General features: G+C 42.0%; 9 protein-coding genes across 12 annotated transcripts in view; 6 read left to right on the plus strand and 3 right to left on the minus strand.

The window, feature by feature from the left end:
- Window positions 1-11,018: 11,018 nt before the first annotated feature.
- On the minus strand, window positions 11,019-17,169 carry LOC139933133 (uncharacterized). Its single transcript, XM_071927209.2, has 4 exons — window positions 17,043-17,169; window positions 14,427-14,561; window positions 13,870-13,999; window positions 11,019-11,698 (listed from the first exon to the last, which is right to left on the minus strand). The coding sequence occupies exons 2-4, from the start codon at window positions 14,545-14,547 to the stop codon at window positions 11,461-11,463; spliced, it is 489 nt and encodes a 162-aa protein (XP_071783310.2). The 5' UTR covers window positions 14,548-14,561; window positions 17,043-17,169; the 3' UTR covers window positions 11,019-11,460.
- A 1,851-nt stretch (window positions 17,170-19,020) lies between these two features.
- On the plus strand, window positions 19,021-39,981 carry ift70 (intraflagellar transport 70). Its single transcript, XM_071894581.2, has 19 exons — window positions 19,021-19,125; window positions 19,539-19,604; window positions 20,278-20,487; window positions 21,219-21,275; window positions 21,815-21,950; window positions 22,278-22,382; window positions 23,521-23,649; window positions 26,816-26,865; window positions 27,367-27,519; window positions 28,970-29,035; window positions 29,444-29,497; window positions 30,542-30,607; window positions 32,554-32,630; window positions 33,314-33,524; window positions 34,904-34,975; window positions 35,647-35,750; window positions 36,230-36,308; window positions 38,233-38,362; window positions 38,702-39,981. Exons 1-19 carry the CDS (start codon window positions 19,072-19,074, stop codon window positions 38,836-38,838), a joined length of 1,956 nt encoding a protein of 651 aa, XP_071750682.1. The 5' UTR covers window positions 19,021-19,071; the 3' UTR covers window positions 38,839-39,981.
- Window positions 39,982-40,053: 72 nt separating this feature from the next.
- Window positions 40,054-49,535, minus strand: c7h16orf89 (chromosome 7 C16orf89 homolog). Its single transcript, XM_071894795.2, has 8 exons — window positions 49,312-49,535; window positions 46,724-46,876; window positions 45,751-45,901; window positions 45,328-45,445; window positions 44,468-44,630; window positions 43,731-43,835; window positions 42,441-42,530; window positions 40,054-40,558 (listed from the first exon to the last, which is right to left on the minus strand). Exons 1-8 carry the CDS (start codon window positions 49,478-49,480, stop codon window positions 40,455-40,457), a joined length of 1,053 nt encoding a protein of 350 aa, XP_071750896.1. The 5' UTR covers window positions 49,481-49,535; the 3' UTR covers window positions 40,054-40,454.
- A 1,279-nt stretch (window positions 49,536-50,814) lies between these two features.
- alg1 (ALG1 chitobiosyldiphosphodolichol beta-mannosyltransferase) lies at window positions 50,815-59,404 on the plus strand. The gene is made up of 14 exons (XM_071894617.2): window positions 50,815-51,109; window positions 51,879-51,956; window positions 52,068-52,171; window positions 52,816-52,964; window positions 53,991-54,080; window positions 54,431-54,544; window positions 55,132-55,247; window positions 55,939-55,977; window positions 56,069-56,128; window positions 56,262-56,372; window positions 56,952-57,066; window positions 57,405-57,480; window positions 58,317-58,494; window positions 58,738-59,404. Exons 1-13 carry the CDS (start codon window positions 50,815-50,817, stop codon window positions 58,449-58,451), a joined length of 1,482 nt encoding a protein of 493 aa, XP_071750718.2. The 3' UTR covers window positions 58,452-58,494; window positions 58,738-59,404.
- Window positions 59,405-59,961: 557 nt separating this feature from the next.
- Window positions 59,962-66,439, minus strand: eef2kmt (eukaryotic elongation factor 2 lysine methyltransferase). The gene is made up of 8 exons (XM_071894745.2): window positions 66,303-66,439; window positions 65,726-65,788; window positions 65,522-65,602; window positions 64,220-64,321; window positions 63,530-63,663; window positions 61,500-61,744; window positions 60,740-60,892; window positions 59,962-60,101 (listed from the first exon to the last, which is right to left on the minus strand). The coding sequence occupies exons 1-8, from the start codon at window positions 66,423-66,425 to the stop codon at window positions 60,001-60,003; spliced, it is 1,002 nt and encodes a 333-aa protein (XP_071750846.2). The 5' UTR covers window positions 66,426-66,439; the 3' UTR covers window positions 59,962-60,000.
- Window positions 66,440-67,534: 1,095 nt separating this feature from the next.
- pigq (phosphatidylinositol glycan anchor biosynthesis, class Q) lies at window positions 67,535-88,676 on the plus strand. 4 transcript variants are annotated; one of them, XR_013505005.1, is made up of 15 exons: window positions 67,541-67,602; window positions 68,566-68,787; window positions 69,590-69,776; window positions 70,364-70,572; window positions 70,873-71,069; window positions 72,121-72,252; window positions 72,956-73,076; window positions 73,571-73,697; window positions 75,335-75,488; window positions 80,457-80,568; window positions 82,737-82,817; window positions 83,695-83,809; window positions 85,045-85,106; window positions 85,368-86,441; window positions 88,534-88,676. XR_013505005.1 is itself a non-coding variant. In XM_071894698.2 (14 exons), exons 2-14 carry the CDS (start codon window positions 68,635-68,637, stop codon window positions 85,518-85,520), a joined length of 1,803 nt encoding a protein of 600 aa, XP_071750799.2. In that variant the 5' UTR covers window positions 67,535-67,580; window positions 68,566-68,634; the 3' UTR covers window positions 85,521-87,930. The 4 variants fall into 4 exon arrangements, 3 of the variants coding, with proteins under 3 accessions (XP_071750799.2, XP_071750786.2, XP_071750792.2); XM_071894698.2 differs by lacking the exon at window positions 88,534-88,676 and having other exon boundaries at window positions 67,535-67,580; window positions 85,368-87,930; XM_071894685.2 differs by lacking the exon at window positions 88,534-88,676 and having other exon boundaries at window positions 85,368-87,930.
- Window positions 88,677-90,610: 1,934 nt separating this feature from the next.
- On the plus strand, window positions 90,611-118,051 carry LOC139907839 (ras-related protein Rab-40C). Its single transcript, XM_071894342.2, has 6 exons — window positions 90,611-92,098; window positions 102,780-102,840; window positions 106,931-106,991; window positions 107,698-107,775; window positions 112,805-113,027; window positions 117,129-118,051. The coding sequence occupies exons 1-6, from the start codon at window positions 91,957-91,959 to the stop codon at window positions 117,401-117,403; spliced, it is 840 nt and encodes a 279-aa protein (XP_071750443.1). The 5' UTR covers window positions 90,611-91,956; the 3' UTR covers window positions 117,404-118,051.
- A 7,322-nt stretch (window positions 118,052-125,373) lies between these two features.
- Window positions 125,374-136,877, plus strand: LOC139907797 (sodium- and chloride-dependent GABA transporter 2-like). The gene is made up of 15 exons (XM_078284810.1): window positions 125,374-125,557; window positions 126,604-126,738; window positions 128,837-128,974; window positions 129,678-129,789; window positions 130,488-130,620; window positions 131,936-132,070; window positions 132,746-132,849; window positions 133,080-133,204; window positions 133,684-133,796; window positions 134,748-134,885; window positions 135,322-135,424; window positions 135,730-135,830; window positions 135,998-136,168; window positions 136,461-136,582; window positions 136,665-136,877. Exons 1-15 carry the CDS (start codon window positions 125,428-125,430, stop codon window positions 136,825-136,827), a joined length of 1,923 nt encoding a protein of 640 aa, XP_078140936.1. The 5' UTR covers window positions 125,374-125,427; the 3' UTR covers window positions 136,828-136,877.
- Window positions 136,878-138,233: 1,356 nt separating this feature from the next.
- The window catches only part of LOC139908171 (next to BRCA1 gene 1 protein-like), a 29,540-nt gene continuing 28,054 nt past the window's right edge, over window positions 138,234-139,719 (plus strand). The window contains 1 exon segment of the mRNA XM_071894771.2: window positions 138,234-138,438. Within this exon segment, the coding sequence (XP_071750872.2) occupies window positions 138,337-138,438 (102 nt within the window). The 5' untranslated portion in view covers window positions 138,234-138,336.

Consider the following 139,719-nt stretch of genomic DNA (forward strand, 5'->3'; position numbering starts at 1 on the left):
ATAGAAACTACTCGAGTGCAGAAACTACTCGAGTATAAACTTGGCCGTGATATACCATACGTGCACTGCTTCAATCACCAACTTCATTTAGTTATTATTCATGCCATGTCAGTTGAGCTGAGGAGGTTTTCCATATCTGCAATCTACAAATTCTTTAGAAAACCCACAATATCAATTCACTACAAAGGCCAAACTTTAAAACGCTCGTTGGATCAGCGGTGGATCGGTCATTTGGCGACAGTATCGATCATCATTGACAATTTCGATGATATTTCAACTGTACGTGCACATGGAAGCCGCGGGTCTCCTTCGCGCAATTACGCAGCTGAGCTTCAAGTTCATAGCTCAGCTGATCCAGAGGATTTTATCTCTGTTGCAGCCCCCGAATCGCATGCTACAAGCCGAGAACATGGACTCGTATACTGCTGTAACACTCGTTAACAGTGCGTCGGGATGCATTGGGGCAACTTCGCAATGAGACAGAATTATCTGCATTACGGAACAGCGGCCAACGATGCCACAACGACAACTGGGCCGAGAAAGCGTGTTGTAAACCAGAATCTACGGGACTATGTAGTGGAGAAAAGTGTTGGACAAAACAAAACAAATGAAAAATCTGAGCTGGAGAGGTTGTTTTATAGTGTTGTGGATGCAGTGCATGGAGAGCTGTGTGTGTGTTTTGGTGAGCGCAACAGCCACTGGCTGCCTTGGACCCGGAGGCCCACAGAGAGACATGGATATAGTTAAAGTAAAACCTCTACTGGAGCTACTGGAGTATCGTGGGCCGCCAGTTCCTTGTCAATAAAGTGAGTGAAACTTCCTATATGATTGGGCAATATTGTTAATCGTAGGCTATTGAAATCACAGTGGAATTGTTGTAGCAAAAGTAGGTTGTCTTATAGAAAATGTGATTTAAAAAAGCGGTGAAAATGTTTTTTGATGTCATAATTAGGCCCCCCCCCCCCACGAAAATGAAATGCCCGTCCACTGGTTTGCTTCTGCCGCCGGGTCTGCGCTGTATGGACTAACAAACTGCACCCGAGTTTCAGCTGGCATGGGGGTGAGGAGATAATGACTGAATTTTCATTTTTGGGTGAGCTATTCCTTTAATGCTGACACTTTTATTCCAACATTTCCACTTAAAATGTTTGAACTGTCAGTTGCATTGTGGTTAAAGTGCTTATTGTTGTGATTTAAAAACAAAAAAAACTGTCTCCATCTTTGTTGCTCGGTGTTTCTGCACTGCACTTCCCAGAGATCACCTGTCAATCAAACAGTGTGGGCGGAGCTTGGATTTTCTGTTGATGCAGTTTGAGTTTCTTCTTCGTCTGTTCAGCCATGGTGGCTATCGCTGCTCATGCTAACTACCCAGTTTAGAACAGACAATGGAAAAGCTTTATGAACTGGATATAGTTTGAATCACTGTTGTTATCTTATAACAATCAGCTTTAGACAAAAACAGAAATCTATTGATATTAAAATGCTGCAGAGTATTGTTTTAACATCCCCATTTTGCTGTATTCTTATTTATATGCTATTTTTCTTGCTGCAATGACCCAACTTCTCCACGGAGATCATTAACGATTGATCTCATCTAATCTCGTTTTATCTTATTGACTCCACGCTTTTGCAAATTTCACATGAAAGTTATCAGTTTGCATGTTTGACACCCTCCTGCTGCCGGTGAGTCTTCTGAGTCTCCAAACAAATTAACAAGATGTTCTGTGATTCCAGCTGTTTTCTTCTCGGTTCCAAGCAAAATCCCTTTGTTTGTGTGCTCAGCTAGCAACCTAACCAACACACACACACACACACACACACACACACACTGACACATACACACACACGTAGCTGGCCAAGGAGCCCGGGGCATCTGGGACTTGGATTAGAAGCCATAACAGGGAGATGGAGGAGGGATTACTCTGCCTGCCTTGTTTCAACCTCCCTGCCTCGGTCTGTGTGCATGAGAGAGAGGAAGAGGAGAGAAAAAGAAACACGAAGGCTGAATGTTTTGGCTCAACCGTCAGCGGCGTAATTGGGAAATGACAGAAACCTCCCCGAAAAAACACCGGAGCTGAGACACAGCATCATTCCAACTGTTTGAAACCAGCAGCAGAAATTAACCTTGATGATCCTTCAGCGAAACGCCACTTCCCCTCAGCAAGTCTCCCGATCGCAGGAAGAACCACGGCGGCAGATCTCTTGGCGCCATGAAGTTCGTCCTCATGCTGAAGTAGAGTTTTGTTTCTGACTCTGACCAGCAGCCTGCAGTCATTTCTCTGGCATCTTTCAAACACACGGAGACACCGTGCTCCACCGCACGTCTAGCCAAGTTGTCTGTTGCTACACAAATATCTGTAATAACTAAACACACACCAAGCTGGTAGTGAAGAGTAGGATTAGACCACAATATTGATTCCTTTTATTATTATATTGTTTGTGGGGGAGGGAGTATGTATGGAGCCGTGTCCGTCCATCTGTCAAACGTCTCAGACATTACTGCTCTGATTTTGACAAAACTTGGAAGACTGTTGGCGCTCTGTTCCAGCATTTACAAAACTAAACTGATTGGCCTGATGCTGGCGCTTTAATTAAAGGTCCAATGTTGTAACTTAAATGTGATTTTTCAGACACCACCGGGCTGATTTTGATGAAACTTGGAGGGATTACACATCGCTGTGTTCTGGTGTTTTAAAAATGACACTGATTGGCCTGATGGGGGCGCTGTGATTAAAGAGACAAAATTTGTAACTTTGGAAGGCCATAACTGCTACACCGTGAGTCTGATTGACAAGAAACTTGGTCTTCTCACTCTACACCTTTGCATCTTTGACCATATCACATCCGCCATAATGAACTTTCTACCATCTTGAAATTATTTTCCCCTAACACGGAGGGGGAGGGGGGCACAAATGCCAAAAACGGCATGGCATATTACATATTTGGCCATAAATCAATGACTGTCTGTCCAATCATCTTAAAACTGTTTTTAACAAAACTGTTGCACCATGTCTATTTTTTTCTGCAGTGGCCAATCAAATGCATGAACACTAAGATGCATCATTCCCACAAGTTCAGTCAAAATGCTGTTTCAGAGGCTTTTCCACCCTGATGAGAATAAAACTCTGGGGGAGACAGTGAATACTTGGACTTTTTTTAGTTTTAGGTGCAAAAATTGTCATATTTAAAAATATTCAATATTGGCACAAAATATCAGCCTTCAAAAAGCCATATAGTTTGTTTTTACAATGCATGACCATTGCACTGCAACTTTTTGTGTGTCTTTCATGTATGAACAACTGGATCAATAAATAATAAGATTAGGAAGTTTGCTGATACAGTAGAGCCTCATCAGCAGGTAAAGTTATGGTAGATTCTTCTAGAATTATAGACTTCTTATACTTCTTATTATAGACATCTTTTTACACACTGATGGGTTGTGTCTGGTCTGCACTCACACACACCTCTCTTTTTTCTCCTTTCTTCTCATATAAAAATGCGTCCATGCACACAAATCTCAATCTTCTCAATAGTTTACCTAGTGTAGATTTTGATAGCAAATTCGTGTGGCGGAAGATAATGGGATGATGGATAGTCAGTGTGGATGGAGTGGTGTGTTTCATAATAGCTGAGCTGATGGTGCAGCAGGAGAGGCTGTGACTCGCTGAGACTTCGGTGAGACATTTTGTGCGCCGACTGCAATGAATGCAAACGAGCCCGACTCCTGCCTTTGAACTCGTTCGGCTGCTGCCTCAAAAGTTGCAGCAAATGACAGCAGAATACTGGAAAATAAAAAAAGCCATCCTGGATCTCAATGGGGCTAACCTGATTAAATGAAGGTTAAATAAAAGAATGGCTGACAGGTTTACAGCTGTCAAGACGTCAGTCCTGTCTGCTGCACCAGACAGCACTGACTTAATTTCACCTCCGGGCCCGACTGCTTTCAGCTGCTCAGCGTCAGAGGAGACAGTTCTGCTGCAGCCTGTTTCAAACCTATCTGACGCACGATTTCTGAGCAAAGTTCTGCGTAGAGTCTATCTCCTCTTTCAAAAGAACTTGTGATTAAATCAAATTAACACTCAGTCAGCTTGGATGTTAAGTCTCACTCTTACCTTATATTAAGCCAAGTACTAACTAAGTACAACTGCCTGAGATGGGGACGGTTCAAATCCCTCACATTTGGTCGCACCTCCTCAAATAAGAAAAGTGAGAGAATTACGTGTTCCCAGCCTGAAGGAGGCATGACTACAAACAGGCAGTAGTGTGGTAAAGAGAGGTAAATATTCTTTTTTTATTTGGACTTACTGGTCCACAAATAAATGAGCAACAAATCAATGTAGCCATCGTTAGCTGGCCAAATATAATTTTTTTTTTACCTTTGTATGTTGTCTCTTTTTTCGATATTTCTTATTCCCACTTCCAAAACAAACACAGCCTCTCTCTCTCTCTCTCTCTCTCTCTCTTGTTTCAAAAATCACTCTTCCACTTTGCACTCCCCTGGAGGCCTGGAGAGTTTCCGTTGTGTTGACATGCAGCGCTTTTCTGTTGCTTTTTTTTGTGGTTTGCGTGTGTTTTTGACTTTGCGTCATTTCTGAATTTGCAGCGCGTTTCCTGCTGATGTATTTGCTTTGGGTTTTCGTATGCGTTTTTTAATTTGCAGCGTGTTTCTCCTAAAGCAATTGCTTTGCGCCATTCTAGTGCGTTTGCACCCTTCGGCCACCATACTTTTCTGATGGAGACAAAATTTAACAGATGCAATTTAAAATGTAGTTAGGTAAAATACAAGTATATATGTCAAAACATACTTAAGTAAAATTCCTGACTACAAAAAATACTCAACGAGATACTCAGTTACAGTAACAAGAGATAAATAGAAGTGAGTAATAGATCAAAATGTATAGACATAGAAAAGCACCGCACATCTTCCCTTTGGGCTGCGTTTGGCCCTGCTGGGTTACTGCATGCCACAGGCTCCAGGCTGCAGGAGAGAGCAGAGACGTCACTTTAAGTCAGCGTGGGGAGATTGTGGCCTGTTGGCTCGGCAAACTGTTGTAAGGCGTCTTCCAACATCCCGCAGATTAAGATCTTATGGTTGATGGGGAGGGGGGGCTCATCGCGTCCCCCCAGGGAACACTGCAGATTTACCCGCTGGTTTAAATGCGGTCGAAACGCGAGCCAACAGCGTCATCCTCCACTCTCTTCTCACACTGTCACTCTACTCTCTCTCTCTATCTGTGTTCCTCTCCCTGTAGGGATCAGACGGAGAAGGCATCGAGGTGAAGTGTATCAAAACGTCCCGGAGTCGAACACAGAGGACGGGATGGAGAGACAGAAGCAGAGAGCAGAAGAGGAGCGAGCTAATGCCCTCGCTGTCGGTAATTTATTCATGTAAGAAGTTGCATGAATTGAACATTTCAGAAACACCAAACCCCCCCCAAAAAAAAATTCCACTGGAAAAAAAAGGTTGAGATCTCTGTCTAGACCATTACATCCCACTGCACACCGAGGACTATACGCTCATCACGGCTGACAAATCGACCTCCGATGCAATGTTCTCCCACTGGAGTTTATGAAAGTTCACTCTCATCTTTCACCAGGTGTGTTTTTTTCCTGTTGAGTCATACCGCGAGCTGTCGAGAAAATACTCACCGTCGAGCTTTATCCAATAAACTCTTGTTTACTTTAATGGACACGGGGCCCCGCTCTTGAATCCAGGAAATGCAAACTGCTCTGTGAGGACACGTCGGTGGGGAGAAATGATGCAATCATCCTGTTCCGACCAGAAAGGCTTTATGTTCGGAGCGGGTACGAGACGCACGCTTTGACTGAAAGCAGGCTGTGTTTTACAGCCGGCGGTGCATCATCGCTTCGGCGTCGGAGAGTCCTTAACAAGCACTTCCTGTACCCTCAGCCTGAAGACGTATGAACACATGATGGGGCGTGATGTCAGAGCTCTGCTGAGGAAATGGACCGTTAGCTTTCATTGCTGGGACTATGGATTAGCCTCCGTCCGGTCATTGGTTCGGTCGTCTGTCTGTCGATATCTCAGATGTGACTGGATTTTCACGAAACTTGGGGGATTGGTGCATCTCAGTGCAGAGTTAAGGCATTTTCAAAATTACACTGATTGGCCCTAGAGGTCAAAATTACAGGTCAAAATTAAGAATTTTAAGTCTTATCTTCCGCACCACAAGTTTTAATTTATTTTTATAGCACCATTCATACTCAAAGTGCTTTACATAAAATAAATGGATTAAAACAATTACAAGCAGAAGCCAAATTTTCTTGCAAAATTATCAGTAAGTACCAGTACCAGTAATTTGTCTAGTAAAATGACATTAAGAAAGAATCAAAGAATGAAAGAAAGAAAGAAAGAGCCAACACTTCACAATGATCAACTCAATAAAATGACATATTAAACAAAAAAAGAAAGAAAGAAAGATAAAATATAGATAAAACATGTAAAAGAAAAGCAAATCAAAGTGCTTTACATAAGAGTTTATCTGTGATTTCCGATATCCAGCTATCCTTGATCTACAAACTTTGCCTCTAGGACCATCAATATTTGACATATTAGATTTTCCACCATTTGGAGTTTCTGGAAAACCAGTTTTCCCCTCTAAGGACCAAGTGGTGTCTGCATCATTTGTACAATCAACCAATATGTTGCGACACAAATGCCAGAAAGAGGAGACTAGCAGACAATGCAAATGTTCCTCCAAAACGCATTTGCAATGTTACATAACAGACTTAAAACTTTGACCATTTTCACGATTGTCTAACTTGTTACCGATCGGCCCAAAAGGTTGCTTGCAACATTGATAGAGAACAAAATGACTACTGTTGCTTTGTGTTTATGTGTTAGTGTCAGTATTAGTGCAGCTGTTCCCTCACAACGGCTGAAAACAACCGTTTGTTGGTCCCTGAGACCCAGCAGAGGCTGAGTAACACGGTTCTACAGCGTCAGGTGATAAGTCGTGAAAATGACTCCAAATCTGCGGTTAAGAACATCATTTACCAGCTCGTTCCAGCAGTTGACTCAAGGTGAAAGCAATAGGGTTGAGTTAAGACCTGTGGCCATGGTTGAATTAAGCGGAGGGCAGTTTTCTAGATAGAGGTGGCACACCTCCCATTGACCTCCGGACCAAGAGGCCTTGAGTGACGGACCGTAAAATCAATAGCCGCAGCTGATTGGTCGAGATTTGTGACATACAGTGACATACGACCGGCTTTCAGAGAGAGGGTCAGAGGTCAGCGGTGTTAATAGCATCGCGGAGAACAAGGAGAGAAAGAGGACAATATGTTTTCATGGTTTCTGTGTGGAAAAAGAAAATGAGTTTAATCAGCTGCAGTTGGAGAGTAATCCTTCATCGCCACAAGTCTCTCAGCAGGATGCTCAACAATGCAAGACAGAAAAGTTTTGAAACTAGAGCTGTTCTTCTTTCTTGATGTCATTGCCAGTCCAGGATGTCGCTGCCACCAGAAAGCATGAAATGTGTTATTGATCCAAATGGCTGTAACAGTGTGAGGACAGCTGAGGTGCTGCGGCTACGGCCGCTGCATCCCAACATGGAGCGCTCAGTAAGGCAGTGAGGGAGGAATGATGGCATGAGAGTGAGTCCCAGGTTTGAATTTTGTTTCCACTCTCCGACTAATTTTAAATGATTATTGCTCTGCTTTTTTAATATTCAGGTTGTTCTGTAGCCTCACAGTTGTCAGTGAACCAAGAGAATCTGGAATTCATGGCTGGGTTGTTTGGTATTTGCTACACAAACATCAAGAAAATCATCTGTGAAATCAGATTTAGGGAGGAAACCCTGACATGTTTCATTATGTCTGGTCAGCTTCAATCAGCCAAAATCAACGATAGAATGTTGTGAGAAGAATGATTCGAAGCATATTATGGTTGCCCCATGACTCTCATTCAATTAGCATTAAATATGTCTAATTAGAAATAATTGATGTATTATCATGATGCAAAAATCTGATTAGTGCAATGTTTGTAGTGCAGTGTTTAAAGTGTTTAAGAGGAGATAAAAGATAAAAAGACTGGCAGCGATCTTATTAATATGTGTTGATATGAATCTCTAATAGATTGTTAAAACAACTCATAAGGCTTAATAAGCATTATGCACGCATTATAATAATTATAATGTGAGTATGAGATAATAAACATAATGTGCAAAACATTGATGGGGTTGAATGCCTAATGGGGCAACTGTGAGATAATGACATGATGTTCAATTGAATGTAATTTTCTGATTTTCGTCTGCTAATTACTGTAATTATTATTATTAGTGTATTGCATTGTAATTATTGTTAGTGTATTTATGCTTCTAATGATGCCTATGATCTGCTTGTAAAGCCTCACAAGTGAAGTGTTTACTACTATCGCCCTGTTTTATATAATATTATCAGCCCTGCCTGTGCGCTCGTCACAGATCACCTGCAGTGTGTCAGGATTGAGTGCAGGGACAGATTACACAGCCCTGTTACAGTATACGGGATTACTTATGTTTCGCTCAGTGGTGTGATGTAATACAAACTGGGTCACAGCTCCGAGTGTCAGACCCACATAGGGTTTGACTGATAGGGGGGTTCAGTACCGATACTCATATTTTGTTATTGAAGGAGCCGATTTATACTATATTCCAAACCGGTAACAATATTCCAAACCGGTAACACTTTACAATAAGGGTACATTAATTAAGGGTTAGTTAATGCTTAATAAGCATTAACTAACCCTTAATTAACAGTTAACTAATGTGTCGTAATCATTTACTAATGGTGTTCATGTTAACTAAGGTATTCATTTATACATTATTTAATAGTCATCTTTATAAACTATTAAATAATGTATAAATGAATACCTTAGTTAACATGAACACCATTAGTAAATTACACATTAGTTAACGGTTAATTAAGATTAGCATTAACTAACCCTTATTAAGCATTAACTAACCCTTAACTTAGTGGTACCCTTATTGTAAAGTGTTACCTCAAAATCTTTAAAGTAGATCATGTTTGTGCCAAAACATTCTTAAAAATCAGTTAAAAGTATTCGGTGTTTCCCCGAGAATTTTACCCTTCATTCAGTGGAAAAGTCTCTGAAACAGCATCCAGACACTAAAACTAACTTATTTCTACAATAAATATGTAATCAATCAAACTGCATCAATTCCATGATATCAGAGGAGGACGACACTGACTGGCCGATATCTGATTTTTACTAAAAGGCCAATATCAGCCCCATATATCGGACGAACCCTTGACCCAGATACCATGGCAAAAAGTTCTGTACTGCTGTCACTCAAACTGCAGCTTACTGTCTTTCCTTGTCCTTTTCCCTGTTGCCATCAACTGAATTTATCATTCCCTCACTCCACTTTTGTCCCATATAACCATAACACTGATGCACTGCGGAGGCTGGCAGGACGGCCTGCTGGTTAGACGGATCGTCCCATAATGGACAGGACGCCCCGTTGAAGTGTTCTTGATCAAGACACTGCAGCCTCACCTGCTCCGTCGTTCCAAGTCGCTCTGGATAAGAGCGTCGGCTGAATGACTAGAATACAAATGTACTGGTATGAATTCTTTTTTTGTTTCTTTTTTTTTTACAGTCTGTGGTAGGAACCCAGCTGAGGCAGAGAGCAGTTTTGGAAAGCTGATTGTTCATGAGGAGAGCAGACAGAGATCTCACTGGTGAAAGAGACAGTAAAGAAGAGAGAGTGACACACATCAGCTGTCTTCCTCACATCACTCCTATCCCGGCCTCATTTGCAATAGATTTTAAAGGTTAAATGTGTAATATTTCTGCTTTACTGAAGCATAATATGACTAGTAATATGACTGCGGAGATTTCTGCATTCAGAAACACAGGAGCGGGCCGAGGCTGTGTGTTGTTGTTGTTGTTGTTGTTGTTGTTGTTTGAAGGCCCTCCTACCACACCAAGGTCCATTCAAATATTTGGCAATTTGTTTTGCCTTGCTTATAGGCAAAAAAAACATATAAGAAAATATAATTTGAGACTTTATTTCTAATCGGTAGGGTGTTCTGGTGAATTCGGCATGTATATAATCCTCCAAACAGCTCAAGTCCTTTAAAGCACTTTTAAAGACTCACTTTTCTGATTGTCTTAACTGTTTTGATGTTTTTATTACTGCTTTCTGTTACTCTTTTATCATCTGTTTCTTTTGTCATCTGTTCTGCTACTGTTTTATCATTTGACTTGAATGCTTTTATGAATGTCTGTTTTGTATATTTTACTCTTTTACGTTCCTTCTTAATCATTGCACCCGTTTTATCTTTTCTTCTGTAAAGCACTTTGTAACTCTGCTTCGAAATTATTGCTATCAAGCTCTCAGTGATCAATAGGTTATCAGTTATCTCCTGTAGCTCTGTCCTGTGCTCCCACAGCTCTCGGCAGCCTGGTGCATGAGTGTGTGTCCCCCTAGAGGAGTTTACATGTCACTGCACCTCCTCAGTCAAAGAGCTGGGCAGCGATGAGCACATAGCAAGAGCATTCAAATGTTATTGACAGCTGTTATAGCCAATCAGAGGCAAGCTCCACTGATAGAGTTCATGTTGATGCACTTGATCCAGAGTTTGAAGGCCGATACCAATATTGTTAATTATCAATATCTTTAAATTTGATCATTTTCGTGCCAAACAATTACAAGTATTCACTTTTTCCCCCAGATTTTTATTCTAAGCCTCTGAATTTAGACCATCATGGGACACTAAAACTCATATCATCATATCAGAAGTGGACCAAACTGACTGAACGATTTTCAATTAAACAGTTTGCAAGTTCCCCTGCCTTCACTATCATGGAGAAGGAGAAGAATAGAAGGAGAAGAATAAAAACCCAGTTCATCTCTATGAGGCGAGAGCCAAATTGGTCTGAATCCAAGGGAGTTGATGCTGCTGTGTGGGAACATGTTGAAATCATGAGCCGTCTGCAGTGCTGCTGAGGAGTTCAGAGCAACACTTTTTCTGAAGAAACAGAACAGCTGGAATGAATGGATGCAACAAATGAGTTTATTTGGAGATTATTCAATGCAGCGGGAAACCTGAACACCAAGCATGTTTGTCCACCAAGCATCAGAGGGAATAGGGAACAAGTACTTTTCTGTTTTTATGGATCTCTCTCTACAGGCAAGCAGGCCAGACTAAAATATAATTCAGTATGGGTGGTTGAATCTGCCTGGAAATATCAAGAAATATCAATCTCAAATCAAGTTGAAAACTATTGAAAACTGTTTCAAATGCAAATCCCAAGAGTCATAGTGTTGCGGCCCAAACCAAGCTCAATTTTGGGAGTAAATACCACACATTAGACATCGTATAACATGATAAAAATGGAATTAAAGAAGGATTAGCTAGACTGAGACTATATAGGACAGCTGTTACAGGGCTGAGGGAGGAAACAAGTGGCAGGCAGGAAGGGAACATGGCTGTTTAGACGTTAGTGGCCTTCTTCTTCACCATTCTCCTCCTGGCGGGGCCGGGGGCCGGGGCTGGGCCGGGGGCCGGGGCCGGGCCGGGGGCCGGGCCGGCGTTGGCGGCCCGCTCGGTCTTGACCTCGTCGATGAAAGTTTCGATGGCGGCGAACTTCTCGGTCAGGTCGCCCAGGTGAGCCTTGAGGGCGTTGAACTCCTTGTACAGGTCGTCCAAGGCCTCCGACAGAGGCTGGATCCTGAGGGGGGGGGGAGAGGGAGAGAGAGAGAGAGAGGGGGAGAGAGAGAGAGAGAGAGAGAGCAGGTAGTTGATTGGTTAAGCTTTAGTTCATGTGCGTCCCTCTGCTGTTTAAAAGATTAGTTTCAGTGTAGTTTGGCAGCCGGTCAAAGGGAGTTGGGATGGATGGGAGGAGACTGGTTAGCTGTAGAGTTCGACCGATGGGGTTTTTGAAGGCTGATACCAATACCAATGTTTTTGGATTGAACTCATCGATAGCCGATATTTTGTGCTGATATTCAATGTCTGTAAATATGACTGTTTTCATGGCAAAAAATGATAAGTATTCAGTGTTTCCCTCAGAATTGTATTGTTGTCAGGGTGGAAAAGTCTCTGAAACAGCATTCAGACCATCATGGGACACTGAAAGTCTCCACTGAAACCTGGTATAGAACAACTACTACTAGCCTACTACCAATAATAATAATAATAATAATAAGAAGAAGAAGAAGAAAACTATATCCATGCATACTTGTGTTCCATCTGATCAAAATGTCTCATTAGAATCAGTTCCGGTTAAGGTCTATCTATATACAACCAGTAAAATACTGATCACTTATACAATATACTATGTGTAATCAATCAAACTGCACCATATCCATCATATTAATTTTTTCATAAAACACCAATATCAGCTCAGTACGCTGGTCTATCCCACATCTACCAAATGGGGGTTTTGACCACCAGAGGAGCAAAAATCTGTGAATCTCTGCAAAAATACAAAGTTGCTCATAAATGCACGTTAATGTTGGACATCAATCATGTTCAAAATTTAAAACATGATGGATGTTTTTCATTATAACTTACAGCTATTCTTTAAAAAAGCGCAGACCTACTATAAAGCAGAGACACACAGAAAGACTGGAATGGCAAAAGACGTAAAATGAGAGAAAATGAAAAAGAGAAAAAGAAGTCTGAGGATGAGAAGTTGAATAGCGCAGAGGCCAAACGAATAAACTGAAAAGTAAACAAGGGAGAGAGAGACTTCCTCAAATATAGCTCTACAGTGGTATTTATTTAACTATTGGCCCATAATGACGGCTGCTGCTCCAGACCATGAGCAAAGAGGCAGGAAACAGCCCATTTCCTTGTGGAAAACTTTTTTTTCTCACATTGCATAATGGCACGTTTCTATTTTGACGTTCAAATTGCAGTTTGAGCCGCAGCCTGATGACAGCGCCGGCCGCACAGTGTTCCCAACAAACTCCTGTCCTTATTTTCAGCCTCAAGGGAAAACCAAATTCCTGCGGGGATTCTCGACACCCAGACTGTTTTGTCCCTCGCCGGGCGGGACACTCTCAGTGAACCTGTTCATTCAAAACACACAGAGGGATGGAGACGTGTGCTCTATCATTTGTGTGGAAGAAGAGGGTAAACCGAGGCCTGGGGCTGGTTTATATCAAACTAAAGTCACACTCAACCCAAATCTCTCTCTCTCTCTCTCTCTCTCTCTCTCTCTCTCTCTCTCTCTCTCTCCCTACAGTCAGAGTGGGAAGTAAGAATTTCAAGTATCTATACTTTACTTGAGTTGTTCTTTCACTTAAGACTTTTTACTTTTACTCACTACATTTCAAAAGAAAAATCTACACTTTCTACTCACTATATTTTCAACAGACTCATTACTCTCTGGAAATCATCAACTGATTTATTTATTTTATTTTTTTTATTTTTTTTCTGTATCAGACAGCTTCCATCCCCGAAGCAGCTGATCAAGAGCCAAATGCGATTGGCTGCTTGTTCACCAAAGCAACACCAAAAAGGAGGGAAAGGGACAGAGAGAGAAGCAACAAGAGAGCAGAGAATTAACGTTCGTGAATTCAGCTGCTAGAATTAACGTTAGTGATTTGAGCTGCGGACTCTTGCAACAGAGAACCAGTTAAATTCATTAGAAATGCCTTTTTTTACAGGACTACTTTTACTTTTATACTTTAAGTAAATTTAAGACCATGTACTTTTATACTTGGACTTGAGTAAAGGATTTGAAATGGTTCTTCAACTTTTACCAGAGTGTACTTTTAGATGAGTGTTTGCACTTTGACTTGAGTAAGGAGTTTGTGTTCTTCTACCACCTCCGCCTACAGTATCTCGGTTCATTCGTCCCTCGCTCGCCCCTCTCTCTCTCTCCCTCCGTACCTGGCGTAGTCAGGCAGGAGAGACTGGTGGTCGTTCTGCAGCAGTCCTCTCATCTGGCTCAGGATGTCGAACCTCCAGTTGTCCAGGACCTGAGTCAGGTTGGCTACGCCCCGCATGCTCACTTTCTCCGCTGGGACAGAAAGGGTGAAGTCACAGTTACAATAAAAGAATGAGGTTAGAATTTGGTTCAAATGGACGGCGCTGCACCCATCCGTCTTCACACACCACTGATAGTTTGTGAGTATTTGATCTGGTGACATAGGGCACAATGTGAAGTCCCTAAGGTCAGAACTAATTTAGGCAAAAGGGAATTCATGTATTCTGCTCTAATTTCCTGCAAAATGAAAGCGCTGGCCTCTCCTGGTGAGTTTAACCTGATGATTTAAAATTCATCTCAGAGGGACAAACCTGGTTGAATAAAGCTTCAGTAAAATAAAAAAAAACAACAACAAGCGTAGTTGCAGCGTGATCTTTCACCTCTAGCTTTACATCATCATGATGAGCCCTGAACTTGACCTTTGACCCAGAGTAAACAGAGAGGGAAATCTGGAGCTCACAGCCATCCCTGTAGTTCCACTCGTCCGTGGAAGTCGAAGTCGACGTCGGGCGTCGCCTCTGGGCCAGCACCGTTACCACGGTGACAGCCAGTAACAGCAGCACGCTCAGTTTGGGGGTCATGACTGGACCAGCACCTATGGGACAAAGTTATTAACAAGTTATTAACAATGATTCATCAGCACTAAAGTTTTACCTGAAATCACAGCTTGGTTGTTAGCAGTAGTAGTTGTAGTAGTACTAGTACTAGTAGTGGTGTTAATATTAGTATTAGTGTTAATATTAGTATTATAGTCATATTAATATCCTGGGTTTCAATGGAGAGTTTTAGTGTCCCATGTTTCAGAGGCTTTTCCACCCTGACAAGAATTTTTTTAGGAATTTTTTGGCATGAAAATGATCAAATTCAAAGATGGTGAATGTCAGCACAAAATAATGACTGTCTGTGGATTCAATCCAAAACATAATCCCTAATCAGACTATAAATACTGTGAATATTTTCAGTAATCTATTTTGTCCTAGCGAATGCAGTCACATGCACACAGATTTTAGCCCTGAGCCTCGCCAATGTTGTAGTCCTTGCATTTTTCTATACTGAGGCAGCATGGGGCGGGGCTTATATACTGGGCCTTTCCCTTTGGCTCCACTGCGGCTATCAATCCCAATAAACTGGGGGGGAAAAGGAAATCTAACTTTCTTGGCTCTTGTTCGGGTACAAACTCCTTGTTCTTCCATGCGTGTTTGTGGGTGGAACAGGCGAAGCCCTGAGGCTGAACTCTCGGTTCCTGCAGCTGAAGGAACGAGTCCAAGCATCAGTCAGCGAGCTGATAGAGAAAACTGATCTGACAGTCACTTGGAAAACTGGGAGGAGAGCTGCAGAGACACGCCGAGTACAAACTACCTCAGCCCCTCGCCGCTCCTCTCAGTGATAGACACCCACACACACACACACACACACCAAGTTTTTGGGCGATTGTCCTGTTGTTTCCCTGTTAAGTGTTGAGGACATACGGACACCAAAATCATCCATGTGTCCCTGGTAGATCGTTGGCTCCATTACTCCATGCTAACACTTTAGCATAGTAGGCGACTAGCATCATCTCAAAAGTGAGAAAATGAGAACTTTTAGCAGCTCTAACGCTAAATGGTAACTACTTTAAAATGATGTACGGTGTGCATGTAGATTGGTAAAATATGATACAAAAATAACAATGTTTTGAACTAGCAGGGACTACTTTCAGGAAGTGAGTATAAAAATAGTTCCAAAACTAAACCTGGCTACATCAGCTACATCATACTGAGTTAGTGATATGTCATTTTTTTATTTTATGAATCTACAAGAAATATAGTAAAAAAAAAAATGCGAACAACTTTTATAAACGGTCAGTCTGCTTCATTTGGATAATGCTAGCTGCCTTCAACATAATTTATGCTGCTTAAGTGTTAGCATGGAGCGCCGGAGCCAATGATCTACCGGGGACACATGGATGATTTTGGTGTCTTTGTTCTCATCACTTAACCAACGGGACAATCTCCCAAAAACTTGGTGTATTCCTTTAAACACACATGTCCGCCTGCCTACACACACTCAAACACACGTCCTTGAACGCAAAGACACATACACACACACAAAGTCAGAAAGAATGAGAGAATGAGATTGCACAAGTGCTTTTTCCCCTCAGCCAATTTGTCATTTTCTCCCTCTTCCCTCTCTCTCTCTGCAGGCTTGTAGCTGCAGGCCTCATCTGAACGCTTGCTGATTTTCATAAGCAACCGACATCTCATCAGCTCTCACCCAGCGCAATCTGGCAACCATGAAATAATACTGTCCCTCCGGTCAGAGGAGCCACTTGAAGAATTACAGAATTACCTGGAGCCACTGAATATTTACGCATCAGAAGCCTTATTCAAATTCCTGCTCATCATTAAGAGACAAAGCCGCTCAACTTCATCTCAGGCATGCATCGCTCCTGCCTTTACACAGTGTGAATACAGCGTGTGGTGTTGCAAAATTACATGTTCTGTACTTTGGGGGCTTGAGTTTTTAGAAAAATTTATTTTCATTTCAGCTATTTCAGTTTTTTATTACATAACCGCTTTCAACTTTGTCCATTTGTTTTTGTTTCCATCCAAATAAAACTAAGTTCAAAAGTTGTGACCCATGCATAAGGTGTAATTTCCAAAGCCCTTATTCATTTGTCTTCAAAGATTTTTCACAAGTTCATGCTTAAGAAAATTAAATACTTGTCAATTTAAATTCAGAGATTCAAAGCAAAACAATTTCTCAGGCTGAAACTTTTCATTTAATCACAAAATTATAATGCAATCTTTACTCCATCATAGATAAGCAGAAACCCCTTAATTTCTAAGTGTTCCCTTAAGGTCTTTCTTTTTGTTGTATTGTAGTATGTATGTATTTGTGTTTCAAGGACCCCTTTGAAAACGAGATGATTCATCTCAAGGAGTTTATCCTTCAATAAAGTTCAATATAAGGTACCTTTTGTAACACCAGTGAGCTGAAACAGTGCAGCTCGCCCTGCCTTGCCTGAGTTATAAGACTAAAAATAATTAATTAATTGGCCAATATTGCAAATATAAAATCCCTTTTCTGCACATACCTGCTTAATGATGGTGGATACCTGTTGTTCTGCAGCTCCTGTACTGCAAGGCTTCCCAACAGTCCGTATATCACAGCCAGCGACAGCAAAGAGTGCAGCGAGAGAGAGAGAGTGAGAGAGAGAGAGAGAGAGAGTGAGAGAGAGAGAGACAGAGAGAGAAAGAGAGAGAACACACATACCCACTCTGCACACAAGCATGCATGCACATGCACACACAGAACACTCACAGTCTCATTTTCAACACACACACACACACACACACACACACACACACACACACACACACACACACACACATACACACACACACACACAGTGGTCAAAACAGATAAAACCAAGGTACTGGAGCTTTGCCTCTAACCCAAACCATACTGTACTAACCACAGCATCCCCATAATGATGGGGGCAAAGGTGCAGTGTGTGTGTGTGTGTGTGTGTGTGAGTGTGTGTGTGTGTGTGTGTGTGTGTGTGTGTGTGTGTGTGTGTGTGTGTGTTGTTCATTTCTATGGCCCTTGGATGAAGTCACATGCTGGATCCTTCAAAAATGAGATCATTGGCGGATTTACCAGTCTCTGCTTGTGCTGCTGTCTTATGTGTGAACAGAATGTGACAGAATGAAAGAAAGAAAGAAAGAAAGAAAGAAAGAAAGAAAGAAAGACTTCACATCTCACAGCAAAACACAAGAGAAAGACAATAAAACCACCTTAAAAACTCAAAAAGTCCCACATAGGTGAACAGAATGTGACAGAATTAAAGAAAAGAAGAAAGAAAAAGAAAGAAAGAAAGAAAGAAAGAAAGAAAGAAAGTTAGCTACTGCAACTACCAAGCATTTTTGGCTTTAAGAGAATAAGGGAAATGCATTTTTTTATCCTCTTATTTACTTTTATTTCTTATTTATTTACTCCTTAAAGAGGCATTAAGTCAGATTTTTCTTTCATAACATATCTGCAGGGTTTTATAGTGTTAATGATAAATACCAGTGACTCAGTGATTACTTGACCAGGTGCTGAGATTTTTGGCTTTCAGAACTCACTTTCTGTCCATTACTCTGTTTTGGAACAAAGCGCCCCACCCAGTGGAGCCTCCACCCAGCCACACACATACCTACTGACTTTTTGAAATGCTCTCTGATGGAGGAGCGTGCCACGAGTGAGCGACCGGCGTCTCAACAGCTGCTGAAGGCTAAAAAGCCTCGTTCTCAAGCCAAAACAGCAAATGTCAAAGCGGTTTTATTATTCCAGTGTTTCGCACGGTGATATATTAGATCTTCACCAGATGTTTCTGCTCTAATTAGCTCGCTTACCCGGGGGCCAGCTTTTTTATTTCTTTATTTTAAGTTTACACACAACAGAAAGTTAATATTCCTTCCACTTTTTTTGTGTGAATCCAAATAGTGTTTTGTTTTGTTTATGTGTAAATGTAGGAGTGATGGATATTACATCCAAAAAAAGTTAACATTGTGATCAAGCCAGATAGGGTTATTTGGTTTACCTCTAGCTTGACTCTGGCAGGCTGCTTTAGTGTGGCAATTAAATGTAGATATGATCGGTTTTTACAAAGTGGTTTGAGTCTCTTGAGGGTATTCTGATAGTTTGTAAAACTAGACTGTCAGAGTAGCTTCATTGCAAAATAGGGTCAATATCATACATATACATATACATACATATACATATACATATACATATACTACCCACCAATGCAGAAAGAAAGAAAGAAAGAAAGAAAGAAAGAAAGAAAGGAAGGAAGGAAGAAAGGAAGAAAGGAAGAAAGAAAGAAAGACAGACAGAAAATGTGATTGGTAGATGAAGGTGTAGGTGTAGACCTATCCCTACGCTTCATTGGCTGTTTCACATGTCCGTTAAGATTGCAGTTTCCGGTCTGCGCTGTTGCTAAGCAACAGTCCCTATGCCTTCAGTCCGCTGCAGGATGAAAACATGAGCTAACGCTAATATGCTGCATTTTCAAGTTTTGGGGAGTAAAGAAACTTTCATTTCATTTTTTTAGTTGATAACAATATTTTGTGAAAGTCATGACGCTGACGACTATAAAAGACGGCGAGTACACGGCCACCATCTACAAACTGGTGAGAATAGTGTTGCTTTAGTTGACGTTAGCGTTAGCTTTCTAGCTTAGCGTTAGCCCCGAAACTATTCAATAATCTGGTGGTTTAATGCTTCCTTGGTTATCGGCAAACGTAAATACCTGAATACCATGGTTTAAGACCTTTTTACGAATGACGAGGGTCCACTGGTAAATTCGGCACCCATATAATCCTCCAAGCAGCTCTTACTTTAACAAAATTTTAATTTATTGAAGTAACTTAGTTCGCCTGTTATTTTCTGTCTCTCACTCTCCTTCTCTCATACACACACTCACAATTACTGTTATGATAGCCGTTAGATGTCAGTAGCACTTTTCCTGGTTATAAAGTGCTGAGTTATGAAGTGGTGGTGCAACATAAACTCATCTCTGTTCATTTTCCTCTCCTTTTCAAAGATTAGAGATGGCCAGTATGGAGAAGCAATTCACATTCTAAGCAATGAACTTCAAAAACACACGAAGGTAAGTGTTTGGAGGCTGTTTCTGTGTAAAAGAAAAAAAAAAGCTTTTATACTCCACTGTTGTCATGTCTTAGATAGTTTGTACTAGGTTTAGGCCAGTTGCTGATTTATTAAATATCAGATATGGTCCCCTCAATGTCGCCCACCTCTGTTATGATGGATATGATGCAGTTTGATTACATATTTACTGTAGCATTTATCAATAGCACACCGGTTGATATGGGAAGCCCTTAACCTGATTTAGTTGCAATGATACAATTTTGATCAGATTCCACGTATGCATGAATATGTTTATTGTTGTTATGGTCCTTTAAATGTCCTATGATCTAAATGCTGTTTCAGAGGCTTTTCCATCCTGAAAAGAATCAAATTAGGAAATACTGAATAGCTGTAAATATTTGTAATTTTTTTGCCATAAAAATTGTCAAATTTGAAGATATTGAATATCAGCAAAAAATGTCAGCTATCAGAAGCTTCATTCCAGAAATTTCGGTTTTGGTACTGGCCTTTAAAAAGCTACATCAGTCAAACCCTATAGTTTGTACATCGTGGCTTGACATTCTCATATACTAAATCCCACTCTCACCACCAGCACATGTTGTGAAGTGTGAGTTCACACACTGCTGAGTGCCGGTTAGCTCGGTAACTCACTCTTAAATTTCCATGTGTCCCAGTCCAGGGCAGCTCTGTCTCTGCTGGGCTACTGCTACTACCACATGCAGGATTTCACCAACGCTGCAGAGTGCTATGAGCAGCTCACACAGCTGCACCCTGAGGTGGAGGAGTACAAGCTGTACTACGCCCAGTCCCTGTACAAAGCCTGCGCCTATCCGGAGGCCACCAAGGCCACTTTCATGCTGGACAACCCCAACAGTCACACCAAGGTACAGATACCACAGGACACAGGAGCGAGCAGGACGCTGCTGTTGGCTGAAAACCTCATGCCGCCAAAAATGTCCACTTTTCAGCAACTACAGGAAGAAAAGCAGCCTTGTTTTTAGCTTGACCACCATGTATTTTTGAGTTTATCCAGTGAGGTTTTGAAAGGGTTTTCATCAATCCAAGGCTGGTAGAATTTTCTCAACCCATAGTGGAGCATGTAGTCCTTCAATTGGAGTTAAATCATGAAAAGCACCAAATTTTTCACACGACAACAGCGATGTGTACATTGGCAAAACAGTAAGGCATATTGATCCCCAGAAAATATTCATCTGTGCTTACATTTTGCTGTTGTCACATGAAAACCTCACAACTCCAATTTTGGTCATTTTTATATTGTTTTATTTGACAACATTCTGTCCTTCTGGCCCACAGTGCAACGCTCACCGACTGTTTCCCAAATTCTGCTGTTGATATTTGTTGTTGAAAAAAAGCTGCTATCTGCTTGTTTTTGGTCTAGCATTAAGTCATTTCCACAGGAAACGGGTTATCTGTGGGGAACAAAACAGGTTCCGGCTCATGAAAACAAGGTATGGGTGACATGGGCTGAGTTTGGATCAGACCAGCGCAGAGCGGAAAGTTGAGGAATGCTTTGTCCCAGAGTCTAAGCAGCACTTGGCTCCTTGTGTGGCTTCCCTGTTCTACCACTGGCTTATCCTCGCTCTCTCTGGCACAGATGGTCAAGCTGCAAGCGGCTATCAAGTACGGCGAGGAAGAGTACTCCGCTGCCAAGGTGACTAATTCACACACATTTTCTGTCATAACAAGTTATGCTCAATATCATGGCAGTTTTGAATCTCCAGGGTGTGCTTGAGCTCCATCTGTCCTTGTTGGAGACAGACACCTGAAAAGCATTCACCTCTACTGCTGTTTTGATGCGTTGTGCAGGCAACCTTTGTTAGATCTGATTGAGAGAATATGCAACAGTGTAGCACATAGCAGAACATTTTCTTTTTTGTACACTGATACTAGTCTGGATTATTCCCATTTCATCTTTTCCAGCACCATCTCATGAACCATGGTGGATAACGATCGCTAACTACACTTCCATTTCACTCACTTCACTACAGTGCATCTCAGTTTCGAACAATACAGTACAGTGATGTTCAGTACATGTCCATGGTAGAAGTAGTCAGTCAGCTCATTGTTTTCTGCAACCAAAATGCATTATTACACAGTACTGATACTAACTGCACCTGTATATGTGTGTGTGTGTGTGTGTGTGTGTGTGTGTGTGTGTGTGTGTGTGTGTGTGTGTGTGTATATGTGTAGACGCTGGTAGAGCAGCTGCCCCAGGACGACCCGGACTACGACGTGGATATGGGCTGTCTGCTCTACCAGGAAGGGGAGTATGAAGAGGCCTGCAAGAAGTTCATGTCTGCCATGCAGGTGCTGGGATACCAGCCAGGTAGCCGTCCAACACACACATACACACACACACACACACACACACACACACACACACGTTCAGTGATTGTATTTGGGTTCATATTCAACATATAGGATTTTTTTTTCCAACTCACATGTGGTGCCTCGCCTTAACATGTTCTAGTGTTGAAATTGTTCATTATGTTATCTTTACATACCCCTCATTATGCTATATTCTTATTTCTGTTCTATTTTTCTTTGCTGTGTCCTATTTGCTGCTGTAATGAGCCAATTTCCCCACAGGGATCATTAAAATTTTATCTTATTCTTCCTCTTCCTCTGTGTCCCGTCCCTCCCTCTGTCTTAGACCTGTCCTACAACATCGGCCTGTGTTACTACAGCCTGAAGAACTACGCTCAGGCCGTCAAATACATCGGAGAGATCATAGAGCGAGGCAACAGGGAGCATCCAGGTAAAACCTCATCTCAACTGCCACCATCTGTATTGTGACTGTTTAGTTACTTCAGCTGTGTCATCTGCCTGACAAAAGCTGCACTGTTTTTTTCTACTCATCATTTTGAATCAGATTGCCAATGTCCACTTATGTCAGTTCAACTCGATTCAGTTCTAGTTCCATTAGTTTCATTTGTGACAAACTTACTGTGCACATCCATAAGGTTTGACGTTAAACAGACAACATACAGTGAATATATTGTAGCTTGCTCATGTATTTTATACTCTATACAAGTCCTACTTGCTACTGTCAGTTTCAACCTTCCCACACTTGAACAAATGTTTGGCTGCATATCAATATGCAGGCCAATATAAAACCGATCCATACTACTGAAACCATAGAGGCTGAAACTTGTGCCACTAGACGAGTGAATTTAAATTACGCGCAATGAATTTGTGTGATTCTTGAAATTTATTTCAAAATTCTGTGATTTGTATCTGAATTTTTAAAAAAGTGAAATTGTATTTATTTGCTTGAAATTCAGTTTCTCAATATTCTGTTTTAATTTAGCTGAAAAACAGTTTCAGAACATCTGTTGCAAATCTGCAATCTCTGTTCAACCTTTCAAATAATGAACAATCCACATTTTCAAATTTAACGCTCCAAAAGCTTTCCAGTTGTAGCAACATCTGGGCACTTAGAAAAAGCAGAAATTGTTTTTCAAGTAAACTAAATCTGAATTTCAAACAAGGAAATTCAATTTCAGCTTTTACAAAAATTCACATACACATCATGAAATTCAGTTTAAAGAATCACACAAACTCATTGTACATAATTCAAATTCACTAGTCTAGTGGAAGCCATTCACTTAAGCCACACACAGCCCATACACTTCTTGGGTTGGGCATTATAAGACTGAGATGTTGATAGTAAGTTTAAAATTCCACTAATAGCACCTTTGTAATTTGCATTTTTTACCCAATTAAATAACCATTTTAAAAAATCTATTTCCAGCCACATATAGAGAACTGCTTATATTACATTATTTGAGGAACTCATTTTTTAACAAAACGGAACCACCTTATAATATTGAGGTTGCAAATTGGATGAAGATGAAGAACAACAGAAACTAACATTGATGTTTCTGTGCGTCCAGAGCTGAGCGTGGGGATGATGACGGAGGGCATCGACGTGCGCAGCGTGGGCAACACCCTGGTGCTGCACGAGACGGCCCTGATCGAAGCCTTCAACCTCAAGGCCGCCATCGAATACCAGCTGAAAAACTGTGAGAACCTCACTCCGACGCCTCAGTAACTCCTGACACTAACCCCGCTGTTGACAGTACTTTGGTTAAAGTAATAATCTGCAAAATTATTACTTTACTCCGTTTTGCCAATTAATATAACACACCAGTGATTCAACTTATAGCCAGTTCATGAAAGCCCTCTTTCCCTTCTAAAAATTCCTGTGGATTTTGACATGTTATTATCAGAGAAACACTTATCATGTGACTTATTTCCCTACCTTTAGAGATAATTTGATATCATTCAGCTCCAAACAAAACCAAAACCAAATTTCTGAAATGGCAAATTAAGTTTAGTAACGTAATCCATGGAGGGGCTCCTATGCAAATAGATTTTAACATTTTTGATTAATGCACGCATTCATAATGCCCTCATTGGACAAACGGGGTTAGAGTCTGCGTGGCGATGGCGGTAGGCGAAAATGTAGGACTAAAGATTGGAACAAGGAAGTGGAAGTGGAACACCGTACCTCTCCAAATGCTAACATGACTAACTCGGCCATCTTCACCCAAAACTCTCACCACGATGTTTGCTTACACTTTTTTGTTTTTATTGGAAGTCCCGCTAACGTCCTCTGTGTTTACATCCCGCCTCATGTTAAGCCTCTCAGCTGAGGAAGAGAGTTTTTCTGCCTGAGAGTAGTTCTTATAAAATGGGCTAATAATATGCTACGTAACCAATTTTTTTTTTTTCCGCACAAATCAGAGACCCCTTTGAAAATGTAGAAACTATCAGTAAAATGTTAAACTTCTATGAGATCCCTCTAGCTACAGGTTAGCACAAAAAAACATGATTTTTATGAGGGAGAGAGGGGCAGGAATGAATCTTTGATAGCCTGCGATTGAGTCTCCCTGTTGCCATGAATAAACCAGTTAACAGAATATTCCTCTTCCCTCTTTGACTGAGCAATAGCAGATTACCTCTAATACACTGGAAAGAAACGATGATCCCAATAGTAATCTGCTGTGTGCTTGACGTTCCTGACGATATCCTGATATTACACAGGCCATTATACTTTTCACTGTAATCAATCACGGACATCAAGAACGCTGCGCTGTTGTTGTGAAACTTACTGATGATACCAGCAACGAACACCCGGCAATTATGGATGAAAGCTGGTGGGGGAAGACTGGTGGGAGAGTTTTGAAAGAGGCTTGAGTTTACAGATGGAATGGAACGGAAAGAAAACTTCTGTGCAGTTGTGCAGCATAATGGAGTCTATAATGAAGCCTTTCCAGCAGGCGTTTGACAGATGGCGACATGCAGGAGGCGGCCAAATTCAACGTCTACCCAAACAAACACAAATCCTTAACAGTAAAATATTACGACGCAGTAAAAATTCGTATTAAAACTGCTTTGGAAACTGTTTTGATCTGACATCAGAAAGATATTATTTAGGTTTTGATTTCACAAACGGGTTATGCAAAGTTAAATGTTAAAGTCATTATGAATAGAATGGTTTGATCTCCTGCCTCAGTCACTGCGTCTTGAGAGTGTGGGCCGCCGCTAGATATTTTGGAGAGTGTTATATTTGGATTTCCAATCCGTGGTTCAAAACCGGTCTATATGTTCTGCAGATCCATGCGCAAGTGTGAGTGTGTGCAGACACTGAGAGCTAAAAGTGAAAGCAGTAAGAGTTCTCAGTAGGTTTCTCATAATCGGAGTATGTGCTTACTTGGGTTATTCTAACTCGGTTACAGTTCATATGCTTCAGCCGAAAACCAGGTTACTTGACTAATCATGTTAAGAACTGAATTCTCCTAGCATGTAAATCTAGCCAGAGAGAGAGAGAGAGAGAGAAATTGAAGAAAGTAGAGAAGGAGAGTGACGGAGCAGGGGATGAAGGAGCACCTGGTAAAGAACTCCCAGACTTCCCTTTAATCTTCAAAAGCAGAGTTGTCCTCCCACCCTTTTCTCATACCTCTGACACATTATTAGACCGAAGTTTTCAAAGAGGGGAGATCACAGGGCGGGAAGTAGCGAGGAGGTTGTCTCAAGCCCACATCAAACATCCATTCTGTCAAAAGGACAGCCAACTGCTCCTCCAGTAGTTTTCCTTTATTGAGACAGCAGGAAGGATGAGCTGGTCTAGCTGTGATTTGAAACCAGGCCTTTAGGGATGAGCTCAGGCTCGCATGTACAGCATAAATGCCGGAATTAATTATAAATATTCACGTCTTTTCAAACAAAATTGCAATGACCTGAACTTTGAAGTTTCAACTTTTCACTTCCTTCTCTTCATTTAGCAGGAACTCACAAAAAAGCCAAAAATAAGGAGAACAAGGGACAAAATGGTAATGCCAAGACAGAAAAATGAGTGGAAAACATTTCCATGTCTCCTGAAATATTCATGTACAATCACCAAATAAGTAACATACACTTAATAAACAAACAAACAAAGTTAGATTCTCTTTTCAAAATTCATTGGTATTACCTTCAAAGTACTCATGGTTGATTTTGATCATAGGATTTAAATTCATTTAAATATATTAGGGTTTGACTGATATTGTTTTTTGAAAACCAATACCAATATCTTTTTTGATTGAAGCTGCCAATAGTCAATATTTTGTAAAACATTTTTAATTGACCATTTTCATGCCAAGAAAGAAAAAAAAAGAAAAATATTCAGTGTTTCCCTCCAGACTTTTATTTTTGTCACGGTGTAAAAGCCTCTGAAGCAGCAAAGATCATGAGACACTAAAACTCATAACCATAATAATATTATTAAAAGTAAAATATGTGTATGTGTACTTGTGTGGAAATTGATCAAAATGTCTCATTAGAATAAATTTCGGTTAAGGTCTTCCCATAAACAACCAGTGTTGTGGTGATCAATTCTACAATAAATATGTAATCAAACAAACTGCATCATATCAGAGGTGGACGACACTGACTGGACCAGATCTGGTTTTTAATAAAAGGAAAATATCAACAAACTGATATATCGGTCTAACCCTAGCTGTGATCTCTGGTAAGCCCTCCATCAATACTCCTATTTAATTTGCACTGGTTTCAAAGGAGAGTTTCTCAAGTGCCTCTTGGCCTTAAGACAGTTTCTCCGCCCTGCAAAAGAAAATCTGTGTGAGAAGCACCGACACTGAAATGTTTCTTTTTGTTTCTGTTGTGTTTTCATGTGGATTCCTGCAGTGGAAGGAGCTCAGGAGGCCTTGACAGACATGCCCCCCAGATCAGAGGAGGTAACTCTACCTCAGCCATTCACTCTCACTTTATTGTGTGTGTGTGTGTGTGTGTGTATGTGTAATTCCATAACCAGACTCTCCCCACCCATTGACTGCATGCAATTATTCTGCTGTAATCTGTATTAAGGCTGTCTGGACATGTCCCACTAAGAGACTGGAGATAGCAGAGATTAATAGATTACAGAATAGTATCTATAAAACAGTAACATAAGCCTTAAGGCGTACACGGAGGTAATGATAATGGTTTATTGTCACTAAAACTGCTTCACTAAAATGAATACAGATGGGGCGCTGTCCTTGGGCCGGTCAGTGATTGCTCCTGAGTCACTGACTGTCTTTGAAAAGTGTGGAAAAGTTATGTGTTCAGGCTACAAGTTGCACAACTGGTGCCCCCTAGTGAAATTTCACTCTCAGTGCACCCTGCCAGTGTTAGGAGGGAAATGGGAGTTACATTATATAGAATATAGTATTTTACATGAATGTGTGTTGGTGCTGCAGGAGTTGGACCCAGTGACGCTCCACAACCAGGCTCTGATGAACATGGACAAGAAGCCGTCTGAGGGTTTTGAGAAGCTGGCCTTCCTGCTGCAGCAGGTCCCCTTCCCCCCCGTCACCTTCGGAAACCTGCTGCTGCTCTACTGCAAATACGAGGTAAATCGCAGGCTGACCCAGGCTTCCAGTTACAGACGTCCTGTAACCAGAAGGTCCCGGGTTGAATCCGCCACGGCCCTAAGTGTCCTTGAGCAAGACCTTGAATCCCTCCCAGCTCCATGGCGATGTTCTGTATCACTAAAACCAGCGTACTAGAAATGCTGCTCAGGTTCCCCCGGCCCTCTTGGTTTTCTCTGGTTTGCAGACTTTGGGAAACACAGCTAGCTGTAGAAGCAAATCTAAGGTTATTGGAATGTATTGTGAAGCCCTAATACTGGATCTATTGGTCTTGATCAAGGATCCAAAGATACAAAATATTTTATGTAACATTTTTGGGCTCGTCAATTTCCATTAGGTGATCAGAAAATGACATAGATGAGTTTAATATGCAAGTTGTCAGAATATAGAGTACTGTAATCTCTGTTGTGCATCTAAACACACAACTATTGTTATCTCGTCGCCCCTCACTCAGAGTCACTCAAAATATGATCCAGGCAAATTTCCCAAACTGTTAACATGCTTCCTCATTTGCTGTTGCACTCATTATTTTTGTCTAGTAACAATCACAGCCCACTCAGCAGAGCAGAAATAGTACAAATATATGACAGTAATATTATTAAAAAAAATAAAAAATCACATGAAATAATGAATAAAAAAACAATGGGTTTGAAAGTCCACTCAGTAGTTCAGCGACCACTAAGTCCACAAACTGAAGCTGAAGGGGCATCTGATGCTGTTAGCTTGTTAAGGCCCACTCAGGGAAAAAAAAAATTCTGCAGCCATTTTTCCTCCTTCCTCGTTTGCATTTGGTGTAACATAATTGGACACAAACCGATGCATGCAAAACCAACTCATTGCATACTTTGCATATTTTGGGCCACAATCTCAAATAGCTCTGGCAGCACTGCTATATGCAATACTTGATATGATAATATGTACATAAACTTTACACTATTGTCATAACCTTTCATCATGAAACCTTCACTGTACTGTTATCTTCTACCACACTTACCCTGCATTTGTTATAGAAAAGAAGACTTGAGAAGACTTAAAATATATGGCATTGTACCTTCATACAAACTCTTAACTGATATCTTGATATGTGGATATTACACCCACATCTATTACATGCTGGAATGCAATCGCTACCCCAAAAACATGCCAAACCCTCTGTTGAATGAGGGGATATGTCAGCTTTTTCCACCATGTGCCAGTGAGGCTCTATGCAGGGAGTCACAGTGTTTTGTAAAAGGCTTTGGAACCGTGTTGTCTGAGTCTTAATGGAAAGCTAAAGCACAGCAGCGGCTTGGCTCAGAGAGAGGTGTGGGTATTTCATTAAAGTAGTATTAATGTCTCTGCTGGATTCAATCTCTCTCTCTTTCTCTCTCTCTCTCTCTCTCTCTCTCTCTCTCTCTCTCTCTCTCTCTCTCTCTCTCTCTCTCTCTCTCAGTACTTCGACCTGGCGGCGGACGTCTTAGCTGAGAATGCCCATCTCACCTACAAGTTCCTCTCCCCAGTAAGTTTCACTCTCCACTGAGTTCACACTTGGGCTCAACCGATACACCAGACCGATATTTGTCTTTTATTAAAAATCTGATCTGGTCCAGTCAGCGTCATCCACCTCTGATATGATAGATATGATGCAGTTTGCTTGATTTGAATTTTTTGAATTTTTGTAGCCATGGAAATGGTCAAATAATAAAAATAATGGTATCTGTAGCGGCCTTCAAAACCCCATATTGATCGATATAATGTGCTCAAATTGTGCTCATTAGCTTTTAATTCATTAGTTTTGTCATTTGCCCATGCAACTGTAAAAAGGTGGTACACACACATTACTAACCTTCCTTGTATTCCATATTTCTGAAAAGTGAAGTGTGACAGGATCCATATTAATGATGAAATGTGCTTTTGTCATCCTCAGTACCTGTATGAGTTTCTGGATGCCATGTTGACGTGCCAGACAGCACCAGAAGAGGTACAGCAATGAACCCAAAAACCATTTAAACCTCCTATGCCCTCGACAACCTTGACATTTAGTGCAGCGTTTATAATTAAAACTAATGGCTGCCTCTGGCTGGAAGCTAGTGGTGTCCACTCGTCTCAGTGAAATAGTATTCAGAACTAACAAACTTTTTTGTTAAAGTTGCACTAGACAACTTCGCAAGTGGCAGCAAGAAATAACATTGAATTTTTGGAAGTTTGAAGGACTTCCAGAAATCCATTAGTGACATTAGTAAACTGCGTACTTCTCTGACCTAAATGTCATTTCCTGCTCATGAAGAAGATTTCCCACCAATGTCCATACCGACACCAGAAGGTAATTTGCCTAAATATGGTGAATCAACAGTGTCTCAATTAGTGGTGATGGGATGCTCTTTTCTAGAGCTAAACAATTAATCGGAAAAAAATTGCAATTGCAATATTAACTTCTGCAATTTCCATATGGCAGAGGCTGCAATTAAAAACTGGATTTCTAAACAAGGTGTTTTAGAGCTGCAGATAATCTTTGGTCCATGAGTCAAGTACAATATTGGTGAAAACCTTTCATCAGACTCAAACTCATGAGTCTGACATCTATTTTTTTTTTTTAACAAAATCACTTTTCTTTAAACAATTTTAAAGTTCTAAAAAATGTAGGACAAGAAAAACGTGTGATGATATTAATTGCAGTTTCTTTTCTATTGCAGCCACACTCTGTGATTTGGCTGATAAGATGGGTGTATTTTCACATAAAAACCTTGCCTAGTGCAGCTTTAACAAAAACTCCAGACAGTTATTATATATCATTCACATCTAAAAGGGCTCAGGTTTTGTTGTACAGCAGTTTATTTGAGCTGAGGCAAAGCAATCATTATGTGTTTTTTATTCATGAATGAAATCACACATCCTTCATTCCCACAGCGGTACCCAACATTATTTCAATTCCCTGGGCTTTGGTGTGTCTGTGAATGTAAAATGCGAACGTCATTGCTTACCCTCCATCGATTGCAAGTTTGTTCTGTCTGCCTTTATTTGACAGGCATTTAGGAAGTTGGATGAGATGAACGCCAAACTGACGGAGCAGTTACGCAAGCTGGCCAAGCAGGTTGTTTACCTCCTTCCTTCTCTTCCCCTGTGTACATACTGTTATCTACAGCTGTCAGTTACACATATTTGATGAGGTGACTGGTTTTTTACAACGCTCCTCTGCCTGCCTACACACTTTCTGTGCATATGTATGGCCTTCTCAGACCTGCCAGTGTGACACACATTATGCATAGAAAGCTGTCACTTCACATAATTGTTTTCTTCATATTCCCGGATTCTTTTTCATTTGCTCTATACTGCATATATGTTGATGTTTTTCCTTTATTTCATATAGGATGTTTTTCATTTTTTGGCATTATGTACATATTTCATTATTTTTATTAGCCGCAACCAGCAGCTAGTATAGGTTGGTCTGTTGGTCTGTCCCAAAAAAATCTGACTCAGGAGAGAGTTTCCTAAAGATTTCCTAATAATGTAATCTGAGCCCCTCCCTCTTTCCTAATGGACTGTTTTTTCATTGTACTTTGTTTTTCGTCATCTATATCTATTGATCTCAAAGTTGCATTGACACGAGTGACGGCTCGTCGGAGACGTGTGCCGGCTCATTGGACTCACAAGATAGAGTTTCCTGTTGGTTGGTGATGTCATTTGTGCCCCTCCCCCTTTCCTGATTGGCTGTGTTTTCATCAACTATTCCTATTGATTCCAAAGTCACATTGACATGACTGATGGATTGTTGGATTGGGACAGAGAGTCCTGTTGATTAGTGGTGTAATTTAAGCCACTCCCCCTTTCCTGATTGGCTGTTTGTTTTTTTAATCATCTATATCTATTGATTCTAAAACAACATTTGAGATGAGTGACAGCTCATTGGACTTGCGAGTTTTGTCTCGATTGGTGATGTCATTGAAACACCTCCCCCTTTCCTGATTGCCTTTTTTTTAATCTTTCATATCGATTTATCTAAGTCACATTGAGATCAGTGATGGCTCGTCGGATTCAGGAGAGTTTCCTATTGATTGGTGATGGTTTTTCATTGTCTATATCTATTGATACCAACGTTTTAATGATAACTAGCTAACAGTTATATAGCGGATGCACCAACAATCCAATTTCCCCATGGGGAAAAAGTTTCACTTTACCTCACACTTCTGACGGGACAGAGCTTTGACTTTTGTCCAAAAGCATCTGAAAGACTCCTTTCCCGGCAGAATTGTTATTCCTTTTGGCACATGCATATCAACTTTTGGCATACCCAAGCACAAATTTGCACAGATGAATAGAGTTGTGAGTGTCCCTTTGAGTCCATTGTCCATGGCCATCTAATTATCCTCAGACTCTGATGCCAGGTTTCTGCCTGCTTGTTGGTGCAGCTAAGCTTCCTCATCCTTTTTTCATTTTCAAATATACAGAACCAATAATACACTGTTATGTACGGGCAGAACTGGTAAATATTCAGGGAACATTAAAGCTGTCGTTGCAGTCTGGTGCTCCTGTTGAAACTCTGGCTTTCTTTATGTTTTGATTAAAGAGGAATACATCTTTTCTCTCTTGTGTGGATTGAGTTTTATGTATTTTACAGCGGTAATCCTCAGGTTTCTTGTTTCTTTTAATTTTGTCTCCATCTTTGTTGTTAAGTGCTCATCGCTGTGGTGTTTCTGCACTGCACTTCCCAGAGATCACCTGTCAATCAAACAGTGTGGGCGGAGCTTGGATTTTCTGTTGATGCAGTTTGAGTTTCTCTTTTCTTTGTCTGTTCAGCCATGGTGGCTATCGCTGCTCATGCTAACTACCCAGTTCTTCTGTCTATCCCATTGACCTGAACTCACCTGCATTTTGAGTTACAAAGTTGCAAAAAGCATGTTTTCCAAGTATAAGTCAACTTCCTCAAGCATGTTTGTGAATATGTTGGAATTTTTATGCCCAAATAAATTGTGGATTTTGCTAGTTGTTTTGTGGCATCGTGGCTGAATGTTGTTTCTGATTTTCTTCATCTTCCCTAAGGTGCAGGAAGTCAGACTTGCTCGTGACGATGACAGCCTGAAGAAAGCTCTGCAGGACTATGACCAGATGATGGAGAAGTGAGGACACACACACACACACACACACACACACACACACACCTTTAATTGTGGTAAAATGGGAGGTAGAAGGCCTGAACTGCGAAGGTATTTGAAATATCAGCATCATGCATTCCACAGCCTAAAGTGTCCATGCAAAACTTCATGATGGAAATGGTGGTTTGACCAATATTGTTTTTTGAAGACCGATGCACCAATATGCTTGGTTTTAAGCTGCTGATAGTCGATATTTTGCACCAATAATCAGTATCTTTAAATGTGACCATTTTCCTGCCCCCTAAAAAAATATAAATATTTGAGAATTTTGTTGTTGGCAGCGTGGAAAAATCCTCTGAAACAGCATTTAGACCATGATGGGACACCAAAACTCTCCACTGACTCCTAGGATAATAATAATATTATTAATATTTCATATTATGACTTCCCAAAGACAACTATAAGGCCCTTGGAGAGCGGCTTGCTGTTACACCCAAAGACATCACTCCTATCACTTACATTTAAAGAATGATAATCGTCTAGTGGCGGATATCCCAGATCCAGATCAACACCAAAATCTAATCAATTGTTCCTAAATAGTATTTGCACTATATTCACTCCATAAGCACCTTCCTCTCCACTTCTCTCCCCCTGTTTGGTTATTTCCTCCCCTGTCCTTCCACCTGATTGGCCCGTTGTTAACCCAGGTACATCCCGGTGCTGATGGCCCAGGCCAAGATCTACTGGAACCGGGAGAACTACCACATGGTGGAGAAGATTTTCCGCAAGTCGGTGGAAATCTGCAACGAGCACGACACCTGGAAGCTGAACGTGGCCCATGTGCTCTTCATGCAGGACAACAAGTACAAGGAGGCCATCGGCTTCTACGAGCCCATCGTCAAGAAGCACTACGACAACGTGAGTGGCTCGGCGGGACGGGCTTGGGACCCGCTACCTAGAAAACTGTTGATGTGTCTCGTGTACTTCGATGGGGTCAAACGTTTACAAGCAGTGAAGCTCATGGTGTCGTCCTTGTCTTATCATGTGTGGAGCTTCATGTTGGAATTACTTATCAGAGGTCTTATTTTTTTCACCATGCAATGACGGGTTTCTTTGCGCTGCATTTTCCACTCTTAGAATAATATGCATCCTATTTGCTTTACTAAACACAGTTGGACATTAATTTCCGGTTGTCCTTTTTCTTACACTCCCCATTTATAGTTTCAGAACTTCCATTAGCTATGTTCAATCAATATACATATCAATAACATATTAAGTGGAAGTATATGAATGAAAAGTATGAATAAATATGGAATTACAGCATCATGAGGTTGTACACCACATACTGAGACAAAGAAAAAAAATGAAAAAAATATGAATTTCGTTGTGATTGGATCAACTTTGGGAGAGAAATAGCGAAAATGTGAATAGAGAATATTAGTATGAGGTTATTGGTCAAATAATTGAGATTTATTAAATTTTTTTGCATTAGATGTATGTTTGAAGAGGGCAGAAAACCATGTGACTCTTTATATTGGATTTTAAGATAGCAGAAATGCTCCAACACAATACTCTAACCCTTTTCAAGTCTGGGACTGGCCTACTAGTATCAGGACTGGTGCATCCCTAATGCACACACACACTCCACACGCTGATCAGTGTAAATCTAGACCGCTCCAATTACCAATACTAACGATCAATCTGCTGAAGTCCGTACAAAACGTTGACAGTCTGCTTTTCTGTCTAGCTGGAGCAGTGTAACATTCAGGAGTGTCCCTGCAAGCGCAAACCCTCGGTAACAAGAAAAAAAAACAGCTCTGTATTCATCGCTTTGCAGTGCTTTCACATGTTTGCATGAAGTCTTTTTTTTTTCATGCTTTTCCACTGTTGTTTTTTGTGTGTCTGTTTGTTTGTTTGCAGTGGTGTTTCTGACGTTTTACCCTCCCAGCACAGAGAAGACCTGCAAATGTAGACACTAGTTTTCCATCCATCGGGGGGGGATTAAAAAGAAAATCACAGTAAACTTTCTGGTGATGGTTCTGGAATGTTACCAGTCCTTCTCTAAAATATCACAAGAAATTACAATTAAAAATGTTATTAGAAAGTTTTGAAGCATGTTGTGGTTCTCCTCCCAAACAAGGTGTCTCTCGGATCCCGGTGCTCTCATATTACAGATTAACTGTTTGATTAGAAATGTTGTGTGAATTGATTGCCTAAAAAGGAGTGGCAACGCTCCACTTGAAACATGTTAATTACAGGCTGATGATCAATACATTGTGCGTCCCTCTCCTGGACAGATCCTGAACGTCAGCGCTGTGGTCCTGGCGAACCTGTGTGTGTCCTACATCATGACCAGCCAGAACGAAGAGGTACAAACACGCGTGTGCAATGCTGCGGCCCTGTTCTAGTTTGATAGGAATTACAATACTCATAGGATTACATACTCAACGTATTATAAAGGGCTTTTGATAAGAGTGTCCATCAAATGGCCGATGTTAATGTTGTACATTATGTTGAGATACTGGTCAGCTTTTGCCTTTTATAGATGTAAATATTGTCTCTTTGCGGTATTGTATGGGGCGAACATCTATGGGGTTAAAGTCTCCATGAAATGAACTCCCAGTACTTTTACTTCCGAGAAAACAGAGTATCTTCAATGGCGACCTCATGCTGCACCAGGAGGCGTAAATATAAATTCCAGCCAATAAAACCCTTCACAGATTTTTCAACAGTCCCGCCCCTATGCCCCTCCCATCAAATAAAACTGCTTTTCTCTCCTTGCCTGATATTTAATTGGTTTACACTTTTGAATGATCCCTCACTGCGTTATGTCCCGCCCCCAACATCCTGTTTCAACAGGAAATACATCAAATCAAGGAAGATGATGTTTCATGGGGTCTTTAATATATTGAAAATTGGAACTGGAGTGACTTTTCATCTTCCCTGGTTTTATTGTCACTCTCTTTTTGAAGTGTATGATTGTGTGTTTCACATGTTTCCGTACGCGGTGTGAATGAACCTCCTCTACATCTTCCGTCAGGCTGAAGAGCTGATGAGGAAGATCGAGAAAGAGGAGGAGCAGATCTCCTACGACGACCCGGACAAGAAGGTCTTCCACCTCTGCATCGTCAACCTGGTCATTGGGTGAGTCAGCAGCTGCTGGCATTCACTGATCCTGCTGGAAAAACAGACTTAGGGCCTGATCACACCAGATGTGTTTTTAGTATGATCGGGCCCTTTGGAGTCACATGCAAAATCATTTTGAAGCCACAGATTTTAGCCAGGCAGTCAGACTAACCAAACATCCAGTGGATGTTCAGGCAGTAGCCTACTGTAGGTCGCTGACAAGCCTTTACAAACTACAACTGGTCCAAAAAGAAGACCAAAAAGAGAGAATGTATCACTCCTGTTTTAGCTTCCCTCCACTGGCTCCTTGGAAAATGTAGGATTGATTTTAAGATTTTATTTAAAGCATGTAACAGACTTTTAAGGTATGAGGCGACACGCAGCCTGAGATCCTCGGGTAGGAATCGTGTTTGTTCCACATTATTATTACTACTGAAATGGAGCTGCATCAGTGTATCAAGTGCATCAGTTTTATGTGACTTCTGGCTTTCTTTCAGGACCCTTTACTGTGCAAAGGGGAACTACGACTTTGGCATCTCTCGCGTCATCAAGAGCCTGGAGCCTTATAATAAGAAGGTCAGACATTTTGTTGTCCTCTCGGGTTTTCCGGAAAGTTCGTAGAAATCAGACACAGCACGCCTCCCCCCCCCCCCCTCCCTGGAATAATAGGTTACCCTTGACACATATTTCTCCTGGGGAGCTGTTTGCCTTTTATTTTCCAAGGAGAGCAGGCAGAGTGACGCAGAGAAGATCATGAAGAAAAGTTTATTATAAAACAACCAACCATGGTGGGAGTGATGGAGTGAAGTAATATTTTTTTTTTTTTCTTTTTTACAACTTGCTGGCCCAAAGCCTTGTTCTATATATGCCTGTCTGTGGGAATGTTTTTCCTGGTGGTTCGAGTCACAACAGCCTGGGATTAGACCGATAAATGGGTTTGCTGCTATATTGTGCTGATATTGGTCTTTTATTAAAAATGTAATATCAGTCAGTCAGTGTCATCTACAGTACATCCGATATGATGCAGTAGCTGATTACATATTTATTGTATAATTGATCAATCACTGGTTGTCTGAATTGATTCTAATGTGACATTTTGATCGGATTATTATCATCCTGGGTTTCGATGGAGAGTTTTAGTGTCTGATGGTCTGAATGCAGTTTCAGAGGCTTTTCCACCCTGACAAGAATAAAACACTGAATATTATTTTTGTGGCATGAACATGGTCAAATTTAAAGATACTGAATATCGGCACAAAATATCAGCTATTAGCAGCTTCAATCCAAAAATAATATTCTCTGCCTTCAAAACCCAAAAGCGGTCAAAGCCTCTTCCAGAGAGTCTTCTCTGAGGTTGGGCTGCTCTCGTTGGGACTTTTGATCTCATCCAACCACAACAGCAGACAGAGTTCGGCTGCAGCTGTGTCCACTCAGCTGCAGCTGAAAACACAAGCCGTCATCCTGAATGTCGTCCCTTCCCTTCCCTGCGCTATCGCTGAAACCTCAACAACAGTCACCACCACAGAATCACATGCAAAGTAAAAGCCGAAAAGAGGTCAGGAATGTGAAGCCGTGCCAGATTAGCCAGACTATCACACCATCTTATCACATCTGACCAGGTTCACAACAGTCATGCTTAATAGTCAAATCAGTGACTCCACCGGTGAAAGAAAAACTTGGGTAAATTTACATGAAGTTTGGTGAAAAACCACTAGTGTCCAGGTTGTAGCTCATGCCTTGTAGACAGTGTAGACATTTTGCTAACATGTCAGTCAAAGAACCCTGCGGTCTTTGTTTGGAGAATCTGTACAGTCATTTTGTTCTTCTAATGGAGGAAACCTTGGGTAAAACTGTACATGAAGTGCATTGTGAAGCAGATTATAAATCCATGTAAGTTTTCTTACAATTTAATCATCATCAAATTCAAAACATCAGAAAATTCTGTTCAATTGAATGCCCTGTCATTAACTATAGAGTTACCCCATAAAGTATTCAACCCAAGTATCATGCACTTACAATGTGCTTCTAATGCTGATTCCCTAATAATGATTCCCTACAATGCCTTTCGAGCCCCACTTCAAGTAAAGTGTTACCAGCCTCTGTAACGGACTGAATTATTGGCGAGCTATTTGCTATTTGCACCACATTGCCAGTAAATGTACAAAATGACAGGTCCATGTATACATGTACAACTCTGTGTGTGCAAGTGTACATGTACCACAACGTCAGGTAATGATTGACTGGTACATGTGTACATTGACCATTTTTCCACATAAACCTTAACATACTACATCATCTGGTTTCAATCTCTCTCCCTCTCCCTTTTAATTCAGTTCAATTGAGTATTTTTTTATAAACATGAATGTTACATGAACGATATTGCCAAAGCAGATAAATACCATGGGAAGTCATCATACAACAACAAGAGAACCTAAACTCTCTGTCTGTCTGTCTGTCTGTCTCTGTGTGTGTGTGTGTGTGTGTGTGTGTGTGTGTGTAGCTGGGGACGGACACGTGGTTCTACGCCAAGCGTTGTTTCCTCTCCCTGCTGGAGAACATGGCCAAACACATGATCATGCTGAGGGACTCGGTGGTACAGGAGTGTATCCAGTTCCTGGAGCACTGCGAGAGTAAGCAGCAGTCACACACACACACACTCACACACACACACACCTGCAAAAGTGTCTTACTGTTGTATTACAAGTGTAAACAAAACCATTTTGTCAATCAACAACCTATTATCCTATTATAAGTACAATGATTGTGATTTTGTGTCACCAGTCTCTTTGTAATAACAGGCTTTGTTTCTCTTCAGATTGTTGAAATCTCAATTTGGAACAAAACTCAGAAACACCAGTTTGTTTTGTGCAAAGCTTTTTAGATGATTTGTATATACTGTATATACTTTTGGGTTTTTTTAAGGCTGAGTTGAAATGACTTGTAATGTTGGCTGTCCTCTCTGCCTGCAGCGTACGGTAAGGAAGAGCCGGCCATCATCGAGCAGCCTCTGGAGGAAGACCGCATCCACATCGGCAAGAACACCGTCACCTACGAGGCACGGCTGCTCAAGGCCCTCTTCTACGAGGTCATTGGCTGGAACCAGTGACATCATCAGACAGAGCCAACGACGACGCTGTATGAAATCGCCGATGCCGTCGGCCGTACCGGTGACGTCGCTGACTGGAGCCAGCGATGGCGTTTTGTGAACGTCGTCAACTCGAAGCACGGTGTAATTTGATTGGAATTGGACACACAAATTGACACACACACACATGCACACACACACACGCACGCACACACACACACACACACACACACACACGCACACACACACACACACACACGCACACAAAACCACCAATGTACTTTGATTCAAGAGGAAGCCCTGCTCTCCACATCAGATACTGTAATGTTTCCAACAGAGCTGGACATTTCAAACAGGGGCCATGAAGCTGTATATTTCTGGAAACATCCGCCAGTTGTTGAGTTCCTTTGGGCGCGCGCACACACACACACACACACACCATGGGAACCCATTATTTTGAAGTTTAGTAGAGTTGGGCAGTGGTTTTGGCAGACTGTTATGATCCCAATGTGTACCAAAAGATCTTATGTAACCATGTTTTTTTTGGTTGTTTTTTTCCATTTTGTCCTGACTGCTGGGGGAGGCGGAGGCCATGTGCCCCAACTCCTCAGCGGGGTCAGCTCCGGTTCTAAAGAAGCCTGTCTGATTTATCACTATGGGAGTTCTCTCAGTCCATATGAAAAGCACTTGCTCTAGTTTTTTTATTTATTTATTTTTTTTTTGAGAAAATGGAAGCAGAAACTCTTGGCATGTATCATCAGTACTTGTGGATTGCAGTCCGTCTACACAGTTAACTGTGTACTGAAACAGTTTCGAGCCCCATTGACTTCCTCTAGCGTTCAAATGCAAACAAATTTTTCAGTACCTCACAAACCAAATCTGGTGCTTTCTGCATAGATTGAATAATAGAGTGATATTTCAGATAAGCTTCTTATTGAGCTGAACTACGTCTTTTTTTGTTTCTAGAAAAACTACCAAGTTTCTTTGCCTTTGTTTCATTGATTCTATTTATTCTGATATAGAGTGAAAGCCAATACACGATACATGAGAACAACCTTCATCTACATACTTGCTTTCATGTTTCATGCAGATATTGCTATTATCAAATCAAGACGACTTTACACTCCGCATCAATGCGGAGTGTAAAGTTGATTTTGGCATCAAGGCATCAAGTGGATGAAAAGTGGATGAAAAAGAAAACATGTTTTAATGAAAAATAAAGGTAATTATTCCACATTTTTGTAAATATTTTCATTGCCCTGCAAGGTTTTCATCTACAAAATACAGTGTCAGCTGATTAGGAATGGAAGTTTTGCCTAAAGGTTGAACATAGGGTATATTTTGGCTATATTTCAAAAGGCATTGTGATTGGGTTTAATTGGTCCCAGAGATGTGGGACTGATTCAGCACATAATAATGTCTTACCGAATCCAACATGACAAATCAAAAGTGAAAAAAAAAGTGACTTTCTTTAGTTTCTGTTTTGTACCAAGCATTTTATTAAGCATCTTATGACTATGTTCATAAAGCAACATATTGTGTCGGAACAGTCACCAGCCTAGATGCATATACAGAACATCTCTACCCAGCGACCCAGAACATTTGGCTCTTCTGAACGCACCCCCTTCAGTTCAGGTTCAGGAGAGCGGCCTCTTGGTTATGTCCTGCTCTGTCAGGTAGTAGCTGAGGTATCCTCCCAGCGCACTAACAGCCACACCTGTCATATGACTGGAACAGCCATCTGTAAGAATAGAAGACAATAGAACAGAAGAGAAAGGAAGAAGAGGTAAGAGAAGAGGATGGAAGAGAAGCAAAGAAAATGGAAAGGAATAGAAGAGAAGGGAATGGAATTGAGGAGAATGGAATAGAAGAGAATGGGATGTAATAGAAGAAAGGGGGATGGAAGAGAAGGAAATGGAATAAAAAATAGAATGGAATGGAAGAAAAGGGAATTGAATGGAATAGAGGAGAAGGGAATGGATTAGAAGAGAAGGGCACAGAATGGAAGAGGGTGGAATGGAAAAGAAGGGAATGCAATAGAGGAGAATGGAATGGAAGAGAGGAAATGGAGTCAAGAGAACGGAACAAAATGGGAGAGAATGGAATGGAAAATAAGTGAGTGGAATGGAAGAGAATTTATTGGAATATAAGACAATGGAAGAGAAGGGAATGGGACGAAAGAAGGGAATCGAATAAAATGGAATGGAAGAGAAAGGAATGGATAGGATGGAGTTGGAGAGAAGTAGAATAGAATAGAGTGCATTGAGATTGTGAAACAGCTGGGCAACATGACAGCACAACATTCATGGTCACAGGAACTGAAGAGAGACACAGGGCAAAACCCACAATAGAATCTATCCAGGCATGAATATTCCATGTAATCAGTGCAAGAGAGTTGAAACGTCTCTCGGTGCCATGTTGCCCTACAGTGTTGCTTAATCTATCATGTAATGTGCTTTCTATCAAACTGTTAGATCTACCTCATTGAAATAAGAAGACCTCTGGCAGCAAGCTACATCTCTTGATGGTGCATGTTGGGCCGTGATCACATAGGACGCTTTTGTGAATGTGCCTGTGCCGCTAATGGTTATGCAGTTGTATTTGGCGGAAAAGGCTCTGCTCTTGAGGATGCGCCCCAATGAATCCAAGCAGCATGCGAGAGATTCTGTGGGGAGCGCAATAAACCCCCCAAGGCATAGAGGACATATCATTAATAATATGAAACCAACATAAAACCAGATATAATTCAGCTTGCACAAGCATCCTGTGAACAGATAATAACAGGAGGAGGTTGGGGTGGTGGAAGGAATTTGCATCGACTTGGGTCAACAGCAGCAGTGGCTGAATGAGCAGCAGTGTGAGCTGGCAGATTATAAAGACCGCCTCACTGACTTGTTTGAATGTGATTGGTGATGAGAGTCAGCTTGGATTGGACAGCTGATAGCCAATCAGCTGATGGCGTGCACGACTTCAGTGTTCTGCCTGAACTAATGCGATGCTCCATTTATTTATTTCTTCCAAAGTATGCGCCTATCCACATTTTGGATGCGTGCGTTTTGGGGCACTGCCCTGGTCGCTCTGAACTGAATATGACTCAACTTTAGCCACGCCTTACATCGATAGCCTTTGGCATAGGCAGCATCTAGGCAGAGCTCTTGGAGGAGACAACAACACTGTGGGTGCTGTTCTGCCTGACAGGATGTCATGTAGCCACATCCTCAGGTTCAGAATAGACTCCTCATCCTCTTCTTCAGGAGCAAGCAGAGCAATCACTCTCTCGTCCACTTTGATTTTCAATGACATCCCCTTTGTTACTTCAGGTTAGCCAGCTAACGCTAATTAGATAGCTTGCAAGTTGTTGTCAAACTTAATGTTGCATAACAACAAGAATGATATTATGCTCCTTGCGCCCTTTGACCCCTTGTTCTCTCCGTTACAGCAGCGCTCACAGCTGAGCTTTGTGTTTGAGCAGGAGAAAAAGCCTCCTGTCTGATCACAGCCTTATTAGATCGCTTTCTTTGCTTTCAAAATCATTTAAATTTGGCACATAAGCATGTATCCAAAGAGCCTTTCTACTATTCTCTCTCTCACACACTCACTCACACACACACACACACACACACCTCGTAGTGTCTTGTCCCTCCTCTTCACTCTCCTGTGGGGCTGCAGTTGTTCCAGCAGCTCGTCTCCAATAATCTGGGAGATGCCTCTCTCTGAGGAGAGACAGTAGAGCTCAGCAGAGACATTCAGACTGCTCAGCCATCCTGACAATGGCTATGTTCACATGCATGTAAATGTAGTCATTTTTCAGACTGGTTAAAGACATTTTTAAAATTAAAGTTCACCCACAAATGAAAACATTGTCGTTATCTACTCACCCTCATGTTGAACCAGTTTTGAAACACTGGTTAAATTTGTATGTCAATACAGCACACAGTTAGCTGGAGTTAGCTGTCGTAGCTTTAATTTCAACCTTCTCCAAAACAGCTGGGGTGAATGGAGACTGTTTCTTTAGAGTTCCAAAAAGGGCAAAAAACAGAGTAATTCTGAAGCCAAACGATCACACTGTGGGTCCAGAAGTCTAATATTCACCTCATCATCTCCTAAACTTTCCACACTTGTTCTGCACCGCACCGACAGTCACTACAGTAGCAAGCAGGTGTTGCCTTCATATGCTGTCGGGAATAATGTAATTAGGGGCAGAGCACGCTTGAATGACCAAATAAAGTGGTAAATACAAGCACGAATTTTACATAATACCCAAGATGCCAAGATGTGACTTTCTCACTCTCTAACCTTCCATTCCATCCTGAGGAAACGGTCTCCATTCACTCCAGTTGTTTTGGAGAAGGCTGCTACAGAGCAGCGCTAGCTAACTCGCTGTGTGTTATACTGACAGACAAACTTCACCAGCGTTTCAACTGACATGAGGGTGGGTAGATAATGACAAAATGTACTATTCATTTAAGGTCTTAGTCAGGTTAAGCTGTTTACATTTGAATACATTTAAACCCTGCGACTGAGTCTCCCTGCTGCCATTAGTAATCCACTTAACAGAATATTCCTCCTCTCCCTTTGACTGAGCAGTAGGTTACTTCTAATGTATGCGAAAGAAATGGTGATCCCAATCGATACCAATAGTAATAGTGATTTCTGCTCACTGCCGTGTTTTTCGTCAAAATGTACCCATAATGCTGTGCGAGTTTGTGCTTGCACAGACAGTGAAAACCAAAAGGTAAACCAGGCATCTTAACTAGTAGAGTTAAGGGGTAAAAAGGGTTAAGAAGGGAATTCTCTGTGCATGTAAACATAGCCAATGTTAGCTCTATGACTGGTTTTACAAAATTTTAAATATTCATGAGCTCTGAACGTGTGTTTGAAGAAGCCATATGAGAGATGCTGTTAACGCTCACCATCGCTCCCAAAACATCCCGCGTCCTGATCCTGCAGCCTGAGAATGTGCTGCAGCCAATCAGCTTTGTAGAAGTCAGAGAAGCCAGCCAATCCACACAGCAGTACTGTCAGCAGAGAGGAAAATAATTAAAGTCAGTCAACCCCACTCTGGGACATTTGGGAATATTTCTAAATATATTACCATTCAGCTGAAATTCCACTGTATTTCACAGGTTGTTAGAGAAGATGAAACATTAATGATCCCTGTTGGTAAATAACAATACAGCAAATGGCCGGTATTTATACATAATGTAACCAACAATATCAACGCTAGAATGTGTTAAGCAGAAATGTATGAATGAACCGTATGAGAGAACATGAGTTACAGTTTTATGAGGATGTGCAATAAAACAGCAGTAGAACATACTGACAAAGAAAAAAAAATGAATGGCAAAATATGTACAACGTGAAAATATACCAAAAATATGAAATGCAGTCCGAAATAAGTGAAGAATTACACAAATATTAAGATGCACACATACATTCTAAAAATGAGAATAATATAAATATGAGAATATGAAGAAAACATGCAAATATACAGCTGCATCATCTGCAAAATGTGTCACTTTCATATTTGCAGGTCAGATTTTTCCTTTTTTAGCTGTTCACCTTACTGTTCACCAACAGGCAGCGGACAGGACAGACAAATTGAAGGCCGTTCCCTGGTACCAGGAGCTCCAGATAAACAGACACTCACTGTTTTCGATGAAGATGTCCTGCGTCTGTCCGCTGAAGTCGTCTTTGATGATCTCCAGGTTGCTCTTCATCATGTTGGAGCAGAAGATCTTCTGGTAGCTCCGCTCGGTCATGTTGGCCCGCGACGCTCGCATGTCGCCCTTCAGCATGTTGGAGCAGCCTTTCTGCAGAGACGCAGGGGAGGGGGGTCACTATGAGGGGCTGACCGATACGGGTCACCTTGATACCCGTTCGCTGATATTTTGTGCCTTTATTCAATGTCTTTAAACGTGATCAATTACCTCCAAACATATCCATCATATTGGAGGTGGATGACACTGACTGGCCAACAGACGGTTTTTAATAAAACATCATATTCATGTTCATGTGCAATCACCAAATAAGTAAATAAAGCTTATATTACACGCTCTTTTGACAACTCAAGCTATTTCCCTCAAGGTGTTCAAGCTGCTGGTGGATGTTTATTTTCAGAGGACTGAAATTCATTCAGGTTTTCTAATCTTCCTCTTGGACTAGTCCACTCTGCCAAGGTGTGTATATTAGTGTTCGACCGATATGGGTTTTTGATACTTACAATATTTTTTGTATTGAAGCTGTCGAAAATGCCAATATCAGCCTGATATATCCGCAAACCGATACATCAGTCTAACCACAACTGACCAGTAAAGTTTTCCCTCATCAAGAATTTACTGTCAATTTTGGTTCTGCTGAGGTATGATTCACTGATGCTCCACTTCATTTAGTTAATCACAAACAGGTTCATAAGGTCAACCTAGATCCTCTGTCAATACTTTTCCTCAAATCATTTTTTTATCATTGATTGGACGATTTCAGCCTTCAGCTTTTTGTCGTGCGTCTCACCATGGTTCCGATCATGAAGTACAGCAGCTGGTGGGACAGCGAGTAGTGTGGACAGCCGAAGCGAGTCATGGTGTCCCGACAGGACTTGGTCACGATGCAGGGCGTCCCGTTGTTCTTCCTGTACGGGACAGACACAGATGACTGAGGGGGGTAAGTTCGCTCATATGTTTGGGTGTTTGTCTACACATGTGCAGCTGAGTAGCATGGTGGTGCTGGTGGCTCACAAGGCTCGAATTCCCCGAACCACCACCACTGGACTGCCTTTCATCCATAACACTCAGGCCTATAACTGTGACAGTCTGCGGTGTCCTGGCTCGCTCACAGCTGTTGAAAATTAACTAAACCCCAAAACCCAAATCCGTGTAAAGCCTTCTATAGAGTACAACAGGTGGTGGACGCTTCAGCCTGCGTCCCCGTCCCTACCAGGTGCCCAGCAGCAGCGTCATGCACTTGTCGCTGAGCTGCTCGTCGTAGCACTCGGAGTTTCGGGTGGAGGAGTAGGCCAGGCTGGAGTCTGTGGAGCTCCACTCCTGAGGCACCAACCAGAACCTCCAGGACAGCAGGGGCTCAAACTCTGCAGGGGACCAGGGAGGGAGGGAGGGGTGGGTTGGTGGGAGAAAGAGGCAGTCAGTTAGCTTTACAGTCAACTGAATCTCAGGGTGAACCTTAGATGTTTTCACTGAATCTTAAAGTGGTAATCTGCGAGATCCTTTTTGTCTTTTTTTATTTAGTCTCCATCTTTGTTGCTCAGCTTTCGTTGCTGCGTTTCTGCACTTACTTTACTGAATTGCTGATATAACAATGTATATGAGTTTTTTTATGTTTGTGCGTCTCTCTGTTCAGGAGATTGGGAGGGGTCGTTAAGCCCAAGACATCTCATCAGGCGTCTCCTCCAACCTCTCTGCTCAGTATATAGTAAAAACACTTTTTTCCTCCAATGTCTTCCTCATGAGATGTCTTTCACTAAGCATAACCATCCGAAAGGCTGCACTAGACAAGATTTTTATGTAAAAATACACCTGTGTTATCAGTCTAAATCACAAGTGGGGCTGCAACAGAGAAGAGCGTCTCATCTCCACTGATTGAGACGCCGTAGATTCGGCCTAAATTCTGGAGTCAGTATGGTCACTGGTGCGAAATCTTCCCCACAGAGGGCAAATCAGAATTTAACGAAATAGAAAACTTTCTAGTAAACAGCAGCAAGCGAGTTCTCAGTCCACAGAAAGATTATTGTTTTTCACCATCTCCATCCCATCCGCCGTTAAGAAGGAGAAATTTATGTCAGAGGAAAGCACACTCTACTGACGTCAAGTTACATCATTTCTGGGTAATGAAGTCCTTCAAACAGTTTTCTTTTTGCCACAGAGCGAAGCTTCCTGCGGCGGCTGCGACTCACCTCTGTAGTACTTGGGGTCGTTCTGCTGCAGCGCGGCCACGGCCTTGTCCAGGCTTTGGTCCAGCCGTCGGACCAGAGCCACGGTGGCGGTGCGCTGCGCCCAGCTGAGCGGGTCGGTGTGGGGCCAGGTCCGAACCGCCTCCTTCAGTTCAGCTGGAGGAGATGACGACATGGGAGGGATCAGGATCAGGTGGCCAACGAGACAAAAGTTAAGCAAAAGTAGGAGCGAAAGTCGTGGTGCATTCCCAAACCATGCAGCATCACCAAAATGACACAGCACGCTCTTTTCTTTTTCTTTAGTGAATCTAGGCCTGGGTGAGCTGCCTAAAGCTTTAGAATATAATTAACACATTTGAACGTTATTCTGGCATTACTGCATGTGCTTCCCCATATCTAGACAAGTTGGCTAAACAGTAGGGATGGGACAATACAGTATATTGAAATTCAATATATCACAATACAAAAATGTGACAATACGTATCGTGGGGCAGAAAAATTAATGGTGATATTAGCTCCATGTTATTCTGCTGTAGTAATCACAAATGAGACGCTTGCCCATCACAGTTTCACAAGCTCTCCATCCAAATTATAATATTGTCACTTTGTAATGACATTTTTAAATTGTTGTTTCATTCTAGCAGCCAATGGCATCGCTGGAAAGATTTGTGTCTCAGAAATAAACAGAATTCTGCACAGTCAGACTTTGTTATTAAACTTTTATTTATTACTTCGTATCGTGTATGTATTGAATTCTGAACCCCATATCGAAATACCAAATTGTAACGTGAGATAAGCGTATCGTCCCATCACTACTAAACAGAAAGTTTTATTATGACCTTTTCATCTTTTTTGCTATTACTATGTCCATATATACATGATACCTGTACATGACTCCTTGGTTGTTGAATTTCAGTAGGCAATTGTTCTACTTTTGCTTTGTGATTTTATAACTAAAAGCCTTGTTGCAAATGCAGTGTTAATCCATGAAGCGGTACAAAACTAATGAAAAACTAGTGATTGGATCCATGATGCATTGATAATGTGTCCCATTTAAGGTCAGGTATAATCATGAACAGCATACATGATGTCACTAAAGTGTGATCACAAAGGCAAACTACCCAAGAGCCACTTTAACTCGTTTATTTTATCTTATAATTCATCTTGTTGACTTCCTGTCTGAAGGCAGGTTGTTCCGGTCTGCAGCTCCGGAGGAGAAAGTGCAGTTTCCCCAGCCAAGCAGGTAAATGAACCCGGTGTTGTGAACGGGTCTGTCTGCACGTTGGGGGAAATAGGAGCGGTCCAGTGCTGCTGGTAATCTGATGCAACACACTGAGCTGCTCTGCTCTCCACAGGACGCCAGCAGAGGAAACAAGCCCTTCATATGTTTGGATTGCTTTCACAGAAATACCTCTAACTGTGCAACTGTGGCCAAGAAGCTGCAATGCCAGACAGACACAGTTCCCTAACTGAGCCGAATGTCTTAAGAATATAGTTTGTGACAAAGAAGGTGAAAATAATCTATTCAATTGATTTCATCAGTTATCAGTCAGTGCAAAAGGAGAGATACAAACCATGATACTGCAGAGAACTGGGTTTACAAATGAAGAAGTTCATCGCACGCCACAGAGGCTTTGGTTCAGTATTTCTTCAATAGTCAATATTTATTATAATACAAGTGCAAAAAATCACGTAGGTGAGCCTGATGATCTTGTTTGCATCAGCAGCCCAGGCAGCGCACTGCTGAACACACAAGCTTTACGTTAAATAACCAGGTTTGTTGATTTGATACTATAACTGGGTGTTCAAATGAGTCTTTTTTGTGTCAGTGACCCAAAATACAGGCACATCGGGGCCACACGTCCCCATTTGGTAAGATTTTGTCCCAGTGACCCATATGGGGAGATCTGTAGCCTCCTGTTTAGTATTGACTGTACATGGAGAGATAATAGAGGAGAGTTAAACCACTCATCCTCATACTTCTTTCTCTTCTTGTTGCTGCAGTTGCCTTTGTATCAAGGCCTTTTCCCAGAGGCTTTTATAATGACTTTTATTTTTATTTTAATTTGTGTTTATTTTCTATTCCTTGTTTTGCAGTTATCCTATTATTTACTTCATTGTTCTTGTTGCTCTAGGTGTGTTTTTATTGACACTACCTTATATTTGTACTCTATATGCTTTTATTTGCTGTTAAGCAATTTGTAGCAATTGTTTTGAAAGGTAAATAAAGTTTATTGTTATTCTCTAATTGGGATACATTCTAGTGAATTAAATTATAGTGAAATGAAGCTGTCTCACTGGGGATCCCCTGGAACTCCCCTCGGGGACCCCCGGGAGCCCCGCGGACCCCGCTTTGAGAACCACTGCTAGAATAAACCACAACAACAAAAACTATCAGCCTAATTGAAATGATTGCAGCGGAAACGACAAGCAGTTTTCTAACGGTGCAGCTGGTTTGCTTCCTATATGCGGTGCTGATGTGAGCCAAAAACAACAACAACTACAAACAACAACAACAACAACAACAACCCCCTATGCAGCTGCGTTTTTCGGCTCATTCTAACCCATAATGTAGTTTGCAGCGCCCTTACCCTGCAGGATGAGGAAGCCGACCACGCCGTCCAGGTTGATGTTCTCGTGCTGCTCCTCCAGGAACGCGGCGCCCTTGGTCAGGCTGTTCAGGATGTCGTCGATGACCTCTTCTTGCGACGCGGAGACCGCGGCAAGGGCGAGGACCGCGAGCAGGGGAAGCCTCGGCATGTCGGACCCAGATGTCGCATTAATTCCTCCGGCAGGTTCCCGCAGCTGCTCCGACAGAGAGGAGGGGACGGCAGACTTTTTCTAACCGGTAACAGGAAGAAAAGTGCGGAGGCCGGCCGGCGGTGTAACAGCTGTGACGTGAGCTGTGGGTGGCTGTCAGAAGAAAATCCATTTTATTTTACATTAATTATAATACAGGATGCAGTAGCCTAGTTACTCACGTTCAATACACTGAATTCTCCCAGAGGAATGGCAATACTGTCTATATTAGCGCTCAGTTGAGGTGTGTTCCAGCAAAATTGATCTCCATCAAATAAATTCTCATATATATCCATCCATTCATTTACCTAGATGGATACTAATATTTCTATTGATTGGTCAATAGGCTAATTATCACAATCTGTGAAGGTTTTTAGTCTAAGAAAGAGATTCATGCAATAAACAGCATGCAGTCAAATAACAAAGAAAAATATTCATGCATTATAATAATGGATAAATGGTGATTTCATGCATGAGAATACTGACACACACTTTCCAGTCACAGCCGAAATAACTAAGTAGCCTTGTCAAGGGACTTTGCTATCTGTGATTAGTTGCAAAGTAATGCTGCGTTCAAGTCGTATGGGAAAAACCGTCAGTGCGGCATGACAGTTAAAGGGAACGACTTGGAAATGTCCAAAGCGTTCAAACTCGTTTGGAGCCGCCAGGACTCTGTGACTGAAGTTTTCTGTAGACATGGATTTTTCCTGATCATCTTTTTCACACTAGGCCTGCCTAGCGGCCGATGCTTTTGAGTCCATGTTTTACAGCAAACCAAACACTGAACTGTCTAAACCCAGTAAGCAGTTATGTCTTGCTGTGGCATTTTTAAGAGTTGTGATCACAAAATAATGCATGTGATGAGAATTGTTCATGTTGTTCTTATTCTATGAAATAAATGTATCATTCCCTACCTACACTTGACTGCATGTATTTCCTTGTTGGTGACGTCAGAAATCAGGAAGTCGGAGAAATCAAGTGTCATCACCAAACCTCAAGTTTCCTTGTAGCATGTACCACTGAAAGCTGAGGTGAACAGTATTTTCTAGTAGTATGTACCACCTGAATGAGGTGAACTGTATTTTTAGTAGTATTTACCACCTGAAAGCTGTGATGGACTGTATTTTCTAGTAGTATTTACCACTTCAAGCGCGATGACGGTATTTTCAATTAGGAATCTCGTATCTCCCGTTTTCCTCGTAGGGATTGAATGCAGCACAAACTGCGGTCCCTTTAATTCTTGAACGGCTCCCTCAGCGAGCCACGTCACACGGAAGTGGGAACCACAAACAAACATGGCGGACCACTACTACACTTGCATGACTTTTCTGAGTGTTTCTGCACTAACTACGGTGCTTTTGATTGTGTTTTATTTAACAAGCGCAAACGCAACATGGTCGGTAGTCTCCCTTACTGTTATAGTCGTGTGCGTGTCCCAATTTTTACGAAAATTGCGGGAACGAGACGGGCAAACTGACCGGCGAGTGTGTGTGCTTGTGTTGGGGGACATTGGTCGCAGTCCTCGGATGCAGTATCATGCGCTGTCTCTTAGTAAACACGGATATAACGTTACTTTTGTTGGGTTTTTAGGTAAGACTGCTGCACAACAAGCGACACCACAGCAGAAATTCATACTGTCATTCATATGGCTCCCGTATATCAGGGTGTCTGCCAGCCTGAGCCCGGATACGTGACGCTCTCTTGTTTGGAGAGAACTCGATGCCAAACTTCATTTAAAATTATGGAAATTTAATGTTTCTTTGAATATCGGCAAACGTATACAAATCCTAGGACGTGACCTAAGATCTTTTATGAAACGTTAGGATGCTCTGGTCAGTTCGGCGTATAGAAAACCCACCAAGCAGAACTTCAGTTTAGTACAGTTTAAACCTTTAGTGTTGGTTTGCCTGTTATTCGCTTACTTGCATCGAAATACACAGTGGAGGGCGGTAATGAGCAATGTAAACCAATTCTAAAAAATGTTGTTTTTATGGAAATCAGGTGCTGCTGTCTGGATTAGATGTATGCCGAATTTGACATTTGGTAAAATTTTATCAAGTGATGTCATATGAGATGTGTACGTTTTCCGTGTAATTTGCAGATTTTTATTGGAGTTTGGTGTGACCTTCTCTCCATACAAGGGACAAATTAAGTGAGAAATCTCCCTGGTTGCACAGACTGTGACAGTACTACTGTTTTTTCCTCTTCAGACTTACTTTGGGGTGAAATCTTTCTTTGATGTGATTCAAATGGGCATTAAATGTGTCTTAAGAAATCTCAAATGAATGAGTTGAATCATTCAAACATCCTAGCCGTTTGTTTCGCTGACTGATGTTTTGATGAAATTATTTGATTTCAGACACCAAACCGCATCAGGATGTACTCAGAGATGAGAAGATAAGGATAGTTCCTATTGCAGAAGTGAAAGGCATCCGAGGTAACTGGTTTACTAGCTGCCTGTCTGTCACTCTGTCTCAACAGTGGGGTTTATTCAGTGATATGGGGCTTAGACAAACTGCTGTCTAACTTTCCTGTGTTTCTTTTTCAGCGGGACCAAGAATCCTTACATATGTGACCAAGGTGATTCTCCAGTCTGTGCAGCTTCTCCATGTGCTGCTGAAGATGGAGTTACAGTCTCATATTCTCATGCAGGTGTGTGTGTGTGTGTGTGTGTGTGTGTGTGTGTGTGTGTGTGTGTGTGCATTAAAACAGTTTGTTTGTAGTGACATGTCAGTGAGCTAACATATAGCACACACTACTCCTAATGTGTTGGATTCAAGGTAAAGGTAGGAGAGGATCCGAACTGTATTTGAAGCATCACAGACTTTGCTGTAATTACCTTTCAGTACAATCTCTTTCTTCTCTATCTGTATATATTTCTGCTTATTCTTTTTTCCTATTACTCACCAATCGAAGCTCAAAGCTGAGGTGAACAGTATTTTCCGGTAGTATTTACCACCTCAAGCGCGGGGACGGTATATTCAATTAGGAAGCTCTTACCTCCCGTTTTTCCTGTAGGACTTGAATGCAGCAGAAGCTACTCCAGAGAATGCCTGTGGTCCTTTTAATTCTTAATTCAGTCAGGTTCCATGTTCATAATGTACAGAAGAGACCTATTTCTATACCTATATATATTTTCAATTTTCTACATACTTCTAATAGGGAATTCCATAATATTCTGCTTTTATAATTTTTGGTTGTGTTATGTTTAATGTGACCTACAGGAGCAGCCTACCAAGATTCCTTGTATGTGCAAACTTTACTTTACAGCTAAACTGATTGTGTTCGTATCCCAGAATCCCCCTGGCTTGCCCAGCATTGCGGTGGCTTGGCTCGTGTGCGGACTGCGTGGGTCCAGGTTCGTCATCGACTGGCACAACTACGGCTACACCATCATGGCCCTGTCCCACGGAGCGGGACACCCTGTAGTCCGACTGGCAAAGTGGTCAGTACTGCTGCTGTGTGGGGACTCGGGTCACATGACCTGGGCTCGAGTCACAGTTTTAATTGCTTGAGACTTGACTTGATGCATGAAGAGAAGACTTGACTTGACTTGGGTTCTGGTGACTTGGGACTTTGACTTGTACTTACTTGTACTTTTCTTTAAGATATTAAATTGATACTGGACTCTTGATTTGTTCTGACTTGACTTGCTGTTCTACATTTAGACTTGAGACTTGACATTAATGACATGGACTTGACTTGGTAATCTACATTTAGACTTGTGCCTTAAGACTTGAGACTGACTTGGGACTTGAGCAAATACATTCATAAGCTTATAGTGTATATTTAGTTTCTTTTATAATATAATAGTAATAGTGCTAATTTACTGTAGTACTGATTTATCGTTGTACTTCCTATACTGCCAATCACTAATTATTGATATGAAATGAATATCATTTTGTAGCCTATGTAGCTTTAGAAATACTCTGAGTACGGTACATTACAGTTACATGCATCCATATATGAGTTCAACATGTTAATGCATGCAACTCTGCAAAGGTAACCACATGAGGAAATATAATAATAACTCTGTACATCAAAACTCAGTCCCATTTTACAAGATTGCGTTTTCTAGAGAATCCTTTCTGTTGACCTCTATTAGAAGCAGCTGTTTTCCCAAGATATAATGGCTGATATATTGTTTTATGACAAAAATTCATAGTATTCATGTTAGTAAGTATTATCAAACTTATGTCAGTTAGGCCTATATGAGGATAGGGCCTTTACATGTATAAAGTACAGTAGAAATATATAACATACAAAGCAGTATTGTTTTTTGGTGTTTGTTTGCCTTATGATCACTGAATTGAGGTCTGGTCTCGCATGATATTTTCATATTTTGCCATGAATTTGATATTTACACAGTCTAAAATTTCAGTTGAATCTACTGTTCTATTTATAGGGCCTGGAGTTTTTTTTAGTTTTTTTTTTACAGTTTTAACCCTTTTCTCTTCCCGCTCTCTCCCAGGTACGAACACTTGTTTGGCCCTCTGGCCACTCACAGCCTGTGTGTTACCAACGCTATGAAGGACGACCTGCAGAGGAACTGGGGCATCAAGTATGACTTATTTTGTTTTGGACTTATTCTGCATAGGACAAAGCACACACATTTATGTATGGAAAATCCCCTGCAATAGAATAATAGAATACAGCAGGATTTATGAAGAGGATGGAAGCAGCCCCACAGGTTGAACCGCCACTTCCGTACCACCTAACCCACTCCATTTACCTGCTGGGTTTGTGTGACAAATGGAATAAAAATTAAATAATTTTGGACTAAAACACGAGCTGTGAGCTGCAGGATAGAACAACTCCAATCCCTGAGATTATAGCTACATCTTAAACCATTTATTCTCATGAAGGAAATTGGTTAATAATGATTTTTTCTGGGTTGTGTGACCTCTGCAGGGCGACCACTCTGTACGACCGCCCGCCCTCCATCTTCAGAGAAACGCCACTGAAGCTCCGGCACGATCTGTTCATGAGACTGGCCAAGACTTTCCCTCAGTTCCAGTCCAGCGGGTGAGTGCCGAGGAGAATCTGCTCCAAGACAAAACAAAACAGAACAAAACAAAACAAAACAAAACACATCCACTTCATTCACAGCGATGAGAGCGTCATCAGCATAGAGCTTCATTCCCATGTTCCAAGACAGAGATTGATAAAGTCGTCCAGGTAGAGAGGTTAGGTAGAGAATATTTCTATTTTTAATTATTATCCTTACTTACCTATTTTCATGTTTCTTTCTTTCTTTTTTAACGTCATTTTACTAAACAAATTCTGTCTTGCTTTTGCTTGCATTTTTGATTTTGTTTGAAAATTTCGCTTTTGCTTGTAATTGTTTTAAAATGTTTATTTTAAGTAAAGCACTTGGAGTTGCATTCTATGTATGAGTGGTGCTATAAAAACAAAGTTAGTATTGTTATTATTATTATTATTATCATTATTATTATTATTATTATTATTATTATTATTATTATTATTATTATCAGCAAAACCATTTTGGCAATCAAGCACGTAAGTCAACATACTGTCCATTTATTTAAAAGCCCACTATACAGACTGCACCGTGCCGTAATGTAACACCAGACCTGATGTGTGTTTTCCAGGTCGGAGCATCTGGAAGGCGAGGCGGAGAGGACAGTGTTCTCTGACCTTGCTGATGACACAGTGACCTTGACCCCGGGCCGACCGGCGCTCCTGCTCAGCAGCACCAGCTGGACGGGTCAGTGCTCATACTGTACTGATACTACACTGATACTGTACTGATACTACACTGATACTGCACTGATACTGTACTGATACTGCAGGAGGAACACCAGGAGACTTACAGGAGGCTAAGAAACATGACATGGATACATGTACATTCATATACATTTAGCACATTTAGCTCTTGTTCATGCTACAGAGGTGTGACCAAGTCAACTTTGCTCAAATCCCAAGTCAGTCTCAAGTGTAGTCAAGTCAAGTCTCAAACAATTAAAATTGTCATGTGACTCGAGTCCCCACCTCTCATATGCTCTGGATTCACATTTTGCTCCTCTATTATTTGATAATGTTGTAGTTCATTTTTACTTTTCATTCATATATTTCTACTGAACATGTTCTAGTGTTTAAACACCCCATTTTGCTGTATTCTTATTTATATCAATTTTTCTTTCCTATTTTCCTTTGCTGTATTCAGTTATTACAATTTTCAAGTTTGCCTATGGGGATCAATAGTTTCCTCCTGTTTCCTCCTGTTTTATCTTATTGGGTTGAAGCTCTGGGTCTTGTAGACAGATTTGATCTGTACAGCACATCATTACATTAAAGAAATGAATTGCATCTCCACTTTGACTATTACATTTATTAAACACACCATCACCAGTTCTTTGCTGTCTGATAATCAAACAGGTTTCACTTTCTTTCCACAGAGGATGAAGATTTCTCCATCCTGCTGAAGGCTCTCGAAGGTAGGAGAGGCTTCACACTGCTGCGCTTTAATTTTAATTTAAACTGTGTTTTTAATCATGTTTCACCTCAGACTTGTTTCCGTTTCAACAGAATACGAAGGCTTCATCAAAGGAGGAGCTTCCTTGCCGTCTTTGGTCTGTGTGATCACAGGTAATCCTCTGAGAACCAACATTAAAAGATTAAAAGTGTCACAATTATGGTAATCTTGGTTTTAGTTAAGCCTAACACTGATAATTTGTGAACCTGTGTGTGTGTGTGTGTGTGTGTGTGTGTGTGTGTGTAGGGAAGGGTCCTCAGAAGGAGTACTATAAGAAACTGATAGCCTCCCTCCATTTTGAGCATGTGACGATCTGCACTCCCTGGCTAGAAGCAGAAGACTACCCCGTCTTACTAGGTATGGCTGGTACACACACATTCATACAGTGTGTGTGTGTGTGTGTGTGTGTGTGTGTGTGTGTCACCATAGTGTGACATCTAAACATGTGGGTGCATATGTGACACTGTGGGAGTTCCTCTCCTTAAACTATTCAACCTATATCCAGTTCATAAATCTTCTCCACTGTCTGTTCTAAACAGCCGGTGTCTGGTCGCTCTTTCCTGTGGAAAAATCCTCTGCTGCACAGGAAGTGATGCGTTTTACATTTCCGGTTTGTTTGGAATAAACAGAAGAAGAAGAACTGGGTAGTTAGCATGAGCAGTGATAGCCACCATGGCTGAACAGACAGAGAAAAGAGAAACTCAAACTGCAGCAACATAAAATCCAAGCTCCGCCCACACTGTTTGATTGACAGGTGATCTGTGGGAAATGCAGTGCAGAGAACAGCAATGAGTGCATTATCGCTTCAACCATTCCTTTACCAGACTCTCTCTCTGTGTGTGTGTGTGTGTGTGTGTGTGTGTGTGTGTGTGTGTGTGTGTGTGTGTGTGTGTGTGTGTGTGTGTGTGTGTGTGTGTGTGTGTGTGTGTGTTGCAGGCTCAGCAGACCTGGGTGTCTGTCTCCACAAGTCGTCCAGCGGTCTGGATCTGCCCATGAAGGTGGTGGACATGTTCGGCTGCTGCCTGCCCGTCTGCGCCATCAGCTTCAACTGGTGAGAGACTCAGACTTAGATCCCAGGATGGAGCTGTCAGTGGAGGTCATCTCAGGATCATAATAATAATAATAATAATAATGATCTTTATTATATAGCGCTTTTTAAAACAAAGTTACAAAGTGCCTCACAAACAGAGATAAAAGACAAAGGATAGATCAATAGGTCAGTGAGGTAAAAGTAATAAAACAGAAATTAATACTACTACTACTGTAACTATTACTGTACCAGTAGCACAGTGATCTTTGGCTGGGATGATAACTTTGCTGCTTAATGAATCTGTGAAAAATAATCTTGTAGTGTGCATCTACTCTAAAACAACAATCTGTGTTCCCAAGTTTACATGAACTGGTGAAGCATGAAGAGAACGGGCTGATCTTCAGAGACTCTGAGGAACTGGCTGAGCAGCTTAAGGTGAGAGAAACACGTTGGTGCTTTCTGTGTGTTTCTACAGCCAGCAGGCACATACATGTACTGTGCATTAGGGATGGGACGATATATCGAAATTCAATAAATCGCAATACAAAAATGTGACAATATGTATCGTGGGTCAGAAAAATGAACGGTGATATTAGCTCCATTTTATTCTGCTGTAGTAATCACAAATGAGACGCTTGCCCATCACAGTTTCACAAGCTCTCTATCCAAATTATATTATTGTCACTTTGCAATGACATTTTTAAATTGTTTACATTCTAGCAGCCAATGGCATCGCTAGAAAGGTGTGTGGCTCAGAAATCAACATAATTCTGCACAGTCAGACTTCGTTGTCACTGAACTTTTATTGATCATCGTATCGTGGTTGTATTGAATCCTGAACCCCATATCGCGTATCAAATCGTATCGTGAGATAAGAATATCGTCCCATCCCTGCTGTGCATACAGTATCTTTTAGATTTGACCAGTTTAATGCCAAAAAAATACAAAGATTTAATGTTTCCCCCAAAATTGTATTCCTATTTCATCAACACAACTAATGAAAGTTGTAAAACTATAAATGGGCAGAATAATAAAAAAGACGCCAGGAAATTAATTGTTTAGGAACATGAAGTCCAACTGTGTTCAGTAAAGCAGATAGGATGCATATTGTACTACTTTAAGATATAGTTTAAGATATTTTAATGCTTCTATTTAGATCATTAAATACCCTTTAGAGACCTGTGGATGGCCTGTACCTGCACTTAGCTTCTGCCCTCTTCTTCCTTTGATCATCCCATGTTAATGTGTTTTGGGGCTGTGTGTGTTTCCAGTCCCTCTTGTCAGACTTTCCCAGTGCGGAGGGCAGACTGGGCGTGTTCAGGAGGAACCTGCGGGCCAGCAGGGGGCAGCGCTGGGACGACAACTGGGACCAGAACGTCCTCCCGTTGATCTCTGCTGCACAGTAGACACTCAGGTTCTACTGGTTTGGATTGAAGCCGCTGATAACTGGTATTTTGTGCTGATGTTCAGTATCTTTAAATTTGACCATTTTCATTCCAAAAAAGTTACAAGTATATTCAGCGTTTCTTCCAGGAATTGTATTCTTGGCAGAGAGGAAAAGTCTCTGAAACAGCATTTAGACCATCATGGGACACTAAAACTCTCCACTGAAACCCAGGATGATATGATGATGATGATGATAAAATATTCATCCATACTTGTGTGGAATTTGATCAATGTCATATTTTTCAGGTTCAGGGCCTCCCAAAGACGATCATATGTAATCAAACTCCATCGTATCAGAGGGAGATGACACCGACCGGAGAATTTTGTAATGAAAGGCCAATATCGGCAAACCGATATATCGATCTATCCCTAGCGGACAGACACTGCTGAAATCACCACAGCACCAGGCCATCAGGATGCTAGATCAGCATGTGGATGACTTTGGAAAACCACAGGAGCAACGTTAGAACAACGTCAAGATGAAAATGGACAATGAACCGGCGAGAAAACCAAAGGAAAATATCAAGGCTGTTACCTTGGAACAAGACGGCTAATGTCAGGGAGTTAGAGTGTGAACATAAAGAGAGGATGAGAGTAGGTCGGTCTGCTGGGCGTAGATTAGCAGCAGGTTAGTGGATTCTCATAGTGTAGATATGGGATGTTGGCAGTTTGAAATGAGATTGAAAAGGACTTTCTTCTCTCTGTCATGTAGGAACAACACCATGACTTTAAAATCGGGTATTGGATGTATTTTGCCTCTTCTTGACATGAGGGAGAAGGTTAGGCTGCGTTCAAGAGAAGCCAGAAAGTCAGAAATTCCCACTTCCTACTAGGTCACATCACCATAGCAGCAGACACTGTAAACAAATCAAGTTCAATTCTCAGCATTTCATGAGCTTACATAGATAAGAAGGGCTCAAGGGATCATGCAGTTGTTTGACAGCAGTGAAAAGGTCCTGTGCAATTAACAACACCACATACATTTCACATAAATTATTAGAACACAGAAAATGTCGATTTATTTTTTTGCTCATAATTGAATAGGGCTTTGCACTTTGCAGCTGTGGCCCATGTGAAACCTAATGCCATGCTTATCTAGCTGTCAAAACACCTGTGTGGTAAACAGTTCAACATATACATTTTTAATTTAAAATTCCACTTACAGTTGCTTAGGTTCTATGCTAACGAGCTAGCTAATGTCGCCAAATTGAGTTCAGGAATGAAACATCTGGGGATTTCCGACCTCTGACTTTGAACAGAACGCAGCATTATTCTTTTAATTTGAGTCCTTCACATGTTAAGGAAAAGAAGCGCAGCACTAATGCAGGTGAGATGAATGAAGAGATCACCGGTACTGCTGGAGAGGAATCAATCAGAGCTTTAATCTCTCCGTCTGTACAAACCTGCTCATTCCAGCAGGATTTCCTACTTCAGAGCACTTGAATGTATGAATGAGACTTTGATACCGTGTACATTTGTAAATAAAATCTTTATTGTGCTACAGTGGTGTCATATGTACAGTTTAATCAGCTCTATGGCAGAGACTCTGTTGTAAGGGAAAACATGGCTGACTGGTCCTGTGATCACATCGTGGCTGATCCCCGCGCTCTCTGTCAGAACAAACACACATGGTCGTTTCACACGTCAGAAGTTGGAATTATTGATCGATAAAACTATTTGCAGCATCCTGGGATAAGTAGCAACAAAGAGTTAAGTAACTTCACAAAATCACTGATATTTATATAATGAAATTCAAGTGGGATTTCTTACTAAACTGTAACTAATGCTGCATTCATGTCATATGGGAAAGACTGAAGATTCAATACTGATGTCAGCTACAAGGGAATACTTGTAATCACGTGTAGGGAATGTTATTCAACTCCACATAGAACAGACAAAATGAAGGTCAAGTCACTTTACGGATACAACTCTTAAAATATCATAGCAGGACACAAATACTGGCTCAATTTTTGGTTTGTGGTTGACATTACAATGTTTGTTTTGCTGTAAAACATGAACTTAGATGTATCATCACGCAGAGCATGTATGTTACATGTGAAACCAAAGTCTACAGAAAACTCCAATCGTGGTTTCTCAGTGTCATGGTTTCCAACACTGAACATTTCCAAGTCGGTGCTTTGAACCGTCAGCTCGTTCCGACAGTTATTCCCTTGTGATATGAATGCAGCGTATTGAAAATGTAATGAAAACGCTCAAGTTTCCTCACACCAACACATCCTGCTCTTACCCAGCTGGAGCTTAAAGCAGTTGTATGTGTCGGGGTTTCGTATCGTAGAGGAGATGAGGACCTCCGGGGGGCCTTCGGGGGGAGACGAGCCCCTCAGGATCCTGGACAGCAGCTTCACCAGACAGCCAATGACGTCGGGGTCGTACACCACATCTGGACCACGGGGGGGGGGGGGACAGTTCAGGCTGGTTAATCATCTGCTGTTTTAATGATCTGACATCAGCGGCTTATTTTACAATACATGTATTAGCTCCAAAATGCATTATCAGTATAATTTTATATTGTGAAACATTGCGATTTAGGTTCGACCAACATGGGTTTTTGAAGGCCGATAACAATATTTTTAGATTGAAGTCGCCGATTGCTGATATTTGACCATTTTAACGTAAAAAAATTGCAATGATTCCCAGAGAATTTTCTTCTTGTCAGGGTGGAAAAGCCTCTGAGACATGTAGAGCATCATGGGACACTAAAACTCTCCACTGAAACCCAGACCGATGAAATTCTTTTAGGGTTAGCGGCTCTTTAAGACGGGATGACCCACCCACATCTGCTATTGGCTAGTCTTTGGTGCCGGGTGATGTCATCTTCTATAGAGTACAACAGGTGGTGACATCACCTGGCGCCAAAGATCAGCCAATAGCAGATGGCAATTTCCGCAGCATGCTTTTTACCATTAGATGTGAGGCTTAACACAGATTTGGGTTTGGGGTTTAGTTCCTCTTTAACGCCCCGGCACATAATGAGACTAAACTATTACCTGCGGCGATAACGATGTTAGCCCCGATCTCTCGGAGCCGCTCCTCGGTCGCCGCCCCCCAGTCCAGCTCCTCCACACGAACCCCGGGTCCGGTCCGGCCGTCCAGCCCGTTCAGCCGCACGTTGTCCCGCAGCTTCTGCAGCACGCTGCGGTGGCAGTCGCTGAACACGAACCTGGACGGGCCGCAGGAGCGACACACGGTGATGCCGGTCAGCCCCACACCGCTGCCCAGCTCCAGCACCGTCCTGGGAGGGAGGGGGGAAACAGTTAAAGCAGGAGCCAGCAGGCGATACGGGCGGGACGGTTTGTCACTGGTCAGTCTCTTCACACCGTCCAGCCTGTGCTCCATCTCTGGTTCAATTTGAAACACTTTGACGGAGACCAAAAAGGTGAAACAAGTGTCAAACCATCTGCATCCCACGAGGAACAGGTTCCCATTACACACACACACACACACACAAATATTTGGAAAATCCACAGTATTAACTTTTCACTAGGGTTCCACTGATTTGGGTTTTTGAAGGCCAATAACCATTTTTGGATTGAAGCTGCAAATATCTGATATTATGAGCTGATATTCACAAATGCCAAAAATGTATGCATTGATGGTCACAACCAATGAGCAAGCTATTGCTAACATGGTTCCCTTTACACACACCAATGTGGAAAATCTGCAATATAACTTTTCAAGTGTAGGAGAGGGCGACTGCAGAGAGACCCAACACTGTAACATCTCCTCTGCCTGGGACCTGGGACACCATGGACTTCTCCAAGGAGTGTGAGGATCTTCTGCGAGCCCGGGCCCCCTCAGACACAGCAGGGCTTCCATCCTCCGCTCCATCCACCATCCTCCAGTCTATCCACCATCCTCCGCTCCATCCACCATCCTCCACCATCCTCCACCCCATCCACCATCCTCCACTCCATCCACCATCCTCCACTCCACCCACCACCCTCCACCCCATCCACCATCCTCCACTCCATCCACCATCCTCCACTCCACCCACCATCCTCCACTCCACCCACCATCCTCCACTCCACCCACCATCCTCCACTCCATCCACCATCCTCCAGTCTATCCACCATCCTCCGCTCCATCCACCATCCTCCACCATCCTCCACCCCATCCACCATCCTCCACTCCATCCACCATCCTCCACTCCACCCACCACCCTCCACCCCATCCACCATCCTCCACTCCATCCACCATCCTCCGCTCCATCCACCATCCTCCGCCCCATCCACCATCCTCCACCCCATCCACCATCCTCCACTCCATCCACCATCCTCCACCCCATCCACCGCTCCATCCATCCATCATCCTCCACCCCATCCACCATCCTCCGCTCCATCCACCATCCTCCGCTCCATCCACCATCCTCCACTCCATCCACCATCCTCCACTCCATCCACCATCCTCCACCCCATCCACCATCTTCCACTCCATCCACCATCCTCCACCCCATCCACCGCTCCATCCATCCACCACCCTCCACTCCATCCACCATCCTCCACTCCATCCACCATCCTCCACTCCATCCACCATCCTCCACTCCATCCTCCACTCCACCCACCATCCTCCACCCCATCCACCATCCTCCACTCCCTGCTCATCACATCACTGCACACAGCTACAGTCCCACAACTCATCTAATCATCTACCACCACCCCCCTTCCAAAGAGGCCCCATCCATCTGAACTCAAGCATTTCAGACCTGTGGCTCTCGGCCCCATAATCATGAAATGTTTTGAAAGACTGGTTTTAAACACAATTCTCCTAGCTGTTAAACCAGACCTAGACCCATACCAAGTTACATATAGATGCAGTAAGGGGACAGAGGACGCTGCTGCATGTCTGGCCCACTTGGACGAACATGAACACACACACAACCATTAGTTTAGTTTCAGGCGGAGTTTTGCGGTAACCCAACAGCTTGTTTCTGTTGGGTTACCGCAAAACTCCGCCTGGCTGCCCGGCTGAGCGGCGGCTCTGCAGGTTTCCTCTCTGTGTGGAGGACAGGAAGCTCTACCTGCCGCTGAAGGCCTGCTGGTTGTCCAGCGCCCACTCTGCCAGGTAGAGGCCGGCCTCCCAGGTCACCAGGCCCGTCGTCCCGTCTGAGATCACTGCAACGCTCTCCAGCAGGCTGACCGCACCGCCGCAGGGCTGCAGGACACACACACACACACACACACACACACACACACCAGTATCGAGATTTTATTGTCAGCATTTTCTGTTTTTCAGTTCTGGTATGAATTGGTGCTCATGTGGCATTATAAGGCATCATAAGTGCATCAACTGTATGGTTAATGACATATTGAATTAAGTGTAATTTTCTGATGTTTTCCTGATAATTATATTACAAGAAAAGTTTATCTATGCTACTAATGGGCTCATAATCTGCTTCTATCACAATTGTTATCTTTTATTTAAAAACTGGCAAAATGAGGTATGGTAGGAATATTATTTGAAAATTTTAAAAAAAACATTACCATTCGGCTCAATAGGATGAACATTAATTTGATTATTTAACATGTGATTTTGCTTACATGAGCCATATCGTGATATATATCTATCGAAAAAATCCTTATGATTATTGATTTCAACCATATTGCCCAGGCCTAATTTTACAACACCATCGATATCTTGACAAATTCTTGGATCGTGTTCTTCTAACTGAGTGTGTGGTTTTCATCCATCACATGATAAGTGAAGGTACCAGTATGTAGCTCTTGTAGCACTCTGCTCCCTCCTCGGCTCCCAGCACCTGCCCCAGAGCGTCGTACAGCTCGTCCAGAGGCTCCGCCTCCGCCGCCTCCTGCTGCGGACAGACAGCAGACCAAACTCAGAAGAGTCCGGCTGGACCGAGTCCTGCAGGGAAACTCTGCAGCACCGAGCTCACTTTGCCTCTCTGGCATCAGTTTGTGCGTCTGCCTCCTCCTGCAGAACAAACCTGTCCTAATGCTGTTTAAAAAGGAGGTGACGACTTTACTGTGGAACAAACTGAAGTGCTGAGTGTCAAGACCATTTACTGCCATGTATATCCTATGATATTTTGATTTTGTGTTTTCTGTGTTTTTGTGTCATTTGCTTATTTTGTCTTCCACCAAGGAACACAATGGAAATAAGAAGTAAAAGCTGAGTTTGGGCTTGAGTTTTTGCACAATTTGTTGGGCTACAAAATTATTTTAAAATGAAATTACTTGAATTTTTTTTTACTGAGACCTATACAATGTTTTCTATTACACTAATTTAACAAGAATATTTTGTATATTTTTATGAAGCTATAAAATTCTAATACTATAAATGAAAAATAGGGTGTGCAAAAGTAAGCGCACCCCTTGTTTCATTAGAGCTAAATTATGTCACTGACAAATATTTGATCAACATTTCATATCTTGTGCTGCTCAGATCTCATATTCAGGTTGTAGCTGCAGGTTTTGAACATTATTAGTTATAGTTATTCTGCCTTTCTAGCCAATAAAAGCTGATATCTCAATGGATTCAGTCTCAGAAAACAGGAGCACAGTGTGGAATGTGAGCTTCACTTCTGGGTGGCATGGAGTCCACAGCGGTCAGGTATTTCTCTGTTCCTCAAACCAAACGCTCCTCCTTCATCACACAAGAAAATCAACACAGATTTTGCCAGCGCCGATCAAAACGTTGTGCTTATAATCGAGGTGGTTCAGGTAAAAATACAATGTTTCCATCACCGATCAAAGCTTTGTGATTATGATTTAAGCGGTTTGTTTCAAAATGCTACACATGCCATTCTGTGGAGAAAAGGGAAATTAAGTTCTGTGCTCAAATATAGAAAAAGTAGAATCGACTGGATCCTCTGAAATGTTGCATTTGTGGAAGCAAGTGACAGCTAATAAATTCAGTAATACACAATGTTAGCAAGCTTTACTTCCATACCAGCCTCAAAGATTAGGTATTAGAAAATTTCCCAATAGTGGCTGTAACACATTGGAAGAAAGCTCCAGCTGTATTATATGAACCACACTGATGAGACACCAACCCTCCTGATGAGCTCGGTGAGGAACAGCCTCCTGTACTTCACTGACGGCGGATGCTTCTGGCACAGAGGGTGTAAACACGTCTGTCAGAGAGAAACTACAGATTATTACTCACTTCACTGATACTGTGGGGCTATTTTTAGGATTTGAGCAGCAGGTACACAGACCGGCAGTGAGCTGAAGAGGAATGCATGTAGGCTACTTACCTGTTTGAGGATATCTGAGACCAGTTCTGAGGTTTTCTCGTTTGCAAGTTCCTTTTCAAGAAACTGTGAAGACACACAGGATCAGAGTGGGTTAGAAATGATCAAGTGGCATTTGTGGTTTTCTCTATTGCATGGAGAGAGCCATTCCTACCATTTAATGAGTGGATTGTGATTCAAAACCTGCTGATGTTATGTTGCTTTGCTTATAGACAAAATATATATCCCCGGTAGAATCTGACTTAAGACCTTCTGTGAATTGCTAGGGTCCACTCTTGAATTCGGCTACAATCTTTACGACTGGTTCGTCTGTTATATTTGCACAATCTTCTTCCACCAAAATACACCGTGGAGGGCATGAGAGAAAGGTGCGAACAAATTCTGAAAATTTAGATTTTACTGCAAATTAGGAGCTGGTAGGTGGATCATGTGTATGCCGAATTTACTAGAACACTCCATCTGTTAGTAACGGGTCTTGAGTCTGTTATACGATGTGTGTGCGTTTACCAATAAGCGAGGAAGCATTAAACAGCCTGATATTTTAATTGAATTTGGTTACAACGCCGCCAGCCGTACTTACAGTCCAGGGAAATGTAGCCAGGCGCCTCATAGCAAAAAAAGACACCTGGAAGTCATGTAAGATGTCGGTTGTATTCCCTGCGGTTTGATCCCCTGGCTGCTGAGCGTTCATCATTCTGAACATGTGTTTTTGGTTTCCACATTGTTTACTTCCTCATTACCCATAAGGCACTTCGTCTCTTGCTAGATGGTGGTAGGTCTAGTTTACAAGTAGCTAATATTGCAACGCAGTTGGACAATGGATTAACACATGGGCTACTGTAATGCGGCATGATTAACAGAAAGTGATTTTTTTTTTTACTAAATACATAATGTCTTGAAGATTAATTATTGTCCAATACAAATAGCGCAAAGCCACACCTTCACTCAGACTACCTCTCTCTCATTATCTCTCCAAACACTATCTGTCCAGTCAAGTTAAAATAGACTTTTTAATTAACATCGACCCATTTAACACTGCCATTAAAAATGACTCATTGCGGCGATGGGTTTAGTTTACGTTCCGTGTAAACCCAGTGACTGCTTTCATGCAATCTTGATCCATTAAAGATCAGCAGAATGTACATACATACATATATTTTTTCCTGGAGGTTTTCACCCGCTCTTTTCTTGCTGTGTCATTACAGACAAAGATAACTTCTTTACAGTTAGGCCAACTCCTCATTCACACACAATCCTCTGACAGCAACAGCAGCCCAACTGACATTTACTGGTAAGTCAGTAGTTCTTACTATATTTTAATATCCTTTGTTAAACTAGTTCTTTTGCTGGGATATAGGCTTCTACTTAAACCAATCAGCTGTTTCTGTGACCATGAGCAGTGAATGCCCAAAAAATAACTGGTAAAGATGAATGGATCTGTGCATCTGTTAATTAGCATGTTTTACATGTCCCTTCTGTAAGACTAAACATATTGTTTTGAAATCATGTAAACAAATAAACAAGCAAACGGACGATTAAATAAATAAATACATAGATAAATAAATAAATAAAACAAAATACATTATGTGTATACATATGTGGCCCTAGAAGACTAGGGCCACAAGTGATTTTTCTTTTTTTTCCACCTTAAATATCAAATATTTCACCTCTTGCCCTCAGCCTCTTCCGTGTAGAATAGCTATCTAAGCAAATAAAAACATGCACTCCGAAAAGTAAACTGACAGTGAACTATGACAGCACTGCAATCATGAACGTGTGTTTCCTACCGGAGCGTTTTTTGCAACGGACTGTCAACAAAAAAGATGGCGGCCTTCTCTACCTAGCTTACTGATGGAAGGTAAAAGCCTGTGCTGCTGAAGGTAACTGATTTATATTCTGCACCGACAATATTACTGTTATACAATCGGACCTTTACTCGGTATGCTGTGCACTGTAGGTTCAGCGGTCAGACAGAGTTCACTCGCTCTGATTTTGGAGACTTTTGTCGATGAAGGACTGTGGTGAACTTGAGCTGTGGTGAACTAGAGGAAGCATTTGTAAGTTAGTTTTGAGGACAGAAAAACCCCAGCTCATTATCATTTAAATCTTACTATTCGTAGTCATATCCCGCTGATTCGTTTTCTGTAGCGCGCTAGCTAATATTATACTGATGTTGTCCGAGTTTTTTGTGCGAGCTTGCTAATTCTTGCCATTGAAATCAATAGCAGCTCTGCCCTAGGCGCTGTTGCCATAGCAGCACGCACCAAGCTCAATATTTGAAGGGCAAAAAAGAGGACAGCAGCCCAACAGTCCCGATCCGTTCCCTTCTTTGTCCAAACTCAATTCAAAAATCTGGCAATTTTATTCTGCCTTGCGTATCAAACATATACACCTCGTAGAAGATGAAGTAAGACTTTTTACGAATAATTATGATTCACTCCTCAATTCGGCATACGTCAAATACACAAAATAGCACTTAATTCAATAAAATCCCAACTTTTAGAAGTGGTTCGTCTTTCAAAATAATAATAATGGGCAGTAGCGAGCAGTCTGAACCAATTATATCAAAGTTGAGATTTTATTGAAATGAACTGCTGGTTGGTGGATTAAATGTATGCCGAATTTCCCAACAACCTCCAGTGGTGCGTAAAAGGTCTTAAGAGCTGTTGTACGAGGTGTGTACATTTGCCTATACGTTAAATTACTTGATTTTTGAATGCCGTTTGGCGTGACGAACTCTCCAAGACAGAACGGACGGGCTGGCAGTAGCGGAGCTGCTCCTGCTGGGTCATAAATCTGGAATAAAATTGAGAACTGAGACGCATCTGCCTTTCTCCCTGCAGAGGAAGAAGTCACCTCGCCTGGCCGTTTCCTTCTCAGACCACAGAGTGTCTGGAGCCGCAGCAGCAGTCATGGTGCTGAAGATCTTCTTCCCTCAGTGCTGTAACCGGGCGGACAGCGGGCTGCTGGTGGGCCGCTGGATCGAAGGCCACGACTCGGCCGTGGTCCTGGCTGTCATCCACTACCCCTTCATCCCCGGACAGGTCAAGCAGTACATCCAGCAGGTCGGTGGAGCACAGACAGGAGAGAGGCCTCTGTCCTCTCTGTGTCTGGACCAGGGTTCCACTGATACAGGGGTTTGCTGATATATCTGGCCGATATTGGTCTTTTATTAAAAATTGGATATCAGTCAATCAGTGTGGTCCACCTCTGAAATTATATATATGATTACATATTTTTGTGTATTCGATCAATACTACACAGGGTGTCCCCCTGACCTAAATTGATTATAATGCAGCATCAATTGGATTCCACACAGGCATACATGAATATGTCTTCTTCGTCTTTTTTTTCTTTCTCTTTTTCCTTCTTTTTCTTTTTCTTCTTCTTCTTCTTCTTCTTCTTCTTCTCCTTTTTTCTTTCTTCTTCTTCTTTTTCTTCTTCTTCTTCTTCTTCTTCTTCTTCTTCTTTTTATTAATATTATTATTATTATGGAGAGTTTTAGTCACCATGGTGTGTTTTCAAGGCTTTTCCAGCTTGACAAGAATACAATTCTGGCAGAGACACAAAATACTGTTTTTGTTTTTTAATTTCTGGCATGAAAATGTTTGAATTTTAATATATTGAATATCGGCACAAAATATCAGTATTGGTAATGGCCTTCAAAAACCCATATTGGTCGAACCCTAGTGTCAGTGTCTGTCTATGTAGCTGTGCATTCTTGTGCATGTATTCCTACAACATATGAAATGTTTAATTTCAAAAACACTGCAGTACTTTAGTTGGACTTCAACTCGCAGCCTGTTTCAACGGATCTGTCTCACTCCCTCACCCCCCTTCCCTCCCCCCTCCCCTCCCCTGACCCAGATGCAGGCCCAGAGCCGGGTGGAGCTGTCGGTGCTGGGATCGTGGAGTTTACCCAAAGAGGGCCAGGAGGGCATGGAGAGCTTCCTCAGGGACCTCAGCACCATCTTCCCCCAGGGACGCTGGCTCCAGATCAGCCGCCAGATGGGCAAGACGGGCTTCGCCTGCCAAGTCCTCAACCGGGACCAGAGTAAGGCGCTCGCACTGGGGAGAGCAGCTCAAATGTTCTTCTTTGACTAGTTGGGTTTATGGTAATGAGGTTTTCAGGTGGGGGAGTGTAGGGCCGGACAAGAATAACATTCTGGGAGAAACACTGAATACTTTTTTTTATATTTTGGCACGAAACTGGTCAAATTTAAAACTCAAACCCAAATCTGTGTAAAGCCTTTTTACCATTACATGTCAGGCTTTAGGTGGGTTTGGGTGTTAGTTACTAGATACTAGATATTGAATATCAGCACAAAATCACAGTTTCAATCCAAAAATATCGGTTGCAGAGTTCAAAAACCTGTATTGGTCGAACCCTAGAGGAGTAGACTGATGTGTTTTCCTGGTTCCTCTTTGTGTGTTTTTTATATACAGTAGTGTTGCCACCAGCTGCACCACAACCAGTGCTGCCACCACTTCTCCATTTCTCTCCTTTGTCTCCTGTTTAATTATGCTGTTTATTATCTGAGATGAATCATTAAGAAAAAACAAGGAAGATGGCCTGTTGACTCCTCTTTTTAGTGAAGAAGAAGGTATTGAGTTGATGATGTGTTTTTGTGTCACTGCCAGATGGGAAAGCAGTTCAGAAAGAGGTGAAGAAGAAGAAGGAGAATGAGGAGGGTGGAGGTGAGAAAGAGGAGGAGGAGGAGGAGGAGGAGGAGGAGGAGAAGGTGATCTTCGTCCACTACGAGCAGAGGAAGGCGATGCTGTCACAGCTTCACCCCGAAGAGAACGGGGTTCCTGACGCCACGGCCGATCCCCCGTCCGAGCTGAGACAGGTAGAGGAAGACACATTTGTCCCCATGTCAGGTGACGGGTCTTCATGTTTCAAAGAAAAAATAAATGATCATGCTCACCTCACTATATCCAAAAATACATACAGGTGCACTTTGACTGGTTCATTTCCTCAGATATTGGACAGGACAAACTCCAGTGAAAGTGCATCCATGTGCATTTTTTAAATGTATTCATTTTTCTGTGTTTATTTTACTTTTTCATTGAAACTTGAAGACCTGGACCCCAATGTCACCCATAAGTGAACCTCACATCCCACACACGCCTCTCCCACCTCTCTCCAGGTGTTCCAGACGGTGGCCCACAGCGAGCCTCTGTTCTTCCTGGACCGGTACGACGACGGGCCGCTGAAGTCGACCCACTGGCAGTCGGAGGGGCGCGAGGCCAGCATCGTGGTGGAGCTGCTCAAACAAGCCTCCGTCCCGCTCTGCCTGCTGGTCAGCTGGCTGCTCTCTGTGTGGACCTGGATCTGTAACATACGGTGAGGGGGAACAAACCTCAGAAATAATCCAAACTAATCCATTCATCTTTTAAAAACAAACAAAATGTAGCTCATGACATAGAAAATGCAACACACCCTTCGTTCCTCACGTTTTCCTAACAGAGTTGGATAAGATAAGATAAAATATACTTTAATTGTCCCCTCAGGGAATTTTGTCTTGGACTCTGCTGTAGTTTCACAGTATGAATGCAACATAGCAGCATCATAAAAAAACACAACATGAACATAGTGACAGCAGCATCATCAATGGCACAACGTCAAATACCAACACAGCACAACAACAAATATAGCGTCAAAAACACATCAGCAGCAGATGTCGGCTTTTTAGGTGGTACATCACTGTTGTTGTACTTGTGTTGTATTTCAGCTGTGTGGCAAAGCTTGCAGTGAACATCGTCATCTTTTCATTTTAGACCTGTGAGCCTGGTCTGTTTCATCACAGTTACTTAGCGCCCCCTTGTGTTGAATTTAAAATAATGATTTCACTAAAAACTCCCACTGGTGCAGTTTAAGACGAGACCACACATTGGTCAGTTTGATCGTTTAATTCATAAGCTTGTTCGATCAAATTCTTAACGGCAGTTAATCGATCATCGATTAATCATTTACAACCTTAATGGGAACACACACGCACACACACTTTCGTAGTGTAGGTTTTGACCAATATGCGTTTTTGAATTTGCTTTTGGATAGAAACTAAAGAATATCTTTAAATTTGACAATTTATTCAGTGTTTGCCCCAGAATTCTGTTCTTGTCAGGATGGAAAAGCCTCAGAAGCAGCATTTACACCACTATGGGACAGTAAAACTCTCAATTCGACAATAAATTTGTCATCAAACTGCATCATGTCCATCATATCAGAGGTGGACGACACTGACTGACCCATATCTGATCTTTAAGAAGAAGTCAATATTGGACCCATGTATCAGTCTGAGCTAAGTCCCAACACTGTAAGCCAGTAATCTTCCTTCTTCTCATCAAACGGTATCGTCTGCTCTCTTGTCTCCTCCTGTAATCGTGCGTCCCAGGATCCTCAGTGTTTACCCCGTGCGTTTCCTGTCCAGCAAGCTGTCGACCTGCGTCCAGCTCAGCTACAGGACCGAACACATGAAGACGCTCAGCTCACCGAAGCCGGCCGCCACACACACACACTTCATGAGGTGAGTGTGGGACGACCGAGCTAGAAGCACTGAGGACCGGTCCGGACTTTGTCTCTACACATTATTCCTACATTGCACTAGAGACAACACACTGCATGACTTTGTTTTTGCAACTATATGTAGTTGTACTATGGAGTATATGTATTATAGATATGTATTTATGTATTATAAAACCGTCTCAGGAACAAGTGCATCAGTTGTGTTTATTTATTTGATCAAACTAAGCACTGAATAACAATCCTCAATCAAATAAAAAACAAGATAAATGATTATAATAAAATGCAAAATAGGCTCCATAACATATCTTAGAGGATGTAGAGGCTTATTTATTTACACTGGTGAAAAAGCTTATTGACGGACTCTCAGAAACAGCTAATACAGAATAGGTTAACAGATAAAAACATCTTATTAACAGATAAAGAACAGTAGGTTTGGCCTAATAAAACAGAATTTATTTAGCTGCATAACCAAGGTTCCTCTTCTAAACGATAGCTGCTCTGCTTATGAACTTCACAAACAGCATTTCAGCATTTTCACATCAGGAAAGCTAGAAAAGTTTTATATTGTACCAAATCTTTCATTAATTTGAAGTCTTTCTTAAGTACTTGGCAGATGGATTAGCCCTGATACAGATACTATTGATAGACTCGTTATCGGTACTCCTCTAGTTCTTTTCCCCTCTGTCTGTCTCTCTGTCTGATAGGAAAGCCAACATCCTGGTGTCCTTCATGGTGGACGTGGCGCTCGGCCTGCTGCTCATCTCCTGGCTCTACAGAGAGAACCGCATCACTGTTCTAGCCAATACACTGGTGCCTGCTGCTGATGTACGTGTGTGTGTGTGTGTGTGTGTGTGTGACAATTAAGTATACACACAAGCACATTCTACCCTCTTTTTCAAATTGTACCCAAACGTCACATAGACAGAAATAAAACGCCGTCTCTTTCATCTCTGTAAATTGAAGTATTGAAGTATCATGGGTTCAGACGTCAGTTGAAACCCGAAATGCGATGGATTTATTCTTGAAAGATTTACATATGGCTGGAGTCCCGTGAATTTAATGATCTTTGCGAGAAGTTACGGTTTAGGAATTAATTTGACAACAAGGATCAAGTCAATTTTATTTATTACTCTTAACATATATCATTTGGTGGCCATTACTAATACGTCTACTTTTACTTAGATAAACCTTTGAATGCAGAACGTTTACTTTTAATGAAGTATTTCTCCATTATGGTTTTGCAACTTTTCCTTAAGTAAAGGATTTGAGGACTTTTTCCACCGCTGGTCCTGACCCTGTCTCATGTGGTTTTTCCGCAGCATGTGGCTAAAGAGCTGGAGGAGCTGCTGCAGTGGCTGATGGGAGCTCCGGCAGGGCTGAAGATGAACCGGGCTCTGGACCAGGTCCTGGGGCGCTTCTTCCTCTACCACATCCACCTCTGGATCAGTGAGTCACAGCACACACACACACACACACACATTCACACACTCAACCCGTCTAAACCCTATCCACTTATCGGTTACACACACAAAACACATACAGCATAACATATCTATCTTTTTTTGAAGTCCAATACCAATATTTTTGGATTGAAGCTGCCGATAGCCAATATTCAATATCTTTAAATTTGACCATTTTCATGCCCAGAAAATGACAAAAACATTGCATGTATTCAGTGTTTCCCCCAGAATTGTATTCTTGTCAGGGTGGAAAAGCTGCTGAATCAGCATGCAGCAGGTTCCTGCACAGGTCTGGAAAGTCCTGAAACGTATGGAAAAAGAATTTGGAAATTTCCAGGTCTTGGGAAGTTTATAAATTGCGCAAAAACCTAGGAAAACTATGGAAAAATAACGTTGTACTCTCCCAGTATACATACAGCTACACATTGTCTGTGGTTTTAGACTCCCATCATCACACATATTGTTTTGTATGAGGAGTCATCTTCATGGAGAGAAATGGCGTAGTCAGAAGGAGCGAGATGACTATCGGCAAAATTCAAGTCTGGAAAAAGTATGGGATTTTGAAATTGAGACTGTGTAGGATCCCTGATTTAGACCGTCATGGAACACAAAGGGTGTTTTCTAACTTATACTCTGTTTGGCAAGGCAAGTTTATTAATACAGCACATTTCATACACATCGGCAATTCAAAGTGCTTTACATAAATAAAAGAAAAATAAAGACATAGGTGTAGAAAGTGAAAGTGCATTAAAATCACATTTAAAAAGACAGTGCAAAAAGATAAATAAAGAAATTATAAAATAGAAAAGAATGAATATTCCAGTGCAGATGAGTGTTGCCCTAAATTTCTTAAAAAGCCCTGGCGAACAGAAAAGTTTTAAGCCCTGATTTAAAAGATTGTAAAGTGGAGGCAGACCTCAGATGTTCTGGAAGTTTGTTCCAGGCATGAGGAGCATAAAAACTAAAAGCTGCTCCTCCATGCTTTGTTCTGACTCTGGGAACAGTAAGCAGACCAGCACCTGAAGACCTGAATACCTGAGGGGTCTGGCGGCTTCGTAACACTGAAGGAGATCAGAAATGTATTTTGGTCCGAAATAGGGCTGGGTATCGGTACTCAATAACTTTAAGGTATCGACCGAAATAACCCAGTACCAAGTAGTATCGAAACTTCTCCAGTCAAACTACATGCATTCGATACTTTTTGTACACAGATCTAGAAAAAAATGACTATTTGTATGGTTTTGCTCGCAGCCAATCACCACAAGCGTTCTTCGATTTAATGCGACGTGTGATTGGCCCACTACCGCAGCAGCTACAACCCATACAGTCTGTGGTGAAGTCGAGCGCGGTGTGTGTGACGGAGTTGGCAGTTCAGCGTGCCGAGATGCCACCAAAACGTTAAAAAAAAAAGGTATCGAATGAAGTACTCTATTGGTATCGGTATCACTTTAAGGGTACTGGTATTGGTACTGGCATCGTAATTTTTTAAACGATACCCAGCCCTAGTGTGAAACCATTTAGTGATTCAGGACAGAAATATTGATCTCGGCATCTGTCTTCTCAAACTAATACCAGACGACCCCCCCCCCCCCCCCCCTCTTGACACACTGTCCCGTTCTCCAGGCTACATCCACCTGATGTCTCCCTTCGTCGAGCGGATCCTGTGGTACGGAGGCCTGTCCGCCTGCCTGGGCCTGACCTTTGCCCTCTCCCTGCTGTCTGACATGGTGGCCCTGCTCACCTTCCACATCTACTGCTTCTACGTCTACGGAGCCAGGTGAGGCCTCGGCACCTGACATCATGTACGGTGTTCCTACCGCCGGAAACAAAGACCCGGGGCTTTTCCCTGGCTGGTGTCTCCCTTACAATAATGTAGCTACTGCTGAAACGATTAGTCGATTAATTGATTAGTCAGTTAGAAAATGAATCGATTATTATTTTCATAATCGATTAATCGTTTTAGTCATGTATCAAGTAAAAATACCAAACATTTTCTGGTTACAGCTTCACAAATGCTGAAGATTTGCTGCTTTTCTCTGTTTCATATCTTTATAAAAATGAATACTTGGGGTTATTTTAGCTGCTGGTTAGACATCACTCTGGTTACTTGTGATGGGCAATTGTCATTATTTTTGACATTTTATAGATTAAAAGATTAATCGATTAATTGAAAATATAATCAGTAGATTAATCGGTAATGAAAATAACCGTTAGTTTGCAGCCCTAAGTGTAGCGGTGGGAGTGAAGGGATGCGACTCCACCTCTAACCCTCGGCCCTGTCCCATCTCCAGTCCTGGTTGCTGTGTTCTGGGAGCCTGTCATCCCAGCAGGTTGCAGGTTTTGGGAGACTCAAAACGAATCTGATTCCCGTCCCTGTGACTTTAGCTGAGCATGATCTGTTCTGAGATCTGTGCTGTAATTTACCTTCTGTGGCGTTCCTACCAGTTAAGAACACATGAAGAAACAGCTGAATATGAGCATCAGTCCAGACTTCAAGGCTTTCCAAGCATGAGGAACTGCTGGCTATCAGATGTCAACATCTGCCTCCTTCTACCCATAATCCCTTGTGTTTTGGGGTTGTTTCCAGCAGTTGGTGCAGAATACGCTCTCACTTCTAACGAACCGCATTGCAGTTCTCGTGTTAGAGGACTGAGACTCGCATTTCAAGGCGTCTTGGTGCCGTTATTTGGTGCCTCCCGAGTTTGAATGACATTATTCTGACCTGGCAAACAAATCGAACTAAAGGAGGAAACACAGAGTTCAAATAAACTGCTCCAAACACGCTTGGTGTGTGAACGTGCCCTAAAACTCTCCATTGAAAGCCATACTAATGTAGTCTTTATACATCAGTACTATATAGAGGTACATTAAGATCTGGGTTGGATGTGTTTGATAGTTTGAAATGGCTTCATCTAACTAGATAAAATGAATCATGGATGTCATTTTCCAAGTTTGTTTTTCAGAATTTGCCCAGTGTATTTGGGTTGTTTCATTTTGTGTTGTCCTGACCACACGCCTGATGAAAGACTTACAGATCGTGATATTAAGTTGACAGCACATGGTCTGAATGGGAAAAGGCTTAAACACCCTGTAAAGGCTGCTGCTGGGCACTTTCTGTGGTTAAGAGATGTTCGTTATTATTACCATGTCTTACCTCCAGGGGGCAGTCTGTCCCAACTGTTTGCTTCCTCAACTGCTCTTTTGAAGGCACTTTATTTACAGAGTTCATCATTCGCTCCTTTGTTAGCATCTTAGTTTAACCTTTCTGAATATTTCATTTTCTCTGTCTGAAAGAAATACATTTGTATGGTGTTATGTTTTTTTAATGACCAGGACGATGGCCTCATTTGGGCCAGAAAAATACACACTCTTTGTTTTCTACCAAGGCAGATGTTAAAGGAAAATATCAGTGTTACTGAATCTTATTTCTCACCCACTTAGATCATTTTTCAGTTCAGTTCAGCTGTCAGTAATTCAGTCGCATTCAATTCCACTGCTTCTAGACTCCGTTCAGTATGATATTCTAATATCCTGTTGATGCATACAGTATCTTCATCAATATGAAGTCAAAATCCAAATCTAGACTAGACTTCCCACACCCAAGTTAAAAGGTGAAAGGAATACACCAAGTTTTTGACAGATTGTCCCGTCCTATGTTCCATTCAAGGATGAGAACAGAGACACCAAAATCATCCATGTGTCCCCGGTAGATCATTGACTCCAGCGCTCCATGCTAACACTTCAGCATTATACTATGTTGAGTGAAGGAAGGCAACTAGCATTATCCAAAATAAGAAAGCTGAAATTTTAGTAATAAAAAGTTGTTAATGGGTTTTATTATATGGCCTGTAGATTCATACATTGTTTAAAAATAAATATCATTAAAGAGCCCATGAAACAGCATCTTTACTTCCTTGATTTGATGTATTTCCTGTTGAAACAGGATGTTGGGGGCGGGACATAACGCAGGGAGGGATCATTCAAAAGTCTAAACCAATGGAATATCAGTCAGGGAGAGAAACGCAGTTTTATTTGATGGGAGGGGAGGGATTGTTCAAAAATCTGTGATGTTTTTATTGGTTGGAGTTTTTATTTACGCCTCCTGGTGCAGCATGATGTCACCGTTAAAGATACTCTGATTTCCATTAAGTAAAACTAATGGGAGTTCATTTCATGGGGACTTTAACTCAAAATAACTGATGTAGCCAGTTCCCAGTTCGGCCATCTGTTAAACTCAGAAAATTCCCAGTTCCCGGAGGTGTCATTGAACACATCATCTCTAAACCTCTGACCTGAACAGGAACTGACATTTAAGATAAGATGAAACTTTAATGATCCCTGTGGGGAGACTGGGACAACGCAGCAGCACACAGTAATAGACACTGCAAAAAAAATAGAATATAAAGAAGAATAGAACAAATGGGGTTAAGTAGAAATACAAGAATGAAAAGTAAGTAGTTATATGATGAATAGTTTCAAACTATGTCCATCAATTTTCATCCTAAAATATCCAGTGTTTCCATGTATTGGGAAATGGAGAGTGATAGAAAATAGAGGTGTGACTTAAGAAATGAGGCAAAAAATAAACAACACCGGTAATTTCCAGCACTGCAGCCATTGTGATTCAAATGCGTAAGACATCCATGCAATAAGTAGGCTTGTTGTGTGTTTTCACCACAGAGTAGAAGGCATTAGATTACAGCACACAGTTATTATCAGGCCTGTAGGCAGAACTGGTATGACAGCGTACAGATCACCTGCATCAGCCTCGCAAAGCAAGACGCCTCGATTTACTTCACTGTTCCTTAACTGGGTCAGATGGCTGTGGAAAAATAGTTTAGTACTTTGATTGTTTATTCTAGTCTGAAGTGACAGGCCTGATGCTCTTCTGTTTATCTGTGTTAATCCAGGGAAGGCTTCCTGAACACACTTGCTCTTCTGGTCTTTTTAACTGTTTTATCCAGAGAAGGTTTACCAAACACTTTTGCGCTTTCTGGGCTCTTTGGGGTCTCCGGTGGAAATAATGATATTACTATTATTAATATTACTATTATTTTATATATTGCACTTTTCAAAACACAGCAGTGATTTACAGTGGAGTTAAAAAAAGATAAAATAAAGAGCAAAAACAATGACAGCAAAGCAAGAAAAATAAAAGCAAGGAAAGGAACACATAAGAAAACCATACAGGTGAGGTGAAAAACAATTAAATCATTACATTAAAGCAAGTCTATAAAATGGGTATTAATAAGTGATTTAACAGATGGTACAGATTTAGAAGCCTGAACTCCTCAGGCAGGTCGATCCAAAGTCCAGGAGCGCTGATGACAAAGAACTGAACACCTCTTGTTTTAATCTAGACTGTGGAACAGCCAATAGGAGCCTCTTGTTTTTAATCTGGACCTTCGAACAGCCAATAGGAACCTCTTGTTTTAATCTAGACTGTGGAACAGCCAATAGGAACCTCTTGTTTTAATCTAGACTGTGGAACAGCCAATAGGAACCTCTTGTTTTAATCTAGATTTTGGAACAGCCAATAGGAACCTCTTGTTTTTAGACTAGACTTTGGAGCAGCCAATAGGAACTTCTGTTTTTTAATCTAGACCTCGGAACAGCCAATAGGAACCTATCTAGACTTTGGAGCAGCCAATATGAACCTCTTGTATTTAAAAGCACGGTGAGTTAGATGTGTTACTGGGAGAACACAAGGTTGGTGTGCAAGCTAACTATGTTCAGTTGGTCCAGACGGTATAATGAGCTGCCTCACTTTGTTATTTCCATAAATATTCCTGACATTAAGGGAGTTTACAAACCATGGAGGAGTTTACATCTCGTGAACTGTTGACATGTGCAGTTACGTGCTTCCAAAATAGAAATACAAACATATCCACGCGTTGATAATGCTGCTACATGCATCTTGTTTTGGTTTTCTTTTCAGTCGGTTCCATTGAACAGGGCGCGTAATGCATTTAGACTTCTCTGTAAGCCTGAACACTGTGAAGCTGGCTCTGATAATAGTCCTGGATGTTGGAGAGAGGATTGACTAAATTATGTATTTGCTCTAAAGATAGCTTAGCTCCCTCGCCCATGGTACATAATGAAATATTACCCACTCTCCCTGTTACATATTTATGCTCGAACAGCTCTTTGGAATATGTGTGTGTGTGTGTGTGTGTGTGTGTGTGTGCGCTTCTCTGTCTGTCTGCATTTGTGTGAATTCATGTGTGTTCAAGAACCTTTTTCAGAGTGACTTATTAAATCTGCATGCCTGTGCCTAAAAATATCTCACAGTAGGTACTATTATAATTTCAGAGTCTCTCTCTGCCGTCACCATTCTCTTAAGTTTGAGAAGACGCACAATAAGTACAAGTTGTACGTTTTCTAAATTAGCTTATTACCTCTTTATCAGTGTTTCTCAGGGTGTCAGGGTGGAAAAGCATCTAGACCATGGGACACTAAGGCCATTTTCAAATCTAGAGTCTATTTTCTTTGGTCCGAATCGGAGACTGAGTTGTTTCTTTGTTGCCTTTGCTTTGTTTGTCCCTTTTCCATCATCCTTCCCTCTCTAGTTCCTTTCCTCCTCTTGGTGTTTTCCCACTTCTTCGGCCTCTTTCCCCTTTTCCTTCCTCTCTTCCTTCTCTTCCCGAATTTCCACCAGGGGATCAATAAAGTGCAATCTCATCTTTCCATTTACATCTATCCTGAAGCTGGTAAATTGGTAAATCTCTGTCTCTCTCTCTATCAGGCTGTACTGTCTGAAGATCTATGGGCTGTCGTCCCTCTGGAGGCTCTTCAGGGGGAAGAAGTGGAACGTTCTGAGGCAGAGGGTAGACTCCTGCTCCTACGACCTGGACCAGGTAACACACACACGCACACACACACACACACACACACACACACACACACACACACACACACACACACACACACACACACACACACACACACACACGTCAGCCAGAAACAACAGACATGCCTCTTAGAACCTTTCCCCCTAGGGTTCCTCCCTAGGGTTTGACCAATGGGTTTTTGAAGATCGATATATATTTGGATTGTTAAATTTGACCATTTTCATGCCAAACATTTCCATAAAAATACATGTATTCAGTTCTTCCCCCCCATTCTTGTCAGGGTGGAAAAGCCTCTGAAACAGCATGTAGACCATGGGACACTAAAACTCTCCATTGAAACCCATGCTAGTGAAATTCAAGGTAGCGATCAGGTAGGAAGCTCCGTCACAGCGACGACTCTGGGTGGTACACCTGCTGTTCTTGTGTCCTCCATGGCTCGTTTTACATAATATCTAAATGCTGAAGCACGATTCCAAAACAAAAGAAGGAAAGGACAGATGACGGATAAAGATCCAGGAAGTTTACTTTCCAGCCGAGGAAACATCGGATGGAGACTTGACCGACGAGAACGAATTGAAAACCCCAAGATTCATTAGGAGAAGGACGCATCACATCCAAGCAGTGTTGTAGTTTACAGTACAGAGCCATTTGAAATAGCTAGGAAAATAAGCAGCTGTGTGTCTTAATGAATCAAACACGCAACATCAAGCACGCAGTCCATCTCAAGCTGTAAGGAAGCGTCGCTGTTCACTTTCATGAGAAGATCGTTCTCCTCAAGACGACTTGGGAAGAACTTTCTCCACAAGGACACAAGAATCGACTTTCTTGGATGTGATGATCAGCTAGTGAGTAAAAACCACAAGAACACGATGAGCTGATCCAGGTACAGACATGTCCAGACATGCGGCGGCAGGGTGGCAGGTGTAGTCGTGAGGCAACAGTTTGCCAGAGATTTGCTAAACAACGTGCCAGACTAGAGAGATCTGTTAGCTGCCTGAGGCGAAACACTAGCAGAGCAGGAACCTGCTGCCTGTGTCGTGACGGGTGACGTCTCACTAGGGCTGGGAGTCGATTCCAAAAAGAATCGGATTCGATCCCAGGCATTTGGGAATCGAGAACCGACTCCAAAGCTGTGGAGTTGATTCCACACGGTACAGAAAATGTGGATTCCTTGCAACAAAGAGAGGAATCTACATTTTTTTTTGCATACGAGTGAATTCCAGAGACAAATTCCTCTCTGGCGATTCTGATAAGTGTACAGGTGGCTCAAATTTGCCCGGCAACAGAGTGAGAGAGCGGGAGAGGGAGAGATTAGGCCAGGTATTAGACACTGTCACTGACTGTTGAAAATGGCAAATTCTACACCACACACACATCCGTATTGTGGCGATATTTTGTCTGAAATCAACTCTTGGAAACTCCATCGATTCCCAATACTTGGTTTCAGAATAGGAGTCGATTCCAAAAATTTCTGGAATTGAAAAGCCCTACTTCTCACTCTGTCAGTTTAATATTTCTGCTGTCTGGAATGTGTGCAATAGAATCAATTCAGGTTAAGTGCAGTCTACTCTACAGTAAATATGTAATCAGACTAACTGCATGATAGCCATCATATCAGAGGTGGACGACACTGACTGGCTCATATCTGATTTTTGCATTAAAATAAAGAGGAGATTTTTTTTATTCCATGCAGTTGATGTTTGCAAGGAATCATGGGTAGTGCTACGAAGAGAAACTCATTGGGACTGGCCTCTCGCGTTCCTGTTCCTAGCAGCAGTTGTAGTTGAGACAGTGAGAATGTGTTTTGGATTTTGGATTTTTGTGTATTTTCTGGATTGTACATTTGGTTGACTGTCGGATTAGCTAAGCACTTGGATATGGGAGCCATGTTGTGTTTATTTTCTGTTTCTTCAATAGATAGTAAATAAATAGGCCTAAGTATAAAATAAGTAACTAATGACATGTAACATATTTCTGCTCCAAACCCTTTGTCGTTTTGATAAAACATGTTGCTGAAAGATTAGAGCGGTTGTCTGTATCCATGATACACACAATACTGATACTGAGTTAGTTTTCATTTGTTTGACTAGGAATAATAACAGTAATATCAGTCGTGTTACATTCTATTGAGAATTCATAGGGATTGACTGGCAGTGTGTTGTCTGGTGTTTCAGCTCTTCATAGGAACGCTGTTGTTCACCATCCTGCTGTTCCTGCTGCCCACCACAGCGCTCTACTACCTGGTCTTCACTCTGGTAAGAGCAACCATCAGGTGGAGGAACCAACACCAGCCACATGCTAGAAAATCTCCACTGTCACTTGTAAATTTGTCTGCTCGACCTGCCACTTCTGCGGTTACCAAACTATTATTTAGGGATGGGACGATATATCGAAATTCAACATATCGCAATACAAACATGTGACGATGCGTATCGTGCGGCAGAGAAATGTATCTATTTATTTATTTATAGTTTACATTCTGGCAATTCTGTGCACTAAGCAGAACAAATCAAGTGCACCCCGTAGTTATCACTGGATATCGATTAGGGTTTGACCGATATGGGTTTTTGAAGGCTGATAACTGGTACCTTTTTTTTGTTTCTTTGTTTTTTATTGAAGCTGCTGATAGCCAATATTTTATGCCAATATTCAGTATCTTTAAATTTGACCATTTTCATGCCAATTTTTTTTAAATGGCAAGTATTTAGTGTTTCCCCTAGAATTGTATTCTTGTCGGGGTGGAAAAGCCTCTGAAATAGACTATGGGACAGTAAAACTCTTTGAAACTAAAACTCATTGAAAACCAGGATAATACAACTACTATTACTCCTAATAACAATAATAATAACAATCATATTCATACATACCTGTGTTGAAACGCCTCATTAGAATCAATTCAGGTTAAGGTCTTCCCATAGACATCCAGTGTAGTATTGATCAATTCTACAATAAATATGTAATCAATCAAGCTGCATCATATCCATCATATCAGAGGTGGACCACACTGACTGGACCAGATCCAAGTTTTAATAAAAGGCCAATGCCCGCCCGATATATCAGTCTAGTTCTAATCTAGATAATATCAGTAGGATAGGTTTGTTTTTCACCCCTGTGTGTCCCTGTGTTGTTCAGTTGCGGCTGGTGGTGGTGCTGTTCCAAGGCGTTCTCCACCTCAGCGTGGATTTCATCAACTCCTTCCCGCTGTTCGCCATGGGCCTCCGCATCTGCCGGCCCTACAGACTGGCAGGTATACACTTCATTATGTATCGACGTCTGTCTGTGTGTGTGTGTGTGTGTGTGTGTGTGTGTGTGTGTGTGTGTAGAAACATCCTTGTGAACACAGCAACTCCAGAACAATACATGATAGAAACTGACAGAAACCCCCTGTAGAGTAGATGATCTGATTAGATTTTGGAGCACCTTGCTGCATAAAAAGTCTGCATATTAATGAGGAAAAACTTGGAACTACTTTAACTCTTTAAAGGATAAGGCTGGTGTTTTTTAATGCATTGCTTACCGTCAACAAATCCTATTAAAATAACAAAATCAACAATGCGTTTGCTCTACTCCCGTTACTTTCTGACTTCCCACGTTCCGTTTTTAGCCGTCAACCCGGAAGTCATTGGCTCCACTTGTAAGATAAAAACCTTGAAATACAGCTCACAAAGACATAGTTTCAATTTTAAAAATCGCTAACTGTTACCACGAAAAGTCAGGCTGTTGTAGTTATTACCAAATCAAATTCAAATGGGAACCAATCCTTCATTACGCCGGGGACTATTTTCTGTGCTACGGAACTACTTTCCTGAGATTGCAAAGTGTTTACAGCCGGCTTATTAAGTTGTTTGAGGAAAAAGTCGGCCGGCCCGGTGCATCGTGATGATGAAATATGCTGCAGAGCAGCAGCATGGCTCTGTGACGTGTTTTTAATAGTTTTTTTAATACAATGGAGTTCTATGGCTGCTGGGACATGAGGCTTTACTGGGCACCGGCTACATGGACGAGACTTGTTGGCAAAACAAAATCATTGCTGATTTTGTTATTTTCATAGGATTTGTTGACGGTAAGCAATGCATTAAAAAACACCAGCCTTATCCTTTAATATATATACGTATACTCCATAATATATATATATATATATTTTAAATATCATGCTATTCACAAAATATCTCGGTATTCAGTGTTATCGAATATCGGCCCAAGCCTAGTTAGTAGTACAGTCTGCATCCTATCTGCTTTTAAACACAGTTGGACTTCGTGTCCATTAACAATTAATTTCCTGGTGTCTTTTTTCTTATTCTGCACATGTATAATTTTTTGGAAATCTGCAGTAAGGAAGTGTGTATGAATGAGAGGGAAGAGGGAAGAGCTGGCAGGATGGATGGATGAAAGGATGAAAGATCAGCTTTGGTATGAGCATTGACTTATCCTGTAATGTGTGTGTGTGTGTGTGTGTGTGTGTGTGTGTCATGCTTCCTGCAGAGGGGGTGAAGTTCAGGGTGCTGTGTGAGGAGCCTGGGACGGCCCTTCACCTGCTGATGGAGGTAAGAAGTGACACTTTCTCTCTGTTTAGCACACACACCTGGGTTGGACGATATATTGGTCTAATACACAAACCACTGAACATTTCAGGTTTTTAAAGGATTTCAGCTTTCTGGACGCAACACTCTTGCTTCATTTCTGCCTGTTTTTCTACCCTTTTTTATGTTACTTCAAGCTCTTTTTGTGTTGTTCTCATCATGTCCCTGACACACACACACACACACACGTTCACACACTCACCACCTCTCCCTCCTCCTCCACAGATTAACCCTCTGAAGTGCAGCACGGTGGTTCAGACCTACCGCACCCCGACTTACAGCTGCTACCCCAAAGACTCGTGGGCCGCGCTGGTCAAGAAGCTGTTTGTTGGGGAGCTGATTTACCCCTGGAGACACAAAACCACCAAGATTGACTGAGAGACACAGGCCAGCAATATGAGAGAGAGAGTTCAGGGGACTGAGGAAAGGGAAGAGACTGAATAATAAAAAGAGAGGGAAATGGACAGATGCAGGGAAAGAGAAGAAATGGAAAAACAAAGGGGGAAACAAGTACGAAGACCTGTGAGTTACGCTGCATTCATGTCATATGGGAATAACATCAGAACAGCTTGATGGGTCAAAGTAACAACTTGTGATGGAAATAATTAATCTTGTTGGTTTTATTGGCTTTTATTGGCTGCAGGTATTTCCTGGTTGGTGATGTCAGAATTCAGGAAATCAGACAAATCAGGGTTCATTGCCAAACCCCGAGTTCCCAAGTAGTATTTACCACCTGAAAGCTGAGGTGAACAGTATTTTCATAAGCAGGAAGCTCACATCTACCGTCTTTCCCATAGGACATGAACGCAGCACAAAACACCAAGGGAGCAATCGATCCCAATATGTGAGAGAGAGAGAGAATAAGTTGACTTTGTAAGTGTTTCAAATCAGCGGATAAGATTTGGAGATGAAGTTACGACTTGGAGGGATTCTTAAAGGAACAGTACACCACAAAATGAAAATTCTGTCAATATCAACTCCATTGAAGTTCTGATTGTGTTTGCAACTGGCGAGCCAGCAGAGGAGGTTGGGGGCGGTGCGCTTTGGGACTCGGTGCAATCGTTCGGCGACAAAACACTTGGATTATGCTGCTGTTTAGAGAAATTTGATGGTAAATTTATGCCCTTTTTGAATTTTAAACAACCAGAAAAACCCCATTCACTTCAATTGGTTTGGAGAAGGCTGAGATGGAGCTGTAGCTGTGGCTAACTCACTGTGTGTTTGGCAGAGGTGTGACCAAGTCAGCTTTGCTCGAGTCCCAAGTCAGTCTCAAGTCTTGAGGCACAAGTCTCAAATCAAGTCCCAAGTCTAATCTGTAGATTACCAAATCAAGTCAAAACAAATCAAGAGTCCAGTATCAATTTAATATCTTAAAGAAAACTAAATATCTAGGACTTTTCAATGCAATATGGTTTTAATAAGATAAAAACTTGGTAAGAGCATCATGAGTTTGATTTCTAGAATCAGTTTCAACTTCAATAAATTCAAGCATTCCATACAAATTCAGAAAACAGAATTTAAATTCAGTCGTCTGCTGGAACAAATCTCATCACTTTCAATCTGAGTCATTTACACAAACACAAGATCTCAAGTCAAGACTTTAGAAACCTTTTCAAGTCGTCAAAGTACAAGTCAGAGTCAAGTCCCAAGTCAGCAGAACTCAAGTCAAGTCAAGTCTCAAGTCTTCTCTTCATGCATCAAGTCAAGTCTCAAGCACTTAAAGTTGTGACTTGAGTCCAAGTCATGTGACTCGAGCCCCCACCTCTGGTGTTTGGTGGTCGTAGTTTCAGCTGACATGGGGTGAGTAGTCAGTGACAGTATTTCCATTTTGGAGTGAACTGTTCCTTTAAAGCTTGTGTCCGTGTACGAAGGGACAGAAGTCCACTTTGAAATCAGGTATTTATGCATTAACTGCACTGACCATAGGTAGTCTTACTCATGTTGATTTTATATTTAATTATTATAGTATTAACTTTAGACTAGTCCTAAATGACGCTAACTGGAAAAATTGATTGTTTTCAAATGTTAAGTTTTTATATAATCTTTAGAAAATTAAAGTTAAGATTAAAAAAATTATTTGTATTTTAGTTTTAGGTATATTTTTTTCTTGTGTCACATGGCGTATTTTGAGAAAGCTTGTTTGTTCCCACTGATTGTCCCTCAACAGAGAAATTAGATGTATAGAATGTAAATGACAATTCAAGTTCAATCCAAGTTGTGTGTCCTGTTTCTGTTTGTAGTAGAAATCCACTGCTGATCCACGGTCATGCTGTCCCACTATATGTTCTGAAACAAAGCCATGACTCTTTGATTCTGCTCAGTATCAGCTCACCCATGTCAGTTTGTCCAATCCCATGCCAGTTTTCTGAGTCATGTGCCTAATCGTGTTTCAAGTCATTCCAAGTCATCCTCGAGTTCATTATAACGATAGGCGACCTGGACCCGCCTCCGTTAAGGTTGAATGATTGCTGTTGTGTTACTTTCACTCTGTGCTTTGTCCTCTTTTGTGCCAATTTAGATGAAGTGATTTTTAAAGAGCAAGTGAACCCCAAACCAAATCTGTGTAAAGCCAGATGTCTAACGGTAAAAAGCATGCTACTGAAATGTTGGCTGATCTTTGGCACCAGGTGACATCACCTGCTGGTTTGGGGTTTAGTTCCTCTTTAATGGGGAAACTGGGGAAATTTTGGGGGGATTTTTTAAATTGTTTTTTCTTATCATCTATTGAACCCGGAAAGTTGGAAATGTTCCATTGCCCTTTAATAAAATTCATTGATATTTAACACTCTGATATCTCTTCTTGTCAAATGAGGCTCATCCGTTCATAAATTGCAATTCAGCATCAGAGGAGAAGTCCAACCTGAAACAGAATTTATTCATGATGATGATCTTAAACAGTTACAACAGGAACCGCACTCTCCTAAAGCGAGACACCAGAGAAACAAAATAATCTATTTTAAATCTAATCTGTAATGTCAACAAGAAACCAAACCCGAAGCTGCTCCATTAACAGAATTTCAGACAGAATTTACTCACAGAAACGAGATAATGTGCAACCATAAAATCACTCTCGGCACTGTTACTTCATCCACAAACCTGGTCACCTATTATCAGTGGAGTAATCCCAGGATTTATCTCTCATGTTCACAATATATATTCACTCATTTTTATCCAGCTCTTTTTTTTGTAACAAAATGAGAGTTCCTTCATTATATAATAATAGTATTTGTTAAAACATGATCATGTGTTACAATAAGTATTCAAATGTATCTCAGATGACAATGCATCCCTCCCACAAATATTAAATGTACCGCAAGCAGAGGTGTGACCAAGTTAACTTTGCTGGAGTCCCAAGTCAGTCTCAAGTCTTGAGGCACAAGTCTCAAGTCAGGTCCCAAGTCTAAATATAGATTACCAAGTCAAGTCAGAACAAATCAAGAGTCCAGTATCAATTTAATATCTTAAAGAAAACTAAATATCTAGGACTTTTCAATGCAATATGGTTTTAATAGGATAAAAACTTGGTAAGAGCATCATGAGTTTGATTTCTATAATCGGTTTCAACTTCAATAAATTCAATCATTCCATACAAATTCAGAAAACAGAATTTAAATTCAGTCGTCTGCTGTCTCAAGTCAGGTCCCAAGTCTAAATGTAGATTACCAAGTCCAGTGTAGAGTGCAAGTCAAAAGTCAAAGTCTCAAGTCTTCTCTTCAAGTATCAAGTCAGGTCTCACAGTAAAATTGTGACTCGAGTCTGACTTGAGTCCAAGTCATGTGACTCGAGTCCCCACCTCTGACCACAAGTATACAATACCTCACCAGACACTTGGTCACATGGTGGGGAAAAGCTTTCTGCACTTGTCCTTCAGGTTTTCTTTATTTAGACCAAGGGGTTTGAATGAAGCTGCAGCTGCAGTCTGCTGAGGGAGAATGAACACACTTCAGAGCCTTTAACACACCTGCTTGTCTCAGATCAGCTCTCCTACTCTTTATTAAAATGGCTCCCATCTTCAAACTATCCCTTTGACCAGGACCAGGGTGCAGTAGTAGTAACATACATTTTTTAATACTTGGAAATAAACACAGGGTGCGCTTGATCTATAAGCGATGTCCTCTTTGAGCTTTTTTGAGTTCTTGGCGAGATAAATCGGGTAACTTGGTCTGTATGTAGGGCTTACCATCTTTTTAGGCCGACATAATTCTTTATGACATACTGTATATTCATAGTATATATCATACATAGTGCTGACAAACTGAGGTCAGCTACATGAAGAGGTTTTGCCAGAATATTTTTTTTGAAAATAGATGTGATTTTAGTTTAAATTGGTGGGTGTTTGCCTTATGAGGTCATAGTATATCCACCTTTTGATTTATTTATTTTGTTTATTGTAGATGCTGACAATGCAGACAAAGACAGATACAAGACAACATCCACCAACAGCCAAGACGATATCCACCTATTTATTTAGTGCTACATCACTGATGTGTGTGTGATGTAAAGCCACATTCAAATCTGTTTCCACCCCATTTGACAGACTGTCCATTATGCTGGAGTTACTGGCTTGGCGCCAACCGTCTGGTGTACAACTCCCCACAACAGGCCTGCTCAGTATCAAACTGTCTCTTTTCGGCTCATCTGTCATCACTCTCAATGCGTTTCACTGAACATACATTAGCTTTTATTAGCTCATTCAAGCAGTTGCTGCCAAAGACCATTCTGCGTCGTTCATTCATTATGCGTGTGTGTAGGTGTTTATCCTCCGGAGAATGTTCTGGCAAAGCTAATGGGAGGTGAGTCATGATGTTTGACACAGATAGCTCACACACCCTCAGCCTACTGTACATTCAATTAAGGTATTGTTCCTCACATAACTCAGCAGTTATCAAACATTTTCAGGTCACGGACCCTCAGATAGTCTCACATCAGGGCCACAGACCCCCTTTAGATAAGATTTAGTCCCAGGGACACATATGGGAAGACTGTTGTTGATTTAGTATTGGGTTGTAGAACTGTCTACACTGTAAACTGGTGAGAGTGAAACCTCTGATTACAACAGTCATTCTTTTCCATTCTCTCACTGGATGATTTCTAGTTACTTAAATTCTAGTGAAACTAATCCTCATTTGTTTAAGGCCCTCTGAGGGTCCTCGGACCTCACTTTGAGAACCGCTGACATAATCTATATTTTAATCAGAGACTATATTGTTCTCATTTGAAGGATTTATTTTGCCACTGCACTGTGTGTGTTTTCATTCAGAACTGAACCATCTTTGTTGCCCACATCTCACCACCATCTGGAAGTGTTGTTGACAGCACATTTTGAAGGGCGTTACTCGCGGCCTATCGTGTGTCACCGTGGAATTACCGTCCAATCAGATGAGTGGAGAGGCGGGGCTTGGAGCGGGGGGCGGGAACACGGAGAGCAGACAGCGCAGTGTGTCGATCTGTCAGCAGCAGTGTTGTTGTAGTGCGGTGGTTACTGCGATTATGATTGAACATAATGGAGAAAAATGGAAAGATCACGGACTGAGATTACCCAGTACACTTACAAAGACTTGGACTGGACTTAATGCGTCAGCCTTTTGAATCCACGGGAGATTTCAGCCAACAACTTCTGTCCGTAACAGGGATATAACGCCGTGAAGTTAGGGAATCTTTGTTGTCCGGACTAAAGAAAGACAAGGGGGCCTGAAATTAGACGTCGCTTGAAGTTAAGCTACTGCGTTAGCTGTTAGCTCGCTGTGGAATACTAACAGTGTTTTATTAACCGAGAAGTCAGCTCATAGAGAGTAACGCAATGCTGCTTTGTGTAGCGCGACATGCCAGTGACGGTGTCTTTAAATAATAGTCATAATACTCAGTCAGTTGACTGCGTTGCTAGCACCAGCAGTAATAGCGAGTGTAGTGGGCTAACTAACCGATGCTAAGCTAGCTGGCGAGCTCTCCGGCAGGGCTAGCTTGTTGTTCCACTGCTAGCCAACAGCTTCTCTTATGTGGACAAGAGGAAAGACCTTTGAGCTACTCGGACCCTTCAGGTTTGGCAGTTGCTTGCTAGTTAGGTGATTTAACTCAGCGGGGTTATCTGGTTATTCATTTTGAAAGATGATCATTGCAAATTAGCTAAATATAAATACCATTCTAGGCATTAAGCATGTTTTCTCCCCCAGACAGACTCTTGCCACCAAGCCCGCAAGAGTCATCCCGTCTGTTGATACAGCTTGGGCTGCATATTTTTAAATGTCAGTGGATTTAACTTGTAATAGATTTTAACCTGTCAGTAGCGGTTTCTTGTTTCACACAGGAAGAGGGATCTCAAATTGTGGTTATACCTTTTTAAGCTGTCAGTTATCAGTTGGAAAGACAATACCAGCTGTTTACTTTAGGTAAAGGTCGTGTTTTTCCACTGAGCACCACCTGTAACCAGACCATTATTTTTATCTTTTTTATTTGGCTATGTGGATGTTTTGCTTTTCAGCATCCCATTTTTGGCATTGACCCTGCACATTCTTGTGAGACTGTTTGGTTGGGCAACAGTCTTTTTTTAACCTTTAGCTTATCTGTTTTTAACACAAAGGTGGGAACACTTTGAAAGTGGCGCAACATTATTAAGGCAAAACAAGGACATAGGCTGGTGGACCCCTATTCGGCAAGTTCATGACATAACAAGCTCTTTGTTTTGGATCAAGCGGGACAGGATAACACAGGGGGTTGGCTACCCATCTTTGTGTTTTTGCGTCCACGGGGAAGTGGGCACCCATCCCCAGCCTCCATTTGTTTTCCCCATTGCTTGTGGGTTCAGATGTGAGGTGCGATGGGCAGCCAGGGCAGCCCGGTGAAAAGCTATGACTACTTGCTCAAGTTCCTGCTGGTGGGAGACAGCGATGTGGGCAAAGGAGAGATCCTGGACAGCCTGCAGGACGGCTCCGCTGAGTCCCCGTACGCTTACAGTAGCGGTGAGTCACACTTGTCTGAGCTTATCTGGACCTGTTGGTTTAGTTTTGCCCTCTGTGACGAGCTCCTTGTGTTGTGTTGTGCTGTGTTGTGTCATGCTTGCTCATCACAAAGTCCTAAACATGCTGGCTGTGCATTTCAGTGTGTGGACTGGAGAATACACAATGAACTCTCTTCACTGCCTGACTCTGACAACACACTCACATACACTCACGCTCACACACACGCCGCTCACATGGAAGTATGAGACATGCTAGAATGTATGTGGATGATGGTCGAGTGAGTGGACAATTTCACTAGCCAAACCCTGGTTTTCATGACCTCACAGTCCAATAACAAGGGACTAGGTTTAGATCAAAATATAGGGCTGATATTGGCCTTTTATTAAAAGTCAGATATCATCCACCTCCAATACGATGGCGGTTCCTCCTTTTCTTTACTCAACAGCTTCAGAGGTGTCAGTCTGTAAAACCTGCAGTGAAACCTGCCTTAAGGAGCTGCTGACCAACCTTAAAGAATTAGTCTGGCTTTCACTGGAGAGTTTTAGTGTCCTATGATGGTCTAAATGCTGTTTCAGATGCTTTTCCATCCTGACCAGAATGGATTTCTGGGGGAAACATTAAATACTTGTAATTATTTGCCATAAAAATGGTCCAGTTGCAAGATATTCAACAGCGGCACAAAATATCAACAGCTTGAAATGGCAACTTCAGTACAAAAATATCAGTATTGGCCTTGTGATGCACACAAAACACACACAGCGCGTAAATCTACATGTCCATGACTAGGCGGCGTGGGTAATAACAACAGCAGATCCATTATATTCTGGTTTGTAAGGGTTTACTGCTTGTGTATGCATGCATATGGGCTGAGTGGAGGCTGCTCAACTATGGCTGTTATTCTGCTGCTCATTACTGAATGAAAACCTTTCAGGAATTTTCTCTGGGTTTGATGTGAACATTACTGAAGCAGATTAAATTAGATCAAAGCTTTCATCTGCATTCCTCACTTTAGAGCAGGTACATTTAGGAACAGCATCATCAGTTTTTAGCTGCAAGGGCATACTGTGTATAGGATAGCATGGTGTTTGCCAGCCAATTTGCCAAGTCCCACAGGGCTCCATCTAACACGGGGTGAAATACTGTGCGGGTGCTGGAGGGTCCGTGTCAGGAGGGGAAGGTTGACGGAGTCCTGCCCGGTCAGATGAGCCCTCCCTGGGTGTAGGAGCTCAGATCGCCTGGCTCTCTCACTGCTGTTGCTCTGGAGCTGACAGCCTGTATCCGATCACTGCCTTGCTGCTGCAGTAAGCTGGTGGTCCGTGGCTTCAAAAAAAAGATGCTACACACACACACACACACACACACACCCACCCCCACTCCCATCAAAGGGAAGCCCTAGAAAAAGAGGATAAAGAGAGGATAGGGCAGAGGAGAGGAATAGAGAATAAGTAATGCCTTAACAGTGCAAGGTTACTCCCTCTATGCTAATAGATATATTGTATGAATCCTGCACCAGAGGGAGCCGAGCAGCATCTTGGGGTCACTCTCTGACAGTGCTAGCCAGGCTGGTATGAGTTTGTCAAGGAAGAGAAGAGGGGGAGGACAGCAGGGAGAAGGGAAGTACGTCCATCACATCCATGCAGCCTAATTAGAGCCAGTTCTCCACTTACAGTGACTGGACTTGAAATATCAGCTGCTTGCTTACTTCTGCCCCAAAGGTAAAATGTGCATATCTTCATAAGAGAAGATGTTTGCTTGCAGCACAGTCCTCACCAGAGATGATTCCCCAAGCATCCATTTCATTATTGAGATGAAGAAAATCTCCATCTCCCCCTTTCAGAGTGACAACAACTGTTAATGAAAAATACATCAGTTAGTAGCATGACCCCTTTTTGCCAGTGCTAATCTAATAGATTCTGCCAAAGGGTGGCGATGCCCGTCGGCATTTGGCAGCAGTGTGAAGGCACTTGCTCAGTTCATGTGTGTTTGTAGATGTAAGGGACTCTCCTGCTCTCCCAGTAGGAGGCCAGACTGTTTCATTGCAGAAATTGAGGTGGATTTAGAGAGAGAGTTCTTCTTCGTTACAACATTTTGAGATTTAGCAGTAGAGTTCCATGTGTTCACACTGCAAACGACTTGGTTTATGGTTCTGTCTATTCTGACCAATTGTGGACAGGGTCAGAGCACTGTTTGCATCTATGTAGGGCCTGCAGCTACACAGTTTTGAACAGTAAAATCATAGAGTTCTTGCTGCTTTGGTATTAGGGCTGGGTATCGTTTAAAAAATTCCGATGCCAGTACCAATACCAGTACCCTTAAAGTGATACCGATACCAATAGAGTACTTCATTCGATACCTTTTTTTTCCTTTTTTGTGGCATCTCGGCACGCTGAACTGCCAACTCCGTCACACACACCGCGCTCGACTTCACCACAGACTGTATGGGTTGTAGCTGCTGCGGTAGCGGGCCAATCACAAGTCGCATTAAACCGAAGAACGCTTGCGGTGATTGGCTGCGAGCAAAACCATACAAATAGTCATTTTTTTTCTAGATCTGTGTACAAGAAGTATCGAATGCAGGTATCGTTTGACTGGAGAAGTTTTGATACTACTTGGTACTGGGTTATTTCGGTCGATACCTTAAAGGTATCGAGTACCGATACCCAGCCCTATTTGGTATTGCCTTTAATATCATTACATCGGTTTGATGAGTTAACGTAGCTAGCTAGTGAGGCCTAATTATCTAGGATTCATCGAAAATAAAAACAGACAAATTTCATTAAAATGACTTCAGAGCACTTACCACCAGACCCCAACGATGGATGCGAGCATTCTTCAAGCCTAGTTTTTGAGACCTTTATTCCTCTAGTCTTTCAAATAGAAGTTGTACAGAAGTGGGAAGTTTTGAATGACTGTAATCAACTTCTCATCCATTTTGCACTTACCAAGCAGAACTATGGTATTGTTGATGATCACATTGGTAGGGAAACAAGGATGTGCGGCAATCTGATTGGCTGTTGACAGTCGATGAAAGTTCAGTCTCTGCCAACTGCCAACACATTGTCCACAGTTTCCCTGGTCGCTCCGCTCTGTGGGAAATGAGTGGGCCTCCAGTGACTTGTTGATCGTGTTGCTCGCAGTGTGAATGTATGGTTTGCATATTTATCACTCAGAACTCATCTAGAGACCCTCTTTTCATTAGCCTTTCTTTCTCGTCACCCCTAATTTATTTCCCTCTTTATTTCCCTCTTTTATTTCTAGCTTGCCTGTGCTGTTTTTCTGCTGTTCTAAACTGTGCCATGATAGCCGTGTAAAATGCAGTTAAACACCTGAAAACCCCACATTCAGGCAGTTGACAGGCAGTTTGTCTTCAGTCGGTGCTGATGCGTTAGATCTAGATTTACCTCAGGTAAATGGTCCCCATGATTCTAAACACCGAGCCCATGGATGGCCGGCCTTGTAAAGACGAGCTCTTTGCCAAAATGTGAGCCGGGCCAGCTTCTGAGAAGTCTTTAAAACAGGAAGCCGTCCTAATTGATGCTAGCAAGATCAAAAGCCTTCAAACGGCTTCATTAAATATGGAGGGCACAGTGGAGCACGGCTGAATGCGCTTCATCAGGGATGTTTGTGCAGACAGAAGCGCTGCTATTGATTTCCATCCCTCCAGTAGAGAGAAAGTAGCAGGGAGGGAAGGGGAATGCTTGTGAGGAAGCTAAATATTTCAGGAGGAGCAAATCGGGGAGAAAGAACAGATTTTGATTGGACAGCGCTGCCCTCAGGCTATGATTGGCTCCCTGCCTGATTTGGGGCGGCCAATTGGAGAGACCGCTCTGTCTCATTTCCTCCTCAGTGATCAATGCTTATGTGCATCATTGATCTTTAGTTTGGTATTTTCAAAGCAAAGCCAGTCAGCCTAGTTTGGTTAATTATCTGTGACGACTGCAGTTGATTTGTTGATTTGTTGATTTATTTAGGTTATAATTAGAGCTGCATAATATGGACAAAAAACACCCACTGTGCCTCTTTTTTATTGGCTGGGCTTGTCTTATTTATGTATGGATTATATCATACTTGAATGCCAATTTCTGCTTGTTACAAATATATAATATTCAGATTATAATGTAGTTATTTTTTTTGCTATGATGCTGTTGGACATTGATTATTTATAAATGTGCCAATTAGGCATTGGCTTCTTAGATCTTGTGTCACCATTGTGTTTGTTAATATGACTTATTTAAACAGGTTATCTGGTAATTCTACTCTGCAACTGTAGTTAAAGTGCAACACAAGGAACCAAAAAGAACATGTTATCACTCTGTAAATGTTTGGAAGGCCAGAAGAGTTTTGTAGAAGACCAGTTTTTGAACACTGGCCTGTTCAGTATCCTTCCATTAATATACAAGCTTAAACCAAGAGTTGGGCTATAGGCCTAGCCAAGTACGCAGTGTTGTCATGCCCTATACACTAACTTTATTTACTTTTTTACAAGAGACTTTGCTCTTATTGTTATTCAGATCGAGCTACATTAGACACATTATTGACAAAGCGCTCCCACAGTGGGTGAATCTAAATCTATCGGAAAACACTGCCAAAAAACACTCCTAAAGCGTGGGACAGGGTGCACACTCGCTGCTGGTTTGGTTAAGTTTCAATTTGTTACTTCCTGTCCACCAGATTGATTTGGGCAAATAGAGCGAATCTAAAGGAAAGCGTTTCAGTTAGCGGGGATGGGATGCTCTTCTCTATTGCAGCTCCATTTTTTGATGTAGGATGATAACACGGGTGGAGTTTTACATAAAAGTTTTGCCTAGTGCAGTTCTGTACTTGAAGTATAAATAGCTAGCAGCAGGAGTGACAACATGGAAGATAAATTTGTCCTTTGTTAGATCTTTTTTACACACCTAACTATTGAGAACTGTGAATAGAAAATCCATTGTCAAAATAATCTTATTTCGAGATCCGTAGTTTGATTTTGCTTTTCTTTCAAACTAGCAGTGACACTTGTGTTCCTATATGCCGTGTTTTACTGCGGCGATACACAGTGTGCCGTCAGCAGGTGAAGTGCTGTCAGACCAGTCTATCTGCCACTTCTCTCTTTGTCCCGAGGCTTGAATATTAATGCAGCCTTTGTAATGTACTGTTCACTCGCTCACAAGTCCAGAGTTGCAGAATGATCAGACCTCGCCTAACTTCCTGCCTCATGCTGTTCTTGTTATTGTCGACATTTAGTTAAATTGTGTGCAAGTTAAATGAATAGACAAACTCGTTTAAGCAGCACTACCTGGGTTTCATTCTGATAAATGAATTTGTGTCATCATTATGTTGACTTACCATTCGGTAGATTTAACAGTTTGACGGGTGGAAGAACACTCAAGTTTGTTGACAGACAATACATGACGACATATGACATGCATGTAATTCAATACCGACAAGGCTGTTGGTTTGCCTGAGGCAGGCAGCTTGCACACCCCACCGTCATGTTATATCACAGGATTTTCAAATCTTAAAGAGCTTGGCCTTATAAAAAAAGACTGCCAGCCCACCCGCTAGCATTTCAAATGCCTCTCACTCTCCAGTGACACTCTTTCACCCGCTCTCATCCCCAATTCAGCCTCTCTCTTTTGACTGGGATTTGTACTGAAAAAAAGGACTGTTGGTCTTTGACGTCTGAAAGTACCGGTCTAGAACCAATCTGCATCGTTTCCTCAACGCTATCTTCTCAGTGAATCATGTATGCCGTAATTTGTGTTCATAAACTCGTCATTTCTCTCTACCCATTCTTGCTATGAAGCGATACCTAGATATTTGACATGTTAAATTGTGGCTGCTTGTTTTTTTATTCATTGTGCAGTTGTTGTCAAGGGAAATAGTTTCTAAATGTATTCTTCAGTCTACCGAAAATGACTCGTTCCTTGTTGGCCCTCCTCGTTGAAATTGCAGGACACAGCTTGCCGAGCCCCTTGGTTTCTAACACGGAAGAAATCAAGTAGCCATCATTTCCTTTCTTCTATTTGACTAATTTCTATTAAAAAAAAACCCAAAAACGGCAACCTATAACAACCTAACCCCACACACGTTTCCCCATCATCCATCACCTCCGCCTTCATCGGTCCTTCAGGGGGGAAATCAGATTTTGATAGTTGCAGTTGGACGATACAAATAATCAGGTGCCTAAGAGCAACCATATTTACAGAGACGGTAGTGTCTACACTATGTAAACATATCAAACATGTTTTATAAAACAATGTGATAACTGTTCAGTTATGTTATTACTGCATATCTATTCATATCTATTCACATTCAGTAGCCGCAAACAAATATTGAAATACTTTACCGATAGTAACGTCAACAATAGACCTACTTTAGTACTTTTAACCTAGTACTTTTAGCTAAACAGACAAGTTTGCCATCATTTGAATTTTCTGTGAAATGTTTACCTGATGCTTGACTACCAAAAAATTGCCAGTTCTCTTTCAAAAGTTGGCTAACTCGCAACTCAATGTCGGCACTGGGCCAACATAAGACACTCGACTGTGGCGGATGACGGCCAAACCGAAAAAAAGCCACATCTGAATCGCTCCTCCTCATCATCCCTTCTCATCTTGGAGTGTTTTCTGGAAGGCAGTGCCAATGTTCACTCCAGTTTTGGCTTGGAGACGGTCGCTTTCCTTTTTAGCATGCTTGCCTATCTCCAAGCGATTAATCAGTTTCTTTGTCCTTTGATTTTTCCTGCTGTTGCTGCTTCTGTAATCATGAAACCCATCACTTTCTGTGTGGCAGAGGATGTGTTTTCTGGGGAAAGCACCTACCTGGTACTGGGTGTTTACAACAGCAAATGTAAAAGCTTTCATGAACTGGGTATATGTTGAATCACTATTGTATGGTATCAATTAACGATAGAGAGCAAAACTGACATTTATTTATGTAAAAAAAGTAGCAAATTATTACTTTAAATGTGCCTTTTATATTTAGCTTAGTCAGCCAATACCACCTTGACTAAAACATTCACTGTGGGAAACGATGACACTGAAATGGGGAAACACACGCAGGGACACGTTGATTTAATTGTATACTTATTCATAGATTTGTTTTACTTGACTGCGTGGACTTACACTATAATTTAAAATGTTAAAATGCTATTCCTTGCACATTTAAATGCAATGTTTCCGCACACCACACCGCACGCACTGCATGGATGAACACATAGGGGAACGGTGATATATATCATGACGACTGGGGGGAGGGGGAACGGGGGTTTACAAAACAATTTTCGAGGGGGTTTCAAGATTAATTTTTCACGTTGCGATAAAAGGTTTTGAATTTCACAGTCGGCTGACACTGGCCATCAGATAAAGCCAGCCTTGGAAGGGCGAAGCCTATTAAAATGCAAAAGCGGGTTGAAAAGACACTTTTCAGAGCAGCTGCTAGACAAGGAGAGGCCAGAAGTGAGACTCTTAAATCTTCTTGTTTCATTCAGCAGCCTAACAATGGAAAATCCCCCAGTTACTACCAAAGCATAGCAGTCTATTGTTTCACTACAGCAATGGACTAGCCTATTTATTTTGACGGTGCACCATCCATAGCCAGCAGTTATCACGCTGGATGCAGTTCAGCTCAGAGAAAACCCCCCTATAGTGCCTTCCTGAGAGGGAGAGAGAGAGAGAGAGCGAGGGAGTATATTTGTAGGTAGAGGAAAAGCTGAAACCGGCCTAATCCTCTTGAAAGATGCACAGACTGACACACCGCCGGTTGACTATTACCATGGCGCTCGGCAATAAAAGCTCATCTCCACGCTGTCAAATCAGATTTTATGCACTTTCTTTTCATTCTTTTTTCTTCCTTCAGCTGCCTTTTATTTCTTTCTTTCTTTCTTTCTTTCTTTCTCCACCTTTCTTCACATTCTATACATGCATCTGTAAATGTAATATATTTGATATGGTTAAGAGTAGTTTTTTTTTTTTTTTTTACAAAGCACGTCTGCATGTTAGACACTTTCTCTACATATGTATGAGGTTTTGTAGCCTTTTTAGCGTGAACATGACACATTCTGCACATCATAAACTGTAAATTCACATATTTGTTTTTTCATATCTCTATATTCTCTCTCATTTGTGTATGTTGTCTATATCACAATATTCACACATTTTCTCAGTATATTTTTATATACATATTTTCATTCTTTTTCTCTTTGTCTCAATATCTTCTGCTGATATTTTGCACACCCTTATAATGCTGCAGCTCATATTTTTCATACTTATTTCATTCCTACGTTTCCACTTAAAAGATTCTTGAAACGTTTCTTTCTTGTATCCTATTATTGTTTTGCTGCTGCACTAACCTAGTTCCACATTATTCATCATTAGTTTCATCTGTCTTACACACTCTCTCTCTCTCTCTCTCTCTCTCTCTCTCTCTCTCTCTCTCTCTCTCTCTCTCTCTCTCTCTCTCTCTCTCTCCAGCTTGTGTTCCTACCAGTTATGCTCTCCTCACTAATTTGTCTCCTTCCCACCCTTACGGTTGTCATGATGGTGGCATTTCTTTGCTCTGACAACCATCGGCTCACGTTTGTACATTTCCACAGCAGCGTATGCCTCTGAGGTTGAAAAAATGACTCATTCTCATATTCTTGCACTGTTGTGTATGCTTGGGATTTTTTTCAAAAGCAACGAACATGCTACACACCCACAACACACACACACATACTCTCCCTCCAGCGTTGAGAATGTCCTGAGAAGAAGCAAAGTCACCCGACTCCCAGAATAGAAGCAGCAGCGTCCAGCTTAGGGAATCAGACATCAGAGAAGCTATTGATTATCTTGGCTGTCTGAACGAGCCCTGGCAACAAGAGGAGAGGAAGCACTTGGTATGATGCCCTGCACTCACTCCAATTCAATTAGGCTAGCCTGAGCTCAGCACTTTAGCTCAGCAGTCTTTATGTTGCCTGGAAAATTGGAAGATATTGGTAATGTTGTTAGCCAGCAGCTGCTACCTGCCAAAGCCCTTTGGTCACTAACAAAAGCTGATGCAGTCGTGTGTAAAGTTTGGAGAACTGGGATGACTTGCTCTTAGGCTGCATCTAATTAAATATTGCTGTATGGTATTATGGTAATGGGAAAATCTGCTTTTGTTTTTTTCTAGGAGTCTACATTTTCACTTTTGACAGTAGATGACAAAATGACAGTTATCAGTTAATGCTGGTGTATCCCAACATACATATACTAACACTTGTTACTGCAAGTGCACAGGCCAACTGTTTTTGGATGGTGATGGTATGAAGGTTTGACAAATAAGGGTTTTGTTGGCTGAAACCGATTTTTTACTGAAGCTGCCAATAGTAAATGTTCTGTTTTGTTATCTAATATCTTTAAATTTGGCCTGTTTCATGCTAACTATTCCAAGGATTCAGTGTTTCCCCCGGGATTTTATTCTGGCCAGGATGGAAAAGCCTGTGAAACAGCATTTAGACCATCATGGGACACTAAAACTCTCCACTGAAAGCGATAATAATTGAAATTCTGGCAGGGTGAGGCAGGTTTCATGGAAAGTTTTACATAATCACACCCCTGAAGCTTTTGAGGGGTGAAAAAGGGAAGGACCTCCATCATATCGCAGGTGGACAACACTGACTGTCCGATATCAGAATTGCATTATAAGGTGGTACACCTGTTTGGTCCGAAAGTACGCTGACTCAGTGGGTAAAAACCACAAGAACATGGTGAGCAGATCCAGACACAGACATGTCCAGACATGCAGCAGCAGGCTGGCAGGTGTAGCAGGGAGACTGCAGTCTGCCAGAATATAAAGATGTGTTGGCTGCCTGAGGCAAAACACTATCAGAGCAGGAAACTACCATGACAGGTGACTTCTCACTCTGTGTAACACTTGTCAGAATTCAAAACTGAAAGTAGAAAGATGGAGAATTTAGTACAGGGTGCCTTGGATGAATACAATATTGTGATTTTAGATGCTATTTTCAAATTAGTTTTTTTGTTTGTTTGAATAACTGAAAATTAAAACATTGATCTTGGACATTAAACAGGGTTTTTCTTCTCATTTCAAGAGCCATGGGTTGATTGGCATAGGGGAGATTAAAGAGATGGCGAGTCTTGCTTCTTATTGGTCGGCGGGGCCCAGCATCCCACCCGTCGCCCCGGTTTAGTGTCAGTTTTCAGTTTCAAATGAAAAAATATAAAAGTTAGAATATCAGAATAGGACATGCAATTTGAACAAAACTGATCTAGACCTCTTGACGAAAGAGGAGTCTTGTCATAAAGTGAAGGTCTAAGAAGAAGAGTTTGTCTCATGTTACACACAATGGGAAACATGCAACACTTCACCCTTGATAAAAATAAGTCAAATAGGTTGTAAAAGACAAATATTGAGCTGCATTTTATGTGGCAAACTTCCTAAGCAAGCTGAAAGATTTCCACTGTGATAGCTTTTATTTTCTTGTTCTACACGGTTGTCACATTTTGTAAAGCTAATTGCAGTCCTCCTTAGTGTGTTGTTAGGTAAAACTACACTTAGGTTCAGTATAAGTGCCTCAAATAGGTCGTGAGTCATTTTGTCAAGCGTCAGCTCAGCTTCTCTCTGAAACCAAGGTATTGTAATCTTGATTGATGTTGGCCTTCCTGATGTATCCATTTGCCTAATGCCTTCCTCTCTCTGCCCTCTCTCCATCCAGGTATTGACTATAAAACCACCACCATTCTTCTAGATGGGAGGAGAGTGAAGCTGGAGCTTTGGTAAGCACCCATCACCGCTGAACGGACCTGTTGTTGTCTGTACAGTGTAGAGCGTCCCTCCTCAGTATCGCACCTCTCTACACTTACACAGGGCTTAAAGACCTCCGGACGTTTTAGATTCACAAACTATTTTCATCAAAAAAAAAAAAAAAACTCCACGTGGGTTTTTGTTTTTGATGCGCTTTATCCAATCATATTCAGCGAAGCAAAGCAATATTTTACATTTACCATTGGAATGCGAGCAAGTTTTTTTTTTATCCAATGAACAGCAAGCTACTTTCTATCACAATGTAGCACCGATTCCGTGGTGTAGCACAGCTGAAATATGGAAACAAAGTTTATGAAAGCTGGTGAAGATACACGCGTCACTGAGACAGGAGTAAAAAACAAACGGCGATAGGTATGGATTGAATGAACGGGTGGAGACGGGAAACCGTTGACACTTGGTGCGACAAATTAAGGGAACCGGGTGTTTGTTCTGCACTGTGTGCTCAACCAGCAGAAAGAAAGTGCTCTTTCCACACGAGGTAAATCCCAGACACAACGCTGCTATGCGCGCACTTCAATATCTGAGCACACCGGGAGCAACAGTTACAGCTGCCGCTCCAGCAGCAATGACAGACCGGAACGGGATCTGTCTTTCACAATTTACAATCTTCATTCAGCATAAAAATGTGGCGTTGCTTTGGCTGTTCTCTACAGAGCTGCCCAGGGGTCACCTGGTAAGAAAAAAATAATTGATGTGGAAATCCATACGGGCACTGATTGGTAAACCGTGCACGACTCCATGCGCACGGATTAGTAAACCGTGCCCTCGAATTAGTAATCAGTGCACACAGAGTCCTAAACCATGCCCGCGGATTAGTAGACCATGCACACGGATTTATAATATGTACATTGATAACGTCAAACAGGGACAGCACAGCGGCCCACAGAGTTGCATATAAAATTTAATTAACATGCTTTTTCTACAAGCATGATGTATAGGGAGTAAATAGGTTTCATATGGTCACCAAAACACACATCGGATCATAAATTAGACCTACTGATGTGATTAATCAATGGTTATGGTTCACATATGGTCTAGGTGCCTAATGGCTATTACAGCTCACTATATGTATGCCGAGCTGTGTGTAATGGCTCTGGCTCACTGTATATAGGCCTAAAAGTCCCTCTTTGATGTTATCAACGTAGATATTACAAATCTGTGTGCATGGTTTACTAATCCGTGGGCACGGTTTAGGAGTAAATTGTAAGAAAACCGTGCCCACTGATTTCCGCATCATTTTTTTTTTGTACCAGGTGACCCCTGGGGGGCTCCACAGTTATCCTTATTGCACTAGGTTTAGTGCAATGAGGATAACTTATTGCACTAATCAGTCAGGAACATTTCAGGCTCAGAATGTTTTTTTGCTTCAAGCCCTGCTTACAATCACAAAGTGCTTCACATTTGAAAATGAATAAAACAGATAAATACACAGAACAACATGCACCCACTAAATAAGACATCCAACAAGACGCACGTCAGATTAAGAGAATGACTGACAGAAAAGGTGGATCTTTAGCAATTTCGTAAAAGCAGGGACCAAGTTGGCTAGTCCAACATCTACAGGGAGTCTAATGCACCTCTTCACCTTTTATTTTAATGTCGGACCTTGGAACAGGCATCAGGTCCTGCTCAGAGGACCTGAGTGAAGACACAACTCGCTAGTATAAGTCAGAACCTGACCACACAACGCCTTGTTGGTCATCAGAAGAATTTTAAAATCAATTCTGTACTTGACTGGCAGCCAATATTGGGAGGAGGCCAGTATTGGTGTAATGCACGGTTGGTACTGAGCAACCGATTGGCTAAAGCTACTGCTACTGCTGTTGGCTTGCTGACTGGTTGGGAGGCTGTTCAGACTACGTGACGGAACAAAGATGGCCGTCATACATGAAGACGAGGGATCACATTACCCGATTCTGCCATTCAAAAACGTTTGCCCATTAGTTCAGAGCAGATCACTGTAAATAAACTTACAAAATACCTGTTCTATTGCTGATGAGGAATTTTGTATAAAACTTATGTGGACTACGTGATTATGGGTTAGAACAATATATCGATATAAATATAAACCAATATAAAATAGGGCTGGGCGATATATCATATAATATCGATATTGTGATATGAGACTAGATAATGTAATTCTTCCTGGTCTTAAAGGCTGTGTTGCAGTAAAGTGATACAATTTTCTGAACTTATTAGCCGGTCCTGGCTGAGAAAAATGAACAATGATTATTGGCTTTACCTGCTCATCATATCCACACTTATTACTGATTACACATATGATTACTAATCATCTTTACTAATTAAAAAAATTTCTTGTGTGTAAATATCTCATAAAAGCACGAATACTCATCCCCAAAATATCGTCACATTATTGCTATTGAGGTATTCGGTCTAAAATATTGTGATGTTTGATTTTGTCGATATCGCCCGGCCCTAATATAAAGAGATGCGTCAGAGGCATCTAAGTGTTAGAAGACTACAGCACACTGCAGTGCTAGGAAAGGCCTGTTTTGTGGAAGTGGGCCAAGGAATTTGACTCCTCAGGGGAGAACCAACGCCTCATCTTCCCTGTAGAGAGAAAACTTTAAAGGCAGGCGTATGCAGAAGACTCTTTATTTCTGCTTCCTCAGTCTTTCTCTTTCTCATCACTGTCTCTAATCTCATCGTTCCTGCTCTCTCGCTCTCTCTCTCTCTCTCTCTTTCTCTCTCACACTCTCTCTCTCTCTCTCTCTCTCATGACTCAGACTCCTCTCGGTCTCTCTCTCTGAGGTGACACAGAGAAGGGAAATTGCAGGTAAAAAGAAAAGCAGGAGCCTAAATACCCAACATCCATCACTGTCCACCCCTCCCACCCAATCAGCGGTGGGAATCGTCTCGTCGTCAGCCTCACCAGCCACTCGGCGGCGGCGTTTTCAACCTGTCGGCCAATTACCACACAGTCGCTTAACAAGATGATTTCTCTCTCTCCCAAGATTTTATCTGACCGATGGGTGGCATAGAAATTATTACTATCAATTCAAGAAGCTATAATCAGTTAGACCAATACATAAGTCATGCTGGACATTGGCTGACCTCTAGTCAAGAGATTTCCCCTCTCAGCACTCAGTGGCATGGACACACACACACACACACACACACACACACACGTAGAGTTTGTGAAGCTTGGTGCCTAGTGTGAATGTGTTTTACACTGTGTACCCCCACCGTCTCTACAAACAGACCTCCATGACTCTGTAGATACTCAGCTAGTCTTTCAGCGTTACGCTAAGCTAACAAAGCCCAGAACAGGACAATAGCCAGGGAGCTGTGAGCTAGCACATCCTCTCTGATATTTATTACACTAGTAGTCATCGTAGCTAGGATGGCCTGGAAATTGCTAACTGTTGCTGAGTGGTCAAATCAAGTGATGTCTGATTTCTTCAACTTGCTGAATTCTGATGTCACCAAGGGAGTACCTATGGTCAAGTATAGGGAATGATATATTCATTTCAAATAAAACTAGCAAAATGAAGGTGTTTCATCACACAAGTCATCTTGCGATCACAACTCTTGAAAAGCCATGGCATGACACAACTACTTGCTAGATTTCTTTTGATGGTGGTGTTAAAGATGAACTCAAATGCATCACTAAGTGCATGTGTGTTAAATGTGAACAAAAAGAACTGATCAGGAGAAACTCCACAGAAAGTCTACAGAAAATTTCAGTCATGGCGTCTTTACAGCTTGAATGCGTGAACACTTATTCATCGCCTGTTTAACCAAGCATCAGCCGTGCGTAGCTCATGTTGTGGCGCACGTTGCTACTGTGAGCCAAGGCTAAAAGTTTGATTACTTGTAACATTACTAAGTGATCTTGGGTGAAAGTCAGTCCGGTTTTCCTATGTATTGTCCTGGATTCTGAGACGTGCCACCGTTTATAGCTCGCTCCTCAGTTGGCTGCCAAAAAAAAAGACGGGTTTATTGGTTTCCTGGCAGTTGTACAAATCTGTATTGACTGTAAATCTCTCCTTCAACCTCTTCCTCTCCTTCTGTCTCCAGGGACACCTCAGGACAGGGGAGGTTCTGCACCATCTTTCGCTCCTATTCCCGCGGGGCTCAGGTGAGGAAACGAACCACTTAAACAGACTTAAGTAGGAAACCGCTCCAGCGCTCTGTGAGTTCTCTGCTTGTTACTGCAGGGTGTGCCAGCGTATCAGAGGTGGACGGCAATGAGTAGCCAGTATCTGTTTTATTTTTAACTATCTGTTTATTGTTTTTATGGGCAGAATAAAACAATAACATCAAGAATATATACATTCAATTGTACCCTTCTTGCTCACCTAAGGAAGAGTTGCTCTTCTGTTTTTCCTTACATATCACACTAATGCACGAGCATCACGGTCATCGAACTGTGCGCTTTCCACCACAGTTTCCAACTATTTACTGATGTCATTCCCATAGATCTAGATGCAGATGTCACTTTAGTCACTGTTCCTACCTAATAATGAATCCTCTTTCAAAGTCACTTAGATCTTTTCCTCTTGCCATCTTGAGCCAAAATTGAGGTCAGCTGGGCCAGCTCGGCATTTTTATACATGCCACAGAGCATGACAGGATGTTAATTGATTAATTGTATCATGCAGTACACCTGTATGGAAGCATCTGCATTTGTTATGTTTCTCCACTCATTCATTCAGGTTTTTCCTTTCATTTGTCACCCATCTGTATATAACAATACACATACAGAACTGTAATAGGAGTAATACGACTTGCCGTTGATTCTCTGTGTGTGTGTGTGTGTATGTGTGTGTGTGTGTTCTCTCCAGGGGATCCTGCTGGTGTATGACATCACCAACCGGTGGTCCTTCGACGGCATCGACCGGTGGATCAGAGAGATTGATGAGGTGAGTCGGAGACGGGGATGGATTGATGGATTGATGGATGGATGGATGGATGAGAGGTTTGATGAGGGCCTGACGGATGCTGGCAGTCAAGTTTGGGTAGGAGCGCTTCCTGGACTCAAAATTAAGTTTGTTTGAGGTGCTCTTTGGATAGGGATACATGTAGACACAAAAATACAAAAAATACTCCAAGGCACTCTCTTTAAACCAATTAAAATGTCTTCCACTTGGACATGGTGTTGTGGCCTAGAGAGGGCCACAACACCATGTCCAAGTGGAAGATTCCTATTGGTGGAATACCACTAGAAAAGGACCAGGTGTTCCATGAGATCTGTTTGACTTCCTGACGAAGGCTTGATGCCGAAACGCTTTGAAGTTTGTTTTTAATGTCTAATATGACCATGCCATGACAATAAAGGCATTTTAATTGGTTTAAAGAGAGTGCCTTGGAGTATTTTTTGTATTTTTGTGGATGCTGGCAGTGTTGAATGTTTGGGAGTTTAGGAGCCCAGACAGATCTCACTTTGGGAAAAGAAGTGGGAAGATCAGACCCGGTGAAGTCCCAGTGTCAACTCTCATGAAAGTTTAGTAGAAGAAACGGCCTTTCATTCCAGTTGTGGATGATTTGGATCTTAAACTAACTCTACTTCGCCTCTGTCAAAATTTGCCACCAGGACAAATTCCTGTTATTGTACTTGCAGTGCAGTTCCTGTTATTCTACTGTCATTTATTGTACTTGGCGATTACAGCGATTCTGTGTCTGATCAAATTTATTTCTCATCATGACTCATGTGGTCTCTGGTGGCTTTTTTATGGTCGCTGTGATGTCAGAAACGTAGGAGCAACAAGAACGATTCTCATTTTGCTGCTTTTGTATGTTTGTGCTGAAATCCCTGAGTTCCGGTCTGAGATGATGTTCACTTCTCGGACGTCCGGTCATGGTCTCTCTCTCTCTGACTCGCTGTCTGGAAGACTTGTGTCCGTTTCCTCACAGGAAACCACTGATCGTTACTGAGGAGGACCTGGGGCTACGTATCGTTTTAACATTTTCAACATTACAACAATTTTCAAAACATAACAGTATCTTGAATTCGACACCGGTAACAAAATGCTACTTTTTTGTTTCTTATGTTGAATAAAAACTTATTATGCAATACAATAGCCTAATATTTTTTGACGATTATAAAAATATTTTTGCTCCTAGTTTTCCCAACTAAAAGAAATTATATTTAAACTTATAAGTGTGAAATTGAATATGTTTTTTTTTCTCTTCTTCACTTTAACAGTATAAAACAATCAAAATTATCGGATTTGAACTATTAAAAATAATTAATAGCTTAAATTTTAAAGATTTAGAACTATAGCCCACTCTACACTGCATTTTTGGTTGATTTTTGATTGAAAGTTTGTTTTTCCTGCCTGTGGCACATAGTTACCTAGCGAGCCAATCAGTAGTCACTTTAGTCAAAGAACAGGTGTGGTGATTCAATGAAAGATTATATTAGATTAATCATGAAAGTACCGAACTTTATCACAGAATGTGATAAAACATTTTCCATTAGTCACTAGTATCAACGTGATTCACACCGGTGCCAAGAAAGTGCCAACCGAATCACAGTCTATTTTTATATTGTTTTGTTTACTTTGTCTATACTGCTGTTATTTTGCACACCCCCATAATGCCGTAACTCATATTATTTCATACTTTCCATTCATACTTTTCCACTGAATTGGTGGTTGAATTATGTCTAATAGCCCCCATTTGCTATATTCTTATTATTCTATATTTCTTTGCCGTATCCTATTTTGCTATTTCCTATTTTATCTGCAGCGACCCAGTTTCCCCGCTGGCATCACTGAAGTTTCATCTTATCTTTTGCTTTCAGCCTTTAGCAGTTTGCTACCAACTTAGAGAGGCCAGTGTCCCATTTACAAGGTGGGACGAGGAGTCAGAATCACTTAAGACAGAGTGTGTGTGTGTGTGTGTGTGTGCGTTGGGGGTGAGGCCTTTGGCTTATACTGCTTACTCTCATGTCCTTCCTGTTGGCTTAGAAACAAAGAGGATGTCCTCTGTGTGTGTGTGTGTGTGTGTGTGTGTGTGTGTGTGTGGCGTGCACAGCCGGGACTGAGTTGGTATTTTTGGTCTCTGGTATGTGTGTTTGAGATTTGCCTTTCCTGCTCCTCCTCCACAGACTTGTGTGGCTGGCCAGTGAAGGACAGAGAAAAAATAGAGATGGAGCAAGGAAAAGTCTCTGGATAGCGAAAGTCAAGAGATTTGTAAAGAGCATGAAAAGAGATAGAAAAATATTGCAGATGTTTTCTTGTGTTGTCTGGATAAATTTAATTCCCAGCTCTTGCCATCAGCTCTGTCTCCACTCTCTCCTGTCTCCACTGATCCACCTCTACTACTGCTGCTGCTGCTGCTGCTGCTACTACTGAAGTAACTAATTACATGTACTCACGCTACTGTAATTGAGTAGCTTTTTTGTGTACTTCACTTCAGTCAGTAATTTTACTTTTACTCAAGTACATTTTTAGTGAAGTATTGTCGCTACATTTTAAATCACATCAATGACAGAGGACAGATTTTGTCTCTCCATAAGCAACAGAAACTGAACAATCGAAAATTGACAAACTGTGGATCCATTCACAGTGAGAAGAGGAATCTGGCTTTACTTTGCATTTGCACTTTCCATTTAAAAGAATCTAGTTTGAACTTTGTCCTCTCGTCCTTTTAGAATCACAAGGAAAAGATCTCAGCTAACAACGTTCTCTTTTCTAAAAAGGAACTCAGTAACTTTTACTCTTGAGTTCATTTTAAATGAGGCACTTTCTACTTTTACTTAAGTAGGTTTTTACACCAGTACTTTTACTTCTACTTAAGTAAAAGTTCAGCGAAGTAACAGTACTTCTACTTGAGAAGGACATTCTAGTACTCTTTCCACCACTGGCTACTACTTCTACTACTGCTACTACTGCTACTTCTACTTCTACTGCTACCACTACTGCTGCTACTGCTACTTCTACTGCTGCTGCTGCTACTACTACTACTACTTCTACTGCTACCACTACTGCTGCTACTGCTACTGCTACTACTACTACTATTTCTACTACTACTTCTACTACTACTACTACTTCTACTACTACTTCTACTGCTACCACTACTTCTACTACTGCTACTACTGCTACTTCTACTTCTACTGCTGCTGCTACTACTACTGCTACCACTACTGCTGCTACTGCTACTTCTACTTCTACCACTACTGCTGCTACTACTACTGCTGCTACTGCTACTGCTACTACTGCTGCTACTACTACTACTGCTGCTACTACTACTATTACTACTACTTCTACTTCTTCTACTGCTGCTTCTACTGTTACTGCTACTACTACTACTACTACTGCTGCTATTGCTGCTACTACTACTACTACTACTACTTCTACTTCTACTACTGCTTCTACTGCTTCTACTGCTACTGCTACTGCTACTACTACTACTACTACTACTACTACTACTACTGCTACTGCTACTACTACTACAACTGCTGCTACTGCTGCTAGTACTAGTGCTATTTCCACCTGTACTATTGCTGCTGCCAGTACTACCTGGAAAAGAGTTGAGATTGGAGGAGAGATACTGGGAGAAAAGGCAGCAGGGAGGAAACGGTGAGGAGAGGCTGATGTATGGTGACGGACGGGAAGAGTGAAGGAGATGGAGGAGGAGAGAGGTCACACTCTCACTGCCATCTTCTATTCATTTAGTCAGAACAGATTGGTATGAATCAGACAGACCAGAGCCGGAGTGGCAGGACAAGATATGTGCTGCCCCGGGCATGTTGAATAAGTAACAAGCCAGCACCAGTCACTTTGTATGTATGTACTGTATGTACTCTCTCTCTCTCTCTCTCTCTTGCTCTCTCTCTCTCTCTCTCTCTCTCTCTCTCTCTCGTCTGCATGTTAGACACTTTCTCTACATATGTATGAGGTTTTGTAGCCTTTTTAGCGTGGACATGACACATTCTGCACATCATAAACTGTAAATTCACATATTTGTTTTTTCATATCTCTATATTCTCTCTCATTTGTGTATGTTGTCTATATCACAATATTCACACATTTTAACAGTATATTTTTATATTTTCTTTTTCTCTTTGTCTCAATATGTTCTGCTGATATTTTGCACACATATAATGCTGCAGCTCATATTTTTCATACTTATTTCATTCCTACATTTCCACTTAAAAGATTCTTGAAACGTTTCTTTCTTATATCCTATTATTGTTTTGCTGCTGCACTAACCTAGTTCCACATTATTCATCATTAGTTTCATCTCTCTCTCTCTCTCTCTCTCTCTCTCTCTCTCTCTCTCTCTCTCTCTCTCTCTCTCTCTCTCTCTCTCTCTCTCTCTGTCTCTCTCTCTCACACTCTCTCTCTCTCCCTCTCTCTCTCTCCCTCTCTCTCTCTCTCTGTCTCTCTCTTATACTGGTACAAATCATATCAACTGCAGCTGTATGTGAGATTTGACTCCAGTCAGTTTTCAGTATTCGTGTGTTGATATTGATGAGTTTACCTATTGTTTTCTTGGCATTCTTGTCTTTTTTTTTTTTACTTTAATAAACACCTGTACATTTTTGCAGATTGAGAGACATAAATTACCCTTAGGGTTAGACCGATATACAGTATCGCTCTGTCAATATATGGGGCCGATATCGACCATTTTGATCAGATTCCACACAAGTACTCAGTATTATTATTTAATTCTTTTTACAGCTATCCTGGGAGTCACTGGAGAGTTTTAGTGCCCCGTTGTATAAATGCTGTTTCCAAGGTTTTTCCACCCGTACAAGAATAAATATTATGGGGGAAACACCAAGTGCTTGTATTTTTTGGCATGAAAAATATAGAATATTGACACAAAATATCATCTCAGCTGCTTCATTTGAAAGATATCGATATGAGACTTCAAAAACACTTGCCCATTGCACGGCTAACTCTGTCCTCTTCTCTCTCCCGCTTCACTTTTCCCTCCCAGCATGCACCGGGAGTGCCTCGGATCCTCGTGGGTAACCGGCTGCACCTGGCCTTCAAGCGGCAGGTTCCCACGGAGCAGGCGAGGGCCTACGCCGAGAAGAACGGCATGACCTTCTTCGAGGTCAGCCCGCTGTGCAACTTCAACGTCATCGAGTCCTTCACCGAGCTGTCGCGCATCGTCCTGATGAGGCACGGCATGGAGAAGTTCTGGAGGCCCAACCGAGGTGAGCGAGGGAGCTGACCTGTGTGTTACTTTAACCACAAGTCACTTTGTGATCAGAACTCTTAATCAATAAGATCAGCAATTTTGAACCTATATATAATTTGTCTCTTCCATACCTGTAGTACTTGGACCCACAGACAATATTGTCTCCAGAGTCAGCTGTCAGTTGAAACCGCGAGCTCCGCTGCCTCTTGCTGCTAACAATGAGTCCAAATGGGATTTATCGAAATATTACCAAAAAAGCCAGTCTGTGAAAACGATATGGAGACCAACCGACATATTTCTCTCCACGGCCCGGAAAGCAGCAGCACCGCACCGTTTCCACTCAGTGGATCAACTTCTACCAAACTCTACTGTTTACAATCTGACCTGACCGTCCAAAACTAGATCACTCCGCCAGGAACCACCTTTCACCCCACAGCAGTCTGTGCTGCGGCAGAGAAAAATAGTTCTGTGATTTCCTGATTAGTGAAAGTGTGAGTAATAGCACAACTGTGACATGAAATCAAAACTAATTTTAATTTATGTACTTTGCAATTTTTCTGTTTGCTCTCAACTCCCCTGTGGAGCCTCTCCTTTTTTGGAGATATTTTGACAAACAGTTTGGACTCACTGTTAGCAGCAAGAGGCAACGGAGCTCACTGTTTCAACCAAGAGCTGACTCTGGAGTCGATATTGTTTGTGGTCCAACTACTACAGGTATGTAAGAGAGGAATTATATTTAGGTCCAAAATCGCCAAACTTATCCTTTAAAATTGTGTGGCAGGACACAATTATTCTCTGGATTTTTCATTTGTGGTTGACATTGCATTGTTTGTTTTGCTGTAAAACATGAACTCAAATGCATCATTACCAAGTGCATGTGTGTTGAGTGTGAAAAAGCTGATCAGGAGCAACCAAAGTTTACAGAAAACTTCAGTCATGGCATCTTGACAACTTCAGTTCAGTTTCAGATGCGGGTGCATGACCAGTTTGACCAGTCATGTCCGTTTCTCCTTCTCTCCTTCTGTTTCTCTGGCTGTTTGTTTCTGTTCTTCTCAACATGTACGGGTTACTCATAAAACTCACCAGCAGGATTTCTGTGATGTAATGGACTGAGACCGTCACGCTGGTGTTTTCTTATTCATAAACATGAATTACTGGCACAGTTTTACCGTTTGCATTTTTACAGTGTCACCACCCCCTTCTGCTCAGTTGCATGTCTGCTAAAAGTACAAAACACCACCTGCTCTAGTCAGACAGTATATTTTTTTTAAATGAATGTGATATGTGACAATAAGGTTAAATCGTAAAAGTGACATTGTGTCATACGGCATCATTGTCTTTGGAATCAAGTGACAGTTTTAAATAACTGATTTACACACTGAATTTACAGCTATTACTGAACTTTATGAACTTTTATGAACTTTCAGTTTCAGAAGGTTTCCATCTAATTCGATTAGGCTCATGATACACATTGTGACTGCAGCAGTCGGAGTCTGTTGGGAAGGATTTTGTCTTTCTCTGTCGTTCTGACAGATCTAGTCCGCGGTCCACTGGATAATCAGGGTGGCTGTTAAATATGTAAAGCTTAATTTTCACTGGCCGCCACCGGAACTATCGCTGAGAATAAAACGGCAGTAATGTGGCTCCTTTGCGGTAATCACAGCCCCGCTAAATTTAGGAATAATTTCAAATAAAAAATTGCAGTTACCAACAGCCAAACTGTCACTGTTGAGTTTTATGAAAAGTCTTTGAGCTAAATTCTGCTGCCATCTCAAAAAAGAAGGGACACAGTCAGTGGACGGAGCTATTCACAGTAGAAAGCAAAGACAGGACCTGTAGCACTCACAGCTCTTTGATGAATTTAGTGGGAATGATATGAAGGGGGTGGAGGAAGGTCTAAAACGTTCTGCAGCATAATCAGCTAAAAGTGGCTCAACAAGCCCAGACTGGGACGAGGTGTACTAGCAAGAGAAACAGGAGGAGGGATCTTCCATCTGATACCATCAATCTTCCCAACAAAAATAGGTTAAAACTTGTCATAGTCAGCAGAAGCATGAATACCAGCAGTGTCCGGATTCACAAGGCGATCAGCGGTGTTGAATCAAAACCTACAATTATGCTGATTAGCGCTTTCGGAGGTTCTTCATCTGTCCTTCAACTCAGGTTTTGGTGTCAGTCCCTCAGAAACTTTACAAAATAACTCCCGCACTGCACTGAACATCACAGACTGATGATGTGTAACAGTGGAAGAGGATCTGAGGGAGGAATTGCTTGATGACCGACTTCTGATTGGTCAACAACTGGCCAGAGAGGCTTCTGATTGGTCAATAGCTCAGCATCTACTGTGCATACAGAACGGCGTTTTCACACTTTGTGGAGTGAATCTTGGGGTATAAAATAATTTGGCGGCACAAGTTGATTTACTGGAAGAGTTTTAACTTTATTAAACCTATACTTCACTACATGGTTGACCATCTATCAGTTGTCCAATAGGAAGAAGACCCATGGATGAGTCATCTCCAAAATATTAAGTTGTAAATCCTACCCATCAATTTCAAAATAAAAGCTCTAAACAGGAAGTTGTAAAAACCACAGAATAAAACAAAAACCAAACAACAACCAAAAACATTTTAAAATACTTGTTAAATTAATGGCAACATTGCCTGATATAGAATGTTTATCCTTTAAAAATGTCTTGCTACTGGAAGCGAATCTTGACAAAAGAGGTCTATGTAGCGAGTTTGCTTCGCTGACCGCACGTAAAGGGGAAACTGTTTTACAAATTGGCAGCCGTCCTGTTTAAACTGCAGTTTAATTTTAATTTGATTAATGGTGCAGCCCTAGTTCCTTCATTTTCTCTAATCCCTTCCCCTTAATGCTGTCTGCTGCAGGACGCAGTAATGAGTCTGTGCATGAGCGACGTTCTGCATTCATGCAACCAGGACGCATTAATGAGCGCTAAAGTTCTACGGTTGTCTTCAGACGGGACGCCACACTCCTAGACTCCTCTCTCTCTCTCTCTCTCTCGCTCTCTCTCTCTCGCTTATTAATTCTCCCTCGTTCCTGTCATCGTTCCCTCTTCTTCGTCTGTAATTAGAGAGAAAAGCAGATGGAGGCGATGTCCCTGCGTGCCCCCGGTGAATTAATTTTTTGCGAAAGGCTCACTAAGACTCTTTAAGTGTGCCAACGCCGGGTTCCCTTGGCCTGAACTTCATCTGATGTGTTGAGTGACTCGAGCGTCGGCAGGGAAAGCTTTGCAGACGCAGATTAAGTCTTAGCTGTTCTCCAGGAAGCATTTTCAAGAGTCAGCCTCCGTCTTAAAGCTTTATTAATCCTCACAGCTTTTTTTTCCCGTAAAATTGATTAAGGTTTTTGTTCTGATGCTTTGAGTTGTGAGTTCTCAACATCAAGGAAAAGCTGAATTGCATTGCTTCAGATGATTGAAAGAAGACTATTGATTGGCGACTGACTACTACTATTGATTACAAGTTTTTTGTCATCTCAGGCAGTGCAATTAGATGTCGTTTCTTGAGTGCAACCTGTAAATCAAAGCGATAAAACAACAGAAAAAAATAATAAAACACCGCAAAAAATTTGAAATGTTTAGGAAAATGTCTGTATAAAATGTATAATATCACCCTAAAATGTTGGTGGAATTTCCCCTGAAGTGATTTGGTAGTTAAGAAAGTTTTCAGAGAAATGTTGAGAAAAGTTCAACTTGGAGAAGTGCACTGATGTCTTTTTTGTGCGAGCCAACCAAACAGAACAAAGGAGAGGCGAGGTTTGACTGTTGTTTGGCAGCTGACAGTTTAGGACAACAACAACAACAACAACAACAACAACCAGAGGGAAAATGGAGAAGGTAGTAGTAGAAAAGTTGGCATGTTAAGAGTCCGTATGGAGAACATTGGCTCTGTGGTTTCTGGTAAGAATTTCACAGTTGGACGTAAGCTGTGTTTGCTGATAGTGACAGCTGGTGGTTATAGAAACAAAGTGTGCGTCCCTCTTTGTTTTTTTATCAGCACAAATTGTGGCTCTTCTTCTTCAAAGAAAGCCGAACAGCATGAACACTCCCTTATTGTTTACCTCTTCTCTCTCTCTCTCTCCCTCCCTGCAGTGTTCAGCCTGCAGGACCTGTGCTGCCGGGCCATCGTGTCGTGCACGCCGGTCCACCTCATCGACAAGCTCCCGCTGCCCGTCGCCATCAAGTCCCACCTCAAGTCCTTCTCCATGGCCAACGGCATGAACGCCGTCATGATGCACGGACGCTCGTACTCGCTGGCCAACCCGGCCGGCGGCTCCAAGGGCAACAGCCTGAAGCGCTCCAAATCCATCCGTCCGCCGCAGAGCCCGCCCCAGAACTGCACCCGGAACAACTGCAAGATCTCTTAGTCTCTGGCCCCCCCCCTGGGTGCAGGGTGGCGGGTCGGAGAGGGAGAGACGACGGTAGGCGAGGCGGGATCGGGAGACGGATGTGCGGGAAGGTTTTTTGTCGGAGGAAGGGGGCGGAACACACCTTTACCTGGAGAGTTGCGTTCAAAGCAGAAGTGGGTCGATGTAGGGGTGGATAAAGGTGTGGTGGGAGTAACGGCGTGACAAAATAAAAGCCCTCCCCCTGCTTTGGGAACCAAGTGCTACCTCCCACCCTCGCTTTGAGATCCAGTTGGGGGGGAACAGGACTACAGCGGTGCCTCGGCCCGACACGTTCAGCACAGAACGACTACAAACTTTGGTCTCCACAGACTTGATGCTCGCTACCACCAACCACTGACGTGAGAGGAAGAGACTCTCCCAGTTCACTCCTGTTACTACATGTACAGAACAGACACACACATGTACAGAAGCCCGTAACAAACACTTGCAACCGTATTTAGTTACTCTACATCGGCACCGCTCAGTTTGTGTCATAGACCTCACCTCAAGATCAATTCTGCACTCTTTTTGAGCTGTTTATATGTCACCTTACGTTTCTTTCTTTTTTCTCTCTTTCTAGGTGTAATTCCTCCTACACTGCAAAACAATCTCCATCTTAATAAGTCATTTAGTTTTCTAGATTCTTGTTTCAAGAATTTTGTAGAATCAAGTGTTCTCGTTTCAAGATACTTGTTTCCAGAAAATTCCTGAAAAAAGTGAAACCGCAATGGAAACAAGTGGAGTTATCTCGCCTAATTGGCAGAATTTTTCTCTTGGTTTAAGAAAAATAAGATTTGAAGACTGAATATGAGACTAAATGACTAAAGATGGACGTTTTTTGCAGTGTTTTCATCATTATTCCTTCCTTTTTCTGTCCACACTCAAGTTTGTGTTGCTATTTGAATGACCAATAAGCTAATGATCAAGACACTAGTAACCAGTTCTCCTTTCTGAGGATATTGCCCGTATTGATCGTTCACTTATCTTCAGCTGGCCATAACGATTATGTTTGGTTTGAACACTCATTGTGCTTTGGAAGTTAATACGTATTATTGTGTTTACATGTAACTCGTTGTAGCTGAAGCAGTCTTTAGGTTCTGCCCGACTTTATTGCCCTTGCTAGGAAAGGCGTCTTTCTTTTCGACCCAAGAGCTCCTGGGAGTTGTAGTCGGAGACGAGGTCGAGCAGGACAGCTTTGCATTCGCATCACGTCTGGACGTCACCCAGGGGAGCTGTTGGGGTCCAGGCAGAGATTAATTTTACTGTCACTCCCTCCTCCTCTTCCCTCGTTCTCTCTCTCTCTCTCCTTTCCTCCCTCTCTCCCTCACTGCCGGGCGTTCAGGGACTCCTACATGTTATAGATTTCACAGATTGTGTGTCATGCCTGTTACATGCAGCAGAAATCTGTCTGCTCTGTCTTTGTTCGGTGTTTTTTCTCAAAACACGTACACACCGCCACCACCAGTCCAAGCAGATTTGATATGAACACACACACAAAACGCACACCTCTATCTGCTGCCCCGTAGTTTACCCTCATTCCCCTGTTGTGTCTCGCTTAACCCTCCTGTGCCAAATGTTGAAACTAGTCAACAGTCCACACACGCACACACACACACACACGCACACAGACACACACACACTGTTGCCAAACTTGTCTGATCACCAGATTCGTAGCACCGTCCTCTTTTTCCATAGTTCTTGGTCTCAAAGAAGTTTCTTCCCATATTCAGCCCCCCCATCCATTGCATGCACTAATGTGTTTTCCATACTCTCATTTCAGTGTTAAGACGCACAGCGAGCATAAAAGCCCAGGGATGGGAAGCACAGATATTCAAGGTTGTCTGAAAAGCGCACATTGAACAAAGCATGGCTTCCAGCGTTCCAGGGTTGTACTCGGATGACGAATGTTGAGTGCCAAAGTGAAAAGTCTGATCAGGAAAAAAAACAAAAAGAATGCAAACAGAAAAAGCACAATCTCTCCGAGTGACGGGCTTGCTGTGAAGCTGAGGCAGAGATATTCAGGTAGTGCGAGGTGGGATCTTCTGTGTGTTTTTAGTAAACAATGGCCTGTAATTATCAGTTCTCTGTGAATTTCACAAACCGGCATTCATGATGACCAACTGATTTCACACAGCGCTACGGTGATGAACTGTTCTCTTCCTGCTGCAACAGTTGACAAAAGCATTTTCTGGCCACAAAACTGATTTTTCCCCTTCGCATGGGATCGAAATTGAAAAAATGCATTATTGACTACTGCAATTTTCAAGTCACAAGAGAGTGTAATGTTTGTCTTGTATTCAGATGCCCTCCAAAACAAATTAACGCCGGTCTTTCATTATATTCACACGCAGCAAATTGTTGAAGACCCCCCCATGAAATGACGTCTTTACTTCCTGGATTTGATGCATTGGAGGGGGAAGAAAGGCAGTTTTATTTGACAGGAGGGGTGCGGAGGGGCGGGACTGTTCAAAAATCGGATGGTTTCATTGGTTAGAAGTTAGGGCTGGGCGATAATTCAACATTATCGTTTATCGTCTTTCAGTGGAATCATATCGTGATGATATGAAGATATTTTAATATCGTGACACACATTTCTGCTGTCTAAATTGATGATGACAAGCAAATTTTACTTAAAAACTCATAAAATGAGGTATGGTAGGAATATTATTTGAATATGTCTGTTTTGTTTGACATCACACCTAACATCACCATTCGGTTCAATGAGATGAACATTCATTTGATTATTTAACGTGATTTTGCATACATGAACCATATCGTGATATATATTGATATCGAGAAAAATCCTTATTGATCCCGATATTGATTTCAACCATATTGTCCAGCCCTATTAGAAACGTATATTTACGCCTGCTGGTGCAGCATGAGGTCACCATGAAAGATGCTGTGTTTTCCAGGAGGTAAAAGTAATGGGAGTTAATTTCATGGGGACTTTAACAAGTGTTCACATTTCTTTCTTTCTTTTTTCCCCAAAAACATTTTAAAACTCAAATCCCCCAAGCTCTGAAAAAGAAATTCATGTAGACATAGCTGTTTTTGCAGTTCATATTCTGGATATTGTCCCTCAGCATAGCGCAGCTGAATGGTTTATGATACTTTATTGATCCCTGAGAGAGAAATCCTCCAGGCTCCGCTACAGTATTAGTGATTAGTGATAGTAGTGATTCGGTGTCTTGCTCAAGGACACTTCAGCAGCATCGGCGGGGCGGCAGACTCCTGGTGCCACCGTGCTGTATGAATGCACTAAACTGGTCTCAGCGGTGAAGTGGTTTTAAGAAACCGCAGGCCACGAACATTTTGATTCATTCACCTCCAGTTCTGCTGAGAAGTCTTCCTCTCCTCTCCTCTCCCGTGACACTAACCCCTCCTTCCTCTTCCCCCCCCCCAGGCTTCGCTCTCCCCTTCCTCCGTTACTCTCCTTTTCCTCTCTCGTTCCTCCTCCGTTCTTTTTCCTCCTCGTCTTTTCATGCTGCGTTCACGTCCTACGGGAAAGACGGGAGATACGAGCGTCCTACTTGTAAATGCTGTTCACGTCAGCCTTCAGCTGGTAAATAACTGCTCGGGAAATCGGAGTTTGGCAACGGGACTTTCTCCGACTTCCTGAATGCTGACGTCACCAACAAGAAAACACTTCTAGTCAGGTGTAGGGAATGATGCATTAGTTTCAAATAAATCCAACAAAATGAACTGTTTTTATGAGACGAGTCGTCGTATGATCGCAACTCTTAAAATGCCACGGCAGCGCACGACGACTGGCTGGATTTTGGGTTTCTGGCCGAGATTACAATCTGTATTTTACTGTAAAACAGGAACTCAAATGCATCGCTCGCTTTGTGCGTCTGTGCCGAGTGTGAAGAAGCTCATCAGGAGCAACCAAAGTCTACAGAAAACTTCACTGGTGTCGTCTTGACGGCTTCAAACGAGTTCGAGCACGTGAGCGCTGCTTTTACCGACTGTTTCTCCCATAGGACACGACTGCAGCGTCTCTCTCTGCCTCTGATCTGCACGCCGCCTCCACATGCTATCCCATGATTCATAGCTGCTGAATAATAGATGCTCTTTTCATAGATCTCTGGAGGGCTTTAGCAGTACGCCCCAACTCTTGTCTCTCCCCTCCACTCTTTTCATCTTCCTCTCCGTGCGGAAGCTCTGCTAGCTTCTCGATTCGTTCCTCAGTTTCCGCTCGTCCTCCTCAGTATATCCGTCTGTTGGTTTTCCTTCAGTGTCTGCACCTTGCCTTTCTCTGCCTCTCTCCTCCTCTATAATGTGCAGAACCAGCCAGCCGGGAGGTTTTCCATTTGAGCCCGTTCACACCGGACTACACAGTGTCTTTCCCAGCTGTTAACAAGGCGGAGAATATGGGAATCCCGCTCCTGATCGTTTTCTCCTGCTTCTCCTCAGCTGTGTTAGTGGGGTTACCCTCTAAATCAGGTCAGGTCCATTCAGCTTAAAGGATAAGTTCAGGGATGGAAGAGACAAATTATATGTAGGTCCAAAATCGCTGAACTTATCATTTAATGGTCCTGCTGGTCTAGCATCAAGTCCTTACTGTGCAGTATGGTGTGAACGGGGGAAATCTCAGCAGGACTCCCTCTATCTCTCCCTCCTCTCCCTCTCCCTCCTCTCCCTCCTCTTATCTCAGGGAGTTGTCCTTGCCTCCAGACTTGAAGATGTCTTGATTCACCCAATGAAGCCTCCCTGCTTCAGGCAGATTTCTCTCCCACTTCCACAGATCTGGAGTCAGATGACTTCAGCATCTAGGAGAGTAGAGATGAACTGAGCATCAGTTCATGACCACAGGGAGACTCTCTGTGTAAAGCAGCCTGTGGCGGAGTGGTGTTCCTGACCAGAAGGCCATTTTTGTTTTGTTTGGTTTTTTGACCCTGTATCCCACAGAGTGTATGTGACGAGCTGTAGTGCTTTAGCGGTAGAAGGAAAGGCCGACACACACTCAGCTAGCTAGTGTGTTCTGTCTGTGTGTGTGTGTTTGCATCGCCACCAGTGTTGTGAGAATGAACGAGTGTAAAGTGAGGAGAAAAGGACTTTGACCGGACTAATCGCCAATATTTTCAGAAGAGGTCTCCCTCTCTGCGATAAATAGGAGGCTTTTTTTGTTGTTGCTTGCCCAGACAGCTTCACCTTCGTTGGATAGGATACTTTTTATGTTGTGCATTGTACATCCAGCCTCTAAGTGTATGTGATGTAGAGAAGATCGCTTTCAGCCACGTCTCGGTTCTACATTTTAAATTGTTTTTGTATTGTGTTTAAAAAAAAAAAAACAAAAAAAAAAAGACATCTTCCTCAGTGTTGACCCTTGCAACATTGCCTGACATTGTTTCTTTTCCTGAGTTGAGTTTCCATATTGGATTGCCATGGACATTTTTAAAAGATAGAGATGTTTGAAGAGGATGATGGGAGAATGTGACGTGACCTCATTGTGGATTCAGGACCCGTCCGGGACGACTTCTGATGTGTGTCTGTGCAAGGGAACAGAGTGATGTGAAAGTGATGATGATGATGATGATGATGATGATGTAGAAAACATGTGTAAACACTATTTTTCTTTTTGGTTAAAGCTGCTGAGTAATCTAAGCGAGGGTTTGTGTGTGTGAATGTTCCTCAAACACCAAGCTGAACTCTTTTTCTTTTTTAAATTATTGATTGTACAGTTCCAAGGCTAGGGTATGAAGAGACTTTTTCACAATAAAACTATTAAATGTTATTGACTCAAGATGTCTTTGCTGATTATTTTTGCACTCATGACTGTTTTTTTTTCTCAGAGTGGAACAGCAGTTTGAAGTGAGTCCTATCAAAGCACTTTGGTGTGGTTTCCTTTGGGAAGGCTGCCATCTACTGGATTTTATACACACACACACACACACTACACACTACATCTAGACAGACAATGAAACAAAGACTTGGAAAATCACATTTATTTCAAATTTTGCAATTTAAAATGTGCATCTCAAGAAAACCTAGTGTCTATGTTACAGTCTTTTCTTTCCTCGTGTCTGTCCACATTAGAAACAACCACTGCTTTGTAAAGATGCCTGTGTATTCTCATAGTTCCTGTTTGTTAAAAAAACAAAAATCAAATTCAGTGATGACTGAGTGATCCTTATTTTGATTTCCACTGTTCACATGCTTTAGAAACAAGTCGTTCTGAAGAGTGAAATGTTCAGGATGTTAAGAATTTAAATTCAAGGCCAACGCCTGTTCAAAACATGAGTTTAGATTGTGTTTTGATATGCTGTGTAACTCCAAGTCGAAACACTTAACAGCACAATATGCAGTACATACACACATAATAATATTAAAAATAGTTAAAATGTCCTCAGAGTAAAAGTTACTGAGTTACTTTTCAGAAAAGAGAAAGTTGTTAGCTGTGATCTTTTCCATGTGATTCTAAAAGTAGAGAGGACAGAGTTCATGTTTTTAATTAATTCACCTTTCCCGGACACAAACACAATCCACTGTCAAACCGGACTGATGGGTGACAGCAGTTGGAGCAGAAGAGATCTGATCTACACCCTCTACACTCTGAAATGAGAAGGCGGATTCTCGCACCTTTCAGGGTTCTTCCATTTCTCTCTGAAGGAAAAAGACGTCAAATCTTTCATCAGTGGAAGAACAGTGTTCAGGTGCTCCTGTGCAAGGTGCAGCCACAGCCATCCATACCCAGTGAAACAGAAATATTTGACATTTGAAAAGACTTGACATCTCCACAGGGAAGTTGTTATAAATTCATGTTACAGAGGTCATTGAATGGAACATGTCAGTAATCCTATTTCCATATTAAAAGAATCTCTCCTTATTGATCATTTCATGCAGGCTACGGAAGTCAAAATTTGGCCTTTGTGAGGTTTTCCTGCAATGGATATTGTAGATAATAATCTATAAATGTAATATAATATCTAATCAGAAGTATTTCAATTTTGATATTTATTTACATGAGAAATTCTTTTGTACTTGTCAATAGGAAATTAAAGGTGGATTGCCTCAGGAATTAATGCAAACCCCTTCCGGCCAGAAGGTTTTGATCTTCAGTTGAAAAGAAGACTGGATCCTGTCGTTTGAGCGTGCTTCACCTCTTGCTGCCTTCAGGTTTCATTTGTTTCATTAAAATATATTCCTTTAAATTCATCTTTTCATCTTCCGCCAGTCAATAACAGACTAAATGACTTGTTAAGATGGAGATCTTTTGCAGATCTTATCTTGTCCTCATGTCATATAGACAGGAGATGACAAACATGGCCTTTTTCATATCAAGGACCCCTAATTTAGTCCACATTAGGGCCACAGACCCCCATTTCATGAGATTTTGTCTCTCGGGCCAAAATCTGAGAATATTTTTTATTGTTAAGAGTTGACTATGACTCTCTGTATTGTAGGTAGAGAGATGACAGTGAATCTATGACCAAAACAGTCATTCTTCTACATTCTCTAATTCTCTTGTAAATTAAATAATGGTGAAGTTTAACAATTCATCCATTTGCTGGGGGCCCCCCCTGGAACCCCCTCAGGGACCCCTGGTGGTCCCCGGACCCCACATTGAGAACCAACCGGTGTAGCCTCATGTACATGTCCTGCCCAGCCTGTTACAGCTGGCTCAGGTCACACATCATGCTTTCTACCTTTGTTCCAGTTTGTGCTGATGACTTATTGAACTGCTACAAGTTATCTCTGCTTCAAGGCCCTTGTTCGTTTCAGTGTATAAATCCAGCTGCACTTGTGTTTTTTTTTTTTACATGTGCCAAAGACTTTTGCATAGTACTGTACGTGTTGGACCTCCTACCTAAGAACCATTGTGGAACCCTACACTTCTAAGGTGTAGCTCCAACCTGTTTCAGTCAAATGGCCAACGTATGAGCCAGGCAAAGACTCTGGATCCAGCTGACTGTTGCCTGCAGACATCAGTAGGGAGAAGAGAGCAGGCCGTCAGGTGACTGCTGACGGATTGGTGAAGTGAGGGAGAAACAAGAGAAATGGAGACTAAAGTAGAGGGGAGAGGTCAGTGGAGGAACAAACGGGAGTATATTTTGGCTGTGGCGGGTAGCGTGGTGGGCCTGGGGAACGTGTGGAGGTTCCCCTACCTCTGCTATAAGAACGGTGGAGGTGAGTTCGAAACTACTTTTTAGATGTTAAGTGCTAGTTTAACTCATTTCAAGTCTTTTTCGGTAGGCACCTTTATCCATGTAGTTTGGATAGTTGAATACAAACTGCATTTTTTCCTTTAGGGAGTTCTTACAAGACTTGAATGTATTTTGAATCTCTAGTTTTAGTTTCAGCAATTCATTGGCCACATTCTTACCTGTGGACTTGTTTGAAGTCTTACTGTCCAGTTAAATTAGTTAAAAAAAGGTAAACACAACCAAATCCATACTAATGAAAGAATGGTGAGAATCCTTGTATGCAGGTGTGTTCCTGGTACCCTGCTTTTGCTGTGGATCAGAGGCGGGGACTCGAGTCGCAGTTTTAATTGCTTGAGACTTGACTGGATGCATGAAAAGAAGACTTGACGTGGGTTCTGGTGACTTGGGACTTGACTCTGACTTGTATTTTGATGACTTGAAAAGGTTTCTAAAGTCTTGACTTGAGATCTTGTGTTTGTGTAAATGACTTAGATTGAAAGTGATGAGATTTGTTCCAGCAGACGACTGAATTTAAATTCTGTTTTCTGAATTTGTATGGAATGATTGAATTTATTGAAGTTGAAACTGATTATAGAAATCAAACTCACGATGCTCTTACCAAGTTTTTATCCTATTAAAACCATATTGCATTGAAAAGTCCTAGATATTTAGTTTTCTTTAAGATATTAAATTGATGCTGGACTCTTGATTTGTTCTGACTTGACTTGCTGTTCTACATTTAGACTTGAGACTTGACATTAATGACTTGGACTTGACTTGGTAATCTACATTTAGACTTGGGACTTGACTTGTGACTTGCGCCTCAAGACTTGAGACTGACTTGGGACTTGAGCAAAGCGGACTTGGTCACACCTCTGCTGTGTAGTGTAACTTAATGCAAAAGGAAGCTTAATTTTAACAAAAGAAATTCAAACGAGGCAACAGAAATGCCTCAAATTCTCCAGAAGCAGTTCCACTTTGCACACTTCTCCCCGGTCTGATAGCATGGGTGTGTCTCCCTGTCTGCAGGCGTGTTCCTGCTGCCGTACTGCGTGTTCGCTGCGCTGTGCGGCGCTCCGCTCTTCCTGCTGGAGACCGCAGCCGGGCAGCTCACCCAGGAGGGGACGGTCACCTGCTGGAGGAGGCTCTGCCCCCTGGCCCAGGGTAACCACGCTGCACACATTCATATAAAGGCGGTGTAGCGTGTAGAGTCGAAAATATCGAATTTAGAATTTAGTGAAGGTATGAAAATATGAAACTTTGATCAAGATATCAAATTACACTCGTAGGGGCACCACCTTCATAAATGAAGGAAAAACAGACCTTTACTTGGCTCTACTAATCAGTCATCAATATAAAGATCATGAGATCTTTTCAGTTCAGGGATTGCTTTTCTCTGCAGACAAGGAAACACAGAACAACGACTTTATAATGAATGATTATATTTATTAACTACCTACTAGACAAACAAACAACAAACAAACACAAACAAACATGTAGCCATGGAACGGGAAAACGTATGGTAACTGGACAGATGATAAACCAGAATAAAACACTAAACTATAGGTTGACTCATGAAATGAGAATGAAATAAAATAAAAGGAGAATGAAGTGAAAATAAAGTGAGAAGGATAGAAACATTGGAATGAAAATGATTGGCAATAGTAAATAGTGTTATGTCAATATAGATCTATAAACCGGAGGAACGAGACGGGTCGCCCTAAGGAATAACTCAGACTATACTAACTTTCCTGATTGGGTTAAGTGATAATTTTAGTAAAGCTTTTGCATCAACTCTCAGCAGAAAGACATGGAAGTGTTTCAGCCTTACTTGCCGGGGGTCCATCGTGCGGAAGCAGGTTTCCCGAAGATCAGCGAGTCTGGCAAACTCGGCAATAGTCGGGTCGCCTGGCAACGGCAAACGATGGAGTTGGAGCGGGTCTTGAAAAAGACGCTCTTTCAGGCGGACGTCCTGCGACTGGCTTTCCGCTGTGGACCGGACTCCTGGCGGACGGACCAGGAGGCGCTCGGCAGGCTGGTCGGGGGTCAGCTGAGAGAGTTGACTGTAGCTTCTGACTTCTCTAACTTTTACTAATTAACGGATTAATAACTCGTTCTGAAAATAACTTTGTAACAGTCTTCGCGGTTCAGCGAGGCTCAGCTTCGTAGTCCGACCGGCTTGAAAAACAGGGTGACGTTAGTGACAAAGAGTAGTTACAGGCGGCGAGATCTGAGTCTACGCTCGCGTTAAGACTTGGCTTGTCGGTCTTTGAGTTGGTGACGGCATCACGTCCTCTGGCGTGAAGCTCGGGGCAAGAAGCGCGCGGCTGGCAAAGAGTCAAGAGCTTTTAGAGTTTCTCCCTATCTTCTTTGTTCTAGGGACTGCCAACGCCCTTCATAAACGGAAAGACACATGAGGATATCTCTCTCAACTAGCCTTCAGTAACTAGTAATGATAAAGATTTAGAATAACGCGTTTGGATTTTACATACTCAACCAATTACTGTTGTCAATCGGTGAACATAATGAACCATGTAAACAAACACTTATGGGTTGCATAAACCAATTACAAGAAACATGATTAAACAATAAAACTTTCACTTGTTCAAACTTTGCTGTAAACTGAGTGGTTTTAGCAGAATATCTTAGATACGTACTCCATAATCTTAATATTGAGATCACAAATACCTAGTAACTTTGGTGATTGATATAGAACCAATGAAATAGAACGTAATTATCGAGTTAGGACCAGAATGGATACCTTAACTATTGTGATGATAATTAAAATACCTAAGCATATATGATTAACCAATTTAGTATATACTTCACACTATTCTAAACTCATTGGGGACATTACGCCCCCCATAATGTTACTATTTTACTTTCTGTAATAGTCAAGTTTCAATACCTTCGCTGACTTTTGCACATTTAGTGATCACTTTGTCCGACCTACCCTGTATATAGTCTTTACATATATATTTTTATTTCCTATTCATTTTGTATTTCTCTTTTTATTCTATTTTAAGTGCTGTACGTTTGATTGTTTACGTTGTTTGACCCGAGCCTCTCCCTTAACATTTCATTGTACAGATAACCCTGTGTTTCTGCACATTTGACAATAAAGAACTTGAAACAAAACAGTTTAGAAAAGGCAATCGTATAAAACATTAATCAACTAATGAAATACAGTTTCTTGGTTAAATCTGGTTAAACTGAACCGACGGCAGCAGGGAGTCATTTATCAGCCTGCTCTCTCCTCCAGGTGTCGGCTATTCTATCATGGTGATCCAGGTGTTTTCCACAGTCTACAAGCTGATCCTGGCCTGGGCGCTCTTCTACTTCCTCTGCTCCTTCAGAGCTCCGCTGCCCTGGGCCAGCTGCGGCAACAGCTGGAACACAGGTCAGCATGCAGGGCCGGGGGGGTGAAGAGAGGAGAGGGAGGAAAGGAAAGAGGGAGGAAAAAGTAAGCAGGGAGGAGTGGGGCAATAATTGGGGGATGGATGGGTGGATAGATAGATAGATGGACGTATAGAATTTTTGACTGATTCATTGATCTAAACATTTAAGAAACATTCAAGATTGTCACTGCATCAGTTTTAGCACAACATTAGCACCTAGGTTCATGCTTTCCAGACCCATTGGTAACCATGGGTATCAGCACAGATGGCAATTGCTAAACCATTGTGGGCTCTTTAATGCCAAACTTTGGCACACAGTAGCAATTTTTATTCATCTAGGAGCCTTGATGATGGTGGACTCAAGATGGTTTGCCAAATCTGTGTTTTGATGTTTTGATCAAAGAGCACAATCTCCTACAACCATTTTTAATAATAAAAGTAGCTAGAAAAGCTTTGCAGAAGAAGATTCAGGCCACGTGAAAAATATATTTGGGTTCTGAAATTAATCTCAGAATTAAGAATTTAAAGTCAGAATTCTGAGTTTAAACTCAGAATTCTGACTTTATTCTCAGAATTCTGAGATTAATCTCAGAACTCAATTTTTCACATCAGGCCCTAATCCTGTTCCTACAGTTCAGCTCCAAGCCACCAAATAAGAATCCCTTATTGTCGGTGTGTAGGTCTAACCTGTGTTGATACCAACAGACTCATGTGTGGAGCTCAGCTCTCCGAACCAGACCCAGGAATACTACAACAACCTGACTGCCAACTGGACATCTGAAACTGTGCCCAGATCAGCGGTCACTGAGTTCTGGGAGTAAGTAAAGGCTGCAATATCAAACTACATCACAGACAACAATGGCGTCCCGTTGACTTTAAAAAGAAAATGCACCGCAGACTGTCTATCTGTCAAAAGCCACGTAGTTCAAGAAGTTGGTTACATTACACACTTGCTTGAGAACTGTGGAGATGAGTCTGTTGCACAAGTGCTTAGCAAACTGTCCAAACTCAACTGAAAGCTAACCTTAGCAACAAGGCTAACGTAGCTTTATCAAAGACTTCTCTCTCTAGCTCTTCTAGTCAACATTAGCATGTTAGCAATCCATGGCAGCAAAGAGACAGAGAAGCTGCTTTGGTTCTTGGTGCAAAACCTCTCAGTGAACGACTTCCCGTAAGTTGGTCTGCAGAGGCTAGCCCAACGGTTCACATAAAAATGGCCGCTGCTCCGACGGTCCAGTAACGTTGATTTGAACGGGAATTCAAGCTCTGTGGTTGAACCAATCGTGCAAACAGTGAAAACCAAAAGTGAAAGGAGTAAGATGTTTTCATGCCACAGTAACCCATTTAATATAGGAGCAAGCCGGGTTTCTCATAATCGAAGTACGAGCTTAACGGGTTATTCTGAGATGATGTTTACATGCGTCGACCCAAAACCGGGTTACTTGAACTGGGTTGAGACTGTAACTCTCCATGCATGCTAACAGTGATTCACAGTGTGGTTTGTTGCCCCTGCAGGAGGCGTGTGCTGTCCATGTCTGCAGGGCTGGAGGAGCTGGGGGAGGTGAGGTGGGAGCTGCTGCTGTGTCTGCTGGCCTGCTGGGCCGCCTGCTACTTCAGCATCTGGAAGGGAGTCCAGTCCACTGGGAAGGTGTTGAGAGCAGGCTCAGCCATGCACATGCACAACATTTATCTGTTTCTTTGGTTTTCAGTTCTGTACAAGCACCTTATGGTGATTTCTCTAAACAGCTATTCAGATGACTTTTAGCTCCATTTCTTCATTAACTTTGTATTAACACAGCTGGTATATGGGGTCTTTTTCCCCTCCATCTGAATATTCCATTCAGTATATAGTAATATATAGTATATAACATTGCAGTTAACCCATCCTCAGGTTTTTTTGATGAACGTATCATTTAATATATTATAGTTTTTTTCTCAAACTAAACCTAGTTAGTCTTTAATGGAGTTCAGTTATTGCAAACCGACAAAGAAAACATGCTTATTTATTGAACATTTTCAAAAGCTAGGTGTCCCCAAACTTAAAAAAAAAAACAAACAAACCATAAATTGATCAGTCAGTCAGACAGTCAGTCAGACAGTCAGTCAGTCAGTCAGTCAGTCAGTCAGTCAGTCAGTCAGACAGTCAGTCAGTCAGTCAGTCAGACAGTCAGTCAGACAGTCAGTCAGTCAGTCAGACAGTCAGTCAGTCAGACAGTCAGTCAGTCAGTCAGACAGTCAGTCAGTCAGACAGTCAGTCAGTCAGTCAGTCAGACAGTCAGTCAGTCAGTCAGTCAGACAGTCAGACAGTCAGACAGTCAGTCAGTCAGTCAGACAGTCAGTCAGTCAGACAGTCAGTCAGTCAGTCAGACAGTCAGTCAGACAGTCAGTCAGACAGTCAGTCAGTCAGTCAGACAGTCAGTCAGACAGGCAGTCAGGCAGTCAGTCAGTCAGTCAAACAGTCAGTCAGTCAGTCAGTCAGACAGTCAGTCAGACACCTGTCGCTTCGTGAGATGATGCGCTTCGTCAGATGGCCTCTAGAGGGCCTTTTGTGAGATGCAGTGTTTCCCATACAGCGGCACAAAATCAAAAGTTGGTCAGTGTATAGAAATTAATCTAAATTGATCTTTAATGCACCTGATGTCGCATCACTTCAGGTCTGTAATTTGGAGGTATACAGTCAGCAGACCAGCAGCATTGAACTCAATCCACAGAATCTCCCGGTGTGAAAACAAAGTTAAACTTAACATTCTGTGTTAGTAACAGGATTTGTGGACAGTAACTCGTCTTCTGCTGCCCTACGAACTTTAATGGTGGGTAACGTTATTACCTTGTGGTATTTAAGTAACGTTAGTGGAATTAGGTAATTTAACCGCATCGCAGTGCTTCAGTGCATAGAATTGAACACACGCCGTGGGTCTGTACAGGATCTGTGCTTGTTCACGTGTCTTGTTTCCTGTGTGCAGGTGGTGTATTTCACGGCTGTGTTCCCCTATGTGATGCTGCTCGTCCTGCTGGTGCGGGGCGTGACGCTGCCTGGAGCCTGGCAGGGCCTGCACTTCTACCTGAGCCCCGACCCGTCACGCCTGGCCGACCTCCAGGTGGGGGAGCTGGGGAAACTACCTGGCCTCACTTGATGTAGTTTGTTTGAGAGGGACAATGCCACATGCTGTGTATGAGAAAAGATAATGATTTGATGTCAAAAATTCGAGCAAACCTTAACGAAGCTGAATTTTAAACAGGCACATATGGTGAATCTACAGGGTTTCAGTTAGTGTGGATGGGACGCGCTTCTCTATTGCAGCCCCACTTTGTGATTTAGGTTGATAAAACTTGCCTAGTTCAGCTTCATCAAGTTCATCAAGTATCATTCATAATTGTGAAATAATGTGTATCCACCCTTGGGTAAACTGTATTTGCAAATAGTATTTTTTTCCCTTTTTTATACAAAGTATCAGATAGTTGGATTTTTTTTGCATCAGGAGAGTTCACATAATTTAGATTACACAAAGATATACAAAATTCCTGTGATTTTATCTTATCTTAAACTTTCAGGTTCTCTTTGTGTTGTTCTATGTAGCTAACCCCGCCCATCTGGTACCCCGAGGTGGTGAAAACAAACATAGCAGAATTATGCTGAGCTGTTACAAAGGGACAAATAAATTAATGTCTGATTTTATTTATACATTTAGATCATTTCACTCATTTGCTCACAGGATCTGGTGTGTGTGTGTGTGTGTGTGTGTGTGTGTGTGTGTGTGTGCCTGGCCCACCAGGTGTGGCTGGAGGCAGGCTCTCAGGTCTTCTTCTCCTACGGTGTGGCAGCAGGGACGCTGAACACACTCGGCAGCTACAACAAAATCAACAACAACTGTTACAAGTAAGATAAAGGGACAGTTCACAACATTTTCAGTTCAGCTGGTGAGTCTCCATTAACAGCCGCTAACCACTGGAGTGTGTATTCACCACAGACCGTCAGGCCTTTTTCCTCACTGTCTTTATTGATACACTTTTAAAGGGGCAGTATAGTGGTGGTGGTGTTCGTGTTATTTTGAGGTTTCGTGTTTCCATCTGAGCGTGCTGACAGTAATCAGGCTTGTGCTCCTGCAGGGACAGTCTGTGGCTGTGTGTGCTGAACAGCGGCACCAGTCTCGTGGCCGGCTTCGCTGTCTTCTCCACTCTGGGCTTCATGGCCCATGAACAGGGAGTTCCTGTTGACATGGTGGTCGACTCAGGTACAATACAGGAGGGAAGAAAAAAGTAGAATACAACTATTGAAATAGGATATTAACAAATGAACAATTAAAACAATAACGCGTTTTTTTTATTTTTTTTTAACAAACTTCATTCAAACAAATATTAGGTTAGTCTGGTCTAAATACAAACTTGCAATAAAGGTGCATGTATATATGTTTTCTTACTGTTGACTGACACTGACACTTTTATTTGTTGAGAAGGTTAAAGGTCGCCGTTGTGTCATAATTTGGAAACATGGTAGCAAAATGGATTTTTTTTCCAACTTAATTATCCATCTTTGGAGGGCGTTAATGTGAAATTTCCAAGTGGGCAATTCGCTTTTTCCGATAATATCCGATAGCCCGTGAAAAACTGTGGTTCTTTGGCTCCACCCACTGAAGTTTAACTCAACCAATGAGGTTATTTCTGCCTCTGAGAAAAGTTTGTGTGACTGAAGCTGCAGTGTGCGTCCGCTCAGGCCCGGGGTTGGCGTTCATCGCGTTCCCCCAGGCGGCGGCCATGATGCCGCTGCCTCAGCTGTGGGCCGCCTGCTTCTTCTTCATGCTCATCCTGCTGGGACTCGACACGCTGGTGAGCCGACCCGAGACAGAGTGTGTGTTGTGTTTGGAAATATTTCTTAGCTTTTGTTTGAAATCTTCACGTTGATAACAAGATGGGTGGGGTTTACCACAACAGGACTGTTCATATAGTGGCAGATAAGTTCTCATTCACATACATGTGTGCAAACTTGACTTGAAGATATGTTTGAATCTGAAATCCAAATGCCAATACTTTTAGACGCAGATTTTGCTCTTAAAGGGAGGGTATCCTAGGATGTGGCAATTCTTAGTATTTCTGGTGATTTTGGTACTTGGAGGTGTGAAGTAATCAGAGTAAAAAAAAATTATCATGTTACTATGCCATTTCCCCAGAGTCACCAACTATAAAACAGAGTCAGATTTTGCTCCAGTGTCTATGTAGACACTGGACTGTCTGAAATCGACCAATCAGCGCTAAGAGGAGGGCGGGCCTTCCAGAATGGCCAGCCAATCAGAGCAGTAGCTCATTAGCATAAGAAGCTGCTTATGTAAAACGACCTGTTTTCTTGTAGGTGGGAAACAAACACTGGGAAGTGAATAGCTAAAGCTATAACTAAACGATTTTTACTGAAAAAAACTTAACAGATGTATTTTATAGACACCAGGTAATTATATAAAATTGCTGAAAAAGCAAATGATACCCCTCGTTTAAGATAGAAGGATTGCGTGGCCTCAGTATCCTGCAAAGAAACATTTTACAAAGCATTTATATTATATTATTTATGTTTCATTATTTCCTGAAAAGTTTACCTTTCTGCAATATGTATTTTTGAAAGAATAAATCCATGACAATAATCCTTTTTTTCTTATTTGAATCTAGATTAATAACCTCATGATCACATCTACTGTCAAAATGGCCTCCCAGTCTTCTGCTTCTTCTGTGTTTTGATCTCTCTCTCTCTCTCTCTCTCTCTCTCTCTCTCTCTCTCTCTCTCTCTCTCAGTTTGTAGGTCTTGAAACCATAATATCCTCAGTGAGCGACATGTTCCCGCTGCAGATGCGAAGACCCTGGCGGAGAGAACTCTTCCTCCTCCTCTTCTGCCTCGTCTCCTTCCTTCTACAGATCCCTCTCACCACCCAGGTACTGTATCTATCAGTCAGTCAGTCAATTAATCAATCAATCAGTCAGTCAATCAACCAATCATAACCTTTATATTGAACAATTCAAACACAGGGAAATTCTGTGGTTGTCACTTCAAAAATAAACAGGTTGCTCTCACCGAAGCCATTTTGTGTCCCCATTTGAATTAAACTGATTGCTTGTGAGGAGGGACACAAAATGGCTGCCGCAAAACGGTTACATTCTGGATCTGTGACATCCAGGGAAAGGGAACGGGAAAAAATAAATGAAACAAAAGAAAATGGTCAATAAAATAGTGCAGAAACTAAACCGCAGACCGTCCTGCTCTCCCTCTGTGGTACGCAACACAAACACAAGAGTCTCCGGGGCCGTCGTGCTCGTCGCGGCCTCGTCCGCTCTGTCAAACGAGATTAAATGTGAGTGGTTTCTTTTCCAGGGAGGCATCTATGTGTTTCAGCTGATTGACTACTACAGCTGCAACGGAGCCTGTCTCCTGTCTGTGGCTGTGGTCGAGTGCCTGGCTGTCGGCTGGGCCTTCGGTCTGTGGTAACACTTCCTGCTCTGTGTGTGTGTGTGTGTGTGTGTGTGAGGTCTTAACTCACACTAACAGTCAGATTGTCTGGTGTGACAGTACCTTATGTGATGCTATCTATGCCAGTGTGTATGTGTAGCCCATATATGCAACATACATGCTCATGTGGGATCAGACAGTGTGACTGGCTGTGGTTGGGCCGCACATTTGCAATAGTTTGTTGTTGTTGTTGTTGTTGTTGTTTTCTCTACACACTGTATTCATGGAGGAAGGTGCTCTGTTGTAAAGTGTCACAACCCGCATCTGACTCAGGCGCTGACAAGCTGTGCGACTCCATCGAAGACATGGCAGGACAGAGGCCGTGCTTCCTCTTCAGACTCTGCTGGCGTTACTTCACTCCTCTGCTCTGTCTGGTCAGTCACACACCGAGTGCACTCAGCAGAATAGAATAGAATAGAATAGAATAGAATAGAATAGAAGTGTTGGACAGTCGACACAGCTGCTGCCAGCAACCTCTGACCTTTCTGTCATGTGACATCCTGTGATTTGATACCGCTCTCTCCTGCTGTCGTCCTTCCAGGTTTGCTTCATTTGCTTCTTTCTAGACTTCCAGCCCCTGACGTCCGGCCGGGGTTACGTGTACCCGGACTGGGCCTACGGTCTGGGCTGGGCCTCGGCCCTCTGCTCCATACTCCTGGTGCCGCTCTGGGCCGGCGCCCGGCTCTGCCTCACCGCAGGCGGCCTCAGGCAGGTAGGTGCGGGAGCGGAGGGGAGGAGCGGTTTGGTTCGGCCAGCTGTGTCCGTCAGTGGCGGTGTGTCCTGCTGAAATGTCCTCCTGCAAGACACTGAACCCCTGCCTGACGTCAGCTAAATGCCTAAAATGTTAAAAGGCCGTCCAGGGAGTGTGTAAAATGTCCTTCCTGTCATTGAAATTGCTCTATTTGTGCTTGATGTTGGTTCTAATGTCTGCAAAATCTGTGATTCCATTTTCAGAGAGTGTTAATTCTGCTGTCTGTATGTTTTTTTTTTTTTTCTTTCCACAGCGCCTGTCCGCCCTGTGTCGTCCCGTGGAAGACCCCGTCTCCAACGCAGAGCAGCGGAGACGCGAAGAACAACTTCAAAATGAAACTGAGATGAGGCCGTCACACTTGAGTTCCACCATGCTGTGAGTGTGTGTGTGTGGGGGATGCACTTTTGGAGGTTGGCTCCTCTTTGTGCTATGAATCATATAAAGCGTCATCCATCAGGGACTTGTTCCGGGAGAGAAGCCCGGCTGGCGAATCGTTACAGCTGCACCAGACAACTTGGCACCGTGGCGGCCCCGAGTGGCGGCGAGAGACAACGGCTTCTGAGCGTTTGAAGAGCTTCATTACCCAGAAATCATGTCAACTACCCTGCACACTCCTCTGAGATAAATATCTTCTGGTTAGTTTCTGACAGCATCTCTGCTAAATGGTATCCCTCCGCTATGTTCTCTTCTATCAATAAAAATGCTATCTGGTGAAATTTATGTTCTAAAATGTTGGACCACAGTCAGTTCTCAGCAGCGGGATCTGTTGTTGAATCTGTTCACCAGCGTGTTAAATGTCAGTTTTCAGTCTATTTTCGTGGCTCATTCAAATGAATGGGAAGTAAAAATCTGAACGCTACAAACTCGTCCAGCTTCATCTGATCTTGGTGAGTAGATTATATTCTGGTGTTCATGGCGGTCAAGAGCTGAACAACCCCCATGTTGAATACTGCTTTAGTTTTGATTCGTCATTTTCTTTGCGTAGAGAAGATTACCCACAAGTCACCTCACCAGACACCTGAAATTAATTTGGGCAATTCAGGCAAATCGATGGAGGGGAAGGGACATTTTTCTCTGTTGCAGCCCCACATTGTGATGAAAAAAGCTTGCCTAGGGCCACTTTAAAACATATGGGTTTCTCTAGTGAGCCCACTAGCCTGGGGTCGCGTCCTGCAGGAGCGTCCTCTACTGTCTTTCTACTTTCACACTGTCTAAATAAACTCTAAAGGTGAAGATAGATAGATAGATATAATTTTATTTATGTGTCACTCCTCAACATACAGGTCAAACAGAGCAACAAACACAGTACCCCAATAAAAAAGGAGGTTGAGGACCACTCATTTAGAGTTATGAGACACAGGCTAAAAATAATACACATAAAAAAAAATTAAAATACTAGAATATATATACATATATATACATATGTATATACATACACACAAATATACACACACATAAGTACATACATTCGTACAATTGTGGTGAATGAGAAAGGTCGTTCAGCTGCACGACTGAGGCGTCTGTGGCCTCGATGCTTTTTGCTTGTCATTCTAAATAATAAATTTGTCATTGATCTGTATAAAAATGACTAATCATCTAGGTGTGGGGTGATGCATTTGTCCTTTCGTTCTGGGAAATGTAGGATGAGGGAAAGTGGGCAGGCTACAGCAAAAAAAAGTAAATTACAGCACGTGACCACAAAGTATCAAAGGGCAGATTTTACTTTAATAAAAGGCAAATATCAGCCAAAATCTATTGGCGAACCAATATATCAGTCTACCCCTCCTACAATGAAGTGTGACGTTAGAAGTGACGCTCCGCCGCCCTCTAGCGGTCCGTCCACGCGTCGCACCGCACCGCACCGCACCGCACCGCACCGCACCGCACTGCGCCGTTTCCACGCAGCAGCGACGCGGCAGAGGCAGACCGGCCCGCTGTTCCGGACACGTGACGGCGCGGTGGGCGTGTCCGGGCCGCTGATGTAAACACAAAATACGTCTCATCCCTGTCGGATCAGAGTCACAGCGGACCGAATCGGCGAGATTAACCCCAATATCTCGGGCCCGGAAAAGCGATACGTTTCCCGTCGGTGTGTACTATGCGTTAAGCGCGCGGACGGGGCCGACGGCATGGACTTCTACATCAATCTGAAGGTGAATTTCAGGGGAAATGCCAAGAATTTCCTCCTGTCGGGATCCGAGACCAAGAGCTGGGAGTCGATGGAGGCCATGGTAAGCAGAGGATCAGCCGGACCAAACCAAACCAAACCAAACCGGGCCGGGCTCGTGTTAAATCAGCACCGAGCCTCCTCGCGCAGCAGCGGAGACACGAGCAGTCAGCCCGCCGGTACCCATAACCCGATCAGTCATCGATTTCATAGTCGGGATCGATCGTGATTTGTGACATTGGTGTCACATCGGCGAGTGTTGTGTTAACCCTTTAGGGGAAACCGCTCGAGTCAGCCTGTAATAACATGTAGAGGCATGCTGCACACACACCACATCAAAAATATCTTCCATATAGTTAAACAGGTTCAAATCCTGCAGTAACACCGCGACAAGAGAGAGAAATGGCATTAATAACTGTACACACACTATTGGGACGCACACACACACACATACAATGATTTGTTGTCAGGGAAACACTGTTTATCAGCTGTACATTTGCCTTATTCTAGGTTATACGTCATTATAAATTAGATATCCAGCATTTGACATTTTGACATCTGCTCTGACCGGCTGTTTACTGGCGTGAAAATAAAACTCACCATCTATTATCATTGAAATTATTAATCTATTATCTGTCTTACAAAACATTGTAAGTTACATTTACAAGTCACATTTCAGGTAATGCAGCATCTGTGTTCCACATACAGTGAACAGCAGGTAATTACCGTTTTCAGGAATATACAGAATAATCCTGTAATACATACTATAAATTCCTATAGGAATATCACAGAAATACCATACGAGATCAAAAAAGAAACTGTAAAGTATGATAAGGATGCTGTAAAATCACTGTTGAGTACCACAGACAGAGTTTTAGTCCCTATATGAATGATACAGGAATATTATAGTGATATCTCTTATAGGGATTTCTGAATTGCAGCCCAGAGTGCTTCACATAATAATAAATTAAAACAGTTAAAATGGAGTTAAACATAACAAGCAGTAAAATAGTTGATGAAACAGATTATTAAGACTAAAAGAATGAGGGGAAAAAGAGGAGTATGAATGTAAAATCTCATATCTACATAGAATAACCTTATTTAAAAGCCAGATTAAATAGTTTTTAGCAGTTTTTTTTTTTTTTTTTTTAAACTTTTGCTTGAAAATACCATCAGAGCTCGTCCTTCTGACATCTTGTGGGAAGGTTTCTTATGTTAAACCTTATAGGAACCTATAATAAAACAGCGGTGGAGGACATAAATCTGCAGGGACATAAAATGATAAACAATCTTTCAATGTGTGAAGGTTTTTGGCAGTTTAGTGCTTCATAGAGGGGGAAAAGGA

Source organism: Centroberyx gerrardi, chromosome 7 (genome assembly GCF_048128805.1).
Source record: "Centroberyx gerrardi isolate f3 chromosome 7, fCenGer3.hap1.cur.20231027, whole genome shotgun sequence".
Lineage (NCBI taxonomy): Eukaryota > Metazoa > Chordata > Actinopteri > Beryciformes > Berycidae > Centroberyx > Centroberyx gerrardi.

Bases quoted from the DNA above. Each gene is read 5' to 3' on its own strand.
- ift70 (XM_071894581.2), top strand. From the start codon at position 19,072: ATGACGCTGACGACTATAAAAGACGGCGAGTACACGGCCACCATCTAC. The intron at 26,866-27,366 runs GTAACTCTACCT...TTGGTGCTGCAG, and splicing joins TGCCCCCCAGATCAGAGGAG to GAGTTGGACCCAGTGACGCT. The intron at 36,309-38,232 runs GTCAGACATTTT...GTGTGTGTGTAG, and splicing joins TGGAGCCTTATAATAAGAAG to CTGGGGACGGACACGTGGTT.
- LOC139907839 (XM_071894342.2), top strand. From the start codon at position 91,957: ATGGGCAGCCAGGGCAGCCCGGTGAAAAGCTATGACTACTTGCTCAAG. The intron at 92,099-102,779 runs GTGAGTCACACT...CTCTCCATCCAG, and splicing joins CCCGTACGCTTACAGTAGCG to GTATTGACTATAAAACCACC. The intron at 113,028-117,128 runs GTGAGCGAGGGA...CCCTCCCTGCAG, and splicing joins GTTCTGGAGGCCCAACCGAG to TGTTCAGCCTGCAGGACCTG.
- c7h16orf89 (XM_071894795.2), bottom strand. From the start codon at position 49,480: ATGCCGAGGCTTCCCCTGCTCGCGGTCCTCGCCCTTGCCGCGGTCTCC. The intron at 43,836-44,467 runs GTGAGTGTCTGT...CTCTGCTGACAG, and splicing joins GGACATCTTCATCGAAAACA to TACTGCTGTGTGGATTGGCT. The intron at 42,531-43,730 runs GTGAGCGTTAAC...GTCTCTCCTCAG, and splicing joins GGGATGTTTTGGGAGCGATG to AGAGAGGCATCTCCCAGATT.
- eef2kmt (XM_071894745.2), bottom strand. From the start codon at position 66,425: ATGTTCAGAATGATGAACGCTCAGCAGCCAGGGGATCAAACCGCAGGG. The intron at 65,603-65,725 runs GTAAGTAGCCTA...TCTCTCTGACAG, and splicing joins TCTCAGATATCCTCAAACAG to ACGTGTTTACACCCTCTGTG. The intron at 60,102-60,739 runs GTAAGAGCAGGA...TTGTTCTGACAG, and splicing joins CTGCTTTAAGCTCCAGCTGG to AGAGCGCGGGGATCAGCCAC.
- LOC139933133 (XM_071927209.2), bottom strand. From the start codon at position 14,547: ATGACCCCCAAACTGAGCGTGCTGCTGTTACTGGCTGTCACCGTGGTA. The intron at 14,000-14,426 runs GTGAGCTCCAGA...TTTCTGTCCCAG, and splicing joins GTGGAACTACAGGGATGGCT to CGGAGAAAGTGAGCATGCGG. The intron at 11,699-13,869 runs GTACGGAGGGAG...CCCCCCCCTCAG, and splicing joins CTCCTGCCTGACTACGCCAG to GATCCAGCCTCTGTCGGAGG.
- pigq (XM_071894698.2), top strand. From the start codon at position 68,635: ATGGTGCTGAAGATCTTCTTCCCTCAGTGCTGTAACCGGGCGGACAGC. The intron at 73,698-75,334 runs GTGAGTCACAGC...CCCGTTCTCCAG, and splicing joins CCACATCCACCTCTGGATCA to GCTACATCCACCTGATGTCT. The intron at 75,489-80,456 runs GTGAGGCCTCGG...TCTCTCTATCAG, and splicing joins TTCTACGTCTACGGAGCCAG to GCTGTACTGTCTGAAGATCT.
- alg1 (XM_071894617.2), top strand. From the start codon at position 50,815: ATGGCGGACCACTACTACACTTGCATGACTTTTCTGAGTGTTTCTGCA. The intron at 55,248-55,938 runs GTCAGTGCTCAT...TTCTTTCCACAG, and splicing joins CAGCAGCACCAGCTGGACGG to AGGATGAAGATTTCTCCATC. The intron at 56,373-56,951 runs GTATGGCTGGTA...TGTGTGTTGCAG, and splicing joins AGACTACCCCGTCTTACTAG to GCTCAGCAGACCTGGGTGTC.
- LOC139907797 (XM_078284810.1), top strand. From the start codon at position 125,428: ATGGAGACTAAAGTAGAGGGGAGAGGTCAGTGGAGGAACAAACGGGAG. The intron at 125,558-126,603 runs GTGAGTTCGAAA...CCCTGTCTGCAG, and splicing joins CTGCTATAAGAACGGTGGAG to GCGTGTTCCTGCTGCCGTAC. The intron at 130,621-131,935 runs GTGTTGAGAGCA...TCCTGTGTGCAG, and splicing joins GAGTCCAGTCCACTGGGAAG to GTGGTGTATTTCACGGCTGT.